The sequence below is a fragment of the Bicyclus anynana genome, chromosome 19 (assembly GCF_947172395.1).
Source record: "Bicyclus anynana chromosome 19, ilBicAnyn1.1, whole genome shotgun sequence".
In the NCBI taxonomy this organism is placed as follows: domain Eukaryota; kingdom Metazoa; phylum Arthropoda; class Insecta; order Lepidoptera; family Nymphalidae; genus Bicyclus; species Bicyclus anynana.
This window is the reverse complement of record NC_069101.1, coordinates 4897769-5041947: the sequence shown is the minus strand read 5'-3', so window position 1 is coordinate 5041947 and position 144179 is coordinate 4897769. Positions and strand designations below refer to the sequence as shown.

At 36.8% G+C, this 144179-nt stretch overlaps 2 protein-coding genes across 3 annotated transcripts in view; both read left to right on the top strand.

Annotated features, from left to right (window-relative positions):
* Nucleotides 1-61953: 61953 nt before the first annotated feature.
* On the top strand, nucleotides 61954-134486 carry LOC112045245 (protein lozenge). Its single transcript, XM_024081356.2, has 6 exons — nucleotides 61954-62996; nucleotides 78072-78311; nucleotides 91191-91304; nucleotides 98544-98714; nucleotides 131972-132103; nucleotides 133776-134486. Exons 1-6 carry the CDS (start codon nucleotides 62885-62887, stop codon nucleotides 134288-134290), a joined length of 1284 nt encoding a protein of 427 aa, XP_023937124.1. The 5' UTR covers nucleotides 61954-62884; the 3' UTR covers nucleotides 134291-134486.
* A 2867-nt stretch (nucleotides 134487-137353) lies between these two features.
* Nucleotides 137354-144179, top strand: part of LOC112045249 (pre-mRNA-splicing regulator female-lethal(2)D) — an 11514-nt gene continuing 4688 nt past the window's right edge. The window contains exons 1-2 of one of the 2 annotated variants that reach the window (XM_024081361.2): nucleotides 137354-137513; nucleotides 137635-137853. In XM_024081361.2, the coding sequence (XP_023937129.2) occupies nucleotides 137670-137853 (184 nt within the window). In that variant the 5' untranslated portion in view covers nucleotides 137354-137513; nucleotides 137635-137669. Of the gene's footprint in view, nucleotides 137514-137566; nucleotides 137854-144179 lie in introns of both variants that reach the window. The other variant, XM_052887278.1, reaches the window with a different exon arrangement.

Below are 144179 nucleotides of genomic sequence, written 5' to 3'. Positions count from 1 at the left end.
AGAGAAACTGTCTAGATCGTATCCGTAAAAAACACGTCGCGTGCCCGAGACTACGATTTGGTTGAGTTTCTGTGACAAATGGACTTTTTTTTAATTACCTTCTGTAATTTTAATTTTTTTTTATAAGAAGAAATATGACCCAATTGGAAGAAACTACTATGTAACTTCCTTTATTGAGTTTGTTGTATACTGAATTCAAAATCAAAACCGAAATTATTAATTTTATTTAGTCCTACCAGATTAAATCCGATCCAATGACCTTTAAGAATCGGTGACAATAATAAATTCATCGATTGTATCATCACCATCATCATTATCAACCGATGGACGTTCACTGTTGGACGTAGGACGCTTGTATGGTCTTCCAAACACCACGCTCTCGAGCTTCCAGTATCCAGGTGCTCCCAGTGGCAAATTTATAATTATTTTATTATAAAAAACATTAAATGGAGTAGTTCAACATTTTCATCCTCTTTGTTGTAATTAACATGTTTATAGATCATCATCTTCATTACCAGCCTACTTTAGGAGATATGGAGCTTATATCCACCACGCTACTCCATTGCGGATTGGCGGGCTTAGCGTGTGTAATGTTTTTAACGACCACTATCAGATGTTAATGTTAATGCTTATAGTACTCTCCAAATCACGGGGGGTAAAACACAGCCTAACTCTGGGCTGACAATTAAACTGAGAATTTCAAAGAAGAAAGAAAAGCTCAGTATAGCATTGCTCGAACTCGGACCTCATAATCCGAACCCACATAGGCTAACCACTGTAATATCGGGACAGCATCCATATTTATAGATAAGAAAGAAAGAAATATCTTTATTTTTAGGTAGTGCCACACATTACAATATTAATTCTAAATATATAGCTTATAGCTAGAGCTATAAAAAGAACCCCCTGCAATAAGTGGCATAACCTAGAAAAAGGCCCTAACTCAGCATTTTGCCACATACTTCCTATACAAAAAAACTGCCTCATTGGTCCCGTGGTTAACTGGTTCAGCTACGGACAATGAGGTCCAGGGTTCGAATCCCGGGTCAGGCCAACAAAAACAAAATAGGTTATTGGGATTTTTCGTACAAGGAAAATCTTAATAGCAGCCTGGAGTTGGGAAGGTGGCGGTGTTAGTACGCCCCCGTGCCTCGGAGAGCACATAAAGCCGTCGGTCCTGCGCCTGATCTCTCACCGGCCGTGTCGGTCTGCCGTCCCATTGGGTTTCGAGAGTGAGGGAAGAGAGAGTGCACCTGTGCTTGCGCACACACTTGTGCACTATAATATCTCCAGCGTACATGGTTAATCTCACCATAAGATTAGCCGCCGTGACCGAAAAGTCGGCGGGGAGCATATTATTATACAAAAAAAAAGTATGCAGCACTGATTTTCAGTTAGGACCCAGTTCAGGTGCCGCCACGTACACAGTTCAACATCCTGTGTAAACCACCGTTATAATTTAAGAACAAAATTAAAACTAATTAAGTGGGTACATTGATTTAAAAAAAATCAATGTACCGATAACAGTACATACATTAACAGATAAAGTAACATTGCAGTAAATTTTGGTAGGCGATTGCAATTTGCGAGCTCAAAGTTAACCCTCGAATGTTTGCCGGGTGACGGCGACGCATGTCGAAAATACTTAGTGGGGCCCCGCTCATTATAATCCTACGCAGCGCCCTCCGCGGCTGCTTGCGCGAACTAGCACGAACTGCTGTGGACGTGATTTGCATGGATTTCTATTATCCATAGAGTATATCCATAGATAAATCGAGTATAAATTATTTAATAAACTCGAAAGTACTCGTACTTACATTGCAAATAAAAAAAATTCCGTTAAAAAGTTTGATAATAATTTTGATCTGATTCTGATCTGAGATCTGATGAACGTTTGATTGTACATTTGATAAAACTTTTTTCGGAAAAATTTTAATAGTGACAACTTTAATTAAAGAGGGATATCAGAGAGAACTTTATATGAAAGTCTATGTACGCCACATAAAAAATAGAATTGCATTTATATGTTACAAATGGGGATCGATATTTTGTAACCAAGGGAGTAACGATTTTTAAGCTTAGTCTTGAACTTTGTGGACTAACCCGGCATTTGTCAGTTGGGTTTAATGGTTAGCTTGTTACTTCGTAACGTTGGGGCAACCAGTAATATAAGTTTCCATATAGTAGAAGGGCCCTTGCAACTTGTATAAAGTTTTTTCATCTTCATTTTCATTTTAGGTTCTTATCTTTCTTCCAAGAAATTATCGTAGTAGAATTTCACATAACAGATGCACATGGCAACTCACAAATTTACGCGCGCGTCATTTCAATTGCTTTATTACTAAGATCCCCTTGTTACTTAGTTGGTAAAGAATCATCGCAAAGCAAAACTACGCTATGCCGCTCTGTTAGATTCCCGTTCAGCTATTGTATCTCCTAACACAGAGTTGTGCCTATTTAGAAAACAAAGTTCACATTTAAATCATTATGGCTTATATATATTTTTCTGTGTGTTCTTCTTGCTCGATTCAATGACCCCCTTTTCTGGAAGTCGGTAAAGAATATTCATCGTAAGCACATCCACACGCTGTGCCGAAATCAGTGAGTGTTAAGAGGGCGCAGAGAGCGGTGTGCCATTGTTATAATTTTCAATAAGGGGCGCGATCGAGGGGCATCGATCCGACGCATCCCGTGCAGCGGACGCTGATGTGCACTCGACTATGAATATAACTACTACACGATATATTATATATGTAGAGATGATAGAGAAAAATAAAAGAAATATATAAAAAACAATATTTAAAAATATATTTCAATAAAAATATTTTACATGAATGTATGACATTTATTTATTTATGGGTCTAAATAATAATGATTTTTTAAACAAATAATAATATTGGAACAGAATTATAATTTATTGCCATAAATATCTATTGTTACTTGTAAGATCGGTTCGGCTAAGATCGTCAGTCGGGTAAGTCCGTCAATTTAGTATTTTATACAGAACCAATTTGATTAGTTGATTGTTAATACATACTTTATCACGTAGTGTAATAAACTTGATATAAATCATTTTAGAAATGGCCAATAATATCATTGAATGAAAATTTAAATAAACTATGCCGATCTAATTGAATAACTTTATTAAGATAAGTATCCTTAATTCAATTTAATTTCATTAAGATAAGTATATTAAATGTTATTTAAGTTTTACTGAGTGTCAAGGTATTTTAAATAAAATAGAATCGTGACCAAATTAATCATTTATTTCTTTACTTGAACAATATTACGTTTAATTTTAGTGACTCTACCGCCAGTTCGGAAAGTGCAGTCTCTTGTTGAGAAGAACGGCAAGAAACTCAACAAATGCTCTTTTAAAATATTGGTTAATTACAAATACAATATAAATGATAATTAATACCTTGAAATAGATAGTTCAATAAAGTCTTAACTTCAAGACAAATCAAAATGACATTAACCATTATTACAATACAACGACGTAATTAGGTACAATATAAGGTCGTTGCAAATATACCTAATTTCACATAAGTAATATTCGGATGTTATAACTTATCGTTACAACAATAGAACATAATAAAATACAGTTTACAATAAAGATATTATGTATAAAATACTTAGCTTTCATAAACATTTTTTTAAAAACCACTCGAAGGAAGAAGCAGATGTTGATGATGTCATAACTGGTATCAACTGAACACCATAGTTTACTTGCTTTATTGATTCAGTGGTTACTTTTTTCAGCAACGAAATTTGAGGTCCTAGATTCAGATCGATGTGTCCTCCCATAGGAATACAACTAAACTACTTTTCCAGTAGACTGAGTCTACCAGATGGAAACTCATTATTCCAAATATGATATTTTCCACTTTCCTATTACGTTTCCTGTAAATTTGGCACATATGACAATACAACTCAATAGTGTGAGTTTTGAATCCGTCTTAATCTCTCTTTATCTGTAGTATCTCTACTCATGAAGAGAGTAATGTAATATTTACAAAATAGCTACTGATTTTTTTAACTATCTTTACAAAACAGCGCTGCTACGGATTCAATATTGCATCTGTATCTTTAGGGATCATGTATATTTAGTTTTCTTTTTATGTTGTTACTATGAGATATTTTCTAATAGTTCTCAAAATCTATTGTATTCTTATTATATTGTATTATTCTTTAAAAAAATATCTTAAAATAAGACACAAAAGGAAAACAAGCGTCGAGTCAAAAACAATTTACAACCCCAGCGTTCAAACATCAAGCTACGACGTAGCGCTACGTATAACCAACCACCCGGGGCGTATTCTATCAAACAATACCTTACCCCAACTAATATGTGGACTAAATCCCTAATAAGTATGCCATTGTTAGAGAGGGAAGCGTCCGAACGCGACAAAGAACACGTTATACCGATCTGTCAGATTTATTATTACGTACAGAGCTCGGGAAATACACGATTCGCCAAACTGAGTCTTATAACTTGTTTGTTAGTGTAGGTATTTGTGTGTATGTTTTTTGTTTGTTAGGATGTTTTGATGGTGGATTGATGGGTGCTGTACACGCCGGAGTGTGGTAAGCGTCTGGCCATGGAGGCTCACCAAACTTGCCGCGCTCCCCTACCAAACTAGATTTGCAGTCCGGTTATAATACTGTGCCATTCATTACATTCGCGCTCCTGTTGTATATAGATTTAGCTATAATTGCTATTTGGGCGCTTGTTTAAGATATTAATGGATTAGGTTTTGAATATGCAGATTTATGGTGCTTCTAAATTTCTGTCTTGTTTGCAACTAAATAACAATCAATGCTAAATCATGTATTGTTCTCGACAGAGAAAACTAGGAATATTTTTTGTCATTTGTACAATATTACGTATAAAATAGAAGATTTTTTTTGTACACACATGCAAAATGTGTTTAAAGTGCGAAACTTTGAAACTAGCAGTCGCATTATTGAATTTGTTTTATAGGTAGGTAGTGACAGACCCGTAATAGCCCAGTGGATATGATCTTAGCCTTCGGTTCGGAGGGCTAGGTTCGAATCCGGTTAGGTATGCACCAAACATATCTATAAACATACAAAATCTTAGTTATATGCATATTAAGAAATTTTATATCACGTGTCTCTAACGGTAAAGAAAATCATCGTGAGGAAACCTACATACCAAAGAATTTTCTGAATTCACTAGTGTGTGAAGTCTGCCATTCCGTATTGGGCCGGCATGGTGGACTTATGGTGGAATTAGACCCTCACATTCTGAATGGAGACTCGTGCTCTACAGTGAGCCATATAGGTTGTTAATGATGATGTAGTGACAGGCTACTGAAATTTGGAATTGATATAGATTACTTAGATACTTATTATATAGAAATACTACTTTCATTCCGGAAAAGTTTATTACCGCGAGATTTGTAAAATTTAGTTACACAGGCAGGCTAGAAAACAAAAATCATAAATAGTATGTAAAGAGTACAATAAAAAGTGTTTTATAATAAAAAGTGTAGCGAAAACTCAACAGAGAAATTAAAAAGCGTTAAGTTTTGAAAGCTAAAGAATTGCTAATGAAGACTTTTCAGTGCAATGCGAAAACAACAATTAACGTGAAAATCGCCCCGTTCGGCGAATCTGAAGTAGAATCAGTGGTAAAGTGTAGTGTCAACAGAGCTAAGTGTTTTCCGTGTTGCGTCTTTGTGGGGAGAGAAGCTTGGGCGCTGCTGCGGTAGCGAAGAACTTAGTAACTGCACATCAATATTGTTAGAAAACAGTTTAGTGTCGAGCTAAGCAGTTTTGGTATTGTATTGTTGTGGAGAGTGAGAGAATATACACGATACAAGCTACTTTGTATAATTGTGTTGTGAAATTATATTTCGGCTTACTGCAAGCAATCATGGGACCAGTTACACGCTTGGAGATTTTTCGAGTACCTTGAGAAATAGTATGATGATTTAGTGACGTGAAAAAGCCAATTTCAAACTATATACCTACTTAGCTTATTTTAGTTTTTGGTAGTGGCTAATTTAAAGCTGTAATTATTTAAGGTTGCTGTGTCCGAAATTTAGTTTGCCAAAATTATTGCAAACTTTCGATAAAAGTGACACTACAAGGAATATAAACAGATAATATACGAATTAATTCGAGTTTTTATAGTCCTAATGAAAGTAATTAATTATATTAAAAAATAATCTGTTTAAAAACAAATCAAATTAAAGGCTAATATGACTACGTAAGCCAATGCTCATCACGCTTTTTACTCGGATACCGCGAGGCATCTTCAGTTGTTCACTAAATAATACTCGCAAAAAATTATATTATTATATTGATGGTATTTACAGTGTTCTGCCGCCAGGCCGACCCGCTGCAACCGTACAGGGGCGGTGAGACAATAGCGGCTAACTACCCCTTTCTTGTAGCCGAGCGGGAGGCGCGGGCTTAACCAAGCATACACTGCGTTTTGGGTACCATTGCGGGGACAGTCGGGCACACGAGTTGTTATTACAATTTTTTTTAAAGAGATTTAATTAATTTTAATATTAGCTTTAGGTTAATAAAACCACGTTCCTATCAAACATCTATCATCAATGAATACTTAATTTTGAATAAAAATAAACCGTCACTTGACTGCGTAGAAACATTTATTGTGGTGGGAATGTAAAGACCACGGCCTCTAGCTCGATGGTTACAATGACTAAAGAAGACAAGCGCCTGTATCTATATCGATGATCACAATCCTTTGTCATGAGGGTCTAACTGATAAGAAAGAAAAATGGGTGAGAGAAAGAGATTGAAAAGAGGAAAAAAATCTATCGTGTGGTCGTGTTTGTGTATTTGAATTCATATTTACCAGCCTTCCGAACCGATGGTAAGGTCACTACAAACGGACAGACTTGACGTTTCAAAAGTTGCAAAATAAGATTACCTACTTGAAATAAATTAATTTGAATTTCGTAGTTTGCTCTACATGAGATGTCGTTGACACATGCTAAACCTATAAAGTTTTTTTGTAGTAATAATTGAATAACGAAGCTGATGGTAAGTAAAAAAGTCAGAAAAAGATCTATTACTATCGAAAATACACTTCGCACTTATAATATTAACATATTTCGTGCACGATTGTACCCCAAACTAGTAGCACACGGGGTCTCGCAGACCCACAATACAGAATCTGAAACAGGGGCCGTAACCGGATCACGAAATTGAAATGTTTTATTTCGCCCCCCAGCATTATACGAATAATGGCGACTTTTAAATTGATAACCGACAACGCGCGCTTCGTGACAAATCTTTTATTATTTTTTTTTCACGAATAATATTTGGTTAGAGTTTAACCGTAACGTTTTAAGTTAGTCCTTTCATCGTTTACTTGCCTAATTTACATATCCCATTATATTCGTATATATTAGCTCATTAGCATATGTCCTGTACGGCCCCGTATTGTGTAAAAAATAAACAAAAATAAAAGGTTGTGTTGAGGACTATTTGCATGTTTTCTGGTCTAAGTGTTTGTGCCACCGATTTACCCGACGTTTTAGTATGATGGATTGGTGTGACATTTCGCAGTTATTAAAATTTTAGAGCAACTTTGTGCGATACCTCGTTTTTGGCGTCTGTGGTAGGTTTGTTCGTCATCAACCCATATTCGGCTCACTGCTGAGCTCGAGTCTCTTCTCAGAATGAGAGGGGTTAGGCCAATAGTCCACCACGCTGGCCCAATGCGGATTGGCAGACTTCACACACGCAGAGAATTGAGATAATTCTCAGGTATGCAGGTTTCCTCACGATGTTTTTCCTTCACCGTGTGAGTTATTTATTTATTTTTAAATGCACACAAATAAAACCAGGCATGCACCTCCAACTCAGGCAGAGGTCATATCCACTGGGCTATCACGACTCTCACTGTGGTAGGTACTGTATTCTAATAATAGGCATGATGACAGTTTTTTTAAATGTATAAATTAAGAGTACCTAAGTATGCTAATAGTAAAGCAATTTTGTAGAAGTAACAGGTTAATTTGCGATCATTTGGAGCACGAAGCTACATGGATTTTAAGGATCAGATTTGTGGTGCTGCCATGGATCGCTCAAACATAAATGTTGAACGTATGGATGTTCAACATTTATGTTCAAACTTCTAATAATGAAAAATGTACATGTAAAAATGTATTAAAGATTATGAAATTCTATAATCTTATTTATTTTCAAAACAATCCAGACAATATTGGTTTTTTATGTATTAATGTCTAATAAAGATCAATATGTAACCTTGAAATCATCACTTTTTGAAAGTAATATTATTTTTAATCGACTTTAAAAAGTTGATATTATTTTTTTTAAATCACTATATGTAGGTATAGCAATACAGTGTTTTTGTTAATTAAATGAATATTTTTCAAAATATATAGTTTGAAAGCACGGTTTACTATGAAATAATATTTTATGCCGTTTTTAAACTTTTACTAGACATTTTGTTTTATACCTTTTCACCCCTATGTCGTCGATGTCCCTAGGTTTGGTACAAAACGCAAGTCTTCTTTTTCCATACGCATCGAATACCCTACCGATGTTTTTTCGGTTTTATTAATACATATAGGTATACAACACATACATATAGGGAACGTGGTGGTGGCCTCGGAGAATACGTTAAGTCGTCGTTCCCGGTCATTATTAACATCTAATCATCATCATCATCATCATTATCAACCCATATTCGGCTCACTGCTGAGCTCAAGTCTCCTCTCACAATGAGAGGAGTTAGGCCAATAGTCCACCACGCTGGCCCAATGCGAATTGGCAGAATTCACGCAGAGAATTAAGAAAATTCTCTGGTATGCAGGTTTCCTCACGATGTTTTTCCTTCACCGTTTGAGACACGTGATATTTAACTTCTTTAAATGCATTAAACTGAAAAGTTGGAGATGCATGCCCCGGACCGGATTCGAACCCACACCCTCCGGAATCGGAGGTAGAGGTTATGTATTCTAGTTAACATATATGAAAATGAGATTCTATGTAAAAATGTCATCCGGTACTTATCTACTGGTGGATATCACACATTAGGAAATTTCGAAGTTGACAATAAAGACCAAAATAGTGAATAGGCCAGCTGGCCCTATAGTGGCAGTAAAATAGATTGACTTAGAGACTTATTGGTTCACCTTGATCATGGTCATTCATACCGTACGAGTAACCTAATACCATAAACGTCAACAATATTGTAATACTAGCGGACGCCCCCGACTTCGTCTGCTTGGAATTTAGTTTTTCCCGGAAATATTCATGTTTCCTGAGGTATTCATGGATTTTTCCGGGATAAAAGTAGCCTATGTGTTAATGCATGCTATAATATATCTCAATACTAAATTTCAGCTAATTCGGTTAAGTAGTCGAGGCGTGAAAGAGTAACAAACATTCATATCATTAAAATCATCAGTTTTCGCAAATCTCGGGAAACCATGGATTTTTTCGGAATAAAAAGTATCCTATGTGTTAATCTAGAGTAGAATCCATTTCAAACAAACATCCAAACACACATCCATACAAACTTTCGCGTTTATAATATTAGTAGGATACTTTAGGTATTGTAGATAATGAGACGTAGAAAAGCAAGTAAAGAAGCAGTTAACAACAACAACTATACTAACAGACAAGAATAATACTCTTCGAATGCAAGGGCGAATAATTAAAAAAAAAGTTTATTTCACAAGGGATTTTTATTTTTTTTATTTAAATATCGGGCTGTGAGAAGACAAGTAGCCGGACATAATAGCGTGCACGGTCGACTGGCGCGTCCGCCATATTTCGCTTTCCCGCGTGACGGAACCGCGCGTCGATCGCGCTGTCCCTATTATCGCAATGATATCGCGATCAATCGAGGGGGGTAGGCGAGGGGAGGGCAAATAAATGTATCGCCGGGCGGCGGGCGGATAAATACGCAAATAATACGAAACTACAAAAATCAAAACCCATCCGCCACTGTGGAGCAAATGCGTTGGCATAGAGTGTGCTCTACGTATTAACAAGTATATGTTTATTTTACACTAGCTGACGCGCGGTTTCACCCGCGTGGTTCCCGTTCCCTTATGAATGAGGGGATAACATATAGCCTTCCTCGATAAATGGGCTATCTAACACTGAAAAAAAATTTAAAATCAAGCCAGTAGTTCCTGAGATTAGCGCGTTCAATCAAACAAACAAACAAACTCTTCAGCTTTATAATATTAGTATAGATAGTGAATAATTTGATACTGCATCCATAAAATTCTGAACGTTCTTTATAAACGTTTAATGTACAATGATTATGTGTGATAGTTTAATAATATTTTTATCATGAAAGTTGAACCGACTTCAAAGACGTATTTCAGTTATTTAGATTTTAACACAATATTACTAAACCGATTTTCATGAAAATGAAACGGAACTAATCTGGAAGTATAATCTGTCAAACAAAAATATAATTTTCAAAATTGGTTGATAAATGACATAGTTATGGGGTAACAAGCATTAAAAAAGAAAAAAACGTACATACACGTAGAATTGAACACCTACTTTTTTAAAGTCGGTTAAAAATCCTAATCAATTAACGCAAATCAAACTTTTGAACTCCAGAAATCACAGGCCCTCAAGGTAATTCAGTGAAAATTTATACAATAACGTAATGATATGCTTGTTATCCAAACTATTTCACCTATCATACTAAAATGTGACGCATCTGAGAACGCGAATCAGAGAATAGAAAAAAAATAGAGTCAAATATAACAAACATTAAAAAAACATACAACGGACTTCAAAAACATAAACGTATCCACAAAACTAAAAAGCGTAATGAAATTTTCTACTAACTGATCAGTTTGTGGAACGGAGCGAAGCCAGTAATATCTTTTTTAAAAATATTTTGTTTTTCAATTTTTGTGTAAATTACATTCATATGAAATTGTCCCCATCCCCTAAATCCGCCAATCTCCTAAGTTTTTTTGTAAATCCTTGTCGGTCATACACTACTCAGCAGTCAGCATTAGACTGTAAATGATCAATAAATCACCAAATCACCCCTATTTTTCCACCCTCAGGGTATGAAAATTTTTTAAATGTAGAAGTATATAATATAAAAATATGTACGCGTCCAAACCTTCTCTTCGTTTGTTCGTCGGTTGATAAAAAAATATGACGCACAAAATTAAACAAGATGATATATGAACTAAAAAAATCATTTTAAAATTAAGCCTTTCAAAAGCTAATAATAAAAGAAAAATACATTTACCGCTAAAATTTTGAGTAGAGCATACTGATACACCGTAGCACGGCCCGCGAGGCCATTATCAAGCCTATAGCTATTTGCCCCGAAAAACAAACTCTCGCGGGATGCGCGGGGGTAGGGGGGCGGCACAATGCAGCCAACTGCGCGTTCACAGCCCCCTGCATTTGCATGCACGCTCCTGACTGTGCTGCAGCTGCGAGTATCATTTCTGATTTCGAACTATAATCGGTCTCGGTGAGCGTCAACTACTGGGTGCAGAACTTCTCTAGGTCTAGAGGACCCATATGTAATCACAATTGTTAGGTAAGATATATAAGCAATGTGGACGGTTATGCAGCTGAGAGTATAATTTCTGATTTTGAACTATAATCTGTATCGGTGATCGTCAACTACTGAATGCTTAACTCCTTTAGACTCTAGAGAAGTTCTGCACCCATATTATACTCATGTCCATTGTTAGTTACAAAAGTTGTTGTGCAGCTGCGAGAATAATTTCTGATTTCAAACTAGAATGAGTCTCAATGAGCGGGTGCAGAACTTTTCTAGAAGTTAGAGGAGTTCTACACCCACAGAACAAAAAACGCTAAAAACACCCATATTTGATGTCAATTGTTAGGTACATAATCAATATAGACCGTTCTTCAACTGCGACAGGTTTCTGTCGAACTGTAAATCGATTTCGGTGAGCGTCAACAATTGGGTGCAGAACTTCTCTACAATCTAGAGAAACTCTACACTTACTTGTGATGTCAATTGTTAGGTACATAACAATATGAACAGCTGTTATGCACTGAGCAGCTGCAAGTACATTTTCTCATTTGGAACCGATCTCGGTGATCTAGATTTTAGAGAAGTTTTGCTCCCAATCCTGCTGGGTGCAGAAGAAAAGCACGTTTTTTATACCACGACCCCAAAACTACACCACAAATCTTGAATTAAAAATGCCACGTAGGATAACCATCGGATCAATGAGGTATTTACAAGCATAATGTTGTATGTGGTGAGGTAGATATAAAGTAAAAATAAATCTTTTTTTATAGTTTGATTATTCCAAAGAATAGAACGAGTGGAAAGCATATGCATTATGAGATAAAAAACATACGAGTAAGTAATCAATCAATTTATTTATTTGCAGATATATGCAATAAATATATACAGGTGGTCGATAGATGTAGATGGTAAATGTATCTTGCCAATTTGGCATGCAAATTATTTATTTAGTATTTAATGATTCAAATGACAACCATTCACCATTTAAAACTTACAATAATTTTATAAGTAAACATTTTATAATTATTTTACTAAAAATAGTTAGTGTATACATTTTAAATATGTAATATTCAATTATAATACGAAAAGATTAAACATAGGAGCAGCTAAACATAGAACCTTCGCCTTTTTGGAAGTTGGTTAAAAATATGCTATTCCATAAGCTTATCGTTTTGAAAGAGTGGCCAGCCGATAGCCGGATCAGCGAACATATTTGTACGGAGGCGCGCGGTCGTTATACCAACCAAACAGCTGCGTGGCAGCGATATTATTTTTTAAACATACATCGGTTTTTACACGACATCGTACCGGAACGCTAAATCGCTTGGCGGTACGTCTTTGTCGGTAGGATGGTAACTCCCCACGGCCGAAACCTCCCACTAGCCAGACCTGGACCAATTAAGAAAATTTCTATCGGCCCAGCCGGGGATCGAACCCAGGACCTCCTTCTTGTAAATCCACCGCGCATACCACTGCGCCACGAAGGCCGTCGAAACATCTCATCTTAAAGATGCCCACGTAAGAATTAAGAAATACTGAATTCGGGGAGAGTTCCATACCCTAGCCATGTGTTTAAGAAACGAAGAAGTAAATCGCTACGTACGAGTACCAGGGATGTCAATGCTATAGGGATGGAAACCTATTCGAATGCTCTGCATGTGATGACCTGAGAGGGGCGGCAAGTGACGCGCACAAATGTTCCGGAGAATAATGGTAAGAAGAGAAGAAAGGAAAAGAAAAGAGAGGCAGTTATCACGGTGTAATACCACGCAGTTCCATGCCGAATTAAATTATTAAAAAAAAACGGGATATCTACCCGAGGTCTAGCAGTGCGATGGTAAAAAGGTGACGGTGGTACCTACGCACTTAAATAGCTCCTGTGCACACTCTCTGAAATATATTTTGTACAAAACCGAGAGCCACATCAAGAAACTACGTGTCAGCACTACGTGTCCAAATTCAAATGGTCATGTAGCATTATGCTGAGTTGGGGCCATTTTCTGGGTTATGCCATACATCGCAGGGTATTGTCCTGGATGTCATAGTGTACTGGAGATATTGTGATGTGTGGCATAATTTTCGAAATAAACGCATTTTTCTTTCTTTCAAAACTGCTAGTCTCTTGATGTGGTTAGTCTCTCAGTTAACCCGCTAAGCAGCAAGGTGGGTCTCAGCACCATATCCCAGCCTATAATGACGGCGTCCTTAGCGCAATGATATGCACGGTGGATTTACAAGACGGAGGTCCTGGGTTCGATCACTGGCTCGGCCGATTGATGTTTTCTTAATCGGTCCAGGTCTGGCTGACGAGAGGCTTCCGCCGTGGCTAGTTACCACCCTACCGGCAAAGACGTACCACCAACTGAAAGGAGATTTTCATCCCCCTCCTAATAAGTTAGCCCGCTTTTATCTTAGTTTGCTTTATCACTTAGGTGAGATTGTAGTCAAGGGTTAACTTGTAAAGAATAAAAAAAATAAGCGGAGAAGCCTGGTGAGGCGTTTAAAAAAAGGCTGTTACGAGGGAAAGTTAAATGAAAACATGAAAAAAAAATTGCTAAATGTCAGCAGAATTTCAACTTTAGGCATCTATATTAATCGATAGTATAATTGGGGACGAATGCGGAACCAGATTTATGTTTGTTTGCTCCTGGCTTTATTGAATGTGTGGAGAGGGGCATTTATGGGCTCTTTGTGTTTTACATTTCTCTGTGTGGTTGTGTGTGTCATATCAATTACCCACTTTTAGTATCACTGTCATATTGGTTCAGTGGCGGCGTACTTATACGGATCATAATATCCTGAGTTCGAGTCCCGAGTGGGGCTGAAAATTTCGGGTCTATCGTCGTGTCAAGTAGCATTAAACTTCGCAGCATATTAAACTGTTGATTCCGATTATTAAAAGTATAATTAACTTAAATTACAATACTGGTGTAGTATTGGTTTTCTGGATCCTACAACAACTTACTACTATACCTAGCCATTTTTCAGAGTAATGTGAATATTATGACTATAACCATGACTATGACTAGACCTTCTCTAGTAAAGTGCGTTCCACATTAGGCCACTTCTAGTGTATGTTATTCTTCTAGTGTATAAAATATCTCAATCGATCTCACCTTATATGGCATAACCCATATAACATTAGATCGATCGAGATATGATTCTGGAAGATTGTTGTACAAAGAAACAGCCATACAGATGCAATTATACGTAAAGTACGTAGGTATACTCGAATATTACAGAGACAATACGCACACACACAAATATACACATATTCAATAAAGAGCGGGGGCAAAACAAACATAAATCTGGTTTTACGTGCGTCCCAAATGATGCCATCAAATGGCACCGGTAACTGTGACACCCGAATGAGACGTTTTACCAAATTTCCATACAAATCGCTTCGCTACGGTGACACGGGGCCGACCGAGTCACGGTTCATACATTTTGATATTTCATATTTGCTCCCCGTTGGTTTTAGGGTTTATTTGGCTGTGGATAATTTTGATTCGGACCTTGGTTGGGGTCAAATGTCATTGGGCCTCCTTTTTGGAACGAAGTTCCTTATCACAAGTTTGGTGGATGGGAGATATGGAAAAATTACCCATTAAGAAGCAATCAATTAATAAAAATGTACGTAGAGATCACGTAAATCTAATCTAAAATCTAAATCTAAAATCGGTCTAAATAAATAACACCAAATCTGTACTAATATTATAGTAGATGATCCATGAAAACGACCTTCACCCATCTGTTTATTGGATGAAAAGTGTTTTATATCTAATTTAGAACGTTAAAAAATATTTTGCGATTTAAGTCGCCTAAAAACTTCCTGACTAAACTATTATTGACTATCATTAATGAAAGTTTGGCTAGGGGTCTTTGAGGCAATATATTTTTAATGTACAAAATTTTGATATAAAACACTTTTCATCCAATAAACAGATGGGTGAAGGTCGTTTCTAATACGGATCTTACATGAGAGGTAAAGTTTGTGGTATTGTAGTAATCTCTGGATCTACTGAACCGATTTTGAAAATTCTTGTTACACTAGAAAGCCACGTTTTGAATTTGTGAGTATCTCATTAATTAACTGCTCTAAATAATTTGCAATTAGTTGCCTATTACTTAATTAGTTTTCATCTTAGACAGTCGTGGAAAAAAATTAAGGTTGGAACTTGTTAGGAGCTTATACTCCCCGGATAATAAGGTAATAATTAGCAAGTCTTAATAAATTTATTTTAACCCAAAAAATATTTGCAATATTGTAAAAAAATTATCTAACCACAAAGCTTTGCAAACCAAAATAATTTCTACGTTCTATCGCCATGCGTTGCCTTGGGAAATATTTCGGTTTTCCAACAGCGATGAGATCTGGCCGATATGTTTTTACCTTGCGCGGATAAATCAGGCGGGGTTGTTTAAAGACTCTTTATTTTCCTGACACCCCAGTTCATTTTCTCTCCGACCGTAAGCCGCTTGCACACTGGCAATAACAGAGATAATGGTCGAAGAGCTGGTAACTGCAAATACCATAGCGCTTGAACAAACAAATTGCTATAATGAATGTTCTTAAAATATTTAAGAACATTCTATATCTTCGCAATGCGAATCAGAAACGACTAAACAATAAAAAGTTATACTTGCTTTTACATTAAAAATAACTCTAAATAGTTTACAATACTAAAAAACATGCTTTTAGCACGCACTAAATATTGCATTTAAGTCACGTGACTATTTTTTTCATATTTCTGACAGCAACCCTTTCATTTGATATCATGGTGATGGATTTCAAACAGCCAGTCCGCCATCTTGGGGAGGCCGCCAAATTGGATTTGTAATGACGTATCTTAGCTAGTCATGTGTTGTCATCAGAACGTGCGTGTGCAAAACTTCATCCTAATCGAAGACCGGGAAGTGGGTCAAATTAAGATTCCAAGATTTTCTTACATACATAATTACAAGTAATTGGGGAGGCTGCCATCTTGGATTTGTAATGATGTTTCTAAGCTAGTCATGTATTGTCGTTAGGACTCAGAGCGTGTGCAAAATTTCATCCTAATCAAAGACCGGGAAGTGGGTGAAATTAAGATTCCAAAATTTGATTTGATTGAACCGATCAGCTACGCGATACCTAACCATCGTGACGGTGTCTTGCGTCGCCAAACTCAACATTTTCTTGCCATAAATAAAGATAAAAATACAAGGTTTTGGCATTGAATACTAACTGTACCTACCTATTTACAACCTACCTACTATTTTGTTTTTTATTTAAATTCTAACAGCATTTTAATTCGAAAAGCAAAATAACTTAATATTTTTCAATATTGAGGTCTTATTTTAAGACACCTTAATTATAATTAAATTAGTTTTGGAATAATGACTTTTATTTTAAAATTATAACCAATGAGCCTGACAAGTCAGCTTAATAACTTACGAGTAGCAATTGACTTGCTCTCAGAGTACAAAGCTACCAGGCGACGCGACGCTATCTTCGCCTTATTGCTATGTAAATAACCTCCATTGAGCCACGCAGATCGGCTGATATCCGTCGTGTGGCAGCGCCTTTATGGCCCTCTTATTGTCCTTGCGTACACAAACATAAACAATGGCCATTTGCGCAAATTGTATCCAAAACTCTATATGAATATACTGTATAATTTTACAAATCATCATCATTATCAATCCATATTCGGCTCACTGGTGAACTTGAGTCTCCTCTCAGAATGAGAGGGGTTAGGCCAATAGTCCATCACGCTGGCCCAATGCGCAGACACACACGCAGAGAATTGTAAAAATTCTCTAGTATGCAGGTTTCCTCACGATGTTTTTCCTTCACCGTTTAAGACACGTGATATTTTATTTCTCAAAATGCAGATAACTGAAAAGTTGGAGGTGCATGCCCCGACCGAATTCGATCCACACCCTCCGGAATCGAAGGCAGAGGTCATATCCACTGGGCTATGACTTTACATATACAGCTCATTATTTGGGTAAAAAGTATAAAGAAATGAAAACCTCCCACTTCCACTGAGATGACAAGACGACGACAAGATGACGCCTCGCAATGAGATAACAAAAAGGCAAGCTAGTCAAAGAGATACTCAAAAAAAAAATCACACAAGTTTTAAACACTCAAAACTTAGTCATCATAGTTTGTGTTAGTTACTTCTCACATAAATGCATCAGCTATTATTCAACCAAAAAAGTGTCTCATTGAAAAATCTCCCTTGCGAAATTGATGCTTATCAGTCAGGTACCGGTTGTATCAATGTACACCACCGTCGATGGAACAGATAAAAACGTATCATTAGCCTAAAAAGCCCCATGAATTACAAACAACAATAACCCGGAATAGAGAATTAAAAAAAAACACAATGCTCTATGTTTTTTCCCTGTCCGCATTACGGGATGATCCGTCATTGTACCGCCGGCGCACAGATGGCGCTGATAAGCTCATCGCTTTATTAAAATAATACGACCAGATTGTGTTGAACTCCTGCTATTAAAATTATTTGCATCTATATTTGTATATATCACTCAAATATACATGTGTATTTGCTCTTGATCTAAATAACTCCGTGATTGAACATTGTTGGCAATTTCGGGGGCTTCTTAGGATTAGGTTTAGACTTAGTATTTTTTTAAAACGTTTATAAAACTCATCTGTAATATGTCGTTTCTAGAATTTATGATAAGCTTAAAAAGCCCTGTATATTTTCCTACAAACATGCCAGTACTATATACACTAATTGATATCTATTATTTTTTTTACTTAATAAAATTGTTCCTTTTAACGATAAATATATTTAAAACCAAGTCTTAATTATGGCGTAACTTTACCTATAAATAAATAGGCACTAGTCTTCTGTTGATACTTATTGTATTGTAGTTTGAGATAAAAGATCCTGTCTCACGACCGAAATGTCATCACTAGCCAATATAGCAAAATATAAAATCCCACATTAGCTCGAGCTTGAAATCGAATTAAGGACCTCCCGAGTGTAAAGACATTCCCAACTGCGCTAGAATAGATCATAAATTGAGAAAGGCAGGTGAGGTCAACATAAAGTGGTCTGATCACTTACTATCGTACGCAGTGATCAGGGAGTTTCATTCAGGGATTCTGGCGATGTGCACTCTATCGTGATACTTAATACCTTCCCATGAGTGGTCTGGTACAGGACACGCGTCATACGTGGGAAAGTTGAACTCTATTCATATCTGGTAAGTAATACTTAGTACAGGTGGTTAGCAGGGGTGATAAATAGATGCGCGATAGAACGATTTTTTTTAATTAGAAGTAGCTTTGTGAATTGATCGAGCCAAACTTACGGGCATCTAAAAAAATATAAATATTAAGCGTTCAAAATTTCTCACTAAAACAATAAAATTGCATATAGATTTGCCTGTGTGTTTTAACACGAAATTTTCTTGTGATTTTGACAGAGTCAGTTTGGCAGTTTATGGACATTTTATTCCTGGCTAAGCGTGCGCCCAAAAGTCACTTTTAAGCAAGCACTTTTGTTTTTTTTGTGAAAAATCTTTACCTGTCATTTGGGACCCCCAGCTAATTTAGATTCAGGGCCCCACTGTTTGTTACATAGAATATCAATTTCGTATATGTCAACTAACATACGTCAAAGTTTGTAAATTAGCCTACTGGACATACTAAAAGAGGTACTAAAATGTCATAAATTCGAGGACAAAGTCACAGGCATCAGCTAGTATTACATGTATATGTATAGATAGGTATATGACGTGAGCAACGCTCTTCGAACATTTATTAAAAGTTACAGGGGTTGTAGGGAAGCCGCATGAGCCCTAATTAAGCCTTTTTTACAAAAAGGCCGAACCGAGGGACTTTACCCTTCCGACTCCTTAATGAGCTGTTGTTGCCCACCTATAGTGTGGATTACAAGGGGCATCTTTGTTTTATTAACCCCAGATTTTTTTTCGGTGAAAATATTGTATGAAACTCTCGTAGCGGTAATAGAGTTTACTTTTACTTTTCTATACTTTTTTTTCTTTTTATTCTGTACAAGTTAGCCCTTGACTACAATCTCACCTGATGGTAAGTGATGATGCAGTCTAAGATGGAAGCGGGCTAACTTGTTAGGAGGAGGATGAAAATCCACACTCCTTTCGGTTTCTACACGATATCGTACCGGGTCGCTAAATCGCTTGGCGGTACGATACTAATGTTATGAAGAGGTCTATCAGGATCTACAGAACCAATTTTTAAAATTATTTTACCCCCATAAGCCACGTTATTTATGAGTGTCAAAGGCTATATTTTATCCTCGTATTCTTACGAAAACGGAAACGGGAACGCAGGGTATCGGATGACGATTTTAATGATATGAATGTTTGTTACTCTTTCACGCCTTGACTACTGAACCGAATTAGCTGAAATTTAGTATTGAGATATATTATAGCCTGAATAAACACATAGACTACTTTTTATCCCGGTAAAATCCATCGTTCCCGAGGGATTCGTGAAAAACTAAATTCCACGAGGACGAAGTCGCGGGCGTCCGATAGTTTGTCATATTTGAAACTTATACCATCTCTCACCTCTCTTTCTTTAAAAATAAATTTAGGTACATTGATTTTCCATTATAATATTTGAACCAAGTCTTATTAATACTCGTATGTTATGACAAAATCGCAATTCTACAGTACAAACTCACATTTAAATTTTGGGCGCAAGGCAAGTTTGAACAAGCAACATACGGTTGTCCAACAGTCAAATCCGTGTTGGTCATTGGCTCTAATGAGCTTGACCCATAGAATATGCCTCAAGACCCCTTTTAATTCCTCATTCGTCCCTAAGACCCTTTCTACCAACCATGGTACAAAGAACTCTAATACTAAAACCGAGCAAAAATATTGTTTAACGTACATTGCGGAATTCATTGATTGATTCAAAAATTTCGAACAGATTTCCAGCAATGTACATAGTTGTGATTTTTCCAACGTAATTACATTGCTGTGTAAAATGTTTGTGGTGAGAGGTTTAGGAAAACTTCCACGGTCAACGGATTAACTCTGCAAATGCTTATAATTAGTCGTAAGCTGTTATTAATGCTGGTTAATTCGGTTTATTTTTGCAATCCCGAAATAAGTTGCCTTTATAATGAAATCGTGGAAAAAATATTGAAGATTAAAAGTTGGCGTTCAGTTAAATTTTTGTACGATAATTATAAAGATGATTGTTCATTAGCAAAGAAGAAATTAATACCATAATGTAGGTTTATGGTATAAGAACCTGTGTTGACCAACTTACCTTCATATGGTAAAAGCATAAGCCTTCAAGTCTTCAACTCTTATAAAATTAGGAAGGTCTGTCGAAAGGCGATGCATATTGATTAGCTGTAAAATTAATGGCTAGTACTTGTATTTATTTTATGATATTAACCATGATTTTATAAACTTTTTTATGTGTGCTAAGAATGGTGTATATAAATTTATTACAATGGTTTACCGACGCCGTTTCTGAAAGAATCCCATGAAAGAACACTGCCTGTAATACCTAAAAATTTTCAATATTCATGGCTTGAATTGATACATCATCGTCTTTAAACTGATCAGCAGGTAGAACAAAATATTATTAAAAAATAACATATTTTTCGCTTTTTAGTTTAGTGGGTAAGTTTTTAAGCGATTTTCAAAAAGGAGTATGCTCTACGTTGGGCTGTATGTGTGTTTTCTTTTTCTTTTTCTATATATGTCCAACGATATTTCCGTCATTTATGGACCGATTTCGAAAATTCTTTTTTTTAGTATAAAATAATCGGATAATAAAGAAGTCTATACGACACTGATCGCTAACCTTCGCAAGTCAAAGAGGCACTAGATAAAGAAGAAATACAATAAACAGAAGTTACACACATTTAAATCACTCAGTGGGTTATATAGGGGGTGGGCTTATTGAGGGGGGGAATAGCGTCTTGCGCGGTGAATGTGGCCAAATTGCAGGAACGGAAGCGCCGCCCGCGACTTGACCGGAACTGCCCCGGACTACGAGTACACGCCTTGGAGAGTAGTTCCATTGTTACATTGACGGTTTTTATAACGTACGTCTTCGTTTCGTTCGTTATCAACCCATATTCGACTCACTGCTGACGTCTAGTCTCCTCCACCACTCTCCACCACGGTAGCCCGATACGGATTGGCAGACTTCACACACGCAGAGAATTAAGTACGTACGTCTTATATAAGATGTATTCATCTACATCTATTTCTAATTAAAGGCGCCAAAATTTGAGAGCTTGTACAAAGACACTGGGAACTTTTAAAAGTCGTTTATTCAAATATTACTTGTCTAGTTGTAATTTGTAGTTTCTTTATAATTCTATCCCGCATTTCTATCCCGCATTTATTTACATTAATTCCTTTATTCAAAGGTTGTCTGGTAAATATTGCTATAAGCAATAAGACCGCCTTTGCACATACTTGTTTTTTATGTTTTCTTTGTTTCTGTGCAATAAAGTATAACTAAATAAAAAATAAAGGCTTTCTTCCTTCTTGTAATCTAGTAGAAAGGTTTCATTGAAGCTAGTCCAAGCATACCAGCAACGTGGCTCAAATGCGGGCTAGATATTTTATTAGTAAATAATAAAAAAAATAAACAAAGTTTACACAAGAACAGACACATAAACCACATTGTGGGCTGTACCGAAGAGGTTTAGCGTCTTGCGCAGTAAATTAGAGAAATTGGAGAAACAAAAGTGCACGCTATTTGGCCAGAACTTCCACAGATTACGACTTCCAGTGTTACATTGACGATGTTTATACCGTATACCTATTTCACTATTGGTGGCTCAGGCTCATTATGTATGGAAGTCCCTAGAAAAAGCTAGTCTGGTTATGTAATGATGACAGGAGCTTAAATTGAATAATGAAAATTACCAATGAAATTCATTTAGCGATAAAATCCTTGTTAATAATAGGTAAAACGTAGTTAATTTTTTGCAAGTAGATATTTCGTTACTCACATCTAGTAAAGGGTAAGTAATATTCTAATGAAATAACTAAATACTTGCTAAAAATTAACTACGCTGTAACGACGCACTGTGTAGACTCTGTAGTGTAACTGTTTATTTTATTAAGGGGAAACCGTGAAAACTGTGCTTAATTTCTAGGGGTCTGTAGCTGAAAAAGGTTGGGAAACGCTGGCGTAGAGTATAGTATTGTAAAGCCTTTATTCCTGAAAATAAATTTTAGTCTTTCAACACTACTAGACAAGATCTTTCACAAATAGCGGTTTGCTGTGTTATTCAAAAAATAATAGAAAACATTGTGATTGGCAGGAAAATATTTAATAACAATGTCGTCCCACACAACAATGGACCCGCGCCGAGTGCCGCCAAGTAGCCAGTTATGGCGCACGAGGCGAGCTTACATTCGCTCGCCTTCATTGAGGTACTGTTATTACATTGCGACCTGATTTGGGTACATTTCGGCCGATGTAGCAAATATTGGACTGTTTCCGTCATTGCGCAAAGCTTTAGTTAATTTAGTTTAGTATACCTAGTATACCCAGCCAGCTGAGCCGTGTTAGCCCAGTAGGTAAATATGACCTCTGTCTTCGATTCGGTAGGTTTGAATCCGGTCCGGGGCATGCACGTCCAACTTTTCAGAAACAAAAACATCGTGAGGAAACTTACATTTACTGCACATCTGAAAATTTTCTTATTTCTCTATGTGTGTGCAGTCAGAAAGTCCGCATTTGGCTATTGGACTATTAGCCTAACGTTACTTTGATGAGAGCCGTGGTAACCCATCTGCCTCCGATTCTGGAGGGTGTGGGTTCGAAACCGGTCCAGGGCATGCACCTCCAACTTTTCAGTTGTGTGCATTTTAAGAAATTAAATACCACGTGTCTCAAACGGTGAAGGAAAACATCGTGAGGAAACCTACATACCAGAGAATTTTCACAATTCTCTGCTTGTGTGAAGTCTGCCAATCCGCATTAGGCCAGCGTGGTGGACTATTGGCCTAACCCCTCTCTTTCTGAGAGAAGACTCGAGCTCAGCAGTGAGACGAATATGGGTTGATAATGATGATGATGATGAACTTTGATGATGATGTTGATAATACAAGACTTGCTCGTTTAAAGTGGTTATATTTGTGTGTGTTGTGATAAGCCAACATAAACATGAAAAACAACAGCTAAATGTCACCTTTAAAAGTAAACCTTGAACCTTTTCAACAAACTCTTCCCAACTACCCAAATGTGAAGCGTTATGACCATTGATCGGTCAACGGCATTACAGATATGGTCAGTGCACAATGGCGTTCTGTGCGATGGCCATACATCTGCCCGGATCGTGTCCCGGGCAATGGGCGCAAGGATTTAGCTCTTAACCCAATGTACTCTCGGCTTTGTCTAAGCTTCGAGTGTCTTTATGTCCATTCTCTATTTGACTCGACCATTGAGTCGGGTTCGACATAATTGTCATCCGTTAGGCTAAGTTTTTGATTTGTGCAACGATTTGACGAGTTTCGAACGCTTTGACGAGTTTCGTCGGACTATTTCGTTTGTAGGAGTAGCTGATTGCTGAAGAAATTTAGGAAATTTTGTTTTGGCTGTTTAGGTATAGGAAACATTTGATGACTGGTTTGATATACGATGTACTACTAGGTAGTAATAGTATTAATAAAATTTTGTAATAAAAATTTAAATTACCATGAAAATTAATAAACAAAATTGTTAAATTTCTTTTCAATTACTTCCCAAAGGCTTAATCCCGTCAATATTATGTCATGTTTAACCTGTCATTAAGCAATTTCAAACTCAATGAACATTGTGAAAAAATATTGCAGGTATCCTTATCACCAAGAGTTAGATATTTTAAAAGAGTTGTGAACCCAAGATTTCCAAGGCAATTTCGTAGTCGCACGAGAAATAAATAAAGCCTAAACATAACTGCTGATAGTGCATCGGAAAATCCTTTTAACGGCAACGATCGACACAAAAGCGCCTCATCAAACGTCCATCTCCCGGCCTACGCCTTTGCGTCTTCGTTTTGCGCTCGCCGGGCGCCGGCGGCAAAAAGACTGAGAGTATGTGCTGACCCGATCATTAAATAGATTGATGGCACCTGGGCGCAAGGCTCGAGCGATAAATAGTGGCGATTCGGGTAATCCTGCCGGCGGCCGGTGCCTGCCGATGGGCGGCATCCATTCTCTTTATTGCACCGTGCTTTATAGCAGCCCAGCCTTGCCTTGATGCCTACGACGCCGTAGCGCCTAACATATTGGCTGCGTTACTCAGTACGACCGTCGGGAGAATCACAACGCTATTGCAACACAAGCTACGAATCAAACTGACCTATCTCGTTTTTGCGACGATAAATCGGATGTCACTAACGCGTTAATGATTAATTGCCGCGTTGTTTTGTGACGCCTGTTTCTGGTGATTCTCAGGTGAAACACTTTTAAGGCGACGTCTCGAGAATCTTAAAACCCGCCTGTATGTATAAATATAAACTCGTCAAAATATCTTCGACAAAAAGAATAGTTTAGGAACGCCCCAAAAAATTATGTTAAATTTTATTTTGTTTACAACTAACATGCGATATTTACCATTGGATATGATTTTTTATATACTTTAATTAATAATAAGGCCAAAAGCTCCTAATTACTGTGTGGAACATGTTATGGCTCGAAAAATAACAACAATATTTCTCTTTAAAACAACTTAAAATGGTTTAACAAGCTTTACGTGAGCATATTAAAACATGTTCACCGACTTTATTTCATAGGGCACTTTCTTTATATATAATTTTAAAAAATATGCACTTGATATACGTATTTAACAGAAATTAACTTTGCTTTGTTTAGTTATATCTATGGATCTGTAGAAAACTTTGAATTTTACCTACACGTACGTCTTAAAATCGAATCTTACTAATTAACACCTACCAATTAGTGTTTCTCAATCAAACATCTGTCGTATATAAACAGCCTAAACACAGATAACGCTTCGCCTTAATCTCGCGTACGCGTAACCATTTGGGGGTGTTACAAAAACCCTTATCTATTTTATGGTTTTCTGTAAAAAGTTGGCGTCAGCGGCCAAAACAATGGCAAATTAGCGATGACGGGTAAAAATGACGTTCGGATTGGTCGGGCCGGTAATAAATGCGGCATCCCAGCCCCGGCGACGCGCCGGCGGCGGTATTGATACAGCCTTTAAAATATGCACCGTGACACTTCGATGAATTTTATTAGAGCGGCAACGTGGATGCATATCGAGATACGCGGCAACGTATTTGCCAAATTTCGCAGCCTGTTTTTTTATTCTTTACATATTAACCCTTGATTGCAATTTCACCTGATTGTAAGTGATGATGCAATCTAAGATGGAAGCGAACTATCTTGTTAGGTATATATACGACACCGTACCGGAACGTTAAATCGTTTTAAAAGCCAGACCTGGACCAATCAAGAACACCTCAATCAGCCCAGCCAGGGATCGAACACAGGACATAAAATTTGTACATCCACCGCGCATATCACTGCGCCACGAAGGCCGTCAAAAATCAGTATACATGAAACATTTAAGAGCTACTTTTGACTTATAGATTTTACCTCTCTGGTTCAGTTGGTAATGTCGTGGTTTTTATCAGAGAGGTCCTGGGTGCGATTCCTAGTTCGGGTCAATTTCAGATTTCATATTCTCGTAAGTAGTTTTTTTTTAATTTAAAATTCTACCACTGCGCCACGGAGGTCGTTTAGTACTGGTTACCAACCTACCAGCAAAAACGGAGGAGCGAGATATCACTCTGGTATGATACTTTGTAGACTTGTACTTCCTGAGATTAGCGCGTTCAACCAAACAAACAAACTCTTCAGATTTATAATAATAGTAGTATAAAATCTGCATTCATACATAATATAATAATAAGGTATAATATTATTATATTATGTACATAATATAAGGTATGCTATAGCAATTTTCAAACTGAATTGCAAATTTATATTGCCAGAAGAATTCCAGGACGAATTTCAATTTGCGGAATTATTATTTATAGACCAAAAAAAACAGCTACCTGCAATATTTGGTGACAATGTTGATATTCGTTCTAAATGTAAAACGTCAGTTTGTCCCTTAATTAATGACCATGACATAATGGCGCTCCAACTTCCACAGATTAGGAAATGCAGACATCAAGATCGCGCCACCTTATGAATGTCCTGTCAGCTCCCTTGTACAAAGAAATAAGTCGGATTTTTTTGTTATGTTCACCGTTTTTAGTGTTTTGCGTTAAGTGCCTTGATTGTTCAGTAGTTGGCTTATATGACTTTGGGTCACTAGGTCTTGGATACCAGTCCTAGGTCGGGCTATGAAATATAGAGCTTTTTTTATAGAAGAGGCAGTTTTACACCTTCGGATCCCTGAAAAACGCCCCATACAAAATGTACGAACTAATGACATCAGAGTTACGAGTACATAATGATCGTTAGATTTGTATGGACCTAACATTTCCTAATTTACCCGATTGTATCATAAAAATCGATATATTCGAACCTAGTCATCCCCATTCTTGCCAACACTTGGGCATCACTAAGAATCACTGCAACTGGTATAGCAATTACCTAACAAGTTAAAACCTATTGTTATTTAAAATGATAAACCAAATAATATCTTACTTTATCAGACGATTAAGATAAAATCGCAAAGATACAGGTAAAATTAATAAATAAAATCGTAATTTGTAATGATGTTTTGGTAGTGCAATGGCAAAGTGTAATGACCAAATTGTCAATAGGTAGAGGTAAGTAGAGTTGTAGTAAATATTTTCTCATCTAGGTCTACTTAAGCAGCTTTCACTATAGGTACCTATTAAAGAGTGTAATAAATTCAACTTTATAACACATTTTGTTCGTAAAGTATCACTTATTTCACCAATTTCAATATCGTTATGTATCTCATTTCAAAAGTGTGTTTCATCGCAAATGTGTTATAAAACGTCGTATGGTAATTACAGCCTCTGCTTCCTTACTATAGCTCTCGCCTTTGGCTCGTGCTGCAATATCGCCTCGGCTGTAATTTTCAACTTACTGCACTTAATGGATTAAAAGTTATCATTAATATTTCACAAAGAAATATTGCTGCAAAACAAAAAATCAGTGGAAACTGATAAAACCCGAACACAGTAGGTGGATCTACATACCCATACGAGTATAATATTCTCGTATATTTTTTGTTCTTCCGCCATGAAAAATCCCGATCGCGGTCAAAATAGTACATGCTAGTGCAAGTTTGAAAAGCCAACAGCGGGATACATATTTTATAAGTTAGCTTCGATTGTTCCGGTACGGGTTTTTAGTTTTTTTCCCGTATCAACCCGCGGCGCTCGTCGATGTCCATCGACACATGGTCGGGGGATTTTTTCTTGTTTTCAAAATCGCCGGCAGGATTGTTTGTTAGTAAGTGCTTGTGAAGTGATGCCTCGATACAGAGACGGTTTATACGCGCTCCCATATCTGACCGATTATGTTTTGGTACGCGGAATTTATGAGCTTTTATTTTATACGCACTGTTACTATGTGGGGTTAAATCTTGCCAGCTAAAGGAAATAGTACATCTTAGGTCCACCCTTGTACCCCGTATCATTAAAATTTAAGAAATACAAGGATTTTATTAAAATTTATTAAAGTGAATAAATTTAACTAAATAAAGAGAAATGAATAAAATAAAAACCCAAATGTTTGAGTTATATCAAGATGGCGCCTATAGAGCAACTATGACATGACAATTGACAGCAAACGTCAAATCGATTAATGCATTGAAAACGTCATCTATCCGCCATTATACCCTTATACATTATACATTACCCTTAATAATGTTGCATTTCTTGGGATATAATGAATATTATTTCGAAAGAATAAAGTAAATTCGTAGATTTGTATAATCAAAAATAGTTTAAAAAAAAAATATTTTATGTCCGCTAGAGTACAATGACTGGACCTGGGCTCCATACAATTTTGGACCATCTCCTTTAGACCACTTACTGACATTCGAGAGGACTCTAATTTGGTATACTTGCGTACGTATCTCTGGTTACAAAGCAAAAATGGTTTTCAATAATGAAGCTAGTCAGACCATACGAGTACATGGATTATTTTTGCTGTAGGTGGATTCGAATCATGTATCGGGCTTGTATTAAGTTTTCTTTCTTCCAAGCTTAAACAAGTTAAGACAAACAGCTTCTTAGTAAAAGCTCTTGCTTGCAAATGCTTTTACTGAATGTTCTCCTGATGGAACGTGTTTAAAGAAGATTGTTACAACAACTCCCTCATAAACCGCAACCGTTTACCAACAGATTGATGATTATGAAGTAAATTCTCAAACGAAATAACACCTTTTCACTTATATTTCTGATCTAACAAACCACCATTACCGAGGGAATACGGGGTAAAATATTGCCTGTATTACTCGCTAATAATGCCATTGGTGAAATATTTTTTAAAATTGGTGATTTCTCTCATTGGTGATCTCAGAGCCAATTCGAAATAAACAAAAATTAAATATTACCTTTTTATTATATTAGTTTACATGTAAGTATAGGTACTTCAAAGATATAAGCACCCCGTAGTGTGAGCATAGATTATAAACTAAACGGCAGCATAAAAAAAGTATTGAATATCGATGGCAAGATATCGCCGGAGGCATCGATCCCGCTCCGAACCGGAAGTAGTTCCTTCTCGTGGGGCATTCACGTGAACAAAAGCGCGCAGTTTCATGACAAATTCGACGCGCGATTGTGACGATGACAACTGTATGAGAGATGCTCTTTGTGTTCGATGCGTTTAATACAATTTATCTACACGTATATTTTTCACATCGCCGTGATAAAAGTGGCCTAACTTAAGTTGAAATATTTTTGAACTTTATACGTCATCGATTTTAAAATTTAAACCAATATTCAGTTTTTATTGCGACATTTTTATACAGGTTGCTCGGAAATATTTCCCATAACTCTAGGGTTATTCTCAAAAGAATATTAATTAAATGACTGAGGAACGTGTGTTCTAAAATCAATAGATTCGGAGTAAAAAATATTTGTGTTGAAAATAGATCTTAAATTGTGTCCCGTCGCATCCTTATATTATGTAATAGCCAAACTTATTCATTGATGAATATCATGAAGTAGCTTACTAGTGAAGTGTACCAGTTGCAATATATCGTCGATATCGAGTCTTACCACTACGATTGTTTTAAAATGCAAGGATAGATAAAGATATGTGTTACGGATAGTTGGAATTATTTAAATTACTTTGTATAAAAACACTAGCTGACGCCGCGTAGTTTCAACCGCGTGGTTCCCGTTCCCGTAGGAATACAGGGATAATATATAGCCTTCCTCGATAAATGGGCTATCTAACACTGAAAGAAGTTTTCAAATCGGACCAGTAGTTCCTGAGATTACCGCGTTCAATCAAACAAACAAACAAATTCTTCAGCTTTATAATATTAGTATAGATAAAAAGTTTTTTTTAGTTACAAAAAAAAATACTTATGCAGTTCGGCTCCTATAAGTAGGCTTGTCAGTACCTTGAAGTTATGGGATATACTCGCGAGCACCCTGTATAGTTTACGTAATATTTTTAACAAATTACAATATACTCTATCATAACCGAAGTTAAGATTTCAATATTTAAGAAGAAAGTCAATGCTTAAGTGACTTAACACAATCGAATTTCAAATGTTTCTCATGGACAAAGTTGTGGGCGTATCTGGTTCTTATAGAAATAAACAACAATTTAACAAAATAATACATATATTTGGTACAATTGCATGGTACGTAAAACTTACATATCTACTAGTTTTAGGGTTAGTCCACTTTATCACAAAAGTCCGCCATATTTCGTATCGCGGGCGCATTCGAAGGAAGTTTTTACGAGCATTTCTGTTTACTTTAGGCACAAAGACTAAATCCGGCCATTGCAACAATCGCGATGCGAGCCAGATATTAAAAGCACGTGTGGGCAAACAAAGGTTGCGTTATGCGGGGGATTATTTGCCAATTTATGGCGCTTTTTAGGGTTCCCTAAACGATCATGCAACCTTTACACTTCCAGAGTATTGAATAACGTTATAGGTTTTGAAGTTACTGTGAAACTTTCTAAACCAATACATAACTTTGTACTGCCTTCAAGCCTCAGCTTTAAAATACATGCAGTAGTAATAACAATTTTAAAAAGAAAGTAAAATTGTTCGAATTCGTTTCGATTCGAAAAACAAACTTATTTTTGATCTGTCCTAAATTAAGTACAAATATAATTTATTTTTGAAATTGATATAACAGTACAATATTATTGACATTTTTATTTTAACGATAATATTGTTATACGATGTAAACTATGGTGGTTTTTAGCAATTATTAAGCTTCTAACGGATCTTCACAGCAGAACCTACATTCCGAACCGATGATAGTGTCTATAAATAGGCAAACTTTGTATGCCTATTTATAGAACATGTAACACTTTGTAACATGAAGTAGCTAATTAGCAGATAAGTGCTTGTAAACAAGGCTTACTACGAACTTTGAATTTAAACTAGGCTTACTTGAAACAAACGGACTTTGAATTTCAACAATAATATTTGTAGGTTAAACATGCGGTCGACGCAGACAAATACGGAACTCCGCGTTATATAAAACCCGACTCGAACTTGACCGGCTGTTTTATTGTAAGCTGCGTTGAAAGCGCGCCGGAAATTTGGCTCAATTTCAACAAATGATATTTTAACTATAAATATTATGTAAGTAATATATTCGGGTGACAAATTCCCTGAAATACGAGAACTCCACCTTACCCCTGGGAATTTTCGACGCGTACTGTGACTTTTGTGAATACCAACGTATCTTTTGTTTTGTGTTCCGATAATGTACATATTTTAAAATGTAATCGTATAAATCTTCAGCCACATTATTTAAAAGAGCGATTAATGCGACATAATAATGAATCGCATTATTCGATACATCAATCAATCAATCAATTTATAAATCAATCTATCATAACGAATGCTTCGTTCGTCTAATGGTTAGACTATTTAACTATTGCTTAGGTTTTTGGTAGATTGAGGAGTGCACTAAAGTCTCATCAGAGTCATCAGTTTAGCCTCCGTTGCGCAGCGGCATGCGCGGTGGATTTACAAGACGGAGGTCCTTGGGTCCGATCCCCGACTCGTCCGATTGAGGTTTTCTTAATTGGTCCAGTTCTAACTGGTGCGAGGCTTCTGCTAGTTACCACCGTACCGATAAAGACGTGCAGTAAAGGGTTAACTTGTAAAGAATAAAGAAAAAGAGTCATCATGTGTCTCATTCCATACCTTATATTATCGAGTAGCCTTTTAAGCAGATGCGTTGCCATTGTTCGCATCTTAGCTTACCTACGAGTACCTACGTTACTTTTTGTAGCGTGATTATAGCTAAGTGCTAGAATTTATAGAAAATATATAAGTCCAAGAATTGTACGCCTTCAGTGAGTAAGATTTTATAAGCCATCAGCAGATGCCGCACAGTTTCACCCGCGTGGTTCCCGTTCCCGTAAGAATACGGGAATATAATATAGCCTATAGCATCAGGGTAGTGTAGCTTCTCAACAGTGAAAGAATTTTTCAAATCAGATCAGTAGTTTCAGAGCCTGTTTAATGCAAACAAAAAAACAAACAAACACACTTACAATAAAATCTTTCCTCTTTCTTATAATATTAATATATAGATAGGATGGAGAATTTTATTTTACCTACGGACTCTGCTAGCTGAATTGCAAAAAGAATTTTCCTTGGCTTTGCACGGACTTTAAACTATCACATCACACTAATATAATAAAGGTGAAAGTTTGTGTGTAAGTGTGTAAATATGTTTGTTCCTCTTTCACGCTGCGGCTACTGAAGCGATTTGACTGAAACTTGGAATGGAAATAGATTTTACTTTGGATTAACACATAGGCTACTTTTAATCACGGAAAAATCCATGGTTCCCGCGGGATTTGTGAAAAACTGAATTCCACGAGGACGAAAACATTCAGAAAAGTCATCAAAATGAATGGATTTATTTAATTGTGGACAAGAACTTCATACATATTAATTTAGCTTCCAATATTTTTTCTTCTTATAACTTTTAGTACCAAACCGAATAGAGATAAAGTCAGGTGCATATTATGATGTCACACAAATCAGCGCGGCCACCTATTAGAGGTGATAAAAGTTTACGACTGCCGTTGCCTCTGAACATAGCGCCGACGCGTGTGCGCTTTGGTTATTCTTCCCCAAATTCTCTGTTATAGATTTTGCAGGGGTTACATGCCGGCGGATTTTTGCCTTGACTTCAAGGATGAACCCAGGGGCGTCGCTGTCGTATCAGCCGTATCAACGATATGGGGCCCCTACACTGTAGGGGCGAATGGTTTGCGCAGATACAAGCTTCAATATGTTCCGGGCCGAGAATGTCCTGTAATACTTGACGACCATTGCCGGAATAAAGATACTGGCGTATACAAGACAAGCAGTTAATGCTTGTTGTTTTGTAGCTTCCTTCTCGAATAATTCGTCCCAATCTAGAGTTAAATCCCCACTGTTTATTATGACTGACGTATACGAGGTGCCAATGCCATCTTCTTGCTCCCTGATGGTGAGCGATGAGTTTGTAAGGTCCGTTATAAACTGTGTACACTTCAGTTTCAGGTTTTGCGATATATGTACCGACTGGATATACTGGTCCGTCCAAGTCTCCAATGTTTTGGTCAGCCCTTTCTGTGCTTCCTCCCCCATTAGAGTATCGTCTGATTCTTCCATTTCCCCATCTGACTCTATATCCGCTATCGCCTTCAGAGACCCCAACCCTTCTGCTCCAGCACATAATTTAGGGCCCTCTCTTCCCTCACCCTCTTCCAGTCTATGATTCCCGTCTCGTCCACTCCATCCGATGTCGCTGCTGCTGCTGCTGCAACTGGGTACGGCGGATACGTCACACTCGACTTGGGACGCCTCAGTTGGCTGTTCGCAGTCTCGTCGTCCGAGTCCACACTTGTCATTACACGTTTCATCATAAAAATGCACAAGAGGATAAGTTTGCTTACTTTTGAGTTCTTCCTCGATGTCCGCAGTGGTGATGATGTGGTAGTAGTACACTGGCTTCTCGTTCATGACTGTGAATAATACTGCGCTCGGCGCATCTTATATACCCATTCGAAAGTTGTTTCCCTCCTCCTTCATCTGCGCAAACCAACGTGTGAAAGCATAGTTTGTAAAATGTAGGTAATCCAAAATATCTTTTTTCACTGGTTAAGCGTGCGCCCAAAGAGGCATCCTACATAGGTTAAGTCAATCTCATATTTTTTTGAAGCGAGCATTTTTTTTTATTTTGTGAGAAATCTTTACCTTTCGTTTGGGCCCCCTTACTAGTTTTGATACAGGACCCCGCCAAGGCACACTACGACACTAAATGTAACTCTTTTTTAATGTTAAATAGTTAAAAATTTCACTTGAAAACAGTTATGCAGAAAGCTGTGACGATGTCCGTGACTAGTTACACCCTACCGGCAAACACGTACTGCCAAGCGATTTAGCGTTCCGATACGTTTCCGCGTAGAAACCATCAAAGGTATTAATAAAAAACAATTGTACCTCTCTTAAGTTAGCCCGCTTACATTTTAGAATACATCGTCACTTAACATCAGGTGAGATTGCTAACTTGTCATTAAATTGAAAAAAAGCGCGTTAACCAAACAGATATACTATTCACTATTTACACATGAAGGTGATAAATTATAATAGGTAATTAGATGTTTAAGAAATCCCTGATAATTTTCTCTTCGAGAAAGATAATAAGATATATATTTTTTTCAAACTTCTATCTAAGAAAAATAATAGTACTGTCATTTTTCAATATAAATGGCAATTATTTATAACTTCTTTACTAAGAATAATTATGTAACCTGTAATGGACGTCACATCTAACTGCACTAACGAAATATGTTCCGCAAGGACTTACAAATCGCATGAATGTAAGCCCGCCCTTAAAACTCCGTTCCGTCACACTAATTTTGGACTGCATTAGGCTGCGATTATTTTAGAAATAGTCGTACACTTAATTACCCTTGTTTACGCCATTCATCTAAATAGTCACCATTTAAAAGCAGTATAATGCAGTGAAAATGTATAGAAATAGCTTCAAGGCGGTCTAGGGGCGGAGCCGGTCTATGTCTTCCGTTCGTCGTAAAATCTAACGATATTCGTCAGTGATCAGTAGGAGACTTTATTTGATAAAGGAAAAAAGTTGTTTAATGCGGTATAAAAGTTTATTATGAAGACCATTATGTAGATTATTAGGTAGAATAAACAATCGTTTTCTATTTATTATTTTTCCCTATTATTGCCTGCGATAGCCAGTACTGTTCCTTTTTTTATGAAGGCTGTATGATTTGTCAGTCAATACGGTAGCCAATTATTGCCTTGCAATTAATTTACCTATGGAGTTTGGACTGACTTTGGAAAGTAGCAGATCTCAACGATACAAGTAAAAGTGTATTTTTTATATTTTTCTTGCCATAATATGATGAAGTCTCGGAACCATAGGTCATCATAAGAAGGCTCAGAGTCACACAACGGGCGATTGAACGAGCTATGCTCGGAATATCTCTGCGTGATTGAATCAAAAATGAATAGACCCGCAGAAGAACCAAAGTCACCGACATAGCTCAACGAGTCGCGAAGCTGAAGTGGCAATGGGCGTGGCATATAGTTCGAAGAACGTATGTAGGTTTCTTCACAAGGTTTTCCTTCACCATTTGAGACACGTGACATTTTATTTCTTAAAATGCACATAACTGAAAACCCTCCCACACCCTCTGGAATCGGAGGCAGAGGTCATATCCACTGGGCTATCACGGATATGGATATATCCCTTATTTTTGGAAAATTGAGGATCTTAACCCTTGAAACCCGTTACCTTCCAACGCCACCACAGTTCAATCTCTATAACCCTATTTACTTAACAAAATAATAGGAGCATGTTAAGTCGCCTGACAGACTTTAAGCCTTCATAAATAAAAGTTAGGGCTCTTGTTCTAAAACACAATTCTTAAGGAGCCAAAGCAAACATATTTTTTTTTTAAAGAATATTTGCCATATCTTTTTTAAATATGACCAATATTTCCATTCCCCTCCAACTAGTCGGGAAAGACTTTATTAGAAGTGAGTACGAAAATAGACCAACAGGGCGAGGATCGAATCACCACCCCTCGGTGATGAGTCCGACCGCTGTTACCATTGAGCTATTGAGGTTCTCGATATGCTAGTAACTTTGCGACATGCACCAAAAGTAAGGCTTCTAAGTTCAATAGGTAATCAATACATCAAAATAAATTCTTAAATACCCTAAAAAAGAGGGGTACTTTGGTACACGTCGTGTATAGAAGTACCTCAAGTTGACGTCTCAATCAGTTGACAATATAGAGCGCAAATAAATATATCCGCGCAGCAGGTACCTTAGTTGCTCGTTACACCATTAGAGAGCGGTTTTTTTTCCCATCCGAGATTGATACATTTGTAACCGCAAAGGTTTTTCAGCGGGGGGCGAAACCGACTGAGAGTTTTTTTGGTGTTTCTCAGTAAAGCTGTCGAAGCCCGCTTGAAATGTTAGGAAGCTAAGTGTCAGACGGCAATAAAGATAATGTAGGTGTCAATGCGATGAGAAATTTTTGGACACAATGGCCTTCGAATGAAGGTTTTTGCGGTAACAGTGGCATAGTGGACAGGTTGATAAAAATGATCTTAAAAACCCAGTTTTACTAAATGTTTTGAAAATAATTACGTATTTTTTATATATATGATAAGCTTTACAAGAAGAACCCTAATACCTATAATGTAAACTAGCAGACGCCACGCGGTTTTACCCCAGTAGTTCTCGTTCTCATAAGAATACGGCCATAAAATACAGCCTATAGTATCCAGGGGTAGTGTAACTTCCCAACAGTTAAAGATACAAACACTTTATAATATTAGTACAAATGTTTCTTGTTATTTTTTATGTAAAACGTTAATGCTTGACGTCGTTCAAGAGACACGAAGGTGTCATACCATAAATTTTCTCGACTGCTATTCAAAAATTGCTGAAAGAAAGAAAGTCAAGGTAACTATGTAACGAAACAGAAATAGAATATTTACCCCATTATTTCACAACTCGACCCCAGACTCAAAGCTAGAGCTTAATTATCCATAACTGAATGGGTTAACCACTGCACCAAAAAGGCAGTTAAACAGTTAGATAAAATTATTTTCAAGGGGTAAAAATGTACAAACTTCTACGAAACACCGTAAATTTCTCATTTATTGCAAAATAAATTGCGTAGGTACTCCTATTGTCTTCTAAATAAAGAATATGTTTATAAGGGTTATTTGCGAATATTCTTCAAAGGAGTATAATAACAATGAATTTTTACGCAAAAATTACTTTTTGCACAACCTTGGCAATTATGAAGGGGTAGAAAACAGTTGGCAATAAAACTAAACCTTTCGTCGGCAAACGCACCGCCGCGCAAGGGTTACGTACCTACTATTTATTTCTATTATCCAACCATTTTGGGTACGACACTTTCTGCTGCGTGACTCATAAAACCCGTAGCCTCTCGCGACGTGGCCGGTTAATCCTCGATTTTCAACACAAATTCCATCTCGGCGCAGTTGTAAACGACATCGCAAAAAACTACCAACTTTGAAAGCGCGCTCATAAAGTAATTTGCACAAATTCGCAAAAGGGTGAAATTTCAGTTGGACAAGGCTTTTTATTTCGGAACCCGTTAACTGTACGGTTACAAAAAATACGTATTATTGTAGTTTTTATTTACCATTATTGTAGTTTTTAGCCTTGTAACTGTATTTCTGCTTTACAAAATCAGCAATTAGACAAAACCGCCAAAACATGCAATGCATAATATTTTTTTAACAGTAACAGTTGTCCTAAGACTGCCTCGGTGGAGCAATGGTGAACCTTTGTGGATTCGGGCCACAAGGAACTCTGTTTGAGTTCTGGGTCGGAATATTAAGCTAGCAGAGTTATTAAGTTGGCAGTGTTATAAGCCCGTGTCTTGAAGAGCGAGTTAGTAATTTAAAATTAATTTATGTGTTTAGTTAAATTGAACGTCAATTACCTACTTAGTTTTACATTGTAAAAAAAATTGTATTTGCATTATCTTTCCTTTCTTATTTTCAACTCATATTCGGCCCACTGCTGAGCTCGAGTCTCCTCTCAGAATGAGAGGGGTAAGGCCAATAGTCCACCACACTGGCCCAATGCGGATTGACAGACTTCACACACGCAGAGAATTAAGATAATTCTCTGCTATGCAGGTTTCCTCACGACGTTTTTCCTTCACCAATTGAGACACGTGATATTTAATTTCTTTAAAATGCACACAACTGAAAAGTTGGAAGTGCATGCCCCGGACCGGATTCGAACCCACACCCTTCGAAATCGGAGGCAGAGGTCGTATCCACTGGGCTATCACGGCTCAATAGGTATTTGATATACTTAAAATAATATTCGTATTCGGTTTACTTACATTATTATACAAGATGTATAAACATTTTCTTACGTAGCCTGTATAGGTCAGGTATTGTAGTGGAAAAAAATGTAATTTTCTTTGAACGAAAACGAAACTTTAACCGAAATTGTGTAGAGCTTTAGATTGGGCGCCCCCAATACCCCAATACCAATCAACGCAAACTCTGTACGTGTTCTCTTTCCTAGGTTAGTGTTATAGCGGGAAATAAGCGGGCCGGGGACGGCCGACGGCCACTGATGGTCGATATAGGCCAAGAGCCTACCCACAATAAAGAAGATGAGAAATGACTCATTTTTTTATAAATGTTTAATAATGTTTTGTATTATATGGGGCGGGCGCCCACACAGCGGGCGATGGAACGAGCTATGTTAGGATCATCTCTGCGTGATTGAATCAGAAATGAGGAGATCCGCAGATGAACCAAAGTCACCGACATAGCTCAACAAGTTGCGAAGTTAAAGTGGCAATGGGCGGGGCACATAATTCGAAGAGTTGGGGTCCCAAAGTGCTGGAATGGTGACCGCACTTAAGCGCGCTGTTGTCGACCCCCTATCTGGTGGACTGACGACATCAAACGAGTCGCAGGGATTCGCTGAATGCAGGTGGCTCAGTATCGTGATGTTTGGAAGTCCCTACAAAAGGCCTATGTCCTGCGGTGGACGTCGATTATAAAATGTATTTTAAAAAAAATTGAAAAATATATGAGAGGAAAAAAAGATGAGAAATATGTATTAACAAAAGACTGAGTCTAATATCTTTAATTGAGTCTATTATTAACTGTATCATTGGTCCAGTAGTTAGTCTGTGTGACTACGGATTTTCTACAGTAAAAATGCTCAACACAGAATTGGGAAGTTACATGCTTATGCCTTGAAGAGCACGTTAAGCCGTCGGTCCCAGACATTTCATCCAGTAATAATGATCGCCAAAGAGTTAAACGATACCACCCTAACTTGTATGAATGTTTCTCTTTTTTATTATATCATCATCATCATCATCATCATCAATTTTTTTTTTATTTTTTCTAAAGCAATACATGAAGTATCTACCTTTATATCTACCAGAGTATGTCACAGCTACGAGAATTTATTGGTAACGTGGATTAAGAAATGGCTCACAAAAACAAGTGTTAGCTTGAGACGAGTCCACAGCAAACACGATCACGTTAAGTTTCTCTATTTTTAGATTTTTTTTGGCATTAAAACTTTTTTTTTTAGAATACAATAAGGAACTGACATTTGAATTGAAATTGTTAACATAATGCGCGTTGGTGTGTGTGTAAAACTGATTGTTTCACGAATCTTCAATTTATACATAGATCCGCCATTTTGCCAATCCAAAGCGAAAGCCAAACGGTCTTCCCGGAATAGACTGGTCCTGGACGGTACAGGATAGGGTTTCATGATCCCCGAGTTTCGTCCACTGGCTCTTTAAGTTTTCCTTTGACCCGCCGTCGACGAACTTCTTTCAAACACCCTTTACACAAATTGATTTTAAACGCCGATTTATTTCCGCCTCATATCGCCGATCCGATCTCACTATGAGTTTTATGGGCGGCTTTATGTGGGCTTAAGGAAGCCGACGTTATAAAACAGTTTATTTCTTTTCGGGACGGTAGTTAAGCACTTGCAATTATGCGGGGTCAATTATTTTACACGTGACTTAATATATACTAAGACTATACTATACAAGACAATCGAGTTTAGGCTCGTTTGTCTTGTATAGTCCGGCTGAGTACCCGTATTAGTAGATGAAGACTCATTGGCAATGAGGCTTTAACTGACTGTAAGCTTCAAAGCTTAGAGCATCGCCGAAAGGTTGCCTGCCTATCGGTGTTCTACAAGATATATTTCGGGGAGTGCGCTCAGGAACTGTTCGATCTTGTGCCACCTTCTCCGTTTTACCACAGGACTGCTAGGCATCGCAGAGATCTGCACCGCTACGTTGTCGAAATCCCTCGGGCGCGTACCAAGCGATTTAGTTCCTCTTTCCTTATACGCACTGCAAAGATGTGGAATGCTCTCCCAGCTTCAGTTTTCCCCACCACCTACAATATGGGTATTTTTAAGTCAAGAGTGAATAGGCATCTTCTAGGCAAGAGCGTTCCACCATAGGCTGCATCGTCGCTTACCATCAGGCATGATTGCAGCTAAGCGCTTGCTTATTCAAAATAAAAAAAAGACATTAATATATAATGATTATTCTTGGTATTAATCCTCTTCTGTTTGTTAATTACTTTTGTTCCTAAATATTGTATTATATGTATAATAATAACCAGTGCACAGTAAAACCAACTGTGATTTGTGTTGCATGTTAGGCTTAATTTAAATGTGTTTTTTGTTGAAGAATAAAAAAAAAAATCTCATTTGATTTGATCTCAGTATTATTTATTTTAATAGTTTCTTAATAAAGACCAAATAAGTGAAAAGACTAGCAAATCTGAGTCAATCTTTAAAGTTATTTTTCAATTAGATTCAAGCTTAGAATCGAACCTAGGAAAGGTATCCTTGTAATAAATCAACACATACATGGTACGTCAAAAGACAAAAAATATCAACGTGCTTTTTATGAAAAATACAAATAAAATCTTTGAGTCTGCACTATAATATTCAGCGCAAATTAAATCAACTTCATGAAATATGTTTTATTCACTGCAGATGATATTTTTTTTATTTTATTTTTTATGCCAATGAAAATCCCAGCTCTGTGATTTCTCAATATGCTGGGTGGGTATTTTTTAACATTTGTACAATAAAAGGGATGGTTGTTAATTCAACGCATATTTTTTTGATATCACTCCGTAAATAATTTAGTACAGTATACTGTAATAATGCAGCCTATGGCTCAACGCGGTTGGCTAGAAGATGTCTATTCACCCTTGACTTGAAGATTGTTGATGGAGGGGTTTAAACAAAAGCTTGAAGAGTTATATATCGTTCGTGCATATAAAGGTATAGGAACCAATTCGCTTAGTACGCGTGTATATATCTACATTTTTCTTTTTTATTATGCAATTTAAGAACCGTGATAGCCCAGTTGATATATACCTCTGCATTCGATTCCGGAGCGTGTGGGTCCGAATCCGGTCCAGGGCATGAACTATTCAGATGTGTATATTTTTAGTTTTGTACGTGTCCAAGAGTCATCAACTACGTAGGTGCATTTTTATAGATATACTTTATAATGCATACGTAGTTCTTAATTTATTCTTAATTTGTTATTTTTTCTATTATATTTCTAAAGACTTTACCTCCTAACTGCCACTAGTGTTTGAACTGTACTCGTGTAATATATACCATCTTTAGACTCGGGACTTCATATTCCGCAACCCTATACGCTTATTCCAAAGAAACAGTTGCAACAAGATACAAAGAAACAAATACCAAAATAGACAGCAAGTATAAAAATCCAAATATCCGTTTATTCGGGGATATCGAAGGTGAAGTAAAAGGGGTTACGGAGCTTAGCCGGGCGCCGGCGGCGTATTGGGGCTTACCGTGATTTACTCGTTACGTCGACTCGCGGGTCGCGCTGTACCGCCTTTTTTGTTTACTTAACGGATCACGGGTTACCCTTTATTGGGTAAAGTCGGAAAAGTGATATCCCGCGGCGCAAAGTTCCGCGGATTTCCTTCTTTATTTGTATCGCAGGCGGTTGAGTTCTTACGGGTGTTACACAAAAGTTTATTGGGTATTCTGTTACAACTTACAATACGTTATTTTTTTCCGCGACATCTGCCTCACTATACGCTAAATAATTATCAAGCTAAATATTTATTAGTATGGAATAATATGTTACAAGTCATTATATCTTAGACATTCATAATGGGTCCCTAGCCAATTTCAAAAAGGAAATGCGTGTAGCTAATAATCTATTTTAGTCCTATTAAATTTTAATTTATATTTTAACATGTTTTTGCTCATTTAAATGTACTCATATTTCAATGCATGCGGTTTTTTCTTTTAAATTTGTATCTATATTCTTTTACCTATGTATAGCTGTAAAACTGTTTAATTTTAATTAGTATTATAATTATGAAGATAATCTTATTATTTTCCCAATGAACGAACATTTTGCCTTGTTACCTATGTTATTAAAATTAAAAAAAAATGTAAGGTTGTTGGTTAACCAAATAAATAAAAAAAATAAAAAATATCTTGTAACATAATATTCAAATGCTCGTTCCCATAGATGCCATCCGACAAGTTTAATATTATAAAATCTTATTAACTTTAATGCGTACAATCGGAAAGTTACGGTACAAAGTTCCGCGGATAGGTCTGATTTATTATTATTTATCTATTTGTAACGAAGATGATTGAGTTGTTACGGGTATTACATATTATAACTGTTCTGGATATTCTGTTACAAGATACAATATCTTCAAACGGGTAATCCTTTTCGTTGCATGCTTATTTGTTAACATCTTAATTAAATTTTGGGTTTTATTTTACATTTTACAAAGCTTTCGTAAATGAGATTCGAAGAAACATATATTTATTTAAACAATATTATACCAGATAGTCACGACGCTGAAGTCCCCGAAAGTAATATCCTCTTTTAATTGTATACAAGGCGGTTAAGTTCTGACAGGTTTGACTGACAATTACTACTACTCTTTAATTAATCTCTAAAATAAATACTCTTTAATTAATATCTACAATTTTTATTGGTAATCTGTTACAACCTACGCGGGTTACAGACCTTAGTTGTAACCGCACAGTTTATCTAATGATATTTTGATTCGATTTTGAGTTGAACAGTGAACTGTGCAGTTTTCAGTTTTACACATGGACGATTTAACTAAGCAGTTCGACATCGTAGGACAACACCCAAAAGTTACGACGGATAGTGCGCGAAATTCTCTTTGATTTCCTCTTTTAATCATATCAAAGGAGGTTGAGTTACTGTGGGTGTTACACGAAACTTAATTGGGTATTCTGTTACATTTTACAATACTTTTATTGATGACCATAAACAAAAATACATTTAAAACAACATAGATACACTGTAAACTCACGACACAGAAGTCCGCCCGCGACATCGTAAGCGTGGAATTAAGTTTTTCACATCTCGCGGGAACCATGGATTTTTCCGTGATGAAAAGTAGCCTATACGTTAATCCAAAGTAAAACCTAATTTCATTCCAAATTTCAGACACTTTAGTAGCCGCAGCGCTACAAAACATACGCTAGGAACAAACATACACACTTACACACACACAAACTTTCGCTTTTTATACAAGCGAAAGTTTGTGAGTAAATGTATTAATATGATAATATAGACATGTAATATATCATCATTCGCTTTAAAGGTGGACGATAAATGGCCGCAACTTTAACTTGAATTTATTGAAATAGACCGTGAAATCTTCACTCAAAACTTGTGAAAATATTTTACTTAGTTCGCACACTATTCTATGTTATTCATCACGTTACCGTCTATAGAAAATTTCTCAAATCAGTCTGTATCTCTATTGTCATAAAGTGTATATTCGATTGATGCTAGAGGCATTGTTATTTGTAACCACTTTATTTTATCCAATATGATATATTGCCTAACATAGGTAAGCAAGTTGATATGTTTTAGACAGGGTTCCGTAGACTTTTTTGTGGTTAAATATATTTTGTAAGAAACATATTTTACTGCAAAATACAAAATCTATACTTATAATAAATCTGTAGAAAAGTCAATTCTGTACATGAAATATATTTCCAAAATAACTATCAGGGGGTGATTAGTGACCGATACTGATGTCAAAATAGCAATCAGTAAAATTCTTGTCTGTCTGTATGTTCTGTATGATTTTAGCGAAACTTGGTACAATTATTCTTCATACTCCTGGGCAGGTTATAGTATACTTTTCATCACGCTACGATCAATAGGAGCAGAGCAGTGAAGGGAAATGTTGGGAAAACGGGAGAAATTTCCCCATTTTTACAGCGATACTACTATAAGGTCTGGAATAAAGAGGTCTAAGGGCGGGCGAAATCGCGGGCGTCCGCTATTAAAAAAATAAGTAGGTACAATATACATAGGTCAATATATATACATAGATAATTATGTTTCTTTTGGAACTGAACTGATGGTAGATTCGAAGAATGGCCATAAACTCATCGAGTTCAATGGTTGTAGAGTTCGAGATTAGTTTTTTAAGTGTGAAGTATTGTGTTAGCATTTATACCTATAACAAAATTTATTATATCTGTAGTGTTTTTTATCTACGAGTATTTTTTTTATACTTTAAATATAAACTTTTAATTTAATAGACTTAAAAAAAATATATCTGTTTTCGGAATCCTACTCTATTGCTACATGATTTAGATATCTTGTTTATTAAAACACTAGCGGATTCGCGTGACTCCTGTTAGTCTGAAATTCTATTATTCACCAAACACGCAGGAAACATGGACTTTTCCTGGATACAAATTTGCGCATGTATTGCACCAAGATCCCATTTGCTATTGGCCGTGGAAAGTTAACAGACAGAAAGACTTTCCGATTTATAATAATATTAGCCGATGCCCGCGACTTTAGTTTTTAACAAATCCCTCGGGAACCATGGATTTTTCCGAGATAAAAAGTAACCTATGTGTTAATCCCTGCTATAATGTATCTTAATACCAAATTTCAGCTAATTCGGTTAAGTTGTCGAGGCGTGAAAGAGTAACAAACATTCATATCATCAAAATCGTCAGTTTTCGCAAATCTCGGGAAACCATGGATTTTTTCCAGTTAAAAAGTAGCCTATGTGTTAATCCAGAGTAAAATCTATTTTCATTCCAAATTTCAGCCAAATCGCTTCAGTATTCAGCTTCATACAAACTTTCGCGTTTATAGTTATTAACATTATAAACGCGAAAGTGGACATTTTTACTCAGGATCCACACGGAACCCTAAAATCGCTGAATGCTGGACTTTTTATATCAATTTAAAGTATTCCAACACATAAATCAGTATTGAACAACATATTAACGTCTAACTCGTAACGACGACAAAGGCTCATTGTGTGGGTGTGAATGAATTCCGAGATGTGGTCAAAATGGCCTTTACCGTGCTGACATTCTATTCATGGTAACACTCTGCCCTGGGGATTAGCGACTGATTCTAATTATAAGCATACATTTGTATAAGAAATGCCTTTATTGGTGTGTGTAAGGTTTTTAAATAAGGCAGGCATTATAGCTCAGATCAAAATAGAAAATTCATTCGTAGTAACTCAGGACTGCCTCATTGGTCCTGTGGTTAGCCTACGTCGCTTCGGATCACCAGGTCCTGGTTCGAATCTTAGGTCGGGCTCTTTGAGATATGGTGTTTTTGTTCTAAGAAAAGGAGACCGACCATTTCGGACCCACTCACTAAAAAAATAAATAACGAAAAATACTTTATTTAATTAAAATCACCAAAAAGAATTGAAATTCACTGTTGTTAATATTTTTGAAATGTGTGTGTTTTTGTTGAAATCGTACATTTTATGCAACTGTCATATTTAAATGTGTATTTTTTGTTCTGAAACTAAAATGAGTATACGCCTAAGTAATTAAATATCACGTTTCTCAAACTGTGAAGGAAAAACATCGTGAGGAAACCTGTATACCTGAGAATTTTTTTAATTCTCTACGTGTATGAAGTCTGCCAATCCGCATTGGACCAGTGTGGTATACTATTGGCATAACCCGGCCAGGAGGTAACTCGTACTCAACAGTGAGCGGAAATGGGTTTCTAGTGATGATGATGACACACCCGTGCTCCGGAGAGCACTTTAAGTCATCGGACGCGGTTCTTATCATTAACACCCTAACAATGATCGTTAAAGAGTTTAACATTATCTCCCTAAGCCCACCAACCCTCATTGTAACAGTGTGGTGGCTCTTAGCTCCATATTATCCTCTCTCCTATAAGAATAGGCTTTTAGTATAGGTTGATGATGATAATAGATAACTCTATAATATAACAATATCAAAATCTAGGCGTTATAATTAAAACGTTTTCTCGATTATCCTACTAATATTATAAACGCGAAAGTTTGTGTGGATGTCCGGATGTTTGTTCCCCTTTAATGCTAAAGCGATTAGGCTAAAATTTAGAATGGAAATAGATTTTACCCTGAATTAACACATAGGCTATTTTTTATCGCTAAAAAATCCATGGTTTCCCGAAAACTGATGATTTTGATGATATAAATGTTTGTTACTCTTTCATGCCTCGACTACTGAACCGAATTAGCTGAAATTTGGAATTGAGATATATTATAGCACGGATTAACACATAGGCTACATTTTATCCCGGAAAAATCCATGGTTCCCGAGGGATTTGTGAAAAACTAAATTCCACGTGGAGAAAGTCGCGGGCGTCCGCTAGTTAAACATTTCAAAAAGACTTTATAAAGTAATCGAGGGTAGTAAAACAAAACACCAACTACCGCCATCTGTCGGCACCATATATAACCAAAGCCCTCATGAATGTCTTAACTCAAAGTTTATACGCCAAAGGTGTCCCGCGGCGATATTTTTTTAAAATTCAATGAACCATGCCCCTGTATTTGGACAAAAAGCGACAACATGCCTCTAAGTGGATTATTCCTTTGCTTACTGAAGAGATTTCACGTCACATTTATCCCGCTTTTGTCTAACACTACACAATAAGGCTTGTTATGTAGGTGTTGTTCGCAATGAATGTTTTTTTGTACTTTTTATCTGAAGGACTTGGATGTGATATTGGACATCTGTCTCTTGAACTTTGTGGATACCGATGCGGATAAAATGTTGTTAAAAGAGCAAACCTTTTTACTGTATAGACGCGAAAGTTTGCTTCTTTTTGTAGATTTTTTAATCCATTTAGGGTTCCGTAGTCCGCAAGGAACCTTTATAGTTTCGCCATGTCTGTCCGTCCGTCTGTCCGTCCGTCTGTCCGCGGTTTAGTGCAGAGATTATGTACCTATTACTAGAAAGCTGTAAATTAGTATGATTAATCATCATCATCATCATCATAATCAACCGATATTCGGCTCACTGCTGAGCTCAAGTCTCCTCTCAGAGGGGGTTAGACCAATAGTCCACTACGCTGGCCCAATGCGGATTGCAGACTTCACACACGCAGAGAATTAAGAAAATTCTTTGGTATGCTTGACGATGTTTTTCCTTCACTGTTTGAAACATGTGATATTTAATTTCTTAAAATGCACACAACTGAAAAGTTTTTTTCGATTCGAACTCACACCTCCGGAATCGGAGGCAGAGGTCAAATCCACTGGGCTATCGCGGCTCATTAACAACCCATATTCAGCTCACTGTTGAGCACCAGACTCTTATCAGAATGAGAGTGTTAGGCTAATAGTCAACCACGCATGGTCCAATGAAGGTTGGCAGAAAGCACACACATAAAGAATTAAGAAAATTCTCAAGTAGGTATGCAAGTTTCTTGACGATGTTTTTCCTTCACCGTTTGAGATTCGTGTTATTTAAGTAAATTTTATTTAAAATGCATATACCTGAAAAGTTGAAGGTGCATGCCTCGGACCGGATTCGAACCTACACCCTCCGAAACGAAGGCAGAGTTCATATCCACTGGGCTATCATGGCCAGTTAACGCAGATAAATCCTGCTGGGGTTTTTTTTATTCTCTACAAGTTAGCCCTTGACTACAATCTCACCTGACGGTAAATGATGATGCAATCTAAGATGGAAGCAGGCTAACTTGTTAGTAGGATGAAAACCACACGCCTTTCGGTTTGTACACGACATCGTACCGGAACGCTAAATTGCTAGGCGGTACGTTGCCGGTACTTCCATCAACCAGACATGGGTCCAATTAAGGAAACAGCCCAGCCGGACATCGAACCCAGGACCTCCGTCTTGTAAATCCACCGCGCCCATCAGCCAGACCTGGTCCAAACAAAAAACAAAAACAGCCCAGCCGGGCATCGAACCCAGGACCTCCGTCTAGTAAATCCACCGCGCATACCACTGTGTCACGGAGCCCGTATATATCTTCAAGATTTATTATCACAGCACGGAATCCAAATCCAATATGGTGAATCACAACACGTGCAAAAATAGCGCTCATCGCGTCTACCGATCATAAATCAGCCATTATTATAAAGAGGCAAGTTCGAGTGGTTCATTGTCGCTTTATAGATGTTATTTCATTCATTACAAGCCATTAAATGTATTATGATCCATCCACCATCTTACACTGACCTATGCTGTGATCTTTGTTGTAAATAATTCCATATTAAAATATTTTAGCAAGCGCCAAGTTATGCTGGTTGGGTATACCTCAGTTTACTTTGTTTGGGCGCGATGCGACAAGCCATTGATGTGATGTAATAAATGGCGAATGTTGATAGAAAATGCTCAGCCTACAATGAGTTATGGTGTAGGCTGAGATTTGCCGCCCTTCGAGACTCCTTCGGGGTCTTTGTTGATATAATTTATTAAAGTTCCATGAAAAATCAGCACAATAAGAAAGCTTAGACAAGAATTTTACCTTCTCAAGACATTATTTAATTATTACAAGTAAGTAGTAATTTACAGAGAAGTAGAGCTGATTTGAAAATATTACATTATATGCCAGGACATCAAAATATTAGACTTATAGTAATTTATACAGGTCTGCGCAATAGGTACTCCCAAGTCTTCATCGTAAGAGGTTTTGTTTTTTGGCTACCACCCTACCGACAAAGACGTACCGCCAAGCGATTTAGCGTTTCGTGTAGAAACCGAAAGGGGATGGTGGGGAGGTAGATTTTCATCCTCCTCCTAGCAAGTTAGCCCGCTTTCATCTTAGATTGCATCATCACTTACCATCAGGTGAGATTGTAGTCAGGGGCTAACTTGTAAAGAATAAAAAAACTGGTTTACAACCAGCCATAGATTTTATATTTTGTAAATTGTCTTAAGTTTTTCAAGTTCTAAATTGACTTTTTGGCCGGTGGGAGGCTTCGGCCGTGGCTACTTACCACCCTTCCGACAAAGACGTGCTGCCAAGAAAAAAGGGTGTGGATTTTCATCCTTCTCCTAATAAGTTGGCCCGCTTCCATCTCAGATTGCATTAATAACAAGTGAGATAGCAGTCAAGGGTTAACTTGTCATTGCAAAAATCTAACATTGCTTCCCAAGGGCAACACAACAACATATGTAACAATAAAAAACTATGAAGACATCGCGAGATTACGGCTAACCGTCAGCACAACCGCGTCGGTAAGCCATTGTAATAAATTTTTATACACCATTGTTAGCACACATAAAAAAAAGTTTATAAAAATCATAATAATACCTATTATAAAAGAGACATCACTTTTTGCCACGCAATTCCGTGCATCTGCTTCATTCATAGACCAGATTAATGTTCGTAACCATTTTGAGCCGACTTTTAGAAAAGTTTATGGTGTGGAAATAACAATTTGCTGTTCGGTGACGTTCCGACCTTCGTATTGTGTGTACAGAGGGCGTGACCTTGTTTCCAAAAAAAGAAACAATGAAAATATTTTGAGGAACACTATCCAAATATTTACTTTCCCGAAATCTTTTATTTGTTTAAAATCACATAGACCTATTTATTCATAGACCATTTATTTCATTGAACATTTTATTTTGTACTTACGTAGGTATGTAGATATCTACTGGAGCATCCAATCTCAAAGCAGTCTTAGGTCCTGGGAAAAAAATTGAGATTCGAACCGAGGCCCAGGCTTCCTAGGTAACAGATTTTGTACTTACCTAGGCTGTGCTTTTTTTTGTTTTTAGGTGGCAGAAATAATTTTACAATTCTCAACGTATGAATAACTTAAACGATAGTCCATTTAATCTATGCTGTACTATCGATAGTCAATGTATCTAATACCGTGACTGTGCATACATAATATGTATTCTGTGATATAGGTAAATAGGAACCTAGGTACAAAATATATAACGGAAGTTATTTGGAAAAGTAGGTATTTACGATTACTTACATAGGTAATAATCTTATTGCTTTGCAGGTAGTTTTCCAGAATTAGGTATTAGGTACTAGGTAAGTATCTATCCGGTTTAGGGCATGCACCTCCAACTTTTCTGGTATGAGCATTTTAAGAAATAATATATAAAATAAGTGTCACGTGTCTTAAACGGTGAAGGAAAATATCGTGCGGAAACCTGCATAGGTATCTGAGAATTTTATTAATTCTCTAGGTGTGTGAAGTCTGCCAATCCCCAGCCCAACCCCAGCGTGGTGGACTAAGGCCTATCCCCTCTCATTCTGAGAGGAGAGTCGTGCTCAACAGTGAATCATAATTTTCAATCCAACTAAGTTTGAAAACTTTTTAAGTGCTGCCATCTAGCGGTAGATTGCATTAAATGCTGACGCTGAAGTTTACAAACACCACCGTGCATTCATTTCAAACTACAACGTAGTTTCGCAGGTTGAAGATAGATAGCGCTGCACAACGTAATGCAAACAATGTGCAATAGATGGCGCTACAATTTAATATTATTAACTCTTTAATCTGTAACGAATTTAGATGTTAGAATTTGATTTAACATATAACTAATAAAAGTGGAAACTGAAATCACCCGCGAAAAAAAAATTGGAGTAAATTCTCCAAATTATAGTGCAAATATTGGAGTTCTATACTTAAAGTATAGGTAGTAATGTATTTCACAAACGAAAAAATAATTTATTAATTTAAACAAATTATGAAAACGCGTGTTTTTTTAATTTGTCTATATGATTTTTTAAAATTTGGCGGGCGATTCCAGTCTGTACTTTTATTAGCCAAAGTCTAGGTAGACAGGTTTACTTCTTTCTTCAAAATGATGATACAGGACAGTAATACTAGGTTGCATTAAATGCTGACGCTGAAGTTTACAAACACCACCGTGCATTCATTTCAAACTACAACGTAGTTTCGCAGGTTGAAGATAGATAGCGCTGCACAACGTAATGCAAACAATGTGCAATAGATGGCGCTACAATTTAATATTATTAACTCTTTAATCTGTAACGAATTTAGATGTTAGAATTTGATTTAACATATAACTAATAAAAGTGGAAACTGAAATCACCCGCGAAAAAAAAATTGGAGTAAATTCTCCAAATTATAGTGCAAATATTGGAGTTCTATACTTAAAGTATAGGTAGTAATGTATTTCACAAACGAAAAAATAATTTATTAATTTAAACAAATTATGAAAACGCGTGTTTTTTTAATTTGTCTATATGATTTTTTAAAATTTGGCGGGCGATTCCAGTCTGTACTTTTATTAGCCAAAGTCTAGGTAGACAGGTTTACTTCTTTCTTCAAAATGATGATACAGGACACCCATTAAGTAGTGGAATAAGATTTTTAGACTTTAGAATTTAAACTATCGTGAGTGTTATTCATATTAATTGATTATGAAACACGGCTAAAACTCACGTGATATTAGATACAAGCGGTTGCGCGTTGCGCCGCCGCTTCGCAGTTTGGATCGTGCAGCGTTGCAAGAACCAGCTCATGACTAAGGGCTCCGTATGGATTCAAAACTAGTCGGGCATACTCCGACCTAATATCACGTGAGTTTTAGCCGTATTTCATAATCAATTAATATGGAATAAGAACACTGAAAGTCATTATCTGACTATTTTAACGGTCCACTGCAGAGCCAGTGCTTTATAGTTATAAGCTATGAATACCCACCACTCTACTGCAATGTTGATTGACGAACTTAGAGTGATAATGCAGAATATTTCTTTATCAACTGATACGATAATGGCCGGGACCGACGGCTTAACGTGCTATCGATCCACGAATTGAAAACCACTTTCAAAACTCCGGACTGAGAATTTACGCTGAAAATCACTTAAAATAATGAAAGTTCAGGATTGGAACCTAGGACCCATGGTCTCGTGATCCAGAGCCACATAGGCTAACCATTGAACAAACAAGGCATCAAACCTTAAAATTTTAAATTTAACACATTTTGTAGGCTCAATAATAGCTCCATTATTCCGTACCCATTTAGGTACAGGCATTTCGCTTGTTTGTAAACAATCAAGCTAGTTAGGCGCCGCAGAATTCATAGACGCAGGGCTGCCTTCGCAATTTCCCATACAATTTCCATAGTTCACGACGTGATCTAGCTATAAATTATATAGTAGACAAGCTATACGCAGCAATATGCTCTTTGATGCAGTGTTATGTTCAGGATTATAATTGGTCTATCTAGATCTCAGACCAATTATAGAAGGACCAGTATCGCACCCATATTGACAAACGAAATTTTCTGTCATTTTCTAAGGAAAACGAGCTTAGATTTGGTATATATCTTTAACTAAACTATAAGTTTTTGCCCATTTTTTACATTATTCAACTATACAAAAAGATATTTTTACAGAGCTCATTAACCGACGAATACGATTACAACTATGAAACATCGATGCTATGGAGACAATTTTTATAATCGCATTAGATCGTTGATCATATACTTTGACAGAAAATTAACGGATACCGAGGCAGGTCCTGTACAATAGTTGGTCTGAGATCTAGATACATTACTTTATAGTTTATCTACTGCACTTTTCCATATCTATGCTAATATTATAAAACTGAAGAGTTTATTTGTTTGAACGCGCTAATCTCAGGAACTACTGGTCCGATTTCAAAAATTCTTTCAGTGTTAGATAGCCCATTTATCGAGGAAGGCTATAGGCTACATTATTCCCGTATTCCTACGGGAACAGGAACCACGCGGGTGACACCACGCGACGTCAGCTAGTCTACTATAATAGTAGATCTAATATAAGTTAAGTAGTTAAGTAGAATAGTAGTCTAGTAAGACTAAGTAGTTATATCTTTACCAATATTTTAAAGAGGTAAAGTTTGTGGTTATCTCTGGATTTACTAAGCCGATTCTGAAAATTCTTTTACCATTAGAAAGCCACGTTATTTGTATAGGCTATATTTTATTCCCGTATTCTCACGGGAACGGGAACTACGTGCGTGAAATCGTGGAGCGTCTGCTTGTAAATAGTTTTTGACGGCCTTTGTGGCGCAGTGGAGTGCTCGGTGGATTTAGAAGACGGAGGTTCTGTATTCAATCCCCGGCTGGGTCGATTAAGGTCTTATTAATTTGCCACGTCTATCTGGTGGGCGGCTTGGGCCATGGCTAGTTACCATCCTACCGACAAAGACTTACCGCCAAACGATTTAGCGTTCCGGTAAGATGTCATGTAGAAATCTAAAGGGGTGTGGATCCTCCTAACAAATTGGCCTGCTTCTATCTTAGACTGCATCATCACTTATCATCAGGTGAGTTTGTAGTAAAGGGCTAATTTGTACAGAACATAAAAAAAAGAATCGTGTAAGAATTGTGATCGAAAACCAATTAGAAAGTATCTGGTTTTTTCTTTAAACTACTGATCTGATTTGAAAGGGAATAAATGCATATTACAAAGAAAATCTATTTGGATTGTCGTTTTCTTTTAAAACTATTGGATACGTGTAATATAAGAAAATAAACTTTGCCATTTCAAAGCTATTTCTTATTTTAACGAAAGATAAGAACTTAAAAGTGCACTTTGGACTAACCAATACACCGACGATAAAGAGTAATAATTTTGATTAAGTACTTATCATCATTTTAAGAAATTAAATAAGTATCACGTGTCTCAAACGGTGAAGGAAAACATCGTGAGAAAACCTGCATACCTAAGAATTTTCTTAATTCTCTACGTGTGTAAAGTCTGCCAATCCGCATTGGGCCAGCGTGGTGGACTATTGGCTTAATCCTTCTCATTCTGAGAGGAGACTCGAGCTCAGCAGTGAGCCGATTAAGGGTTGATAACTATGACTTATCATCAAAAATTCTAAATTCATTTAGGTATTTAACTATTTAGTCTTTACTTTCTCTCTAGAATAAGAAACAGCAATATTAGAAAAAATACCAAAACACAGGATGTAATCCTAAAAGTAAAAATGATATAATTGAAGTGGTCGGGACACATCATTGGTACAGCACCGACTTCATAAATAAGCATTGCTATTTTTTTATGAAAAAAAAAAAACTGAATGTCATAGCCCGAGGAATCAAAACCAGGGATTAATAATCTGTTGACGAACATATAAGCCTCAATAGCTCAACTTTAAGAGCGGTTGGACTCATCACCGAGGGGTGGTGGTTCAATCCCCGCCCCGTTGGTCTATTGTCGTACCCACTCCTAGCACAGTCTTTCCCGACTAGTTGGAGGGGAATGGGAATTTTGGTCAATGGTCATATTATAAAAATATATGGCAAGTATAATTTAAAAAAAAAATATTAACCACTAGACTGGCGTGGTTAGTATAATTATAGATTATAGAGGCGGTGAATTGCAACCACGTGACATGATGACCGACTTAGCAACCCCGTATGCCGCAGCTAAAGGGTGGCAAACCGCAACCCGACGCTGTGGCTTGGGACCAAACCACCTTTCTAGCTAGAAAGGTAGCATAGATACAAAAGTGCACAAAATCAAATGAATGCAAAAAATCACGTCTTATTCGTTTAATTTTTAATTAATCGTATGTTTATTTTGCTCAATGGCCCTATCCACTTTATCCGCCGATCCGTCTTGAGAGACAGACACACGGACAACAAAGTAATCCACTAAGGGATCCGTTATTCCTTTTGAGTTACGGAACCCTAAAAGTTACGTTACATCTCGCTGTAACTACTGTGGTATGGTAGGTAGCCAATGAAGAGCACGTGGCACTGCGATCACATACCGCGACCGCGGCGGTAAGTTGTCGGAACTCGGCAGCTATTACCACCTCTGTGGCTTGAATTGTGTCAGAACTAACGAGATTTCACTATGAAGCTATACTCTCTCGTTGGTCCCAATGGTTCATCATCATTAGCAGCCTAATTTAACCATTACCAGGCCTCCCTACCTTTAGAAGAGGATTTATGGATCCTGCTCCAATGCAGGTTGGCGGGCGTAGGGTGATAATGCTAAAGAATGGGCACTCCGATGTTAATTATAATAACCGGTACCGATAGCTTAAGGCGGATTTACATTCGTCTGATGTGTCGTGTCGTGAAGAATCAGAACAGAATCGGTATCATACATTTTGTTTGCGACACATCAGAAGCCATCATGACATGTCGCAACACATAAGTGTGAACGCTCAGACCAATTATTGTATAGAACCTGCCTCGCTAGACGTTACTTTTCTGTCAAAGTATATGATCCACGATCTAATGCGATTATTGAAACTGTCTCTATATAATCGAGGTTAAACAGTTGTAATCGTGTTCGTCGGTTAAAGAGCTCCGTAAAAATACCTTTTTGTGTAATTGAATTGTGTAAAAAACGGGCACAAACTTCTAGTTTAGTATAAGATAAATATACCAAATCTAAGCTCGTTTTCTTCAGAAAATGACAGACAATTTTGTTTGGGACTATGAGTGCGATACAGGTCCTTCTATAATTGGTCTGAGGTGTGAACGTTACCATGCAAAATGTATGATACGTCTCAAGACATTGATGTTCAGAAGGCCTTATGCGGCATACTTTAATGTCCAGCTATAGAAATCCATTGGCTAATAATAATTATGAACATTTTAACTTCAAAATATTTCGATAAATTCAATCCAATTCAATTCAATTCATTTATTTTGCTGAGAACACATACAATCTAATGTATTCAGGCATTTCTGGCATACAACAATTTATATTACAAATACTATTGACAAAATATAAAAAAAATAAATTCAATAGCAGATGATTAATCAAAAAATAAAAATTAGAAAAAGTTAAAAATTACAATCTGTGCAGGTACGAGTAATTATGTCATATAATAATAATTAATAATATAATAATAATCTTTACAATGTCATAGGATAAACATAATTAATAAATATAAATTTAAATAAATAAAAAAAATTGAATATTAAAAATGTCACAAAATGTTATTTGCTTTTATAATTAAAAAAATCTCTAGTTTAATAAAATCCATAATTAATGAGCCACTTTCTAAGTGCAGGTAGTTTAAATTTTTTATAGGGCAATAATTTCATGTTTTCGGGCAACGAATTAAATATTTTAATACCCATACAATGGCAACTTTTTAAGTATGTTGCAGTTCTGGGAAATCTGCCCAAGACTAATTTTTGGGGATGTCTTAAGTTTCTATTGCTTTGGTCCTGTGCCTTCATAAACAGATTCATATTAGATTTAACAAAAAGCGCTAATTGAAATATATACAGGCAAGGCAGAGTTAAAACTTCCATATCAAGTTGGCAACCCTATCGCCTGTGAAGACGTCCGGGCGCGCGCCGCGTAGCAACAAGTGCGTCACTTTTTCCGCGCCGTGACGTGACGCAGTGACGTCGTGACGCCGTGACGCGACGCCGTGACGCCGTGACGTCGTCTTGCGGGCGGCGCGCGGCTCGGCCACGCCCAGACGTCCGCCCACTTCTTGAGTACTCCCGCGGAAAATATTACTTACAACCCGACACTACTAATAAACCTTTAGGCATTACTGGCCTGCACAAGGTATTTAACTAGGGTAGTCATTCCAAGTCTAAATTGTACAAATTGGATCATTCCGCCTCCGGTCCAGCTTCGTGATGAGTTCTGAGGGTAGGCAGGCTCATTGGCAACATGCATCATTATCTCCATATTTTAACAAGGTTAAGAGAGGGGATGTGGAGCTTATACCCACCACGCTGTTTCAATACGAAACATCTCTCTGCGGCACAAAGATATTAATACCTAACATAACCAACTTCCTAACTCCGGGGTGAGAATGTTTACTGAAAATTTCCTGCAATAAAAGGCACTATCCTGCAAAGCCCAGTCTCAGGACTGGAGCTAAGGATTTCGCGATCTCTATTTACATATGCTAAGCACTGGACCAAAGATGCCAATATGCAGAATCAAACAGTAACTTCATCGTAAATGAAAATTCGTAGAAAAGAAAATCTTTGCAATGAGTTTTCATTTCATACAAAGCAACAATGTTTATTATAAAATTGTGCTAATTGGTCATATATCACACCTTAGCACTATTATAGTATCTACTGGATATAATTGACTAATTTTTTTCCAATAAAAAAAAATAATACATCTATACCAAAAATTTTAATAAAAAAATTCAACCGACTTCCAACTCAAAAATTAGCCTAAACTAAAAAGCAAAAAATAACATCTTACCTATGTGCTACCTTCTGATCAGTTTGAAGGCGGTGCCAAGCCAGTGATGTTTTAATTTAAGCCGTTTAAATTACAAAATTTCTGTGGTTCTTTCAGAAACGGCTTTAATTAAAACATGACACTGGATTGGCACCGCCTTCAAACTGATCAGAAGGTAGCACATAGGTAAGATGTTATTTTTTGCTTTTTAGTTTAGGCTAATTTTTGAGTTGGAAGTCGGTTGAATTTTTTTATTAAAATTTTAATTTTTTAATTTTTAGTGTTAGCACACCTACTGAGTGTAACCAAAACTGATACTAATAACCTTCGAGAAGTTCTCTTCATTGTCCTTCGTCTTCAATACCAGACCTTTAATTCAGTCACAACCCATCTAGGTGGAAAGTTCTCAGCAATACAAATTCATAAAATCCCAACAAAGGTAGCTACTGTGAACCGTCGATGAGTTTCCTTAACTCTCCTTCATCTTCGTCACCAGACCCCTAATACAGTCACAACCCATCTAGGTGAAAAGTTCTCATCAATACAAATTTAATACAATGCGGTAAATCGTTGACCAGTTCCATCGTCTGTTTTTCGGCTTCATCATCAGACCAACTCCAGACCTTCATAAAATTGTAGTGGTTTAAGATACCTTATGGAAACATTAACAAACGCACTAGCCGTCCCTGCGATTTTCGAAAGTTCCCCTCGATTTCTCCAGGATGCCATCATCAGATCCTGACATGAAAAAAATGGGACCACCCTGGAATCAAACCCTTCAAAACAAAAAAAGAATTTTCAAAATCGGTCCACAAATTACGGAATTATCGCTGGACATACATAAAAAAACAAAAAACATACCTACATCCGAATGTAGAACCTCCTCCTTTTTGGAAGTCGGTTAAAAAGTAGAATTTGAGCATCAGGGAGCTGCTATTTCACACTCGTCGACGAACTTTTCGCCTTTACGTCTATTTGAACTATAAGCTTAGGAAACCAACGATGTCACTGCGCAGTTACTTTACAGAATGTATTCTAATCTGTCCCTACATCAAGTTTGGCACAATCTTGAAAAATAATCCAGCTCATTTTCACTAAGTTACCATACTTGGCAAATGTCTTTGATAGTATACTCTTCTAGTTCTAGCCACGATTGAAACCTGCCTCAATGGATTATGAGCCTAAAAAAACAGATCTTAGTGAATTTATAATACTTAGCTGAAAGTTTACCAACGTGCTTCAACCATAAATAACCTAGTAGATTAGATCGTGGTAGCATTAGGAAGTAGCATTTTCAGGATGGTACTGAGAATTTCTTGGTAGAAAGAAAAGCTCAATTATTCATAGCCTATGACTTGAACTCAGGACTCCGTGTTCTGTTAACATAGGCCGATGACTTAACCACCGATGCAGCTTAGAGAAATGGCAAATCAAAGGATATTATACAATAGTTACCTATATCAACTCAAATCGGAGACGGGTTTTTTTTCTTCTAAGAAATCTTCAGTCATCTCCCAACAAATCAAAAATCACTCGGACTTAATGAGTTGAAGATCTGACTGATACTCGTAAGTCTAGTAGAGCTCGACAGTTTACAGCAGTTACCTTGTGTTTGGTCTTGATTCTTGATTAATTTGTGTCGGTGAAAAATTTCGACCTAAATGGGCTGTAACTGTAATTAGGGGTCTGGTGATAAAAGCCGAAGGCGATGGACAATTAATGGAACTCCTCAACTGTTTACAGTAGCTATCTCATGATTATGATCATGATGGGCTGGATTAATTTGCATTTATGAGAACTTTCCACTTAGATGGGTAGTGACTGTCGTTAGATCTGATGATGAAGACGAAGGACAGGTAATGGAACTCCTTAACAGTTTACAGTAGTGCCTAGTGGCAGTTTGATACTGTGACAATCGCGTAAACGTAAACGCGAATTTTTAAGGAATTGAAATAGCGCCATCTAGTGCCACTACTGCACAACTGTTTCAATTCTTTAGAAATTCGCGTTTACGGTTACGCGATAGTCACAGTATGAAAACATTGAAAACTCAGTTTGAAGGCGGTGCTAAGCCGGTGTTAATTTAAGCCGTTTCTGAAAGAATTACATGAAAGAACACTGTCTGATAAACCGAAGTCTTTATGATATGACATGGCTTGAATCTAAGCTAAGCTGAAAATTGATCATCGGGTATAAATGATGATGATGATTTTACGCTTTTTAACCGACTTCAAAAAAGGATTAGGTTATCAATTCGTCAGAACCTTTTTTTTATGTATGTTCACCGATTACTCGAATACGCCTGAACCGATTTGAAAAATTCTTTTTTTCTTTGAGAGTGGTTTTTTTTTCCTGATTGTGTAAGTGCCGTAAGCTCCTTATGGGACCTCAGCGGCGTCACCGGGGGGTTTGGCTTCAAACTGATCGCACTGAGCAAACTGAGAAGGTAGCACATACGATGTTATTTTTCGCTCTTTAGTTTAGTAAAAACATTTTTATAATTTTGAAGTCGTTTGAAGTGACGTGAGGGGGGAAGTTGGTGGCTTTATACCTTTGTTCATCACGAGCACGTGCCGTTGATTCTGGCTGTATACATTATCACGCCCACAAAATCGTATTGAAGCAGCGTGGTGGGTTTAAACTCCATAAACTCTCCTAGAAGGAAGCTGATCAGGCCGTTAAAATAGGCAGTTAATAATGATGATGAGTAACATTACACATTCAAACATTGTCAGTAACTAAGCCAGTCAAACCGCATTGAAGAAATAGTGAAACTAAGTCACAGAAAACATAACATGTACAAGAGCAAGCTGTAACCCCCCCTCCTATAACTCATACATGGAGAAAAAGGTGAATCGCCGAATACAGGTCGGCTGGGCCACTTTCGGGAAATTCCTCAGTGCCTGAAGACGAAAGTCTTCGAACAGTGCGTGTTGCCAGTGGTGATCTACGGATCCGAGACTTGGTCGCTGACTATGGGCCTTATTAGAAGACTCAAAGTCACTCACAGGCGATGGAGCGAGCTATGCTTGGAGTTTCTCTGCGTGATCGAATCCGCAGACGAACCAAAGTCACTGACATAGCTCAGCGAGTCGCGAAGCTGAAGTGGCAATGGGCAGTCCACATAGTTCGAAGAGCCGATGGACGTTGGGATCCCATGGTGCTAGAATGGCGACCCCTCACCTCCTCGACCCCCCACTAGGTGGACGAGGATATCAAGTGGGTTGCAGGGAGCCACTGGATGCTAGCGGCTCGAGACCGTTGTGCTTGGAGGTCCATGCAAGGCCTATGTCCAGCCGTGGACGTCTATCGGCTGATAAGGTAAGGTAAGGGAAGGTAATTATTTTGACAAACTTGTATGATAATTATTAAGTAGTAATTAACTGCATTGTTAAATTTATAGCATTTTTTTCGTAACAACATCGTTAGGCTCCTGTTTTACTAATAGGTCATTATGATAAACGATTTTAAAACAATTAGCAATATTTTGTGCCATTTACGTAATGTTATTATCCTAATAACATCTCTTTAACTTTGTTGTACAAGCATGCAGTAAGATGGTACGACATCTAGAGTGTTAGAGATGCCTGCAGTTAAAATTAGATGGCAGAACATTTTGAGAATTGAGGTGCCAATTTGTATATTTTAAAAAGAAAAATGGAACTCTTACACGTTTTTTGCGCCATAAACTGTTTCATGTGTAATCGCTAAACTTGGGATATATTGGGACATATTTCGGTTCGTAAAGTGTCTAATGTAACAAATCGGGTCATTATATCAAAAATCCCAAGATGATCCCAAGATAATATTTGTAATATTTTTTTTCTACTTTCATTTTGGAATATACTTAATATAAAACCTTAAACCATATCACAAACATCTTCAACAAGATAAGTATTGTATGCCACTACACGAAACTAGCTATTGTAGCACTCGTGCTGCTTATTGTGCAATTTGGTTTCCTCATTACATGGCAGTAGCAATAAATAACTATTTCTGTATCATAACATATTTTATTATAATACGACACAAAGTACTTATGTATTTGTATTACCTCAATTTGTATTACCTACGTAGGTAATACAAATGAGTACTTAAGACATAGTAGATACGTACATACATCCAAAATAAAACGAACTGGCCTTATTTTTGTTGGCTTTACTTTCTTAGTTTTCGTTATAATAAAATAAATAAAAAAGTCAAAAAATTAAAAAGCCTGGATTTTAAATAAAAAATAGAAACAAACATATTAAGGACAATTTGGATCAGAGATCTCTAGCAATGAACCTTGTTAGTAGAAGAAGGTAAAAAAGAAAACTTAGTTCAGAAACTGTTTTCCTCTAGAAGTAGTAACACCTCACTGATCGCATGCACAGCTGAAACTTCCTCGCGAATTAGAAGCACCAAGCTCGTTTATATACACGTCTCTCTCTGGGCTAGCGGAGAACAAGCGAGATATTAAGCATCGCATCAAAATGAAAAACACCATTATAATATTTCCCTTTCAACAATGAAACTAAACAAAAATGTTTGATAAAGTAAAACTTTCGGCCATTCCGCTTACACCCGCGTAATTTTGTGCGTGATGGAGTGAGACGGGAGATGAACATTTTCCCGGCAAATGAAGCGTGGCCAGACCGCAGATTGACCGCAGGGAATGGAGGCAGCGAGTGACAGAATGGCGGCGGTTCAGTAGTACTTTGGCTCGCGGACCGTGAACACGCGCGCAGCCTCCGTCGCGCGTGACTCATCACTTCTACGCGCGTCGTACGTACGCGGTAAATACCTCTTACCGGCGCGGGACTTACGCTCGACTTTATTCGCAAAAAAACATAACACTCGACTAAGAAACCGGCGCTGACGCAACGCGCGGGGGAAAAATAATTAAACCCGCTCAGCTGATATTGACAGTATTCGCGATTTCTTAATTTAAATATCAGTAGATACGCGCTTCTACAAACTTTAGTACCTACGTAACTCGAATGATAGAAGTTATTTTGGACTATTCCGCTCGAACCTTCAGTGAGTCATATAAAATGACGAAAGTTAAGTTGAAATCTTCAAGGCCCGGCCCGATTCCCGCTAGTATACGTAAATATTGAGTTAAGGAAAAAGTTATGTAAACGCTCGTGATTGTTTACGTCTAGCGTATGAGTGAACTTGTGTGCCAATTAACCGACTTTAGAACTGTTAAAATATTAGTAAAACGCAAACCGAAGATCTCGTATTGTATATCTAAGTGTAAATATAAAAGCAAACAATCAACCGAATAGGAACAACACTTCACCGAACAATAACACGGAAAATAATATTGGATTGGTGCCAAAAGTTGTTTTAAGGTGCCTCAAGTGTTCCTAACAATAACTTACTCATCGGTGCAAAGGTCGTATGCAGGGAGATACGGCGAAAGTATTCTTGCCTTTTAAATCTTTAAACAACTTTACGAAACGTCTGGCTTATTAATCATTGACACAAAGTATCCGTACAAAGTTATAAGAAACCAAATTCAAATTTCGAAGACTTGAAAAGTGACCAAAGAACAAATAATACTCAAAGAAGTCGCACGTGAAGCATTAGCAAGAGTAGTGCAAGAGCGGGCGGCGGAAACGTGTGATGCTGTTTTGAAGGATGCACTTGCCCTATGAGTCGAGAGGCCGCCGGCGCCGAGAGATGGCCGAACTCGAGCCCTGGTGGCTGCATTCCATTATTGAGGAGACGAAGATCGAGCACCCTGATCTCGGTAAGCTCTTTTAACATTTTAGGGACCATCCGTAACGACAAACAAGTCAGCTACCGACCTATACTAACACCATTAGGAAGCAATTGTATCTAGAAGAGAAACAAGGCACCTATAGACCTTCGACATCATTTCCATAAAATAATCCAAAGCTTATAAGGAACTTACATTCCAATTTGGAATATACCCAGCACAAAGTTGGGATTTCACAAATTCCATAAATTAAACTTACACGTTTTCTTATTTGTTATCTTATTATAATATATAGATATATCCGCGTGGTTTTATTTTTTTTAATCCAGAGAAATCAATTACATATTGTCAAGATCTGAGTAGCCGTCCGACCATCAAGGATGTAAACTGTCTCTGTACCGAATATCGTGAATTTGAAGGCTCGATGGTTAAGACTTTTTGAATCTATGGTTAAGAAGTTTGTAATACAACACACATTCTTAAATTAAAACTCTCCAACAGAGGATATATAGACACAGCAAGCGAGAGGTCTACTTTAATAAGGACTCTCTGATAAGTGTTAACTCTATCAATTTAATTAGTTGACGCGACATACACCACATTTGTGCCGTGATAGCCCAGTAGATATGATCACGGCCTCCGATTCCGGAGGGTGTGGGTTCGAATCCGGTCCGGGTCATGCAAAACATCGTGGAGGAAACCTGCACACCAGAGAATTTTTTAATTCTCTGCGTGTGTGACGTCTGCCAATCCGCATTGGGCCAGCGTGGTGGACTGTTGGCCTACTCCCTCTCATTCTGAGAGGTGACTCTATAGACGACGAATATGGGTTGATAACTCTCTCTCTAACACCACATTTGAAACTTTCTATGTAGAGGTTCAATCTTTGTTTTCTGTGCGTTTTTTCAAGTTATTTCTTTAACATTGGTTTTTTCAACGATAGATTCTAGAGAAACATTAACGCCAGAAGTATTTTCTAGGTGGCTTTTTCTAACTTATTGGATTCGGAGAGCTTACTGATCCTAAGTATCGACAATGGGTTAATGTAATGTGTCATCCGTCATGGCTTACAACCATCACTGATCACTTATCCATGACGGTATTAAGTTATGACGTCAAATCAATTATGACATGGAATTCTGTGACGTGGAAAATATAACACATGAGAAATCATTGATATTGGAAAATACGTGGGCGCTCCTATATTTTTGCTACCTTGAATAACATGCTTAACTATTTTATATCGAGGTAAAGCCACAGAATACCTAATAAAGTTAGGAATAGAACCGGCCAAGTGCGTGTCGGTCTACGCGCAGTGTAGGGGTCCGTCGATCATCATATGGTGGTAAACAAAAAAAATAAACCTTTGCTGAGTTTGTTGTGGGCTCTTCTCAGAGCAAGAAACATTTGGAACCCTTGTAACTTTATTTTTTAAGTTTTCGACTATTATTACCACCGTTAGATTTAATTAAATTATGACATAATACTGACTTTTCAAAAGTGCTTGTAAACTAAGCCTTATTGAAATAAATGAATTTTGATTTTTTTTTAATCACCAATGCCGACTTAGAATACTTACTTAGTAGTCAGCTACAACTTCTTTTACTTCTAACCCCTACTTAGCTGTGCTAGATTTGCTTTGAATTTCATAATACTAATTTGGTGACGTATCCAACATTACTCTACACTATGGAATAAAAAAGTCACCTCACTAGGAAGTAACCTAAAAAATTTTTCGAGATTTACTACATTGTCGCCGTGCTTAATGTACATTTTACGATGTGAAAGTTTTCTAGTACATACTAATTGTCTCTGAGCGAAACCGACGGATGGACAGACGGATAGACGAACATGAATAATATATTATAGAGGGACGGACAGAAAAAATAATGATCTAGTAATTTAACTGAATCAAGTAATAAACTTAACATATTTCCTAGACTGCTTGTCTGCATTAACTGACTAATAAAATGTCATTATTTTGTTAAATTTGAATCACTACATACTTATTATTAGTCATACAGAATAACCCGTGGGCCACGAACCGCAGTCCGCAACTCATAACGAATTCACTCTGCGCGACAAACGTCAACGTTAAGCGTTAAAAACAAATAATCTATTCGATAGTATGAATTGCAATTATATTATAAACGCAAAATTACGTGTGTTTTTCTGTCAGCTGTTGTTGTTTTCATAGTTAAACAACTGAACTGATTTAGATACATTTGGGTACAGTGATAAATTCGATCTTGGAGCAGAAGAAATCCAGGAAAAATCATAGTTCCTGTGTGATTTGTGAAAAACAGAAATTCACGCATGGCACGCATCTGTCCGCATATTAAAAGAAAAAATAATCATGATTTTTATCAACTGTTTATAATTATTATTTAATATATAAACTTGATACTTTTTATACCTGGATTGTTGAGGATCTGGTATCTAGAAATGTGCCACCTCCGAAAGCCACCACAATCCAAAATCCATACTTTCCTACCGTACTCACCTACAATAGGAGCGTGGTTAGACAAACTTTCAACTTTTACATAATGAGTAAATTCTGGTCATCTTAGGACCACCTCCTCTTAGTCTATATTGTTCCCGATAACAGTCAAGTAGCCAATTTACTGTAACTGTCAGTGACGCGTCTTAATTCCTAAGTAATCCCGATTATATCTTAGTTTTCCAACAACTATAGGAATTTTCCAGTAAGTATGAGAATTTCCAACAGAACCATCGAAATGTGAACTATGCCGATATCGTAAAAACCCGGAACTCGGTACGGAACTGGGGCTTTACGTTTTCTATTAATAAAGAACTTGTTCTATTATTACACGCTACTGGTTATAAATAACTAATCTTAGGATATATCATTAATACATATAAATAAAATTGAAGTGTCTGCCTGTTGAATTGACAAAAACTGTGTTTTCTCAAGTTATTAAAAACATAAACAACTAAACAAACTTTTTAAAAAAATATTTTAATAAAATGAGATACAGAATGTTGTTGAGCAACAATTATGCTACTTTTTTTCCCGAAAAATTCATGGTTCCTGTGGAAAACCGAGGGCATTCGCTGTCTGTTCCTCCGGACTAATCTCTGGAGCGACTGAACTATACTAATGACACTTTCACTGGAAGATAGAGTAGGTTATGCTGCAACATAAGTAGGTATAGGCTAAAAAACCATGGTTCCCGTGGGATATGCAAAAAATAGACCTTCACGCGTACGAAGATGCGAGCGTCCACTAGTTATAAATAAAATTTAAGTGTATGTCTGTAATTTGAAGTGACAAAAACTGTATTTTCTCAAGTTATTATACCTAGTTATTTACACGATACTAAAACATAAACGAACTTTTTTAAAAATTTTATCTGTCTGTTTGGAAAATCTTTGGAACGTCTGGACCTATTTTAATGGGTCTTCACAGGGAGATACAGTATATTATGGAGCAACGTATAGGCTACTTTTTATCCCGAAAAAAATCCATGATTCCCTTTTTGAAAAACTTAATTTTATTTTTATTTTATTTATTTTATTTATTTATTTGGTCCACCAGTGACTATTGCAGCATTTACACAAATACAATCTAAAAAAAAACACAAACACAAGGCTCTGCACAATCAATTATGCGTACGAAGTGGCGGGCGTCTGCTAGTTCATTTAGTGGACTATGTAAAAAACATACTCCACTAACAGATGTCCAAACACAAAATACCTTGTCATGCTTAGTTTTACAAAGTAGATTCAATACAAATTAATTACTTAACAAAACAATGCATTGTTGAGGTTAAGCTGTCATTTTGTCATCGCCAAAACTGTCATTTTTTATATTCGTGAGCCCTCATTCGCACGAGAGTTTTTTTTAACTGACGTTAAAAAAGCGTTTAAATATAGCGTGAAGTTAAATGAAGGTCTATTTCCAACGCCGAAAATTGAAAATGCAACACTGCTCGAAAAAAAGCGTCGTGTTTTAAAAACGCTGTCGTGTGAACATATAATTGGGAATGCATTTAACGTACGTTAAAAAAGCTCTCGTGCGAATGAGGGCTTATAAACCGTTATAGCACTGCTTTTTTGAAAATCTCTTCAGTCATTTCAGGTCGTACGATAGGCAACTATGAATTTATGATCATAATAGCTTTGAGAGTGCAATTGTTTCATGTTATCTTCATTATTCCCGAGGGAATTTATTATTTCGACTGTGTGCTTAGTTTTAAAGAAGTTTGTAAAATGGTGGTAAATAAAAAGAAAATAAACCTTGGCTGGAACCTTTGGAATCCTCGTAACTTTAATTTTAAGTTTTCGACTATTATTACCACCATTATATTAAATTAAATTATGATATAATCCTGACATTTCAAAAGTGTTTGTAAAATAAGCCTAATTGAAATAAATGTTTTTTTTTATTAATTCCCGTTTTCGTTATGTTACTGGATGTTACACTTTCTAAAAATCCAAATTAATCGATTGGTTAAATAGTAACAAACAAACAAAAAAAAATAATATTACATTTTTTAGGTAATATTAGTGTATTAGAGAACTAGCGGATGCCTTCGGTTTTAACCGCGTAGTTTTAGGCCCGAGGGAATACAGGGATAAAATATAATCTGTTACTCGCTGTTAATGTAGCTTTCTATTGGTAAAAAAAAATCGGTTTTGTAACTTGGGTTAAAAACGTAACCAACAGACAGATAAACATACAAACAAACTCACATTCCCATATATAATATTAGGTAGGACTTAACTTTCGTTCTTGAACAGTTAATGATATTCATAATTTTATTACACATTTTGGTAAATTAACATTTTATGATTTGTTAACAAATTAAATTCTTATTAGAGGTTTTTATCACAACATATAGGTAGGCATTTGATTAGCTTATGACTTAAATAAATCTAAATAAATTTTATTAAAGTATTTTATCGTGCGTGGTCGAAAATGGAAGGTATTGGGGTCAATAACCGGCTAATAACAACAACAAAAGTCACTGATTAGATGATTTTATTCTAATACAAGAAACCTTCCCGTAAAAACTTCTCTCTTAGAAGTTATTATTTTAGTTATTTTTTTTAAACCACCCTATTTTAATGTAATTTAATCTAAGGAATATCTATTAACAAGTTTAACTGTGTTCCTAGGGCCAACTTCAGACTTCAAATTAAGATTCGCTTATTTCAAGCACTTTTGAAACTTCAAGTTCGAGTATTTACAGGTCCTAGAGAGTCTTTCCGCGTATTTCTTCTGTTTCTGCTTTCGGGGCCCATCAGACGATGCTTGCTTCAGCTATTTAATAATAATATATAGAGTGTCCCGTATGATAGCTCCCAGGATGATAGCTGACATCATGGCCTACGAAAAATAAATCCAATAGTTGAGTAATCAATTATTCAAAAATGATTTTTCAGCACATGGTCCGACAAAATTGCACTGATTTTTGTATTTTTTAGAAAAAGCAATTTAACTTAAAAACCGTAAAATTTCGGCTAACATTTCAAATATCACACTGTATATCGTACTATTTGCGGGACACCCTGTAAATTGGTTAGTACATAATCGCACTAATTTATCACCCAAGGTTAGATTCCATTATCTAACAATGCAAGTAAAAGCTTGTAAAAACCGACCAGAAAACTATGAAACAATTAGAAAATGCGCAGGGAGGGCGTAAAACCACTCCTGGTAATGAGATCGTTCAATGCGAGCTAATGAGGTCACAGGTAGTTTCGACGCAGAGCTTACCTGTGTACGTTTCCTAACTTTGCCTTTTGTTAGGCCGAAATTACGAAAAGAACATAAATATTACGAGTATGTTTTCACGACGTGTTTATTATGGATTTCTTCTAAAACAGGCTAACAGGCCTATTCTGGGCCTATTCTTCTCAAACAGGACTATTTATATAAACACGTTGGATTATTGTAAAACGTTTTTTGTGTCATAAATACATAAATGATTCTTGTTTTGTTTTTATTATAATTGAAAGTTAAAACTTGAACTTCCAAAATCTCTTATTAGTTATTTATGCCCCATTGTAGCACGAGCAATTTTTGTGTCACAATATACAGCACGAGTGCTACAATCGCTAATTATGTGCAGTGGCATGCAATACGTTTTAAAATTAATTAAAATAATGTATGTATTATTGGTCTTGATTAGCGTCTCTTATAAGGATTTTTTTCAAAAATCCATGCTTCTATTTAGATATTTAAAAAATTTTAATAAAAAAAATTCAACCGACTTCCAACTCAAAAAATAACTTTAACTAAAAAGCAAAAAATAACATCCTACCTATGTGCTACCTTCTGATCAGTTTGAAGGCGGTGCCAAGCCAGTGTCGTGTTTTAATTAAAGCTGTTTCTGGAATAACCACAGAAATTTAGTAGTTTAAACGTATTTAATTAAAACATCACTGGCTTGGCACCGCCTTCAAACTGATCAGAAGGTAGCACATAGGTAGGATGTTATTTTTTGCTTTTTAGTTAAAGTTATTTTTTGAGTTGGAAGTCGGTTGAATTTTTTTTATTAAAATTTTTATTTTTTTATTTTTAGTGTTAGCATACCCACTGCGTGTGTATAGTCACAACCTATCTAAGTGGAAAGTTCTTATCAATACAAAATTATCAAGTCCAAACACAAGGTAGCTGCTGTGAGCCGTCGAGGAGTTCTCTTCACTGTGCTTCGTCTTCATCACCAGACCCTTAATACAGTCGCAATCCATCTAGGTGGAAAGTTCTCATCAATACAAATTTATCAAGTCCAAACACAAGGTAGCTGGTGTGAACCGTCGAAGAGTTCTCTTCACTGTCCCTCGTCTTCATCACCAGACCCTTAATACAGTCACAATCCTTCTAGGTGGAAAGTTCTCGTCAATACAAATTTATCAAGTCCAAACACAAGGTAGCTACTGTGAACCGTCGAGGAGTTCTCTTCACTGTCCCTCGTCTTCATCATCAGACCCTTAATACAGTCACAATCCATCTAGGTGGAAAGTTCTCATCAATACAAATTAATCAAGTCCAAACACAAGGTAGCTACTGTCAACCGTCGAGGAGTTCTCTTCACTGTCCCTCGTCTTCATCACCAGACCCTTAATACAGTCACAACCCATATAGGTGGAAAGTACTCATCAATACAAATTAATCAAGCCCAAACAAAAGGTGACTGCTGTAAATCCTTGACGAGTTCCATCGTCTGTGTTTCGGCTCCATCATCAGACCAACTCCAAACCTTCATAAAGTTGTAGTGGTTTAAAATACCTTATGGAAACACTAACAAACGTGCTAGCCGTCTCTACAAATTTCGGAAGTTCCCCTCAATTTCTCCAGGATGCCATCATGAGATCCTGACATGAAAAAAATGGGACCACCCTGGAAGTAAACCCTACAAAACAAAAAAAGAATTTTCAAAATCGGTCCATAATTGACGGAATTATCGCTGGACATACATAAAAAAAAAAAAAAAAAAAAAAAACATACATACAGCCGAACGTAGAACCTCCTCCTTTTTGGAAGTCGGTTAAAAAAATCATTGTAGCACGGTTCACCCATCTGGTAATGAACATTACCACACGATCTTGTATGTTATAATTTAGATTTAATGTGATATGTGGCATTACTTAAAAATAAAGATCTTTTCTATCTTTACAAATTAAAAGTTTTGTGATATGGTTTGAGGTTTTACTCAATAGAGTAGATTACGAAATGGGAGTAGAAAAATTCCATATCCACGCACATTAACTAAACCGATGGCAACATGTCAATTCTATTGTATAATAAACTTGGCCGATTTTCAATCATTATTCTATTTCAAACCTTTAAGAGCGCGCAGCGTTACGGTACGATATGAATAAAATTCGAAGCGCAAACGAGACGCCGAATTATGACTTTCACGTGAGTGAAAAGCACGGAGCGATTGACGCGCGACGCAAATTTTATGACGTGAGCGCCAAAACCATTTTTACCTAATTGCAAGTAAATTAAACAACATAACGAAAAACAAAATGGCCATGTTCAAGATATATACCTAATTTTCTATACAAAACAAAAATTTAAGAAAATAAGTTTGCTTTTCCTGAGATTGAAAGCAAAATGTGAGCAAAACATGTATTTTTCAAAAAAATAAACTATCGAGAAAAGTTTTACAAATTGTGTATTTTGAATAGTCATAACGAAGCTAACACTTTGAAATATCATTTACCCAAATATCAGGCTCCTAACTTTTCCAGAATCTGAGATGCAGAACCATTTGTAATCACCAAATTACATATTGCACACTCTTAATCTCTTTTTTTTAAAGTAGATTTGCTTTGTATTTTTGAATGTAATCAATATTCCCCTATCTCTCCGAATTAGTTGGAAAAGACCGTTGGGAGTGGATACGATTATCCTGCGGGCAGGGATCGAACCCAGGACTTCTCAGTAGTCTTCTTTACCGTTGAGCTATTAAGGCTTTTTGAATTAAGAATTTTGGTTTTTAAATCCTAATCAGCCATAACAACGTGGAAATTAGATATCTTTGTACTCCAAAACAGTTATTCTTCAAAATAACAAGTATGTAATTAAATTACTTAGGACGGGAGACCGGCGATACGCTTGATTGGTAACGAGGGAAAAAAGCCTTTGCTTACACGGATTACAATTATTCACTTTCCTGCCTTCGAAGGAATGTTGTCAACAAATCTTTTGCAACTTTTACGATATTAATACTGAGATACTAATACTGATCAGGTTCAGAAAAAAAATATTTATCCACTAGCCGACGCCCGGCGGTTTTACCTGCGTAGTTCCCGTTTCCGTGCGATATGGAGATAAAATATAGGCTATGCTAACGGACGCCCGCGACTACGTCCGCGTGGAATTCAGTTTTTCGCAAATCTTGCAATAAACATGGATTTTTTCGGAATAAAAGGTGAAAATATGTGTTAATTCCGGATATTATCTATCTTCATTTTAAATTTCAGTCAAATCAGTTCAATACATGCTTTCAATCTCAGGAAAAGCAAACTTATTTTCTTAAATTTTTGTTTTGTATAGAAAATTCGGTATATATCTTGAACATGGCCATTTTGTTTTTCGTTATATTGTTTAATTTACTTACAATTAGGTAAAAATGGTTTTGGCGCTCACGTCATAAAATTTGCGTCGCGCGTCAATTGCTCCGTGCTTTACACTCACGTGAAAGTCATAATTCGGCGTCTCGTTTGCGCTTCGAATTTTATCCATATCGTACCGACACGCTGCGCGCTCTTAAATAAGTTATAAGCTAATTCAGAAATTGGTGGCGACAGTACCGTCGATGCTACAAAGCTTTATTAAACAAAATTGCTTAAATTAAAAAACAAAATTCATTCTGAGCAAATCAAATTGATGCGTCGCTTTCTACGAAGATTGGTATAATGACAGGAGAGACATCCAGCCCTTTGTGGAGTCAACCGCACTAACCAGCAGTTTGCGGCGCATAATTCGTGAGTACCTTTGCTTCCGTAAATAGAGAAACCACAGTTACACTATTAATGTTTCTTTTTTCACGCCCGAGCCGCTACTCGGTGATTTTTTTTAACAAATTCAACGGTCCAAACTCTTTAACCACATCCTAAAATTGCTTATGGTTTTTAGAATACTACCAACCACACCTACTCATACTCCATGGTTAAGCAGTTAGATTCATACAGTTCGGTTAAGCAGTAGACTTCTATTGGACTTTGGTTTGTAGGCTTTAGGTTGTACAAGAGGGAGCTCTACAAACTTTGACTTTCGATCGTTGGATTACATTGTGTTTCATAAAATTTTTGGCCAACAGTGTTACTCTTTAAGGATTATAGAAGAGGATATTTCTTTATTTTCAAAATACCTATATCAATAATTGTGTTAATTGCATACTTACTTAGTACATGGCATCGCGATCGTCAAGGCTTTTAAAACACTTAATATCATGCATAGCTTCGGCATTTCTGATCCTTTGGTCGCATGAAGCCATTTTAATTTAGTCCGAAAGTTAAACAGCTAAACCGATTTGGCTGAAAATTGGTGAGGAGGTAGCTTAGAACCAGGAGACGGACAAATAATACTTAGGGCAGGGGTAGGGTAAGGGTAAGGTAGGGGTAGGGTAGGGGTAGGGTAGGGATATATTTATAAAAATAAATTGTCTTACCCACTCATGATACAGACTTTCTCTTAGAGTTAAATCAGAATATTAGTCATATTCAAAATGACTAATGTTCTTGAAAAGGTAAGAACGTTTAGCTAGTTATGTTTTATTATGTAACTTTAAAAGCGGACATGTTAAAGTATGACATGTACTTTTTAAGGTTAATTTGGTTTTAACTTCTCAAAATTATAAGTAGCTTTTCGCTAAACTCTAACTTGCGGCACGTATTTTTATATTAAGTAAGTAATGTAATTGAAAAAAAAACTATACTTCACTAAACTAATATTAAAAAGATGTAAAGTTTATGGTGTTGAAGGGGGTAATTTTTGGACTTACTGAACCGATTATGAAAGTTCCATTATCACTAGAAAGCCACGTTATTTCTGAGTGTCATAGGCTATATTTTATCTCTATATTCTCACGGGAACTGGAACTACGCGGCTGAAACCGCGAAGCGACTGCTAGTAAGGTTATAAGTACTGAATATGAGTACTATTAGCTTATATACGGTAATGAGAACCGCAAGAGACATTCAGCAGGAAGAGGATAAAATAACGGAATAATAATAGTAAGTGTGTGTTGATTTAGGATTTCAGGGCTTGTGGTTTATTTTGTGGCTGACTTGAATAAATCCTGAGGTTAAACGTAACTGACCGCGCCCGATAATTAGATCGGTCGCCATTAATATTCAGTCATTGAAGGGGATGGAAGACTTCATTGATATCCAGAATCCAGACTCAAAATAAATAAATACAATAGGGATGATGACAGTTTTTTTAAAATTGTATATAAATTATTAGGAGAATGCTAATAGTAAAGCAATATTTTTTATAGTAGGTAACAAGATATTTGCGATCATTTCTTTCAGAGCTACGCTCCATACGAATTAATGGCCGTGTATTATACTTTAATATGTATAGCGAATTAATGTAGGCAAGTAGACAAATATTGTAGTACATTTTGAAGAAAAATTTAAAATAGAAAAAATTTAAAAATCCGAAAAAAAAAATATTACTTGATCACCCAAGCGATTTTTCCAAAACTATTCAAATTAATTTTAGATAATTAGGTGGTGTATCTTCCTATTATATCACCTAAGGACGGACGAAGTCGCGGCCGAAAATTAGTTATATACTTATATGAATTTTTAAAAGAGCAACTATTGAGTTTATTGTCGGCTCTTTTCAGCAGATCGTGTCTTTCGTGTGAAAACCTGAAAGGTTATTCATCACGAAATCTCGAAAACCTCGTGACGCGCAAAGATGAAATTTGGCAGGGAAGTTATAGATTATACGTCTGTTAAGAACGGACTTTGTGACAGGGCCGGATTAAGAAGGTATAAAGGCAGGCGAAGTCGCGGGCGTCCGCTAGTATAATACAAGCCAAAATGTTTTAATTGCTCTACAAAAAGGGCACATGACCTCACCGTGATATACGATAGATCCTATATGGTACACTTGTTTGACTAAACGCGTCGTGTTTTCCTCAATTATTCCGCTTTTTACGGTATTTCCAATTAACTGTACTCCATGCGTATGATAACTGCATTTGTTGTAAACTCCTGGCTCTAATTAACGTGTTAATATTTACACGTCGTGACTGTTGCCCAAAGTACTGGTTATTATCATCGTCGTCGTCGTTATCAACCCATATACGGCTCACTGCTGAGCTCGAGTCTCCTCTCAGAATGAGAGGGGTTAGGCCAATAGTCCACCACGCTGGCCCAATGCGGATTGGCAGACTTCACATACGCAGAGAATTAAGAAATTCTCTGGTATGCAGGTTTCCTCACGATGTTTTCCTTCACCGATTGAGACACGTGATACTTAATTTCTTAAAATGCACACAACTGAAAAGTTGGAGGTGCATGCCCCGTACCGGATTCGAACCCACACCCTCCGAAATCGGAGGCAGAGGTCATATCCACTGGGCTATCACGGCTCTATTCGGGTTATTATCATAATCAATCATATTATATTCATATTTTATAAACTAGCTTATCAACTTCGTCACCGTGAAATTCAGGTTCCACTAAAGTCAATAAGTTAGCTCATCAAGTAAGCTAGTTCCATAGATTAGTACGGATAAACAGGTAGTCAAACAGATGGAGACAGAGAAAGAAATAAATGCCCTGAGGAGACAATCCTATGATTGATGGAATCTTCTCATCATCTTTATAATATTAGTGTAGTTGTATTCATAGGAATACCTATACTAATATTATAAAGACAAACTGGACCGATTTGAAAATTACTTTTATCAATAAAAAGCTACTTTATCAGGGAGTAACACAGACTATATTTTATTCCCATATTCCCATGGATAACTACAAGATGTAACTACAAGGGTAAATGCGCGAGGTTCTATTAATACACTATATTGTACTGAAGTGTCTGTCTGTGATTTCAAAGTAACTGTGTTTTATTAAGTGCTTTTAGTTATTTAAGAACACGAAACTAAAAAAATCTTTTTCAAAATTTAATAAAAAAGTTTTTTAAAGTTTTCGTCAGTCTGTCTGTTTTTTCGGCTGCTAATGTTTGGAACGGCTTGGGTGATTTAAATGGGAATTTCACTGAAAGATAGACTAGGTTATTGAGCAATATATAGGCATGTTTTATCCCGGTAAAATCAATGGTTCCCGCTGGATGTGTGAACAATTTAAGTCGTGGGCGTCCGCTAGTTAATAATATGATTCGTTAGACTGGCCTGACTAAAGCTGAAGCACAATACCCAACGATATGTTATACTATAGATAGGTTACGTGCTTACAAAATCATCGCAAAAAGTGATGCGAAAAAAAGAGCTGCTCCACTGAGCGCACACATGCATAATTTTGTGTTTTTACATTATATATTTATTTACATATAAATTTTACACTTTCTGAATACACAAATCGACATTGTACGAGTAGACAATATTTAGGTAAGATTTGTTTAAATAACTTTCGTTGTTTAGTATGCAATTAAAGAAAATTAAGATAATTAGCCATTTTTGTGCGTCTCAGTTTCGACGCGTCAGTGACATATCTAATAGTATAAAATCTTTAACAATAACCCTATTGTCAAACACCTACTTTAAAGCCTTCCCAAAAGCATTCCCACCGGTGAAGCCACAGCAGTGACTGGTTAGCGTGTCAACGAATTCCCTGGTTTTGCAGCCTTTTAAAAGTCGTGTGTACCCTACTGCAAAAGGATAATGATTTTATTTTCGTTCAACAACTATCAATTTCATTCAACAAAATGGCGATTTGTAGGTGTATCCTTTCGTATTTACCCATATTTAAAAGAAAGAAAAGAAAGAAAGAAAATAAATTTATTCAAATTTAAAAGTTACAAACAGTATCCTTAACTAAAAACAGCATGTCTGTCTGTAACCCTTAAAAAAGAAAGGGTGTACAGCTCAGCATATGCCGTGTACTATATACAAGCATAACACACGGCGCTGATTTTCAGCTGAGACCCGTGTGACGCCACAGCTAACATAAAAAAAATAAAAATGAGAACAAATTCAAGTGAATTAAATTCAATCTGAAGCAGCAAATATGTTTAAAAATAATAATTAAGTACCAATTAAACTACAGATGTAAAGATATATAGTGTGATTTATATATGAATTTATAATGTGAAGTGTATTTATTACTAAATGTATAAAATATATATGTACCTATAATAAATAGAAAATCAAGATAAAGAACTAAATTAATAACTATTGTATCAAAATTTCAAAGTATCACCTAATTATCGTGTTTTCCTCTATAAAATTGATATTTCCACTGCACAATCCTCGAATTCCTTTTGTCGATCCATTAAATATTTTTTTAATTTTCTACAAAAAGCAAATTTGCTTTTGGAATCACGAATAGGCGGAGGAATATTATTCCAGCAGCGAGTGGCGGCATATTTAAAACTACCCCTAAAAGCAGCTGAACAATGTCGAGGGACGCTCAGAGGCTTACGAGCGAATCTAAATGACTCTCTGTCCGGGTACATCCTGTTAAGCTTCTGACTCATGTGTAATGGCTTACCATCCATTAATCCATTATTTAATTAATTTGTATAAAAGAGCTGGGTAAATATCAGGTTTGTTATAATACCTTATGTATATTCTTTAATATCACATCACAGCCATTATGTTTAAAATAATAATCTTCTATGTTTAGTCGACTAATCATCATCATCATTATATCAGCCGATGGACGTCCACATAGGCCTTCTGTAGGTATATTACCAAACATCACGATCCTGAGTCGCCTGCATCCTGCGAATCCCTGCAACTCGCTTGATGTCGTCAGTCCACTAGGATTGATTTTTCGACTCTAGCATGCCAGGATGAAAAATTTTCATGCAATTTAGATCTACATCATCATCATCATCATTATCAGCCGATGGACGTCCACTGCTGGACACAGGCCTCATGCATGGACCTCCAAGCATAACGGTCTCGAGACGCCAGCATCCAACGGTTTCCTGCTATCCGCTTGATGTCCTCGGTCCACCTAGTGGGGTCGACTAACACTGCGCTTTTCGGTGCGGGGTCATTCCAGCACCTTGGGACTTCAACGTCCATCGGCTCTTCGAACTATGTGGCCTGCCCATTGCCACTTTAGCTTCGCGACTCGCTGAGCTATGTCAGTGACTTTGGTTTGTCTGCGGATCCCCTCATTGCTGATTCGATCACGCAGAGAAACTCCAAGCATAGCTATACCATAGCTGAGTGCTCAGCGGGTGAGATCTACATATCAGTGATAAAATTAGGTGATAATTTGGAAATATTAGGATATGTATAACAATGATATTTTTGTAACCTTTGTAATATTGCAAAGACTTTAAATATCTCATTACTAGGTACTAAGTATACATATAATAATTTAATTATAGTAGACATGTTTGTCTCTTTAAGCCAGCGGTCGTCCATATTTTAGTGCCGTAAAATTAAAAATGTTTTTTTTTATCACCAGTACGAACCGGCAGCCCTGACTACATGTGCTCGGCCCTGCCCCACCACTGGCGCTCCAACAAGACCCTGCCCGGGGGCTTCAAGGTGGTGGCCCTGGGAGACGTGGTGGACGGCACCCAGGTGACCGTCCGCGCCGGCAACGACGAGAACTGCTCCGCTGAGCTGAGGAACAACACTGCGCTCATGAAGAACAGGGTCGCCAAGTTTAACGACTTGAGGTTCGTCGGGAGAAGCGGTAGAGGTGAGACTTTTACTATAGATGAAACTAGTGCTACGATATTTGTCAGGACAACTTAATTAACAAATCAAACTGTATCCAAAGCAACCCTAAATTGGAAGAGAATACCTTGAGCAGTTCCAGAGGCTTGTGACTCCGGATGCAGTTTTCAGGGATCCCTTACGACATGCCAACACTCACCGTTCACTGCTCAAGCTATTCTCCCCACCTATCCCAAGTTAAGCATAAATAGCTACACAACAAGAAACGTGGACGGCTCGAAAGCCACGAGAACACCGAAGTCGAACGCACGGCGAGTGACTTATATCGCCAGTCGTTCCCGTCCGATTGCTACCCCTCTCTAACTCACTATTGGTTACAAAAACAAGTCGGGATCGAGCGACGTCATATCCGTCTCAGATTACTATTTCCTACACTATATACTTAATATAAAGAGTTTGTTGTGCTTATTTCGTGAACTAATTGAACAACAGACTGAAAAATAATTTTAGTGTTTCTTAGCCGATTTATTGAGGAAGGCAATATAAAATTAGGCTATGCAATCATTTTAGTTCAAAGTCGAGTAAAACCGCGGGACATAGCTAGTACGATATTTTATAAACCTCTAGGAGATAATGGGATAGCTGTTGACAGTTCATTTTTATGCTAAAAAAAACTATAAAACTTTTGGTCAAGCATGCGTTGCTCACTAAATACTATAATACTCGTATTTGATTGATTTACATTTTAGATGATTGTAGATAAATTCCGAAAAGTTACACTTGCTAAGTATAACTTTATTCTGGTATTGTGTATTTACCTACTAAGCGTCCTAGATATAGGTTCAAGCATTATAATATTCTGGATTAGAACCAGTACCCAATTGGTGTGCAAGTAGATTCGCACAATGAAATCCATAAGCTCAGTATTCGGTTGTAGTAGCAAATCACGATGGACTCGGGGCAGATTAACCAATTATTAAGCTGCGTTGAGTTAGCTTACTATCTCTACGTGTGATAAAGATATATGTAATGTACGTAAACCTATTGAAGTGTAGATTAGCAAACTGGAGCACTTCACTGGAACAATGTTTTATAAAAGCTTTTTATTTAACTTATTGTGTGTGTGGGTCAAATTGGTATACTTGTTTATACTCGATACAAAAGGACTAATATAGTTAGGTTAGGTTACGCTAATATTCCGGGTGACAGATACGGGAATCTGTCGCCCACTGGATATAAATCCTCGAGTTGTGGACGTTTATAGTGTTCCTGAAGCGATTTTAATAACACAACAGGAGAGCTTGATTACGAGTGCCGTTGGCTGAATTGCGGTAGTTTATGAAATGTTCCCGTGGGTTAGTTATCAGGCGGCGAGTGGGAACACCGTGGGGTTTTAGTCGGTTGAAGTCCGACATAACCTTCTTGCCTCCCCGTGGCGAGAAGGTATCCATGAGGATTTCCCCACGTTAAAAAAAAAAGGTTACGCTAATATGACTGGTTTGATGACAGTGTGTGAAGGTGGCCATAGGAACTCCTGAACTAAACAATATAAGCCCACCGTGTTTTGGCTCATTTGACTTGGCATATGCTCTGGTAATCCATGTTGGATTATCCATTATCCCATCAGAAGTATCCTTATCATTGAATTGTCCCGTATTTTATACGCAAGTATACCTATCCATTGAATTCCAATGTAACGTCAGGGTATACTAATATAGCTTCTAAGATTTGAAGGAACAGCTCAAGTTAAAAAAGATGCAATACCGCAGTGCCAAAAGTGTTTCTGAATCATTTCACCGCAGCTAGTTGCCTCGTCTGGTGACAGAAGGGCTGGCTGTCCAACGCGGAAATGCAGCTAGTATTGTTGTCACCATTCCACATGGGCATGATTCGTATTTGATGTTGTAGAATTCGTTCTCAATTAATTAATACTAGCCGTGATACCGTGAGCCGTGATAGCCCAGTGGATATGACCTCTGCGTCCGATTCGGGTGTGGGTTCGAATCCGGTCCAGGGCATGCACCTCCAAATTTTCATTGTGTGCATTTAAAAAAAACAAAATTAAATATCCCGTGTCTCAAACGGTGAAGGAAAAACATCGTGAGGAAACTTGCCAGAGAATTTTCTTAATTCTCTGCGTATGCGAAGTCTGCCAATCCGCATTGGGCTAGCGTGGTGGACTATTGGCCTAGCCCTCTCATTCTCAGAGGAGACTCGAGCTCAGCAGTGGGCCGAATGTGGGTTAATAATGATGATGGTTAATACTAAAAATCTAAGATAAAAGTAACTTCTCAGGTGCCTTTTGGCGACGTCAGGAGAAAAGAAAATGTTAAAAGCTGAACGATAATGCGATTAAAGCCATTAGCGTCTAAACGGCATAAACAAAATAATCGCTTGCGGTGAGCAATAGGCATTACGTAAATCACGAATGTGAAAACTTGCGTTTGTCGCATCGCCGCCTGCACGACTGAGAAATCATTTTCACGGCAGTTACCTATAACTAAGCGTCTAGTCAGTGGTTAGTCTGTGCGGCTTTGTATTAGAGCCCTGGGTTCGAATCCTAGATTGGGTATTAGATTTTTTTTTAGGAAATTCTCAATGAAGTTAAGAAGCACGTTAAGCACTTAGTCTCTTTCATTATCATTAATATCTTGTGAAAATTCTCTGCTGAGTTAGTGGTTGCAGAGTCAAATACTGTAATTCTGAGCTTCAATACTGTTCCAATATGAATAGTATTTTGGCTTTAACTTCCTGAATAAAGTGTGTTATGAACTAAAATTGTGATATGAACTAAATACATATATCATAATGATAAAATAAAAATATTATGATTTTATTTCCAGATAACGATGACTATTTATTGAATAAACATTTATTTTCATTAAACACAAAAATTAACGAATTTATTTCAACTGCATATAGACTGTATATATAAAGCGTGGCGATTAAGTGCGTCGCCACGGAATGCGTCGCCACGCCAGAAATCGGTATTATATGCGGCGGCTATAGATGTTTCACATCAAAATGATTTTTAAATAAATTCCAAAAATCGTACAATCCAAATGGAATTCTCAATAAATATATTACCCATATGCAACAGAGAGATGCACTTTCTCCATCACATATCAGGACGTTGGATTTTAATTTCTAAACCGCAGGCTGTAAACGACGTTCGCTTTACTGTTCCATTGTTGTCCGTGCGTCGCTATTAAGGCCCACATGTATGGGGAGTTGTAAAATCTCGGACATGTTTCCAATGCGCCACTGGCCAATCGTGGGTACTCTTAACTTACTATGTACTACTTCAAACTTATTTGCTACATAGTCGACTATGTTTTACTGTGTAAGAAGATGAAGTATATATTCTATCTATATATACATCCTATCTGCCTACCTGAGAATTATCCTAATGGGGATGATGACTAGGTTTGAATATATTGATTTTTATGATACATTCGGGTAAATAGGGTCAATGTTAACTAATTTATACATAAAAGGCAAAGGATTGTCTGGATATTTGCAAAATAAAAGAGATTATAAAATTTCAAAATCTATTAAAAATCTTTTATCGTAATTAGATGAAAATTCATACAGTTTTAGCTTCCTTACATTAAATGTGACATTTTTTAATACACGAAATATAAACGCACAAATAACAAAGATATTAGTAATTTTGTTTGAACGCACATACAAATCTAACGATCATTACATTACCTACGACGTCATTAGTTCGTACCATTTTGTATGGGGCGTTTTTCAGGGATCCGCGGCAGCGCCGCAAATCTGACCCTTTCAATCCCTGTAGCTCCGAAAGTAATGATCGTAGATACCCTGTTCCTTTTACAAAATTACTTTACTATTAGCATACTCTTAATTTATATATAATTTGAAAAACTGTCATCATCCCTATTCTCTACGTGTGTGAAGTCTACCAATCCGCATTGGGTCAGCGTGGTAGACTATTTGCCTAACCCCTCTCATTCTGAGAGGAGACTTGAACTCAGCAGTGAGCCGAATATGGATTGATAATGATGATGATGAGGACATTTTCTAGATACCTCATAACCATACCACCCAAGCATTTGTAAATTGCGTTTTTAGTATTTTATTTAAAGCTACGTAGATATTGGATAGAAGCAGGCGTTACTTTGCGGAAGTGCATCATGATTATATAATTATTTATTTATTTTGCTATCATCCGCGAAAAGCCGACGAATCCATGCGACAACTCAATTGCAATTGCACGTTGTAGAGTCAACATCTTCTGAGGATGCTCCGGTTTCGGGGTGAAACGTACGTAGAGAGTATTTCGTCGGACCTGGGTGACGTTGTCGCATTGGTTCGTCGGCTTTTCGCGGATGATAGCAAAATAAATAAATCATTATATAGCTACATAGATGGCAGACCGTTTACTGGGTCAACTTGTAATTCATATTCAATTTATATTTACATGTCTAGAACACAAGCTTAATGTGTTATTATCATTATTGTACCGTTTAGGTATATTGTGTACTGACCAATCGCTGGTACGTACAAAGTTACTCGTTGTGATTGGATACGCTTTATGAAGATATACGTAGTAATATCGCGTATAAGATGGATCGTATTTCTTTCGAGAACCTTTTGTCTTTATCTGAAGTAGAACTAGTATTTGATTTGCTTTTATGCTGCCACTTTTATCAAGTAGATAGGTAGACAAATAACTTTGCAAAGACTGGTACTTAAGGCAATGATTATTTTATAATATAGATATGTTACCTTACCTTACCTTATCAGCTGATAGACGTCCACTGCTGGACATAGGCCTCTTGCATGGACCTCCAAACACAACGATCTCGAGCCGCCAGCATCCAGCGGCTCCCTGCAACCCGCTTGATATCCTCGGTCCACCTAGTGGAGGGAGTACACAACTTGTAGACATGACTCAACAACGAGATGGGTCTGTAATTTTTCAGTAAGGTATTGTCACCTTTTTGAAGAACAGAACCACCACGCTCCTGTGCCACGCCTTAGGTGTTGTACCCTCGTGAATGACGGAATTAAACAACCGCTGAAAGGATCTTAAGTATCGGTTTACCACCCGCTTTCAGGAGTTCTGCTGTGATTCCGTCATCACCTGGTGCTTTGTTGTTCTTAAGTTGTCTGAGAGCCATAGCCATACTATATATAGCTCTTATAGGCTGACGTCCGGGATATCTTCGGTACAGCGAAGATAGATATGTTACGTGCTTACAAATTACCGCAAAAAGAGATCCAAAAAAAATCGGAAAAGGAAATACAATCCGCGGCAATTTCTAGTTATTTCATAAATACATATATAAACTTGCCAAAATAGTACAAAATGATTTTGTGCAATGCATAATTCGCATTGTACAAACCAGTGAAACCTGATATTTTATCAATAACAAACATTAGTTTTAATTGAATTATTATTTATTGCGCAATTAACGTAATTTGCATTAAATACTCTATTACCTACTGTTGAGCAATTAGTGCTGTTTTGCTGCATTGCCATTTTAATGTCATCGATTTTATACGAACAAAATATATCCAATGACATAATATGCCTATAGTTTAAGAGCCTGTGAACGCCAGACCCTCATTTTATAAAAGCTGAAAGTTTCTCATGCTCTTACCATAGATAAGTACGGTGGCCAACTATGGAGTTTGAACCGTAGTCACTTTGGAAGGTGTAGTATGGCAGGAGAAATTCATCATCATCATCAAAATTAACAGCCGATGGACGCCCTCTGCTAGACATAGGCCTCTTGCATGGACTTCCAAACAAAACTTTCTCGAGCCGCCAGCATCCATCGGTAGTCTGCAACCCACTTGATGTCTCCAGTCCGCCTGGGGCTCGAACAACACTGCGCTTCCCGGTGCGGGGTCGCCATTCCAGCACCTTGGGACCCCAACGTCCATCGGCTCTTCGAACTATGTGCCCTACCCAAATGTCACTTCAACTTCGCGACTCGCCGAGCTATGTCCTTGACATAGCTCGCCGAGCTATGTCAGTGACATAGTTCATATACAAAAAATTACACTACTTAGACGATTGAGGATCCTTGAAACCTGCTACCTCCCAAAGTAACCATGATCCAAACTCCATAGTTGGCTTCCGTAACGTATTTACCTTTAATGCTAGCCACAAACGGTCAATTATTCTACCGTTTCTGTAGCACCCACGACTATAATAGGGATGATGACAGTTTTTTAAATTGTATATAAATTAAGAGTATGCTAATAGTAAAGCAATTTTTTAAAAGGAACAGGTTATTTGCGATCATTACTTTCGGAGCTACAGGGACTTAAAGGGTCAGATTTGCGGCGCTGCCACGGATCCCTGAAAAACGCCCCATACAAAATGATACGAACTAATGACGTCGTAGATAATGTAATGATCGTTAGATTTGTATGTGCATTCAAACAAAATTACTATTTTTATTGTTGTTGCAGTTATATATAGTTGTTAATTTACTTTTCCTATGCCTGAGATGTGAGCCACGACATTATCTCGTGAAAAGAAAAATACATAGCCAACCAATGGTGGCCGAACTAGAATTTTTGCATCAGGTTTACCTGAATGTATCTAACCACAATGAAACGCTTTTATTTTAAGAATTTAAAGATACAGATAACAGACTGAAGACAAAACCAATGTTCATAAACAAAATGCATCGCGTTCACCAAACCATAAGACAATCAAAACAAAAACAAAATCATAACATTAGGTGCATGCGTATAATATGGGTTCATTTTTTCTAAGATCGGGTCTGTAAGTCGACACCAGTAGTAAGTGCCATTGGCTGTGACACAACTCGGCTAACGTGAGCTGATCGGATCGGACGCGTGGACGGCCGGCCCGGCTGTGTGCACACGTTTTGGACATCGATATTGTTGTAATGTTTCATAATAAATACTTGTTTTATTTGCTAACGCACGCCCGATATCCTTTACGTTACGTTGTATTCAATCGAATTCTTTGAAAGAAAGAAAAAAAAATGTGCTACACATAGTTTCTTTTACAACTCGTATTGTAAACGCATCTAATTTCCTAACAACCTGGGCATGACAAGACCTGCAAGAGGTGGAAATGCGCTACGCACTGACAAATCTTTATTAATATCATATACCTATTTCAAGTGTTTAATAAATTTAAACTAAAAAGAAAACCGAACTAAAAATTCAAAATGTATTGTTAAATTAAATAAAAGTCTATTAAACATAACAATAAAAGGCATGTGATTAAGATTGTACTCACTCAAATGGTACATTACCACTCAATCATTTTGATTATTTAAAATATAAAATAACATTACGCCTACTAACGTAGGTACTAGATTTATCTACTTTATGACATAAACTAATACAAGAAAATCTAGTTTTAGCAGATTCAAAATAAGCACGTCATTCCAATGCTAATTCCGTATGCTACTTAAATGTAATTTCTTTAGGCATTTCACAAAAAATAACGTCATCTCGTCATCAACGTGACGTAGACAGAGAAATAAATAGACACGTGATTATTTCCTTTATTAAAAGGCTTTCCGTTATTAAAAGACAAAATATTCGATTTTGACATCATAACACACTCCACAGAACCGCTTTTTCACCAATATACTATCTTAATGTAACTCGTTATTTTTAGTTGTAATTTTGTGCGCACACTGTTTCTTTTATTTTAATAAAGGCATGAAATCGATTACTTATTTACAATCGTCTTTATTTGACCCGTGATTGGGTCTGAAGAAACGGCACGCGTCCTGGTACCGAATATCGAATCGCCTTGTCTCTTTGCTTTACAAAATCCGCACATAAGTTCTTCTCTTTTTTTAGGGAATACAGTGTAAGTAAGCTATCTATTCGTCTACTTTTTTCATTGTCTACGCAAAGTGAACACATAATTAAGAGCGAGCAGCCGTACCGTAAACGTCGTGACCAGAGTGTGACCAAATCATTTTGTATAGCGGTCATCATCATATACTCATAATAATATACACTGTTTCTTCACTTTTTGTTAATTTTCTTCTCTCCGTCTATTTGACAGAGACAATCGAGTCTTATAAATTAACCTTTTTGCTCATAATGATTCTATCATCCAAGTTTTGCTTGTTATTATTGTAATTGCCACTTTCGATATTATAAAAGTTTGTTTAGGGTCATAACAATTTCTATAAACTTTATATCATATCTACTAGTATTTTTTACGCTGGATTAGTGGTGATAAAAAAACCATGAATTTGTATTTAGACGGTTGTCTAAGTTAATATAATACATCTGAATCACAGCCGTGTAGACTAAAAAAGATTAATTTTACATTTATACCAATTGTCAGGTGTTACAGAATTTAAGCTAACGTGAGTTTTTAACACTAATTTAATATAAAAACGGTTTCAATATGTCGGAAAATGCCTCGAAACGCGTTTTATAAGTAGAGTCACGCATATCGATCATATCGTCAATTTATCTTAATCGATTTTCCTGAAAACGTGTCATAGCCGAGTACATAACCAGCACAGCGAGTCGTCTTCACAAATGTCACTCAGGATTTACGCCCGATCGTAAATCAAGATGGCTTCCTTGCCCCTCGCCGCGCACCCCGCGCGCGCGCACCATAATTGAATATTTCACGCGCTCCTCTCAACACCTCCTGGAGACGGCCGTCGAGATACAATGTTATGTTTTATAGCTACGCGCGTATTGTGTAAGCTCCTAAACTGTTGATGAGTGATCATGTAGAATGCATTAACTTTAATAGCAATTTTAAATGCAATATTTCATATAGTTCGCGACACGCCTTTGGAGTTTCGCGGCAATGTTTTATGATGATTTGTTTCGGTATTGAAATGTGCCGTCTTCGATAATGTTGCTTTGTGACGAGAAAGCGACACCGATATTGAGATCTCACGCGGGCGGAAAATATAAAATGAGGCATAGTGTATACCTATGTCACTAACCCAATTTCGACATTTGTTACAATGCATCGTAAGTCGTAACTTATCATCATCATCATTATCAACCCATAGTCGGCTCACTGCTGAGCTCGAGTCTCTCCTCAGAATTAGAGTGGTTAGGCTAATTGTCCACCGCGCTGGCCCAATCCGAATTGGCAGACTTTACACACGTAGAGAATTATTATTAGTATACATTAGCATTAGATTACATAGGTAGCATTTAGAATTAGCTTTTGACATCAGTCTCACCTGAAGAACTATTCTTTTTATTCTACAGTAATTTTATAATAGTTACCTACATGTACATGAAGTGAATCCCTCGTTGATCTGTTCTATCGATATGGTCAGCTCATCTTCACTATGGTCATTATGCTCTTTGCAAGACATTGCCTTCCTTCTTATTTCTTTGTTATTTACTTTAAGGAGCCTGCGTAGATTTAGTAAACTCCTCTCCATCAGTCTTTATCAAATAGTTATTTTGTTTTTAATTTTATTTGTGTAAGCGCATACTATACCTATTGTTATTCCAGCAAGTCTTGACTCGCATGGTGTATCAGGAAACTGTTATATATCGTCACATATTGTTATCGGTGGGAACCGCATTGAATTTTTACAAATCTACATACCGATCGTTGGACTATCGCGGTATTTGTAATTAGTAAATATATTTTTTATGATAATAAATTTATTATCAGTTTCCTACTAAGTTATACAAAATCTCATGTTACTTTTGTTGGACGTACCTACCCATTACGCAATACAAAATCTCATGTTACTTTTGATGGACGCTCTAATAAAGGTACCTTAGGGGTACGATTCGCGGGCCCAAAATAAAGTGACCTATGACGATACCAATTACCAGTGGTGTGCACAAAGCGTTGACCCGGGTATGCGCTGTACGTACAAAATAGAACATTCCTGCAATACAGGTTCGTAGTGGGTATTCTAGGTAGGATTGGCTGAGCATGTCTGTGTATATGATGTTCACTTTTTTTTATAAAGAATATTTATTTAATACATGGCGAATATAAAAATTTCCAACCAAACGAAACACTTATGCCAGGAATTACGTCAATAGTTCAAAAGACTCGAATTCGCTGGTCAAAACCGAGAAAAGACGGATGTATTAGTTACATATAACAAGTAAAATAGTTATAGGGGAGAGAGGGGCTAGAAGTGACTACTTCTTTGTAGTATATACCTACCCTTGGTTTTCTTTCGCCGTAGGATTTAAACAACGAAATCAACATATAAACATAATACGTGCACATTATTATTCGACTAAAAATCGTTATTTTATTTAAAATCGTTCAAACAGTCATTGCATCGAATTATCATAATTAGTAAGTTAATAGGTACTCGTCGTAAACGTGAAATTCCAAAAAGGAATACATAAATAGCAGCTAAAACCGGTCGAGATGAATCAATCATTTATACTAAATCGAGTGCACTACACGCGAATTATCTGCATTAGACATGTTAATCCACTCATTTTAACTGTAATTTTATTCCGTATTTATCGGTGCATTCATTACTGGCGACCGCAAATCGGGCGCCCAAAAAGCTCGCTATTTTCCATCGCCCGCCTATAGGGGTGCCACTCGCATAAGACACGAGGATTCCCTACTGTTTGGGCATAATCATCAGCTTATACGGATGGCCCATTCGCGCCAGGCATCCTTTCTTAAAGGAAAGGCGTTAAATTTTTACACTGCAATACACTGCTCTAAAGTAAATATCCGGGCAATTACTGAGTTTTATCTTGTTGAGTTTATCCATCCCATAGTCTAGCGACTCCTTCATCCGATCAGCTTTATGGTACTATAAGGCTTGTCACTAATTAAGAGTAAGTATACGAAAGTACACCAATTTTAAGTCCAATTGAACTTTCGATAGTAGTTTTAATTTAGCTACGAGTACCAAGATTTGGCCTACACATATTATCGCTAGTCAGTAAATTAATGTTTCTAAAAGCTTAATATTGACAGCCCTATACGTCCAAAAGAGTACAGGATATGCAACACACGTAAAAGTGTCATTCAACAAAATTCAACATGCGTCAACCTTTTTGGTTTTATTTATCCCAAAATTTATAGATAACCATTGAATTAAACAACTAGGTTAAATTATATTTTTCATTTTCAAGGTGACAACCCTATCTACGCGGAATAGTCCACGGTGCATTATACACGCGAGGGTGTCATTGAACAAAATTTCAACATACGTCAACCTATTTGAGTTTGAAAATTGAAACAAAAACATGTTATCTAATTAGTTATACAAAATTTATCAACCCTATCCGTTTGCCATAGTGTTTGAAATGCAAAACAGAGAGTATCGTACTAGAAAAAATTAACATACGTCAACCAATTTGAAAATATCGGAACATTTTAATTAAATAAATTAACATTTCCCTTCCCCTTTAGTTGGGGGCCTTTTTTACTGACTAGGGAGAGCTTAAAACCCTGTTACGAAACTTTTCACAACTAACATAATGTTAATTTGTTGATTTGAAAAAACCTGACCTAAATAAAAATAATGAAATGTTCGAAATATAAATAAATAAACTTATGTACGAGTTTATTATCACGTTTTCAGCAATTAAAAAATCATTTCATGTATTTTTAAGAGATGTAATAATATTATTATGTATTTATTATAAAAACATACGAATATATCCGGCATGTAAGTATGAATTGTGGCAAACCAATCAACTGCAATAGATCAATAGATCAACACACACACACATTTAACATTTAAATCTCTTATTTCACACAGTGAAATAAGAGATTTAAAAATACCTCAACTCTTTTTAATTTTATTCTAAAATCAAATGAACATGTTATGTTATACAATTATGTGGAATTTTTAAGGGGGCAGCCCTATACACAGACAATAGTCTGGAATGTGCATCAAACCTAGGGGTGTCACTTAACAATATTTAACTTAACAACATATTAGGAAAATGACTGTAATTTATACGGGTATAATACCTATTTAACATTAGAAGAGCGATTACTTCACACAATTACGTACTTAAATATATTATTTTTCCCTAAATTAATAAGGCGTAAAAATCCCAACTCAACTAAACTTCGACTCATTCGTCGTATTTCCTACAATGTTTCCCTATGTTTGTTTTAGTCATTTAAAAATACCTACTGAAATACAGGTAAAGGTAGAGTAAAAAACATTATTGTACGTACCTAAATCAATAACATTAAATTATTCGCGTAGTACCTGTTATTTTTATATATTTTTTTTAATTCTCGATAATAGCCTGGAATTGAGTCAAAATCGGTGGTGTTATAATCGGATGCAATTTTTATGACGTCTCCAGAATGAGCTACGCGCAGTTCAAACATATCAAGACGCGTGAGGCGACGGTGGATGGGTCCTAATCCAACAGTGATCCATTGAAAATAAGCTGATTATGATAGATTAAATTATCCTTGATAGCCCAATGAATACTGTACTGTTCCTTGTTTCCGAGGGCGTAAGTTAGTTAGTAGGTAGTTTCGGTCAGGGGCATGCACCTCCAACTTTTCAATTACGTGCAATTAAATATCACGTGCTTCAAACGGTGAAGGAAAAACATTGCGAGGAAACCTGCACCTGAGAATTTTCTTAATTCTCTACGTGCGTGAAGTTTGCCAATCCGCATTAGGCCAGCATGATGGGCAATTAACGTAACCACTCTCATTCTGAGAGGTGACTCGTGCTCAAACAGTCATCATCATCATATCAACCAATGGACATTCACTGCGGAACTTAGGCCTTTTGTAGGGACTTCCAAACATCACGAGCGTGAGCCGCCTAAATCCAGCGAATCCCTGTGACGATGTCGTCAGTCCACCTGGTGAGGGATCGACCAATACTGCGCTTTCTAGTGCGGGTCCAACAGTGATCCTAATATATGATTAAATAAATTAAATTCTTTGTTCCAGGAAAGAGTTTCTCGCTGACCATCACGGTATCAACGTCACCGCCTCAAGTCGCCACGTATCAGAAAGCCATTAAAGTCACCGTCGATGGACCAAGGGAACCTCGTTCTAAAACTAGTAAGCAGTATCTTATAACACATTTTGTTTAAAAAGTTAACTTAGGGTCAATTTACAATGGAATGGAACGAAACAGAAGCGTCAATTTCGCCTCATTGCACGAGAAGACGAGCGAATTCGCGGGAATGTTCAAGAATTCTCGCAACTGTTTCGTAAACGACCATCTTACTACCGACCATCCTTTGCGCATCATCTCGCGGATTACACAGACGGCACTGATAGTAGAGGAATTCTCGAGAATGGATGAATTTTATGGACCCCCAGGGGTCTACGGAAGACTCGGCGGGGGTCTACGATGACGTGACATAAAAATGGGAGTTCACGATTCGTAAGAGGGATCCACGAAAATTTTCTGATTTTTCTGGTAGGTATTATCTGGTTTTATACCGAATGGGGAGTTTTCTAAATAAAATAATTTGTGAATTTATTCCTTCCTTGTGGTGAGAGTACTATTTAACTAAGTAAATCGATTGGATTTTTTTTAACTGTAAATTTCGTGGTGGCTGTTGATTCAGCTGCAATGAAAATTTCCATAGGTGAATCGAATCACATTTTTAACGATTTTTGGATAGAAATTTAGCAGGGTTCCACCGGTACCGGGTAAAATGGAAAGTGGTCTATAAGGAAAACGAAGTTTGAGAACCTCTGATCCGGCAAGTGCCAACTTGCTGTAAACTACTATTCGCATACACGTGAAACATAAATAGACTTCCATAACATAAATCGCACACTGCCTCAATCATTATTATGAGCTCTCTAGTGTTTCTTCCAAACTTACGAGTAACATGTGCTATTGGTTTTAGTTCAGATGTCCCGGATAGAATCATTTTAGTATCGAAACTGGTTAAATAAAAACGTTAAAATTTTGACTAAAAATTAACTGAATAAGAAAGTCGATTGTGGTCGATTCTATGATTTTGACTTAAAAATATTGAAATCACAGCGGAGTATGAAAAATAAATATGAACCGCGTATGTTTCTCATGATCTCCGAAGTAGACTGCAGTATGCCGCGGGAATAATGTTCCTGAGGTAAAAAGTAACCTACAACATGTTGTTGAATATTCCAGTGAAAGATCTATTTTAATGTGTTCAGCCATTCCAAAGGTTAGCTTGAACAAACAGAAAGATAGAAAGACATTTTTTTCACTTCAAAAAACATCGTTATTTTATAATCCCAGACAGAATGTATTGATTAAACAATTTGATTGCGAATGCGACAGTCTGCGACAAGCTTTACCCCTATTCGTATCACTACGTCAACAAGGCCCGAACATATTTTTCAATAAAACCACACTAGTAACAGCATTACCAACTTTCCCTGTCGACGTGCATTATGTGAATTTTATGTTAAACTAAATAAAACAAATTGATTGGCCATGTCATTGCCCGGGGCGAAAATTTGTTATTACTCGCCGCCTGTAACAAAAACCGCACGAGAGACGTAAACAATTAAAATATATTATGGCCGGTTCTATTATTATCAATATAATTTTCATACGCGATACGACTCCTACCTACGTAGTTACGTACGTTTGCGGCCGCGCCATATCTGGCAGATAACGGTTTTCTTCCCACGGGACTTGGCGCGATATGTCATCGGGTCAGTGATTACGAAGGACGTTTGATAGAAATAATTCTGACATTGATTTTTTGTATGAGAATTAATTTTTAGCCCTCATTCGCACGAGCACACGACAGCGTTTTTAAAACACGATGCTTTTTTTCGAGCAGTGTTGCATTTTCAATTGGGCGTTGGAAATAGACCTTCATTTAACTTCATGCTATATTTGAACATAAGTTTTTTGTGCTATTACGAAGGACGATTGACAGAAATGATACAGAAATTTATAAGAGAATATTTTTTTTTAGTGCTTCAAAGCCGAATCCGAAAGTTTGTCCACAATTTGAATAACCAACTGTCTTTGCCTCGTAGGTATGTCATTGGTGAACGATTACGAAGGACGCTCGACAGATATATTTCTGATATTGATTTTAATATTAATTATTTTTTAGGGGCTTAAAGGCAGAATCCGGTACTAGGATGTGATTGAAATCAATTTACTTGAGCCTTTATCTCATATGTCATTAGATCACTTGTTGGGAAAGGACGTTTCTTTTTCTATAAGAATTTTTGAATCAATGTCGAATCCGAATTAGTTTTAACCCGTAAAATCAACTGCCTCTATACCTTGTTGATTCAGTGGTTAGCCAATGCGTCTTTGAATCATGAAGTCTTGGTTTCGAATTCTGAGTCTGGTTATGCGTTATAGTGTATTTCTTAAAAAAAATACAATATTTATAATAATATTTATAAATAATAATAATAATATTTATTGATTCACTAGTACACATAAAAATAATTTACATAAGTCTGTGATCTCCACACTAGGATTCCCTGTATTGTGGTAATCACTTTCTTCCACAGTAGTGAAACAAGAATATTAAAACAAACAAGTTAAATTAGGTAGTAAAGTTAAGTTAGGTGGTAAGTTAATGCTAAGTTTATATAATTCAAAATAATTACAATATATATTATGTGAATATGCGTGTGTGGTGTTGGGTTTGTATGTGTGTGTTGTGTGTATGTGGTGTGTGTAGGGGAATGTGTGAGTGTGTGTATGTTAATAAATTAATCCATGCGTTAATCACATAGTTTAACGCATAATATACTTGAAAGTTATAAGGACTTTGAAATCGAATAAAGAAAAGTTTCAGATTCTAATAATTACACAGTTCAAGAATCTAATTGAAAGCCAGAACATTTACAATGTAAGCTATATACTACTTGTATAGTGTTTGATAAAGTATAATATAAGTATGATATTACATAATAAGTGTTATAATACTTGTCTTCCGTTTCAATAAAAGTCACGCGAAAATAAGAACTAAAGAATAATTTAAGGCTCCATGCACACCAACATTAAAACGCTTTTTGCAGAAAGTTCTTTTTTCTGTGCTAGTTTATTAGCTGTTCTGTAGGGTCAGGCTCAACATACCTCTGCGGGCATCTCCTGTGAGTTAGCAAGCTCACCAGAGCAAAACAGAACAGATCGGCCAGAGTAAAGACTTATCCTGCAAATTTCTGACCTTATCTTGAAAGCGCAGAAAAGTCAAGAGGCTATTTGGGCGACAACACTTCTGCCAAAGCCAAATATTAAGGGGAACATTTTCTTTATCGTTGCATGACTATTTCTGCCATTCTACGTAAGCTTCCTGGAAAACATCGTGAGGAAATCTGCATAGTTGAGAATTTTCTCAATTCTCTACGTCTGTAAAGTGTGCAAGCATTGGGCCAGTGTGGTGGAGTATTATTTAGCCTAAACCCTCTCATTGTGAGAGGAGACTAGAGTTGTTAATCAGGGCCGGCCCGTCCATACGGCGAAAAGAGCAATCGCTCCAGGCGCTTCTCAAATCCTAGAGAGCGCTTAATTGGTAAATAAAAATAAAAGAATTTTCTTTTTTTTTTAATTGTCTATATTTTAGGAGAAGAGAGTAAGAGACCAACGCAACGAGTACACGGGCGTCATCGCTTCGCTATCCGGTGTCTGGGAGTATGATATTAAAAGTATTATTATCGATATTACGTAGGTTATGTACGAAAATCAGGCGCAGTACAAGTACAGTAGATTTTCAATTGGTCGATTACGTTCCATACTTACTTTACACTCATAATTTGGTATAGGTACCTACCAATATATTATTAGAAGAAAAACAGGAGAGGCGCCTTAGTTAGATCTCGCTCCATTTTAAAATTGACTTCGGGTGCTGTTGTTAATGACGAAGCCGTATCGTTCCAAAATAGTTATACTTCGATTCATCAGATGGTTCCGATCGCGCAGATGTATCCAACGCCTAAGGAGTCCTATCGAAATTGGCTGCCGGGTGAAAAGCACGTTACGCCATATGGGACGGCGGCCCGGCGGCAAACAATGGTGGAATTACACCAATAATAAGTTGCACTCACGCAACGCAACTGCTACCGCACCGGGATCACCTTTGTGTCGACACTAAAAAGACAACCCGAGAAGATAGTATACGTTTTATCCTCTAAATACTCACACTGTTGTACGAGTACGTGGAACTTGTCTGTCTGTAAACCTTGATTTTTTAAATGACATTGAAGTCGTAACTATACGCGCGGAATACATTTTTTTTCTCAATTGGTGAAAACTCTTTCTTAACGAGCTAGCCCTTGAATGCACCTGTATTCGCTAACTTAGTCGCTTTCCAATTAAAACCACAGACTCATTTGATATTTAATAAATTACCCATGCTAATAAATATATTGACGTGTGACGAATGACGATGCGAAGTAAAATTATTAATAACATATGTGAATTATTACTGAAAATGAAAGAATATTTTATTTTACACTCTTCATTTTACGCGTACATCGTATTCACAAAGAATACAAATTAATAAATAAAATAAACCCTGTAATGCATGCACAAGAGCCTGTATATAATTCGGCCTTATCGCTTAAGAGTCTACTTTAGTCTCTACCAGCTGGCCTATTCGCTATTTTGGTATTTATCATCAACCTTTCAAAATAAACAAATGACATCTACCTACTAATGATATCCACCAGTAAGCGCGGGATGACATAGAATCTCATTTATATACATATTTCGTATATATGTCAAATATCATACGTCAAAGATAAGCCTGCAGGTCAAACATAGGACTATAATTTAAGAAATCAGATGTAGAGAACGGTTGACAAAAATTCGGTTGACTGTATCCTCTAAATAAGCAAATACTACAACGATAAAGACACCATCAAAGCAACACCAGATAAACTCAAATGCTTATGGTGACAATATAAGCTCAAAAATAGAACAACATGTCCACCATAATACCAAAACAAAATCAACCCTTGCAGACTAATCATCGCTCGAATAAACAGCAAAGCGAAAATCCTGCTTACGAGCACATCGCGATATCCGAAAACAAAGAGTTGAGTACAAAAGAGGTACTTAGCGTATAAGCCCCAAAGTCTGCAGGACAAGAAAGGAAGATCTCGTGCACAATGGACTTAAAAGTTTGAGTTAATAGACTTAATTTGTAGGTCCAATGTAAGCGGCTTCGCAGTGACCCTCTTTCATTGTGATGTGCTTTCGTCTAGTCCACATATCGACTATCGATAGTATAAAATATTCTCTGTATTGTTTGGGCATTCGATACCGTGAATGTACAAATTTAGCGGCTCTACAAAAGCTCAAAAAACATACTTTAGTTTACATTTTGTTAAAACATTGACCACATGATTAGAAAAAGTATGAATGTAAAATTATCGCATTTGTTGATGTTAAAATTGTTATCATTAATAGCTCTACACCGATAAAAACAACTAATACATAGTGCATGGAATTTAAATGAGCTGTTATAAAAGAAGGAACCGTAAGATAACATATTACAACACTACAATTTTAGATAAAACAAAACAACAAAATAGTATATGAGGAAAACTGGACATAGAAGGAAAGTGAGAAGAGGAAGGAAGAAATAGTCGTATATTCAACAGAAATTACACTATCTATCTATTATTGTTCATGAAAATTGTTTCACAAAATTTACTTTATTGGTAATATTTTATAAAATTAACCGGTTGAGGAAAAGCAATCAACTTTTCCTTAGTAAACCATGTAGGTATAGAATATTCTATTCGTAACAGTTAATTCTTTTACAGTTATAGAATATTCTATGGATGCTGAGGTACAAATTTAATTTTTCATGCTTATACGTCTAAACCTTATAAATTTTTATTAAATGTGTGGGTCGCTACCGGAATTTTTTTTATATCAAATTAAATATATTGCCAATGGATTGCCTAAAAAATTCGGATATTATGATTAATTGATTTATTTTTAATTTTCACTGGTTACAAATTCCAAACAAAACTAAAGTATGAAGCCTATAGAATATGCAATCGTTAAGCTGACTATTTTTTTGACGCCAGAACTCTAGGGTAAGTTAAGTTAAAACATTACATACGCGGTGGTATGGATTCTGGACATCATCATAATTATATCCTTGACTGAACCCAATGGCCTTTAATCAATTGATATATTTAATTTGAAATAAAAAATCTTTTCATCCGGTACACAGGTCGGTGAAGGTCGTCTTATATTTGTATTTTTCTACTAGTAGACTAAGTAAAATAGTAGAATGGGTAATTCTCAAAGCAATTTCTTAAAAAAGATGACTCAAATCGCTTAAGACATTTTTGAGTTTTTATTTTATTGTCGATTACGTAGCACATCACTAATTCCCTAATAATTAACTCCCTGCATTTGTTTGCTTCGATTTCCCAAACATAATTGCGGTATATTTTGTAGCATTGTATAAACTCATAAACTAATTATGTGCACTTTTTTTTAACTACGGGATCAATATAATTGCGTCGGTGCCTTTTCGGATAGAGGCGCTAGCGATTTCGGCATGCAACCTGTCATTTTGGTAACGAAAAAAACCCCTTTGTCCCTAATAAGGTGACTGACACATGGCTATTTATTATAAACCCAGGAAATGCTATTTCAAGTTTTTTTTCTCGGAAGTTAAAATCAATTGGTTGTGCCACGAACAGAGCAGGCAAATAGAATGAGAGCATTATGTGGGTAATAATGCAAAATATTAATATCTTATATCTACTATAAGCAGGGAGCTCTGTAGTGTGCCATTAAAAAATGGGCTGATGATGATGATCATCATCCTATTTTTAACACTTGATGTACTTCCATACTATACTAGGACATAGATCACTTGTAGAGACTCCTTTTTTTATACTCTACAACTTAGCCCTTGACTGGAATCTCACCTGATGGAAAGTGATGTTGCAATCTAAGATAGAAGCGGGCGGCCCTTTCGGTTTCTACACGACATCGTACTGTACGCTAAATCGCTTGGCGGTACGTCTTTTCCGGTAGGGTGGTAGCTAGCCACGGATGATGGCTCCCACCAGCCAGACCTGGACCAAAAAGGAAAATCTCAGCCCAGCCAGGGGTCGAACCCAGGACCTCCGTTTTGTAAATCCACCGAGCACACCACTGCGCCACGGAGACATTTCATCCAGCGACTTCTTGCGATTTAATTCTTTCGTTAGTCTAGATTGTCGGTCTACCAACACTGCGCTTTGCGCTTCGTTGTCGCTATTCCAGCAGCTTGACAATTGGTTAAAAGTTAATCTTACTTTGGTACTAGAGAGCGATGTCCTAATATATTTATTTTATGCTTCTAGGTACAAATACCTCACCCCACCAAATAAGGGCGATAGGCTTCCAGCGGTCGTTCATCCCCAGCTCATCCATGGCGCTCCGGGAGATGGACTACAAATCCTCGTCGAGGAGTCTCCGCTCCCTCTCGCACGAGGACCGGGAGTACAAGACCAACGCCAACCTGCCAACTGAAGGTATGCTCGTGGTTTCTTCAGTTTTAAAAGCATTGAAACTTGTGCAGGTAAGTTTACTGTTCATATTTACTCGTACCGTTTGAGAGTGTTCTGGTTGTTTTGTGACTGTATTAAGGTAACAAGTATTCTTATTTCAAATTTGAAACTGCACACTGTGCAATATATCATTAAAATAATTGCATTAGTCTAGAAGTTCGTCGTTAGCAGTATGTACTGTATATACAGGATGTTCTATGAATATTAATATTGGTCCGCGAATTGTTAACCCGATAAGATAAAAACAGTCTCCTTCAAAATCTTACAAAGCACGGATCCTGTGGCTCGTCTAGCTTCAACTAAAAGGTTTAAAAAAGCCATTTGACTGCAAAAAAAACAATACTTACAATATTAAATATTTTACTGTAGTTTAGTGCATAATTTTTAGACGAATAGTTGGTTTTTAGAAAATTATCTTGTTCAAGTTAGCCTAGACTCGAGACTGGCTGGAATAACTAATTTCTGAAGTAATTACGTTTTAAATAACTGCGAGTGTCCCGACCCGCTAAATGTATTAACATCAGCGCTTATTGCGCTCAAAATCACAGCCCTAACTGACTGGCTTATTTGCGGAGCGACGAGCTCTATAGCGAATGTTGAATCTATTAGAAGTGACATCAAGAACTTATACCTGCAATGCAAAAAAGGTTTGAATTATAAGTAATAACTTACATTGAAGTGGCATATACTATACCATGAATAATACTGAGAAATATGAATAAGATAAAAAATAGTAGGAATATAGAAAGGAAAATAAAAAAACATAACCTTCGCGTAATAAAAGAGAAGAAAATGATGATTTAGCTAGAAGAAGCTAGCTGCTACATTGAAATTGTATGATGCCCGTTCACTATTTAAATAGCCTGATGAAGTTGAAAATTGTCTCTAATCTACCTTAAACGCTGAATGTCATAAGCCAAAAAATCACCACTAAAACCAAAGAGCTATATGAGTTTCCTACATTATTGTATACATAGCAAATGAATTAAATGTATTATCACTGTTGAAAAAACTAAATTTATGAGAATTATTGTAATGTATTTATTTACACTAATATTCATTATTCATTTATAGTTACATCAAAATATAAAAATATAATATCTCATACTAATTTTTCGTCCTGTTTCCGACAATTCAAAATACAAATGTACCTATATACGAGTACATAAACAAGAATTTCGTGTTAAAATATTACATTAATTGTTTATAATTAATATATAATAGGTCAGAAAATCTTCCCAAATATGTCAATTTAAGCCGATAGTAGAGAAGAAAGAAAAAATCTGTCCGTGTCTATACGTTATCATCTCTGTGCAGAGCGTTTACAAGGCAATCCCAACAGCAGCTTTCATCAGCACGCGGCGATTGCGCGCGCGCAGCTAATGACGCCCATTACGCACATTATTAGCCTCCTCAGCTTCGCTACGGCTCATGTCAACTGTTGTTCTTTGATTAGACAATTTGTATAAGAGTTTTTTTTACGAAAAACCATGTTTTTGCGTTTGACTACGATGTCAACTGATGGTAACTATAGCTGTAGATGTGGCGTAGGGAAGAATGCGGCTGCCTAAAAACGGCATATTCATTCACTCTTGATGTGTGATGTGAAAGAGACCAAGTAAGAATCAGGAAATTTTTAGCGATTTCATGCTTTATACCTATTATAACTGAACCGTATATTATATTATAATAACGTAATATAAGACGAAAACAAGACTCATACGAAATTAGAAAGCTTTTTATAATACCTATATTTTTCTATTTAATTCAATTAGAACTGAATAATTATATAAAGGGTGTATGTTCTTAATCTGATAAAGAGATTTATTTTAAACTTCCCCTGTTAGTCTGTGTGGGCTACATGTTAGAAGCTACGATAGAACCAGTTACTGTAATTCATTAAGACTTAGACATTTTATACTTCCGTATCTCTGGTGACATTGCATGGCATGCATGCATATTAAGATCTACCTATAAACAAAGAAAAGAAAAGAAATTAACAATTGTTTTTTTTTTATTTTGTCACACATCATATTATCCATTGACGAATTTGTTAACAGTTAGAAAGATTATACGAAGATAAAAATAGGTCAAAACAAGTAATGTGCAATCCAACACAAAATAATCGTATCGATCAAGGTTATACCATAATTGCTGTATTAGGATCTTGGTATCGACAATAATAATACCCATTCCCAAATCCTAATCATCAATTTCCTACCGACAACAGTATCTAATGTGATATTTCAATAACCCATTCTTTACTAGGAAGCTATTTAAGTTTTTATACAATTTACAAAAATAAGATATCATTGAAAGGTGGTAAAACCAGGTGAAAACATTTTGGATAGTTCGCCTTATTAAATAGTATAAATGTAAAAAAAGTCTGATATAACTAGGTATACATTCTTAGATATACCGAAAGATTGAAGACTTTGTAATAACGATAATTTTTTAAATTAACCATTAAATGTTTTCTTAAAATACTTTAAACATTAGGATATATATTTTTTTAGATATTTGCAATAGAATCAGCTGTTGTAAGTTCACTAAGATGTAGAGCGTTTGCCAGGACTAACGACCCCCAAAGCATATCGTTCTTCTTGGTTTAAACCATATCAATGGTACCGCTTAATTTGCGCTCAATCGTCAGGGAGTGGTTCTAATTATTTCCATGATTTTATGTATGTATACAAATAACGCAACTTACTCATATATAACAGTTTGTAACAAATATGCCTTAGATGTAAATAAGAAGCAAGATATTCATTATTAATTTTTTTATCAGAAGTGGGACAAAGTACTTTAAAAATCTCACCATTTAAAAGGTAATAAAACAAAACTACATGCAGTAAAGTAAAAAAAATAAAATATGAAAATCATTATTACCTACCGATCAAAACAGTAGTCGGGGCAATTTGATCAGTACGTGCATATTACGTTCCGATGGCGAGGCGTGGAGCCATCGGAACGGCCCAATTATAGGCTGATGGAACACCTTGCACGGCGATCGGGAATATGACCAGATAAACAATGGTAATGTTAGTTCAATCATCACTACTGGATTGGGAATAGGGTAGTTGGCTCATATCAAATTTAATATAATAATAAATTTAATATAAATAATATTAATTTCGTATATTAATATTATTCATATTAAACCAAGGAATAATGGTCTGAAATATATCTGTATATAAATATATATATAATAGATTTGCGAAAACTGATAATTTTGATGATATGAATGTTTGTTACTCTTTCACGTCTCGACTACTGAACCGAATTAGCTGAAATTTGGTATTAAGATATATTATAGCCTGGATTAACACATATGCCACCTTTTTTCCCGGAAAAATCCGCTACGCGGACGTCCGCTAGTCGATTAATAAATGTTAAGAATTTCCTATAAAACTTAATTTAAAAATTATGTATTTAATAAAATTTTCTAAACGGCAAAAACGCTACTGGCCGTTATGTGACGTCACGATGTTACGTGATGTCAATAAAGGAATAAACGTCAAACTTTTAAAAAGTGTCAGCTAGCCTATTATAATGCGATTATGTTGCTGTTTCACGTGAACGAAAGAATAGTCAAATGCCTATCACCCTGTGTAATCATAAAACATACAAGTATTTTAAACTAGCTCTAGATATTTATTTTATATGTGTCACCAAACTTTTACATTCTCAGTCAAATTCAAGTTTTTTGAACAAGAGAACCATTTTTTGAACATTCAATTTGAATCGTCGATACATTTGTTATAATATTATCATTTTGTAAAATAATTGATATAGAAAGTAGCAAAAGTAAAATTAAACTAGTAAGGATTCCAAATACGCTTAGTATCTTTCCAAGAAAGATACTAAGCGTATTTTTTTATTACGATTTCTTAGTTTACGATATTAACTTACGATCTGGATAGAGATTTAAAAACAAACTCAATCAGATTTTTTTGAAATTCCGTATTGAACAAAATAAAAATTCAAACTAATCTCGGTGGTCGTTTGATGCTGACAAAGGCAACGACCTCCGGATGCCCAACGAGAGAAAATAATAACAATAACTTCAAATGCGATCTAGAGAGAAAAAACGACGCCGACACAATGTCATTATGGCAGCGTAACATCGCGCACAGAACTAGACGCGATTAGAAGTGAATAGAATAGAATTTATTATTTTTAGTACACTTAACTGCACAAAGCTATTAGTGCATTTATTATTTGGGAATCAGTAGAGTCTCGTGGCTATTGCCACATGATTCAGCCCTAATATTATCTTAAATGGATAATAAATAATTTAGTGGTAAAATAATTAAGATAATTTTTTGGCTTATGGCACACATTAGTAAAAATTTGAAAAAGTTGCTACTTGGCAATCACTGGGGTCTCGTGGCTATTGCCTGAGCATTGAGCCTTAATGATAATCTTATTGAGACAATTTGACCTAAACACAGATAAGTAGATACTACCAGATTACTATAACTGAAGGTTGATGCTTGGGGATCACTGGAGCCTCGTGGCTATTGCCTGAGCATTGAGCCTTAATGATAATCTTATTGAGACAATATGACCTAAACACAGATAAGTAGGTACTACCAGATTACTAAAACTAAAGGTTCATGCTTGGGGATCACTGGAGCCTCGTGGCTATTGCCTGACCGTTGAGCCTTAATGATAATCTTATTGAGACAATATGACCTAAACACAGATAAGTAGGTACTACCAGATTACTAAAACTGAAGGTTGATGCTTGGGGATCACTGGAGCCTCGTGGCTATTGCCTGAGCATTGAGCCTTAATGATAATCTTATTGAGACAATTTGACCTAAACACAGATAAGTAGGTACTACCAGATTACTATAACTGAAGCTTGATGCTTGGGGATCACTGGAGCCTCGTGGCTATTGCCTGAACTTTCAGCCTTAATGATATAATCTCATTGAGATATTTTGACCTAAACACAGATAAGTAGGTACTACCAGATTACTGAAACTGAAGGTTGATTCTTGGGGATCACTGGAGCCTCGTGGCTGTTGCCTGAGCATTCAGCCTTAATGATAATGTTATTGAATACAATGTGACTTAAACACAGATTTAGTAGGTACTACCAGATTACTAAAACTGAAGGTTGATGCTTGGGGATCACTGGAGCCTCGTGGCTATTGCCTGAGCGTTCAGCCTTAATGATAATCTTATTGAGACAATATGACCTAAACACAGATAAGTAGGTACTACCAGATTACTGAAACTGAAGGTTGATGCTTGGGGATCACTGGAGCCTCGTGGCTATTGCCTGAGCATTGAGTCTTAATGATAATCTTATTGAGACAATATGACCTAAACACAGATAAATAGGTACTACCAGATTACTGAAACTGAAGGTTCATGCTTGGGGATCACTGGAGCCTCGTGGCTATTGCCTGAGCATTGAGCCTTAATGATAATCTTATTGAGACAATATGACCTAAACACATATAAGTAGGTACTACCAGATTACTGAAACTGAAGGTTCATGTTTGGGGATCACTGGAGCCTCGTGGCTATTGACTGAGCATTGAGCCTTAATGATAATCTTATTGAGACAATATGACCTAAACACAGATAAGTAGGTACTATCAGATTACTGAAACTGAAGGTTCATGCTTGGGGATCACTGGAGCCTCGTGGCTATTGCCTGAGCATTGAGCCTTAATGATAATCTTATTGAGACAATATGACCTAAACACATATAAGTAGGTACTACCAGATTACTGAAACTGAAGGTTCATGCTTGGGGATCACTGGAGCCTCGTGGCTATTGCCTGAGCATTGAGCCTTAATGATAATCTTATTGAGACAATATGACCTAAACACATATAAATAGGTACTACCAGATTACTGAAACTCAAGGTTCATGCTTGGGGATCACTGGAGCCTCGTGGCTATTGCCTGAGCATTGAGCATTAATGATAATCTTATTGAGACAATATGACCTAAACACATATAAATAGGTACTACCAGATTACTAAAACTGAAAGTTGATGCTTGGAGATCACTGGAGCCTCGTGGCTATTGCCTGAGCATAGAGCCTTAATGATAACCTTATTGAGAGAGTATGACCTAAATACAGACAAGTAGGTATTGCCAGATTACTGAAACTAAAGGTTCATGCTTGAGGATCACTGAAGCCTCGTGGCTATTGCCTGAGCATTCAGCCTTAATGATAATCCTATTGAGACAAAATAACCTAAACACAGATTAGGAGAAACTAGCTACTACTGAAACTTCGAAACTTATTTTAAAGGTTAAGGTTGATGCTTGGGGATCACTGGAGCTTCGTGGCTATTGCCTGAGCATTCAGCCTTAATGATAATGTTATTGAGAGACAATATGAATACATATGTACAAACCTAAACACAGATTAGTAGGTACTACTAGATGACTGGAGGTTTATGAATGGGGTCACTGGAGCCTATTGGTTGTTGCTACTAAGAGACACGTTATTAAATATTAACCAGCAACTGCACAAATGTAACTACTTGAACTATCAATATAGGTTGGTGCTCGATTATCACACAAACCTCGAGATTATGGTCAACCGCTCAACCTTATCAACCAACAACCTTAACCGCTGTTTGGATGTATGTTACTCTTTAACGCCGCTACTACTGAAGCGATTTGGCTTTGGAATGGAAATGGATTTTACTCTGGATTAACACATAGGCTACGTTTTATCCCGAAAAAATCCATGGTTCACCAAGATTTGCGAAAACTGATGATATTAATGATATGCATGTTTGTTAATCTTTCACGCCTCGACTACTTAACCGAATTAGCTGAAATTTGGTTTTGAGATATATCATAGCATGGATTAACACATAGGCTACTTTTTATCCCGGAAAAATCCATGGTTCCCGAGGGATTTGTGAAAAACTAAATTCCACGCGGACGAAGTCGCGGGCGTCCGCTAGTGCTATACTATGGAAGCGTAGTAAAGAGTAGAGTTGGAACAAAATAAAAGAGTTACTGAATTGTTTTAAGTTCAAAGGGATGTCGTGCAGTTTACTAATTTTAAATAGTTTTTCTATGTGCCAGTTGACAAGAGTCTACCTGTTTTACATACTGTATAACTATATACAGGATGTCCCGTAAATATTAAGTACGACATACTTTACAAGTTGATAGCTGATACTAAAACAACGTCGTTTAACATAAAAAAATAATTAGTCTTGTTCTTTGGTATAAACTTACTTTGCAGTAGAACAAAGTAAACTTTAATTACTTGACATATTTAAAAATAATTGCCAAGTATAAAATCAACGCTTAAGTAATTTTTCAGCACATGGTATGACTAAACTGCACTGAAGGAATGGATTTATGTATTTTGTACAAAAATCATTATACTTAACGTAAAAACCGTATTATATTGCGTTATTTTAGTAAGCCTTGATGTCAGCTATCACTCTGTAGAGTATGTTGTACAATTTACGGGACATCCTGTATTTCTAAAACTTTATTTATCAAATTATTGTTACCGAACTACTGCAATTTCAGTGAAAATTCGGTAAGTAGGTATAAAATGTAATAGAAGAAAGTTATTTTAAAAAAAAAACATTCAATTTAACGTTATATTACATCGCACCTCATTTCCGGTGCAGTATTTCGATTTGATTGATCAATTTCTACGATCAATATCACGGGTGCTATGATTGGCGAGCGGCGTAACAAAGATCGAAGAGGGATATTTCCTCTATTTTAGAATACAATACTCAATAGCAGTAGATGGTCAGTTCGTTTTGTTGGAAAAAGTGTCGGTGGAAACGAGATTTGTATTACAAATCGTCGGGGCAACGTCGCCGGCGCGTATCTTTGCGGTTACACTTACACAAATAAAGTCAATCTCGGCGTAGGAGAGGGTCCGTGTGAAAATTTGATAACGAAACTATAGATCGATGGGGCTGCAGAAATCGAGGCAATAGCTGCGGTTTCAATACGTGTGCTACTGTGATGTAGCGGCGGACAGGAATTAGCCGATTGTAAGGCAACCCCCCGCGCTCTCTATGAGGGGTCACAGTGTTTGTCAAAACGTTAAGGCGCATTTACATTTAACAAGCGGATGCTCATTTGTTCTCCGCTCCGTAAAATTTTTGACGTGACAATGTCTTATAATTTGATGAAGCCAGATGCAAACTCGAAAAAAGATGACGTCAAGAGTTACGAGGTCCATCGACCTCGTAACTCTTGTAGTCACTAGATGTACGAGGTCAATTGACCTCGTACCACAACGAACGTGTTAAAGAGCCTATTGTTGGTCGCATGTTACGCGTACAGGTTATGATGGATCTCGATGCATACATCAACCCGGGAGCATTAAAACTATTAAAGCGTATTGTGGGCGGGGCGGTGCGGGCAACATTAACCTCTCTAGCCACAAACCACAGCTCCTGGACCTACGGACAGACGGACAAGTCTCTGTACCACTTTTATATAATTGCCCATTATCCTGAATAGGACTATGGTCATTCGTATGACGAATATCTTCTTAATACTACCGCGAGGACGTTTTTAAGGTTCCGTAGTCGAATAACCCTTATAGCTGTTCCATGTTCGTCTGTCCACGGCATTGAGAAGGCATTAGTGTTAGGAAGCTGTATTTAGCATAAATATGTGCTTCGGGATCGGGCACGCCGACAAAGTAGTAAAAAAACTCGAGAAAATTTTTTTTAAGTAGAAACATATTGTTATGAAGATATTGTTTTTCGTCTCTGTCATTGGTCACAAATAATGTAGGTGTGATAGGTAACACTTTTTCGATTTAAGTTGTAAACATTAATATTTAAAGTGGTAATTTTTGTTCGTACTAAAGTTTATTTCAATTCAAGTCAATCAAATTTTACATTTTAGTATGAGGTTGCGTAGGGACAAAAGGTTGCGTAAGACGATGCTTTTTGTGGTTGAGAACATTTTTCATTAAGTGTGCCTTGAAAAGCATAAACGAAACAAAATAACAGTCATTCAATAATGTCCATATTATCGAGTCAACACATCCAAATGATATATCGATTTGCATAATCGCCTCCTTATGAGATAAAACAGAATCTTTTTTGCTCTTAAAACGAACTCGGTCATTCGGTGCGGAAATACTGACATTCTTACTACACTTACTCGTAGATAATATTGAATATCTCGATTCTCGTCTATATGGCAATCGTCTGTAACCAATTTTGGTGAAGAATACCCAACCAAACCCGATTTTTAATAGTTAAAACTTTTTGGAAGTTGATCTAATAAAAATATACATTTTTCCGTTTGCCCCACATTTTTTTTATTCTCTGTTCCAATTGCATTGTGTAACATAATATAGACTTCCATAACAGATGGACTATAAAACACAAAAAGTTTTTTATATTAAAACTAGTAATTCCTGAGATTAACGACAGACATACAACCAAACAAACGAACTCTTCAGTTTTATAATACCTACCAATAAGTACGTAAAATAACAAATCATCATCATCATCATCATCATCATCATCATGAGCCTCATATCATGATCCTCAATCTTAATCATCCACAGATACGCCTCAGACTGATGAAAACAGGATGGTATTTTTTTTTATTTCTTTACCTTACCTACCTAAGTTAGCCCTTGCTACAATCTCGCCTGATAGTAAGTGATGATGCAATCTAAGATGGAAGTGGGCTAACTAGGAGGAGTATGAAAATCTACACCCCTTTCCGTTTCTACACGACATCGTACCGGAACGCGAAATTGCTTGGCAGTACGTCGTTGTCAGTAGGGTGGTAACTACCTCCTCCCACCAGCTACATTTTGTAGGATTTGTTTCTTGCACACCCTGTGCGAAGTGTTACTCTGTTTATAGATGGATTGCCATTTTTACTTAACACCAAGTTATCTGATCTGCTTAGTCCGTCGGTAATTTTAGTACTATCTACTATACTCATATTAAACGATTCTGTCTTCCTTATCATTTCGACTTATTAAGGTTCTTAGACCGTTCTCCACATTGATGTAGATGTGTTGTCCATAATAGATTTGCGTTTGACTACAATCACGTCTCATAAAAAGCCAAAATGAGGTTATAGTTTCTCTGCGAGATCACATCAGAAATGAGGAGATCCGGAGAGTAACCAAAGTCACTGACATAACTCAGCAAGTCGCGAGGCTGAAGTGGCAATGGGCAGGCAACATAGTTCTAAGAGCCGATGGACGTTGAGGTCCCAAGGTGCTGGAATGACTATCCCGCACCGGAAAGCTCAGTGTTGGTCGACCCCCCACTAGGTGGACCGAGGACGTCAAGCGGGTTGCAGGGAGCCGCTGAATGCTGGCTGTTTGAGACCGTTTTGTTTGGAAGTCCTTGCAAGAGGCCTAAGTCCAGCAGTGGACGTCCATCGGCTGTTGATGATGGTGATGATAATGAAGAAATACATGATGGGTATATCTATACTAATATTATAAAGCTGAAGAGTTTGATTGTTTGATTGAACGCGCTAATCTCAGGCACTACTGGTCCGATTTCAAAAATTCTTTCAGTGTTAGATAGCCCATTTAACGTGAAAGGCTATAGGCTATATATTTAATCTCCGTATTCCTACGGGAACGTGAACCACCTGGGTGAAACAGCGTGGCGGCTACTAGTAATATATATTTTAATGCCGAGTCTGCCTACAAGTTATCGCGCTAGATGCCTATTAACTCTTGTCTTTTAGGTTAAGTGACGTTAATTTCGTGGCTACTTAAAAACACCGCGTGAAAACCGTCTCGCCGCGGTTTAGTGAGTACATTATTCACGATATTTAGCTCATTTCGCCTTTCCCCTCACTCGTTACAATCGGTCACTATTTTCCGCCGCCATCTTGCTGCGTTCACAATTTACCGACAGACTGTAATAGCCAGATATACCTAGTTTTATGAAGGTACCAGGTTTCAAGGTTTTCGACTATCAACCGTCTAGGTTTTTTTTACATTTTCGTCGGTCGGTAGATACTAGCGGACGCCCGCGACTTCGTCCGCGTGAAATTTAGTTTTTCACAAATACCTCGGGAACCATGGATTTTTCCGGGATAAAAAGTAGTGTATGGGTTAATTCAGGCTATAATATATCTTAATACCAAATTTCAGCTAATTCGGTTCAGTAGTTGAGGCGTGAAAGAGTAGCAAACATTCATATCATCAAATTCATCAGTATTCGCAAATCTCGGGAAACCATGGATTTTTTCGGGATAAAAGTAGCCTATGTGTTAATCCAGAGGATTTTTCCGGAATAGCCTTTACCTACAAGGTGGCCGGGGAGTTAACGTTCAAAGCTAAAATTTGGATGCCTAGTAACGAAGAGTATCCGAATCACCCCCATGTATACGATTATACTTAGTATAGGAGATGGATGTAGGATGTTTGTTACTCTTTAACGCCGCAACTACTCAACCGATTTGGCTGAAATTTGGATTTTAAATAGATTTTACTCTGGATTAACGCATAGGTAACTTTTCATCCCGAAAAGTCACGATTCCTGAGGGATTTGTGAAAAACTAAATTTCACGCGGACGAAGTCACGGGCGTCCGCTAGTGGTAGGATAAAATGAAGTATGTCTGACATTTGCAGGCCCTCATTTACAATAAATTCGTAAACGCGTCGGTCAAATGAGCCAACCGCAAAACTACGGGAGCTAAGCCTTCTTTGGAATACACTTTCTACTACTAGCCTGACTTATTAAGTTGCTTCTGCCTCGTTGGTTCAGTGGTTGTATGCCTTCGGTTTGCGAGGTCTAGGTTTCGAATCTTGGGTCGATGAAGCGTTGAGCTTTCTTTCTTCCAAGAAATCTTCAGTAAAAAAATCACCTCGAAGTTGGTGATGTTATATCCATGTACTAGCTGTCGCGACTTCGTCCGCGTGGAATTTAGTTTTTCACAAATCCCTCGGGAACCATGGATTTTTCCGGGATAAAAAGTAGCCTATGTTTTAATCCATGCTATAATATATCTCAATACCAAATTTCAGCTAATTTTAATCGATTTAGTAGTCGAGGCGTGAAAGAGTAACAAACATTCATATAATTAAAATCATCAGTTTTCACAAATCTCGGGAAACCATGGATTTTTTCGGGATAAAAGTAGCCTATGTGTTAATCCAGAGTAAAATCCATTTCCATTCCAAATTTTAGCCAAATCGCTTCAGTAGTAGCGGCGTTAAAGAGTAACAAACATCCAAACATTCAAACTTCCAAACATACATCCAATCATCCATACAAACTTTCGCGTTTATAATATTAGTAGGATTAGCTCGCTAACCCTGTAAAGTTGAGTGTCTAAAAGGTCCATACTAACTTTTCTATAAGAAGTCCTTAAGGCCTGGCCCTTTAATGGGCCGGTAAAATAGAAATAATGATAACTAGCGGACGACTTTGACCCCTTCGTATGAAGTGCACGCCAGATATAGGCATTATGCTTGAACACACCACGGTCTATCACCAGACCAAATGAACTAAACCGACTCGAGCTCTAATCCAACTCAGAACCTCTCCATTGAAACCAGATCATTATCAACTGCGTCAAATAAGTCGTCATAAGAACTCTGTTACTTCTGTCCGTCCTTCGGAAACCATGGATTTTTCCGGAATTAAAAGTAGTCTTTACCTACAAGGGGAGTTGACGTTCAAAGCTAAAATTCAGAGATCATTTTATCAGATCAGACCAGATCATTATCAACTGCGTCAAATAGGTCGTCATAAGAACTCTGTTACATCATCCAACAAGAAAGTTATAAAAAAGCTCTCCATCACTGAATGGATGTATCAATAACTTTCACGTACTGTAACGTTAAATAGAAGCACCATCCCAAGGTCAGCTCCAAAGCTCGGCCACTTGCGGTCGCGGCAGGATACGGCGTGTACCGTAATGGGCAGCACATAACGCCGGTCTCACACTTTCAAGTATATCGTCAAGCTTGCAGCGCACTTGGAGTTCGGCGGTGAAATAAATATTGAAATATCGGTATGGGTATTGTGCTGTAATGAATGTAGCTTCAGGCATCCCTTTCGTCCACTGTGTGTCGAAGGTTGGGCCCGAATTTTTCTATGTTTGGCGGGTGTAAATTACTGGTTTTTCGTTGTAAGTACTCCGAAAGTACTTTAAGTAAGTTGTAAGTACACTTACAATAAAACAAAGAACATTGGACATTAAATGTCTTTATTAAAGGCGCACACACACACACACACACATAAGCCACACACCATACCCACGACTTTATCCGCGTGAAATTCAGTTTTCACAGACTTCGCGGGTACCATTGATTTTTTGAGATTAAAAAATAGCCAATGTATATGTTGTTACATAACCTCCTCTATCTTCCTGTGAAAGTTCTATTAAAGTAGGTCCAGTCGTTAAAAAGATTAACCTGGACAAACAGACAGACTAAATTTTATAAAAGGCTGATTGCGTTTAAGTATCGTGTAAATAACTATACGCTAACACACTTATTTTGGAATCGTAGACAATTTTATTTGACGGTACTAGATTTGATGGTACCATTACCATCCAATTCAATACCATCAAATAAAATTGTACCGCGTCTCTAGCTGTCACTTATGGTAGTGGGACTCGGTACTCACCATGTCAGTCACTGAAATTTAATCGACCAATAGCTAAGCCTAGAGGTCGCTGCTTTTGTACGTACAGCAAACTGTTCATATTCAACAGATCATTTACTACTTTACATGATGCGTCGGTACTTTGTTTCAATCGCGTTATAATAAAAAAATCCTGTTAATGAACAGGTATTGTTTCGATATTTTTTTCACTGCCCACAACTCTAAACGCGCTACAGTTTTAACGGTAGATATACTTGACCGTGTGTGGCTGGCGTGACGAAACCTTACAAATAATTCCAACAACGAAAAAAAGCACCGAATCACGTACAATCCTTCGAAGGAAAAACCATATCGGATAGCACCGTGTAAACTGTTTACTCTTTCCAACCCTTTGTGCTAGAGGGAGAGGGGGCCATAATTGTTTCGATATTGTTTGATACAATTTGAGGTACGTAGTCAATACATTCAATTATTATGGTACGTGTCCGCGGCCACCTTCTGTTGGCCAATTTTGCAATAAAAAACCATAATCATTTTACACCCAACAAATGGAAGGATAATATACAAATTACATTTTTTTTAGTATACGAGTGTATGAGCATATATAGTAGATATATCTTACCATAAGCCATTTAAACTGACTACCTATACTATATCTACAAATTCACACACTATTATTTTGTAGTTTTGGATAGAAAAATCATATATTGCATTCATATATAGACTCATAGCGTAATTATTATGTAAATGCTTTGACGTATCTAGTGAAAATATATTTGTGTAACTTAATAACTAAATAAGAATTTCAATCGCAATTCAACGCGGGAATGCTGCCTGCGTGATGGGCACCCTACCAAGGGCGGCAAATTTTGATAAATATTTTTAGGTATTAGTTTTAATTTTAATTTATTTTAATTTTGTAGTTGTAGTTGTATTGATATTTCCTTATATTTTATTTTTATAATAAGTTTAGCCTATTTATGTACCTACTTGATTAATAAAATTGTTGAATTTTCCTCGCGACTCGGGTATATGTTTGAAAATATTCGATTGTTCTTCCTTCCACCATATCTTGTGAACGGCTAGACCAATTTTGATGAAATATCTAGAAACTAGCAAACCAACTTTCTAACACAAAAAACCGCCACAAAATCGGTTTACCCATTTAAGTGCTACACATTTTCAAAAACAGATATAGATGCACGTGGATTTCCAAGTTATAAAACCCCTCTTTTTGCCGTTAAAAACTAAGATTAGTCATGAAAATATCGAATTTTTGAATTTGATTTGATTTTGAATTTGAAAAACTAAAAATCGTCATCCAAAGACGGCTTTATTGCTACAATTTGATTCTGAATTAGAAAAAGATTCGATGTTTAGTTTTAGTGACTTTGTCGCTAAGAACAATTTAATTAGACTCTGAATTAGAAAGAGATTCGTTGTTTAGTCCTAAATAGCTGCGCTTGCGTCCTCCCAAGCGACACTAATCTGATTATCCTTCTGATGGAGCGTGAGCGCTGGCTGAGCAGAAATGTTGATGGGTAGCTTGTTCGGTGTACAGTGACCGTGTTGTATATTTTCTACCGGTATTTCGCTCTCGTTAGATGCTTCGAATACTTCAAATAGCTTAAAAGCCTCAGTGGTTCCACGGTTAAAAGGCTGGCTTAAGATCCGATAGGTCTAAATTCCACGTTAACCTATCAGTCCCAGTCCTTTAGTATTAACTTCTGAGCCTCATTATTATCAGTCAATGGGCGTCCACTGCTGGACATAGACTTCTATGCACTTACAAAATTTCTCGGTCTCGCTATTTCAGCAGTTTTTTGACGGCCTCCGTGGCGCAGTAGTGTGCGCGGTGGATTTAGAAGATGGAGGTCCTGGGTTCGATCCCCAGCTCACTACTTTAGGGGCGGCGGTACGTCTTTGCCGGTAGGGAGGTAACTAACCACGGCAGAAGCCTCCCACCAGCCAGACCTGCACCAATTAAGAAAACCTCAATCAGCCCAGTCGGGGATCGAACCCAGGACCTCCGTCTTGTAAATCCACCGCACATGCCACTGCGCCACGGAGGCCGTCAAAAAGCTAAAAGGTCAGCCCCTAATGTAGTGAGTGCGAGTGGTAGTTAAGTAGGTATGTCCGTAGGTATGTACACTACATCGAACAGAGTAATCAGTACGGGTACCGGGTAGGTATGTGCGGGAGATGTGATAGGTAACGCTAGCCCGCGGATCGCGTGTTCAAAGTATAGTGTTACGCGCGACCGGCTGTATCAACGATAGTCAATCGGCCGGATCCATTCCCTGTAACAATACCTTTAGTGCACCCACTGATACAGCGGGTTCATACGCTGAGGCGGATTTTTTTTTATTCTTTTATTCTTGAGTTGTTATCGCTTGACTAAAATCTCTCATTTCGGTCCCTACACGACTTCGTACCGGAACGCTAAATCGCTTGGCGGTACTTAGTCAGTAAGGTAGTAAATAGCCACATCCGAAGCCTTCAGATTTACACACCATTTTATTTGTTGTTTCATGATCACGATGTACTTATCTTATTTTTGCCCTCCTTCTTATAGCACCATCAGACCAGCTTCATGATACTATATTAGTGTGCCAACTAGTCCATTTGAAAGTCAGGATGGGACTTCCGGTGTCTGGCGAGACGTGACTTTCATAATATTCCGATAAAAAATATATAAAAAATGCGGTTTACATATACACGACTACGTACTACGTAGTGATACTACCGTTTCATTGGTAGATTGCTACGTAGCAATCTACCATTGAAATCTGCTAGTTGCTACGTATCATAAAAATCCAGCATATATTATGTTGCCTACTCCTATCCTATGATAGCAGCAAATAAACAAAACTTTTATAAAATGACAAAAGTCTAGCCATAACTGGATTTCGATCTACAATTTACGCCAATTCTTTAGAACTGTAACGGTTTTAAAATGTTTTTTCGATTTAATTTCTTCCCCAACTTAATTTTCAAAAAAGCTATAGTGATTTTGACAATCGGACAAATCATTTTTTTTAACAAGCGAAGTGAGATGTTATTACGTCTAGTCGCACAATTAGTGGCCCACCGTAATCTTAACAACTTACATTACAGTGGACGTGTCTTAGTCCGGTGCACTGAGCCGGACAATATCACCGTTTGCGCTTTGTGTAACTACTTGTGTATTTCTATCATTCCCTGTTGACATCTGTCAATCGCAGTAATTAATTTGGCTGGACAGCCGACAATGTTGGATTCACTTGTACGTTGCCTTGTCAAACCTATCGAAATATTAGGTATGAAAACGGTATTCAGAATTTAGCTTCTGATATCCGCCATATTGTTTCAAATCGGGTTGGTGAGCTTGAGAAGTAGGACAGAATGTTCTACGAATTCTATGAGGCACAAAGGAGTACCATCGCAGTTACCGAAATTTTTTTGAAAATAATTTGTTAGAAAAGCCAAATTTGTTATACAACAACTCCAGACTCGAACTTTGGATCACATGATTTTTTAAGGATTTGAAACAGCGCCATCTGCACAACTGTTTCAATTCCTTAGAAATTCGCGTTTACGGTTACGCGATAGTCACAGTATGAAAACATTGAAAACTGCCACTAGGCACACTGAAGCCGCATAGGCTAACCACTACACCAATGAGAAGGTATTAACGCTAGATCATCCTGCAAAAACTATTGTTAAAAATCGATTATCGAAATAAAAATCACACAGTAAAAAATATACCGGTTGTTTTCTATGTAATAAACTTAATGAAACTTTAGTATAAAATATAATACAACAGAAAAAACTGAAAGTTTTACTTGATTGTTTACGGAATTCTGAAAATATGGAGTCGTGTGTTCCCATAAAATAATCATTTTATAAGTAGGGCAAGTAAAGAAGAAAAAGAAGCCACAAGCAAAAGGCTAGTTGCAAAAAACAATATTTTAAGTTACAATTTTCTTCAGACGTAATTTCGTACTTTAGGGTATAAGGTATTGTTGTTCACTGTTTGTCGCACACTGCCAATAGACCCGCAAGTGTCTTCAAGATGCGGTTCCTTAAGGGCCTACGGGCTTCTTCCATCCATACGGGCGTGGGTAGAAGTAGACATTTTGAGATTTTTCTTACTACCTCCTACTTTTTGCTTAAGTCAAAGTTGCAAACGACTTTTTGATCATGTTTAATAACTGTTTGTGTCGACGAACAACATCATACCTGGTCACAATAATACTTTTTATGGATTAGGTAGGCATGTCTGCATTTTGAAATGGCAACATACGGATACAGCCTAGGTTAGCCTAGGAATAGATCTAAACGGCTTAGCCAAAAGGTTGTTTTTAGCCCTGATTGGTTTCTACACAATATTACAGCGCTATTCTAAATTGTCTGGTAGTACTTATTGCCTCCTACCGCCAAACCAGATCATATTTCATGTAATTTAGATAATATTACTACGTAAATAGACTCCAATTTTTTAATTAAACAGACTAGGTTATAAAGCAAAGCATAAATTCTATCTCCGCCAGATAGGTTGTCACAGATAAGACACAGGATAAGTTACATATACACTAAGGAGATACTGGAATGCAAGCGATTATTTCTCTCTATATAACGAGAGTCTGCGATAGCCAAACCCACTAGACAACATAGCGATAAGCTAGATGACTAGAAAGAAAATGTTGCTCGCATATATGAAACTTTGATTAAGACCACTTAATCCTTGCGGATATTACGGTAGTCTGCAATGCAAGCAAAGTTCAAGCCCTTTAAAACAAAAGCCGAAGCTCCGGCGCGCCGTCAAGCGCAGGATGTATCGAATTACACCGAGTTACGATGTAAATGATCAGTTACAAAAACTTCACAAAACAACCAGCGAGATCCGTGGGGTGAGAATATTCTTATGGGAGTTTCATGTGATTTATAAAGCTTCAGGGAAGTATGCGAGGTTGATGACATCGTACATTTTTATTTATTTTTTTACAGTATCAGTTATCGGTATCACTCGTACATGTTTTAATGAAAATATTATGTTAACAGAGTCGTGTAGGTCATAGTTCTCTTGTTTCAATTTGTTTTATTTTTTCAATAGTTTGCTTGAAAATTATGGTGAACCAGCCGACCAAATTCTAGTATGATGCCATTAAAACAATAATGCCCTTTGTGAGAGAGCTGTAAAAAAGGGCTAACACTGGGCTCATTAATTTTACCCTATATCATAGAATACATAATAGTGTCTACAAAATCACTATGCGCTATGGCTTTCCGATTCCATATTGTCATATATACGCAAAACGCATGCACCTATCCCTAATTCGAGTGTCTAACTATATTAAACATATGTAATAATAATCATTTATACTGCAAGATCAATTGATGTAAAAAAGTCAGCTTCCAAGGCTTGACCCACAAAGGGGAAGTTTAAAGAAAGCCTGTAACAACTTTAAGTATTTAGGTTTTATTTTAGAATTTAAACTATCGTGAGTGTTATTCATATTAATTGATTATGCAACACGGCTAAAACTCACGTGATTTAGGTTTTATTTAGATGCACGAAAACCTAATCTGAGTAGAGTCGGCACGAGGACGTTATCCTAAAATAGAGGTCGACATCTACGCAACTTTATTCGTTTTTCTGTGAAATTATGTGCTAAGTGCTAACCAGTAGGTAATATTGGCCCTGTGCGTCAAAACTGTTGGACTTTCTAAAGCAGGTTGTTTTTCATTCTTTACAAGTTAGCCCTTGACTACACTCTCACCTGTTGGTAAGTGATGATGCAATCTGAGATGGAAGCGGGCTAACTTGTTAGGAAGAGGATGAAAATCCACACCCCTTTCGGTTTTTACACGACATTTGTCGGTAACAATATACCAGAAGCATGCTCTGGACTCTGATATTCTAGGTTACCTACGTGTAAGTACCTAAACACCTATTTATAAGGTTATATAGGAGCAGGTAATGGTTATACACCGCAAAGTTTGCATGAAATGTGTGTAACAAGAAGGCCGTGATCAAAGGAAGCTAATTACGCTGCCCTAATCAATGCCCTTGATTGCTTCATGTATTTGCGATCGAAGCGCGGCGCCGGGAGCGACGCGTCTATTGTTACTCGTGCTTTGCTGAATTGTGATAACTACGAGCGAATACCTATACCACAGATTCAAATAATCACCAGCTTTTATGTATAGAAGAGCAGGCGTTACTTTGCGAATCATCATCATCTCCTATACGTTATCCCACGGGGTCGACAAGAGATGTCGATCTCTTCCATTTGCTTCTAACTTTCTTCAATTTATCATCTGCTCCTTTTACACACATATACTGTATCACACACTCCAACCATTTCTTCTGAGACCTTCCCTTCCTCTCGTGTTCAACTTGCAAGTTCAATATTCTTCTGGTAATATGACTTTTTCTCTACGGCCACCGCACATTTCCATACCAAGCTAACCTTTTAATCCTCAACTTGTCTGTCACTGACGCCACTTTCAGACTTCCTCTTATATACTCATTCCTTATTATATAAATTTATATCACATCACACATTTATCTCATGCGCTTTCGTCGTCTCTTTTACCGCCCAATATTCTGATCCAACAAGCGCGATTTTACAAGGGTTTTGTATACTTTTACCCTTAAACCTTTGGAGGGCATTCAAGGGTCATAAATAATGAATAATTGATTTGGTTTGCTATTATCGTCGACTCCAGCCAAACGCCATTCACCTCAAATGAGTCCTTAGGTTACGACAATAAATCAACGGACGGGTATCGAACCTGTCTCCTTTCAGAACCTTCATCCCTTAACCTGTCGCCACCATTATCTATAATAAAGATAATTAATTCAGTCGCGGAAAGCAATAATTTGAATCGGCAAAATCATTTATTAATCCAATTCGCTTTTAACCGTTGTTTCGTTCGTGCAATTTCGTTAAACAGCTCCATGCGATGTTTTGACAGTTCCGCGCTGAGGGTGTTAATGTGACATTACCTACGGAGGCGAGGGGGGCGGGGGCGGCGGTAATTATCCCACGTCAGCGGCAGGCCTAGGCTCCCTGTCCGTGCCTGTGACTGTATGTACAGCTAGCCGCCTTCATAACTACCGACTACTATAACTGAAGTAATTATTATCGGCCAAGATATCTTAGATTTAGTTCCGTTTAAGCCTCAAAACCTTGCCGTGTTATAGCCATGATCATCATCATCATCATCATTGATGTGCATTTTAAGAAATTAAATATCACGTGTCTGAAACGGTGAAGGAAACCTTCATACCTGAGAATTTTCTTAATTCTGTACGTGTGTGAATGCGCATTGGGCCAGCGTGGCTATTGGCCTTACCCCTCTCATTCTGAGAGGAGACTCGTGTTTAACAGTGAGCCGAATGGGTTGCTAATGATGATGATGGTGAAAGGCATGCATGCCGAATGGTCACGGGTTCGATTCCCGTCCTCTAGACTATTGTCATACCCACTGCTAGTAGGTATTCTTACAACGAATTTTAGGGGAATGGGAATATTGATTATATGGTAGGTAAATATTCTTTTAAAAAATATATTTCTAATTTGAATTAGTAGCAAAAGAGTTTTTTAGCCGACTTCCAAAAAGGAGGAGGTTCTACGTTCGGCTGTGTGTATGTTTTTTTTTTTATGATATGAGCTTGTTCAGGGAAGGACTACCACCTTCTAGCCACAACGGCTATCCGATTTCATAACTACCGAATAATGTAACTGCAATAAATTAATATAAAGTAAGAACTTAAACCAAATTATCGGCCAAGATATCTTGAGCTTAGTTCAGTTTATTTCCAACTAGCGGACGCCCACGACTTCGTGAAATTTAGTTTTTCACAAATCCCTCGGGAACCATGGATTTCTCCGGAATTAAAAGTAGCCTATGTATAATAAATTAATACCAAATTTCAGCTAATTCGGTTCAGTAGTCGAGGCGTGAAAGAGTAACAAACTTTCATATCATCAAAATCATCAGTTTTCGCAAATCTCGGGAAACCATGACTTTTTTCGGGATAAAAAGTAGCCTATGTGTCAATTAAAAGTAAAATCTATTTCCATTCCAAACTTTAGCCAAATCGCTTCAGTACTCGCGGCGTTAAAGAGTAACAAACATCCAAACATACATCCAAACATCCGTATAAACTTTCGCGTTTATAATATTAGTAGGATAGGATAGTAGGATTGAATTAGTAGTAACAGAGATTTTATGATATGAGCTTGTTCAGGGAAGGACTACCCCCTTCTAGCAGCCTTCACAACTACGGAGTACTGTAACTGAAGTACTTCAGTGATAGTGTTATAGTGATAAGGACTTGATGATGATTGATAAAGAATATTCATGAGGAAACCCGTGATACGTAGTGTCGGTTAAAAACCACTCTTACCTTCAAAACGCTGTTGTTCTTGCCACAGAGTCTACCACCAACTTTGCAAGTCTATTTTTAACCCCCGATGCAAAAAAGAGGGGTGTTATATGTTTGACTTGTCTGTCTGTCAGTCTGTCTGTGGCACCTTAGCTGCCGAATGTATGAAGCGATTTCAATTTATTTTTTTATATAAAAGGTGACTTATGGGCGAGTGTTCTTATATATGTTTGATGAAAATCAGTTGAGCCGTTTAAAAGTTCTAAGGTTTAAATTGGGGAAGAATGACCGAATGTCTGCAAATATTCTCGAGTGGGGTCTCAAATTACGTAGCACTGAAAGAGGAATGTCTGCAAATATACTGGAGTGGAAAAAATATTAAAGACTTGATCGAAAGTGTAATTAACAATTTCAGGACCTTCGAGGGTTTTTCAAAATTTTCAATTTTATGTTATACCTTACGTTTTCCCTTTCATCATTGTCCTTGATCTTCATTGTAACGTTTTAACAATTATTTACAACAATTCTTCCAGACTCCAGCATTATATACTTAATTATGTCGTCTCCTGTCCTATTTCCTCCGTTATTTCCTCTCTCTCAACTATACACCGAGGACAGTGAAACGTGGTATATTTTACATCATCATTCGGATCTTGCAAATAGTTGTAAGTTCACTAGGGCACAGAGGTTAAAACTCATGTGCAAATGAGGTTTAATCTCTGTGCCTTTAACCTACCACTAACTTGAGGTTTAAATTATCACCCTATAGGTAAAGACGTACTGCTTCTCAAAAATGATTTAGCGTTCCGGTGCGATACTGTATAGACACCGTGTGAGAAGAGGGTAAAATAAACTCATACCTCTTCAAAGTAAGCCCGTTTCCACCTTAACTTAGTGAGATCCCAGTCTAAATTAAATCATTGAATAAAAAAAAACTTTGTTTTGAAAAAGAAAATTGCGAAGAGTTGCTAAACTTTCAATACAATATACTCAGAGAGTTGGATATTTTCCCAGACTTGCCTCTTAGAATATTATGCTCCTTCTTATCTCAAGAGTCCATCTTTTCGCTTACCTAAATATGTAAGTAAAATATGTACACAGTAATATGACAACTTTTTCTCTTCGCACGGATACATACGGAATCCCAAAACCTACCTACGCGTTTAATATTGCAAAACCATATAACAAATTTTATTCCAATTTACTGATAAAGAGTAATAATTATTCATTTTGCGTACACAAATAAATTAGCTATCTACAAAATACATTTCACCAATATGGCGTAGGTATGTACTGTACAAAGAGTCGTGGTTTTTCCTATCACGAACTACATTATTTTACATGACGTTTTATCGTAGACCGCAGCCCGAATGCACCGAGCGCTTTTATTTAGACACCTAATTAAATATTTATTAAGTGCATATCTCATTTATACATTCACCCGATTTTAATTTCATGTCCCAGCGCACAAAATTAGGAACAGCGGGTAGGGTTGCCATGACGTATTGGAATTTATAAAAGCGAGGACAAATCTGCAATTTTAATACTTCGTCGTTATCAACCCATATTCGGCTATCTGCTGAGCTCGAATCTCCTATCAGAATGAGAGCGGTTAGGCCAATAGTCCACCACGCTGGCCCAATGCGGATTGGCAGACTTCACACACGTAGAGAATTAAGAAAATTCTCTGGTATGCAGGTTTCCTCACGATGTTTCCCTTCACCGTTTGAGACACGTGATATTTAATTTCTTAAAATGTACACAACTGAAAAGCTGGAGGTGCATGCCCCGGACCGGATTCGAACTCACACCCTCCGGAATCGGAGGCACAGGTCATATCCACTGGGCTATCACGCATTCACAATTTTAATACTTAGCCGTTTTATATTGTCAAAAAGTTTTGCATAATTCGAAGAGCTGATGGACGTTGGGGCGCCATGATGCTGGAATGGTAATCTGGGAAACAGGGAGACGCTGAATGCATGCGCCTCGGGACCGTGGTATTCGGAAGTCGTTACAAAAGGCCTACAGTGGACCTCCATCGGCTGAAAATGGTGATGATGCTTATGAAAAGTTATTCGATCTTGTATTTTTTTTAAATAGTTCAGCTTACGTCAACTCTTCTCTGCCTGAAAATGCAACATCATCAATTGATTTCGAACGTCGCCAGCGTCCTAATTTTATTCTGGACATCATCATCATCATTATCAACCCATATTCAGCTCACTGCCCAGCTCGAGTCTCCTCTCATTGACTAGTATATTGACAGCATGACTATTTAGTCACGCTGTCGATCCAATCAATCCAATCAGTCAATCCGAATTGGGCCATGCTGTCCCAATGAGTATTGGCAGACTTCACACACGCAGAGAATTAAGAAAATTCTCAGGTAGGAAGGTTTCCTCACGATGTTTTTCCTTCAGCGTTTGAGACACGTGATATTTAATTTCTTAAAATACACTGGAAAGTTGGAGGTGCATGCCCCGGACTGGATACGAACCTACAGTCTACATCCTCCAAAATCGGAGGCAGAGGTCATATCTACTGGGCTATCATTCTCAGCATCACAGCAATTTCAGCAACAATGAAATTTTTAATGTGATAATCGTACCTAAACTCGTCAAAATGACAAAAAAATCTCAAATCGTAAAGGAATAATGATATTATTTATTTCTCAAATCGTAAAGACATAATGATACTATCCGTTTGACTCAACGTATTTCCATTTTAAATGTCTTGGGACAGAAATTAGCTTTCTAAGTACCAGTAACATTCGAGTAATGCCACAATACAATGCGAGTAATGACGGCCTCCGTTGCGCAGTGGTATGCGCGGTGGATTTACAAGACGGAGGTCCTGGGTTCGATCCCCGGCTGGGCCCATTGAGGTTTTCTTAATTGGTCCAGGTCTGGCTGTTGGGAGGCTTCTGCCGTGGCTAGTTACCACCCTACCGACAAAGACGTACCGCCAAGCTATTTAGCTTTAGATTTAGTGTGGATTTCATCCTACTCCTAACAAGTTAGCCCGTTTCCATCTTAGATTGCATCATCACTTACAGGTTATTATCAGGTGAGATTGTAGTCAAGGGTTAAATAAAAAAAAATACAACAATACAACAACAACAAAAACTTACTATTTATAACACGGTTTCTTACCGTCAGAGGGTAGGTAAGAAAAATGGAGATAATCACAATATGATAAACAGAAACTAAATGCGGAACATGAGACAATTCCAGGGAAGCTCTTACCGTGTGCCAACCCTAGCGGTGGATAGTTGGACCGCAAAATGAAGTGGGTACGGCTTCGATTCGAATACGAGTGTACGTATTCGACTCGTGAAAATCATTATCGGATACTTTTCATAAGCACTAATGCGTTTCCAATTAAAGCTCAATCTAAACTGCATTCCGCCTGCTCGTAGGTACACTACGTTAATTTATATCTCGAATTTAGTTGATTGTTTCGTTTTTAACCCCCCACGGAAAACGAGGGGTGTTATAAGTTTGACGTGTCTGTCTGTCAGTCTGTCTGTGGTATCATAACTCCCGAACGGATAAAGCCATTTCATTTATTGTTCTTAGACATATTTGATGAAAATCGGTTGTGCCGTTTAAAAGTTGTGGGGGGTGAAAGTGGGGAATAATAACCGAATGTCTGCAAATATACTCGAGTGGGGTCTCAAATGAAAGCCGCACTGAAGACTCTAGAGTGTAATTATAATTTCATGATATTCGGGAGATTTGCAAAATTTTCAATTTTATGTTATTAATCAATTGGTGTTTTGAAGCTATTATTGTGGGAGAAATATACCATGTTCTTGGCAATTTTCTCTAATAATATATACTAAGGGTGCGTGCATTGAAATTGAAAGCTCAGAATACCTACTTAATAGTATAGGGTAAAAATTAGAAGCCTTTGATTCGGAGGGCGTAGGTTCGGATCCGGGGGGTCGACCAACACTGCACTTTGCAGTGCGGGGTCGCCATTCCAGCACCATGGAACCCCAACGTCCATTGGCTCTTTGATTGATATCTATTTCAACATCATACCGACCTAATTATGACATTAAATTTCTACGAAATAATATAAGAGCTAAGGATTCAGTGAATAACAAATCATATCTGCCGTAATAATGCATCGTGACTCATTAGTCCTTTTGTATGGCGATATTTGACGACTAATTAATAATTATTATTATTAGTCATAATACGTCAAGATCTCGCAATTAGTAATTGAGTGGTTGTTGTTTAGTATAAGGCAAATAACTTATTTAAAAACTGGCGCAGGTATTATCAGCTTTATTAATGTATGTAATGTCAGCCACTGACGATCGAGTCACATCTTACATGCCTGTAGCACTAACAACTTGTCAGGCGATAAAAATGGTCGTCATGCCGATCGCGACCAACACACGATCTGTTTTATCGGAGGTCAAGCCGTTAGCGCTGCAGGCATGTGAGATTACCTGATCGTCAGTGGCTAACATAAAGTACTGTGTATTGTAGAAGGTAGAAGTAAGAAATACTTTTTTATGGCTTGCATTTGACTACAATAACGCATGATGAAAAGTTATAATGTGGATGGGATGTGATGATAGTGATATTTTGGCAATTTCATTTAAGTGTATTAAGATGGCCGCGCTAGAAGGATCATTGGTAATGAACCGTTGACACGGACGAAATTGCAGACTTTCCAACATCGTCGCAATGTAGCCATTGGCGTAACTAGGATTATTTCCTAGGGTGGGCCTACATACGAGTAGGTATCACTGAACATAGTGGACACTCAATATAAAAATTTCCTTAACAATATTTGTAAACGCAGACCTCTGAAACGGCTCCACTTATTTAAGAGTGTGCAATGTGTAATTTGGTGATTACAAATGGTTCTGGATCTCAGATTCTGGAAAAGTTAGGAGCCTGATTTTTGGATAAATGATATTTCAAAGTGTTAGCTTCGTTATGACTATACAAAATACACAATTTGTAAAACTTCTCTCGATAGTTTATTTTTTTGAAAAATACATGTTTTGCTCACATTTTGCTTTCAATCTCAGGAAAAGCAAACTTATTTTCCTAAATTTTTGTTTTGTATAGAAAATTAGGTATATATCTTGAACATGGCCATTTTGTTTTTCGTTGTGTTGTTTAATTTACTTGCAATTAGGCAAAAATGGTTTTGGCGCTAACGTCATAAAATATGCGTCGCGCGTCAATCGCTCCGTGCTTTTCACTCACGTGAAAGTCGTAATTCGGCGTCTCGCTTGCGCTTCGAATTTTATTCATATCGTACCGACGTGCTGCGCGCTCTTAATATTTTTTCTTTGTATCTATGATCAGATTGGTCAGATCAGATCATGATTGGTATCAGAAAAGGTCTTAATATATTTTTCAAAATATTTATTATTTAAAGGTTTTTCTTTATTTTAAGTTGTAATTGTTATTATTTGATATTTTAAATGATATGTTCTGCAAAATTATTAGTATTTCGGCGTTCATCATAGAATTTCAAATCGGTAGGCCAGTATCCTAGGGTGGGCACTGGACTATTCTATGGTGGGCCCGGATCACCCAGCCCTCCCGCTATATACGCCTATGAATGTAGCTTGTCTGTCGGTTTTTTTACCGGATATATTTGTGGAGGAACTTCACCATCTAGTTCCTCATTCCTCTTTCTACCAAAGAATAGCAAGACTGCGAACGGTGGCATCCTTAAGTTGTGGATGCTCAGTCAACTCGTACGAGACGTAATTTTCGCATGGATCCATGCACACAAATAATAATTACCGTCATAAACATAACATTAACTCATAATTATTCATATAAGTATCGTTTAATAGTACCTAGGTGTTATTACTAGCCAAACACTGACGCTTTACTAGAATGGAAGATTCATTGAAACTCGGGAAATACCAAAACCTTTCATTTGCGTCATTCGGCTAACACCGAGCACGTAAAGGCGACTTTATAGTCTTAGTAATAAATTAAATTCATTAATTCGTAATTATTCTCACTAACTCACGTGAGAATAATGATTTAACTAAACAGTTGCAATTTGCGGTCCGCGAGTGATTATGGTTGGAATACTGAGCTTTTTTTTTCTGGAAATTCTAAAACAGCCAGTAGGCTTAAGATATATATCGATACGAGAGAAAGACAAAATCAATGTCGACCAATAGCGGCGGAGACGGTAATCTCTCTCTCTCTCTCTGAAGCTGGAACATATCCGCCGATATTGGTCGATATTCGTCTTTTTCTCTTCGCGAGATGTCGTTGACGCATGCTAGGCCTATTGGTGCTAATGATGTTACAGTCCGTGCCTTGGGGAGCACGTTAAACCGTTAGTCATTATCATTACACTAACTGACGCCGCGCGGTTATCACCCGCGTGGTTCCCGTTCCCGTAGGAATACGGAGATAATATATAGCATATAGCCTACCTCGATAAATGGGTTATCTAACACTGAAAGTTTTTCCTGAGATTAGCGCGTTCAAACAAACAAACTTTTCAGCTTTATAATACTAGTATAGATGATGCTGATAGCTAGTGTCACATAATCACCTTAAGTCCACAATTTCTAGTACTTACCCCAATTTTCCATTCTTCCAAAAAAATCCATTAAAATAGGCTGTTGGTGATGAATAAAAAAATGACATATTTTCTAAACTCGTTTCGTTACCTTCATACTAGAAGTCAATTAAGAATCTTATGCACTTTGGTAGGTCTGATAACGAATATTGTATTGATGATTTTAAAAGAGCAATCGTTGAGTTTCATAGCGGCTCTTCCCAGCAGAAGCTGCCTTCCAAATCAGTGGTAGAGACAAATAATAATCATCCTTGACGTGTCAAAAGTTCTTGCAAACTAAACATTCGAATTTTGAATTTCGAATTAGAATAGGCGCGAAAAGTGTCTACGTGTTACACCTCGCGTGGTCCTCAAATATACATACAAAGCTGACGAGACAAAAGTACAAGAATTAGCATAATGATTTGTTTTATCAGCCATGAGTCAATGGCTGGTCGCACTAACGTAAACGGTTCACGCACTAATACGTACATTGTGTGTCAATCGAATAATAATATAAAAGCTCGTAAAGCTTGTCCTTATTATTTAAATTACAATAACGGAGTCAGTAATACAAACCTCGTATCGTTCTAACTTTTTATACGTACCTACGATCTTAAAACTTACCACTACTACTTCATTATACACCCATATTCGGCTTACTGCTGAGCTCGACTTTCCTCTCAGAATGAAGGGTTAGGCCAATAGTCCACGCTGGACCAATGCGGATTGGCAAACACACACGCAGAGAATTAAGAAAATTCTCTGATTTCCTCAGGATATTTTTTCTTCACCGTTTGAGACACGTGATAGGTATTTAATTTTCAAATTTTTTTTTTTTTTATTCTTTACAAGTTAGCCCTTGACTACAATCTTACCTGATGGTAAGTGATGATGCAATCTAAGATGGAAGCGGGCTAACTTGTTAGGAGGAGGATGAATATCCACACCCCTTTCGGTTTCTACATGGCATCGTACCGGAACGCTAAATCGCTTGGCGGTACGTCTTTGCCGGTAGGGTGGTAACTAGCCACGGCGGAAGCCTCCCACCAGCCAAATGCACATATGCATAAATGCACATAACTGAAAAGTTGAATTGATTGATTTTTGAAGTGCTAACTTCTTATGCGAGAGTAAACCGCTTGGTAACGTAACGCGTTACGGCGCAACTCTATCTGGCTTGTGCTCGTAACCGCACGAATAATAATTAATCAACTTTAAATAAGTTATCACTTGTGTCGAGCATGTTTTTTTTGTTTGTTACGTATGACTCCCTGTTTTTCCTACAGAAATGAGAACTACGTGGGTGAAATCGCGGGGTGTCTGCTACTTTACATCAAGCTCAGCTTAGTAAAAAGCATAAAAATCTGTAATAAGTATTTTGATTTTACTTCTGTATTTCCTTTGCTCCTCCTCCTCCTTATGGAGACAGGGTTTCGGCGAGTACAGAAGTTCAGCCACAGTCCAAGGAAGACGAATCAGGAGAGGTCGGAGTTTCTCTGGGACGTCTCTTGTGACATCCGGACCTAGGCTTTGAAGGTCAATCGTAAATCTAGGATTTCGTCTACGTCGGCAAAGACGCTTTCGGTTCGGTTGTGTTGCGAATTAGGCGTTGCCTGTCGAATGTTATCGTCAGAAGTTCCTGTGGGCTAGATAATAGAGGGTCTGAGATAATCATGGGTAATGGCCCCCGAGGCTTACTCGAGTCAGAAAATTATATAATGATTTATTTATTTTGCTATCATCCGCGAAAAGCCGACGAACCCATGTGACAACGTCACCCAGGTCCGACAAAATACTCTCTACGTACGTTTCACCCCGAAACCGGAGCATCCTCAGGAGATGTTGACTCTACAACGTGCAATTGCAAAGTGCGAGTCAGAAAAGGTAAATGTCATATTATCTAAAAAAAATCATGATAAAAATTACTTGCTTAGTAAATTTCCAATTGAATGGAAATCAAAAGCATAACAGGCTTTTTCACTAAGCTTGCGGTTAAAATGTTGTATGAGAAATAAGTAACAGAATGAATATTTTATAATAGGTTAATGATAGTTGTCCATGTGAATAATATCGGTTGATTACTGTATTATAATGGACAAAGCGCCTGTTACAGCCAGACATACCGCATTTTATGTAGAATGAATGAATGTAGGTCGAACACGATGGTACAAATAGAATTTAGCCTATACATTTTATCATAACTGGTGTATGAATATTATTATCTCATCTATTTAAATACATTTGAAAAATTAATTAATAAAGTGTTATATTTACGAAAATATAAATAGTAAATTACAAAATGTCCATGTCCATAAAATAATCTTAAATGTCATAATAACTTTTGTTGATTAAGAGTATTTTATAAATTTTACATTTAAATATTTACTAGGGGTTCTCTTTTAGACTATTAGGAAGTTTGTTGTAATTTTTTATTGCCAAACAAAATAAACTCTCAAAGCCCATGTTCCTAGCATAGGTCACTACGATAGCCAAATATGTGTTTGGACCCTGGCTTTGACAGATACCTTCCAAAGCCTTCACGGTCCTAACTTTATAATTGTAAACTAAGCCTAATTGAAATAAATGAATTTTGACTTTGACGTTTTAGCTACGGCCTTCATCAAAAGAGGTGGGTCTGGTTATTGCAGGCACTTATTCTATAATTTATTAAATCAATCGGCCATTGTCAGTGACAGGTGTTAATCATAAGGCGTGGAGGTCACACGGAACTGTCGTATGGTTTGGGATTGCCGGCGCGAGAATGATTCACCTACCTATAGTGTGTAAACGAAAGTGGACGCATGACATAAATATTAACAAGCGTACTAAGAAGTCGTGATATGTTTTTTATTGCATACTAGCCGGCCCCTGTAGACCTAACATGCGACCAACAACATATCTCGTAATAGACAAATAACAACCAATAGCAGCGCAAAAGGAGACCAAATATGTCGTTGATCGCATGATAGGCCTAATGGTCGTTACCATTCCCGTAGGAATACGAAGATAAAATATAACATGTTACTCGCTGATAATGTAGCTTTCCACTCCTGAAAGAATTTTAGAAATCGGTCTGTACCTACGTTCCTTAATCTTTACGTCAATTCTTATTATATTTTGTCCCTCTTACTAAACGGAAAACCTGTGACGTTAGTGCAAAGTATCTCCTAGATTATCTCCTCATTCGAACCGTTGAACTCGTATCTATAGAATAAAATGTTTCTGCACAATAAAGTTATTGTCGATAGTTAGAATTATTGTATGAGTTTAGTTTATTTTATTTACTGTCAGTTTTTTAAGCTTTTTACTTGCATGTGACACACGCGTTCCGTATGAAAATTATATATAACCAAAGTTGCCAACGAAAATACATAATATATTGTAACTAATATAAAAATTAACAAAAAATTATAAACAATATACAGGATAGGAGGACATTTTCAAGTATAAAAATATCGAAACCTGTTTTGTTCAATGTTAAACTAACACTTTTACACTAAATAAAATTCAACATTTAATTTTAAATATTAACAACATTAACTATTCTAATTAAAAACAAAGTGTTTTGTTTTAAAACCTGTGCCTAATCAATGGCTAACCGTAACCAGCTTCTTTATGTCGATGGCTATTAATGATTGAAACATGCCATAATTTCTGTTACAGATGAGACTATGGACATATCAAACATTCTGAGGGTGCAATCTGGTTATATGGTATTTTTATTTTAGGTAAAAACATCGAAAACCGGCTTATTAATTCGAGATCTCCATCATGGCTAACATTTTTGTGAATTCATATTCAATTATTTTGAGAAAGAAGGTTCCACTGACAAAACTTTTTAGTTAGTAGATAACTACTGCTGGTCTAATTAGTGGCATAGCATGGTACTTAGAAACATTTAACCAGGGTAGGCACATATTTACAAGCTGTACAAAACGGAAAATTTACCTTTGACATAAATTTACCTTTTACTTACCTTTGACAGGTACGGACTTTCTAACATGAGGTACGTCTGACTATCGCAAGCTCTCGGTTTATACTTTACTAGCGGACGCCCGCGACTTTGTCCGCGTGGAATTCAGTTTTTCACAAATCCCGCGGGATTCAGTTTTTCACGGATTCTTCCGGGATGTAAAGCCTATGTATTATTTCAGAATAAAATCTATTTCCATTTCAAATTTCAGCCAAATCGCTCCAGTAGCCGCAGCGTAGTGTCTTTAATTCTGTTTCTTCGTAGATTTTGCCCTTACAACTTATAGGTCAACATGCCCCTAGTGACCAGTCAACCTGCCCCAGATATGGGGTAGGTTGACTCGAATTTCTTGTTTTACAAAATCATGTCTATACACTTTATTATTATTGATTGTGGGATTAGTGACATTGATTTTTAAAGCTTAATAGTTTAACTATCAGATGTTTTGGTTTTTATAGTATCAAATGTTAAAACTCAAAAAATATATGCGTCTAAGCTGAAATTTGGTCAACCAGCCCCGGTCCCCCTAAAGGAGAAACAAACATACACACTTACACACACACAAACTTTTGCCTTTATAATATTAGTGTGATTTAAAAATCCTGTCAAACCACATTTACAATACAAAATGTCTTTTTCAGAAGCTGAGTTATGTTTTTCAGCTGTGTTGCTACTTATTCATGTACTTGATCTATACGCTAACGGTTTCAGAAAACACCGGTAACATACTGGGGGCAAGCGAGTGGAACACCGGGTACCCGTCGGCGACCACCGTGTACCCCGGCTATGGGCCCCTACAACCTCCTTACTATAAGCCGGACCCCACAATACATATACCTGCAGGTAGTATATCTATGTATTTTTTATTCACAATTAGATATTATCAGCAGGCTCAAAAAGGCTGGAGCTCAGAGCCGTAAAGCCAATTTATTAAAAAAAATATCAGCCTATTTTAATGACCCACTACAGAGCCAGACCTCTATCTCTTGTTTGACTCTGTAGCAATTGTTAACCGAAGTTATCTATTATAACATGATCTACGAAGCACGGGGTATAATAACACCAACATCCTAACTGCATGCTGACAAATTTAACTGAAAATTTCTTACTAGAAAGAAAAATTTGTTGACTCATAGCCCGACCAAGGATTCGATTCGAACCCAGGACCTCGGGATCTGTAACCACATAGGCTAACCACAATACCGACGAGTCAGTTTTTTAGCCGACTTCAAAAAAGGAGGAGGTTCTCAAATCAACACGTATGTTTTTATGTTTATTACTTCATAACTTCGTCATTTAGTAACCAATTTTTAAAATATTTTTTTTTTATTTTCGACGGTATATCTTGAGGAATCATATCTATAATCGTCAGACCTTTTGTAGCAACCCTTCACTAGACACCTTTAAAATCGGATATTTGGCGTTGTTTTTCGAAGGGATTCCGGCAAGCTAAATAACTGGCGACTGGTGACATTATTTCTCATATTATGCCAAAAATTCATTTGTAATATACGTTTTATACTACGGGTGAGGGTCTTGGCCTTAGAGACCTACTACCTTTCAAGGCCACCAGTCAAAATTTCAATAAATGCCCTACTTCTGGCTCTCAGTCTCCCAGTCCAATACCCCATTTCCGCGAGCGATCATAAACCGTCACAACGCACCAGGACAATGTTTGTTATTATAAGACACCTAACGTAAAACCCACACATATTCTATGTAATCGGGTCACGTCGACAAATGATCGTTATCAATCATCAGGCGCCGATGATACAGTGCGGGTTTTTACCGCCTCGAAAAAGTGGGATGACATTATTAAACCGTATAAAATTTGCAAATGTTTAGTACTTACTAAGTTGGTTTAGTTGTGAGAGTGCTAACTACTAGATAGTTAAATTTATTATGTAAATGTGATTTTATGCGTGACCTAAGAACATCACAATGAAAAACATACATACAGCCGAACCTAGAACCTCCTCCTTTTTGGAAGTCGGTTAAAAATAAGCTTACCTCGTTGGTCCATTGGTTAGTCTACGAGTAGTATATCAGTTTGGATTACGAGGCCTAGGACTGGTTACGAAATTCTGAGCTTTTCTTTCTTCTATGAATTCAGTAAAAAATCCTAGCCCGGAGTTGGGAAGTTGATGTTTACACCACCGTGCCTCGGATAACAGGTTCGTGCCACAGACTTTGTTCTAGCTTTCCGCTTCCTCCATAAATTAGGAGGGCTGTGCCGGTTGTGGAGCAGTAACAAAATAAGAATAATGTTAATAATAAGTTAAAAGAGAAAGGTCACTCAAAAACCGCTTGATGTACCTACAAAATTGAAATTTGGTTCTCGTAGTTCATAGTTAGTAGATTGTAGACGTTTGCTAAGAACGGATATTGCGAGAGGGTCGAATAAAGGAGGTGTAAAGGCGAACGAAGTCACGGGCGTCCGCTAGTTCTTAATCAAGTATTAGAGGTCTATCTCAGCATGTTAGCTGAAATAAAAGCTATTGTTTTCTCTTTTCAGTCCTCCCGGAAATACAGCTGGGTCACGCCGACTACGGCTTCCAATCGAGCTCAACGGGCTTCAAGGGCAGTCCGAGCGCCGCCACCGGCACCCTCACAGATCTCAACTCCGCCGCCATGCCTGCGCAGAGATACGACCCCAACAATTACTACAACACATGGCCGACGAACTCCTACAACTATCAGTACAACAACATCAACAACAACCCCGCCTGCCTACAATCCCACACGCCCTACATAAACCCCAACACGCAAATGATTGTCCCCAATCTATACTCCACCGTCAACCAAAACGAAATACACGTCCATCTCCACAGCACCGACAAGTATAATATCTCCGAACAATACATGCCGCGTGAAATAAAAATTAGCGATATAGATGGCGGGATTTCTATCACAACAGACCTACCGGGGGTGAGTGAAGCGAGCGGTCTAGTGCAAACTTGTGAGAGTGTCGATGACGTGAAACATGGACTCTATGGCGCGGGCAGCCAAGAAGTTTGGAGACCCTATTGACAAATCGTGCAACCTCATTATAATAATCAACATTCCATTGTACATATTGTGATATAGTTATTGTTTAATTATAAAATTGTAGATTTATTGTATAGTAGGAATCGATTAATGTTAAACATTAATTAGATGTTAAGTGTTAATAAATGTACCTATTTGATTAAATTGTAATGAGATAAATAATTAACATTACATGTTATTTTGATTTTTATTTTTATTTTGTAATCGCCGATCACCGATCTTTCTTGGAAACTTTTCCTAGTAGCGCCATCTATTGGCTATCAACGTTCGTATCTCTAAGAAACCAGCGTTGAGGTGAAGTGATAAGTTGATTGGTTGCTAATCTTGAAATATTATGATCAGGAAAATTTAAAATCGAGTTATATTCGATTTACCATGATGACAACCATTCATTTTCTATAACAATTCTATATCGTAATATATATAAAAATCGCTGAACCGATTTCGTTAATTCTTTTTTTAGGAATATTCCGTGAAGTTGTACACGAATGGTACATATAGAGAGAAAATTTTAAAAAATTGCCTGAAAAAGTTTAAAAAATATTTTCTATACTTCCATACAAACGATTATTAATAATACTTAAGTCAATTTGAACTTTACCATAAACCTTAAAGAAAGTTTAAGTAGGTATTAGTGGAGAAGTTCCAAGAAGGCAAAACAAATGAGTGATGTTAGGGTAGGGTAGGGAAGAAGTGCAGTCAAAGCGAAGCTTGACCGGGTGCGCTAGTTTAATATAAAACAAAGCTCTTCGCCGCGTGTCTGTCTATTCGCAAAAAACTCGAAGACTGCCGAACGGATTTTTTTCATGCGGCACCAATAGAAAGAACAGAGAGAAGGTCTGCTATAGCCAGACACACCCATTTGACAGCCTCCGTGGCGCAGTGGTATGCGCGATGGGCTTACACGACGGAGGTCCTGGGTTCGATCCCCGGCTGGGCCGATTGAGGTTTTCTTAATTGTTCCAGGTCTGGCTGGTGGGAGGCTTTGGCCGTGGCTATTAACCACCCTACCGACAAAGACGTACCGCCAAGCGATTTCGCGTTCCGGTACGATGTCGTGTAGAAACCGAAAGGAGTGTGGAATTTCATCCTCCTCCTAACAAGTTAGCCCGCTTCCAGCTTTGACTGCATCATCACTTACCATCAGGTGAGATTGTAGTTAAGGGCTTACTTGTAAAGAATAAAAAAAAACACACACCCCATTTTATGATGGCTGAAAGTTTATCAGTCCATGCTCCTACCATAGGTAAGTCTAAGTACGGTAGGCAATTATGCTGTTTGGACTGTAGTGGCAGATCATCAATTGTCCGAGTAAGTATAAATAGTATTTTGAAGTGATAACGGCTAACGGGATGGTAAACCGCTTCGTTACGTAACGCGTTACGGCGCCACTGTGTCTGGCTTTCCTTTCGTGGCAACTCTTCGCTAAGACCTTTATTAAAACTCAAACTCAAACTCTTTAGCGGTGTTTTTCGAATGGTTACCGGGAAGCGTAACAACCATACACTTGGCTACGTGTGTCTAAGGACTGGGCGGCAGGGCCGTTTATTTATTAATTTAAAAAAATACTAGGGATGCATAAATCGTAAAAATACATCGATGTGTAAATACATCGCTTACGAAACTTCGATGTATCGAAAGCATCTTCATCAAGCATCAAAATATATTTAGCCTATCTGAGATGTCGTAAGTGTTTTGAAAACAAAATTTGTTATTGCAGATAATTAAGACTTATTTTCATTGAAGTTGCAAGGTTTAAAATTTAAATATTTACTGTTGTAGGCAACATAAATCTAGGCACTCTAATAGGCCGTACAGATTACTTTAGTATTTTAGTCGAGTACGAACATTTTTTGGATTTACCACCTAAAAATTGTTTGTACTTGACTAAAATACTAAAGTAGTCCGAATTAGGCATTTACGATTACTTTAGTATTTTAGTCGAGTAAGAACAATTATTTTTGGATATACCGCCCAAAAATCATTCGAACTCGGCTAAAATACTAAAGTAGTCCGATCTGGGCTTCAGACGAATTAGATCGAAAATATGCTTATTTTAAAGAATATGCTTATTTGAAATCATATTTGTGTGTAGTGTATTGACACAAAATTTAAGTATTTGTGTCTAATATGTTTTAATGTTTATGTATGAGTTTACCTCGTCCCTCTTAAAAAACGATAGACAATTTTGTTGAATTTGGGTTCCATAATAGTCCTTATGTATGTAGTCCGAGCACCTTTAGAACTTCGATGCATTAGAAAAAAGTTAAAAAAACATACATACAGCCGAACGTTGAACCTCCTCCTTTTTGGAAGTCGGTTAAAAACATCAATGCATCGATGGATAAGGTAGGATAGGTATCGATGTTTTAATAATAATGAAACAACTATCATACATCCCTAGTAGCTGTTACTCTATGGTTAGTATTGCCAACTTGTGAGAAATTCCCAAAATTACGGGTAATTTTAACTATTGATCATTCCCAACATGTGGGGAATTATTCTATGCGTTCGGATTTATTAAATTCTGCATAAGCATATTTACATAATACATAATGACTAGTACTAGATATTAATAAAAAATGCTTAATGTATAGATAACATGGCAAAACTATCGTGAGGAAACCTGCATACCAGAGAATTGTCTTAATTCTCTGCATGTGTGAAGTTCAATCCGCATTGGGCCAGCGTGGTGCACTATTGACCTAACCCCTCTCATTCTGAGAGAAGACTCGAGCTCAACAGTCAGCTAAATATGAGTTTATAACGATGATGAAATGGCGAATCCCCTATAATAAGATAAAAACTGCACTTATTAGAAGGCTCAATTATTTATTTATTTATTTCATTGACCATTATTTAAATTTTTAATACTGTTAAGAATTTAAATAATGGTGAAGTTTATATTTATTTACAAAATATATTTTGTAAATAAATATAAACACTATTAATAAATTATAAAAAAAATATATATTTATTTTAATTATGCTTGGACTATTGGGGAATTAGGAAAATAGGTACTGACGGCACTGTCGTGTCTACTCTTATACTCTATGGTCTTTGACTACGTGATAAGATGGCGTCTTGAAAGTTGAAGCTTGCGTTTTGCAATTTGCATTAATAGAAAAAGTGATCGTTTAAAGTGTATAAACAGTTTTAAAATATAGTTACAAGTATAAATATATTATAACAATAAATCGAACATGTGAGTAATCTATACTTGCTGTTATTTCGTCTAAAGCTGCGTCATTGTTGCAGGTTTCTGATAACGGCGGCAGATAACACAAAAACATTTCCAGATTTAACACGAAACCGTTTACTTGCAGTCGAGAGAGCTTCTTATCGTATTAGCGGGAAGGCAATGTCCGAGGAGTCGGAGCGGCACGGGGAGCCGGCGAGTGACGCCCCGGGCGGCGCCACGAATGCGCGCGTGCTCCTGAGCCCGCACCAGCTCGACGCCGCGAGCGCGGAGACGCTTCGCGCCGCGTGGAGAACCCAGGACTCGTATATTGACCACCTCGAAACTTTGAACAAACAGTTGGAAGGTATTTACGCAAACGTTACATCGGCTTGGTAGTGACCGAACGCGTTACGTGCAACTGCAAACACTATTTAGTTACTCTATATCGACAATGCTTTAACTAAAATTTAGTGATACTGTTATGATAATGTTGAGAAACGTGCTGTTCAAAATGTTAGTTGTAAAATTGTGGTACGGGGTGTATTTAGGTGTTTAGTTTAATATAATTAAAAGAAGAAAGGTGTAACGCTGTGAATGTACTGTGCAAGTGTCGAAATCTGTGGAAGTGCATACATCATGTGGAGGCGACGAGCCCAGTGAATCTCCCAGTGCTTGCGGAGTTGTGTTCAGTGCTAACTAAGCTTACAATGCTAGTGCAGGAGAGAAACGTCGGTCATTGGACCACTTGCTCGCACAAAAAAGTAAATATGTTTCCTTTATTTTATATGTTATATTGTAAATTACATATTTTGTACATACTTTCTTATAATTGAAATATAATTTCATAACATCAGAAAGAATGTATGAAGTAGTTTTAGTTTATAAAATATCTTTTAGCATATAAGGTGTATAATGGAAAAATACTAACAAAAGTTGCCTTAAATAGTTTAACAGTGGTGTGTGATACCAATATTTAGTAATTTTATTATAACATTGATATAAAATATTACTTTACTGTATTATTGTCTTCCACAATAACTTATCTGTATATTCAGAAGTTGTATGCTCATTCTACTACTTACTACTACTTACTAAAACGTAAGATCTATCTATCTGATGCCCAAGCCCTATGGTCCTACCAAATGATACTATGAAGTTCAGACCATGTTTTCTATGGGAGGTAGCAGGTAATAAAGGTCCCATTGGGCCTATAAAATATCTTGTGAGGACAAAATGACTCATTGTCAACCAATACCACTGAACTATAAGTATTGCTCTCTCCCTTGCGATAGGACAAAAGAGACAGCAATATTTTCAGTTCAGCCGCTATTGGATGACTATATCTTTTTCTTTTTACAAGATATTTGTATCGTCCATCATAGGACTTTAGACCCTTAAATCAGACTTGAAAGTGTTATTTATTCTTTAAAAATACCTAAAGTGACATTAGACCAATTAGTTGTATTGGTTTTTATCTTCTTACAAAAATTTAAATTTATTATTTTATGTAAATATAATTGACTAGCCAATACTGCATTTATTATAACCTATCACAATTACAAATAAAATGGCTTTATAGTGGTAAAAGAATTTTCAAAATTGGTTTTAGTAGGTCCAGAGCAGTGGCGTGCACTCCATAGAAGCAGGATTTTTCCATTTGGTATAATAATTACGTTTGCTGCCTATTCTAATTAAAAACTCTTTGCACGTCTCTGAGATTATCCCCTACAACACCACAAACTTTACCTCTTTATAATATAGTATAGATAATAAATTTTGTAAAGAATGATGACTCTAAAAGAACAGCGTTGAGTTGCCAGCTGCTCCAGCAGAACCTGCTTTCTATATATAGAGTATACAAATAGTCAAGCTTGACATCTCAAAAGAGCTTATAAGTAAATAAACAAATTTTGAATATTATGGGTTTTCTGTCACACTGTTACCTTAAAGCCTGAACTGGTGACTGAAGGCATGATTTCCTTTATTAAATAGAATAATAGAAGAATTTATAAAAAAACACATTTTATACTTGGACAGTGAGGGTCTGAACCTGCTACCTCCAAAAACAAACATGATCCAAACTCTGTAATAGCAACACCCTTGTAGTAAGAGCATGGGGTAAGGTGGTCTACCTTACAGTTTGAATAAAATCAACAAAGTTGAGCCCTGTATAGTCTTTAGAAACTGACTTTATTTTTGCCAAATAGTTACAAAACTCAACATGGATTCTTGCTGCAATAAGCTAAAACTATTTCTGTTAATGTGTCAAACAGTAATGTTTATTATGGGTATGAAAATTGTAATAACATTCAATTTACAGTATTTCTATTTTGAATGCAAGATAAGAGATTTATCAGGGGATTCTTTGGAATGTGAAATGAATTTGATCTATACAAAACACTTTTTATATAGTCACAAACTGGAGATATTGTTCTTTCTTTTGTTGCAAGAGGATATTTCTGGTTCAGTTGCCTGCTTATATTGCTGTTCAACTGGACATATGACATATACTTGTAGGCCTACTAATTGATTAAAGGATGCTCTTCTGATGGGCATATATTAAGTGAATAAATTTTTAAGCTTGTCAATGTTGTTATCAATGAAAATACAACAAATCAAAATCGTTAGAGCCATAATAGCTCAATGCTAAAACAGACTGCCCCGTTCTATTGTATCCAATGCAATGCAGCACAATCCATACTGGTGGTGGGGAGTGAAGTTTCCGTTACACTCTCAGACGGTTCATTAATGTCATCTTCATTAGACTCATCTTCTTGTAAGCAAACCGAACTAATGCTATCTTGTTCCAATATAATCAATTAATATGAATAACACTCATGATAGTTGAAATTCTAAAAAATTGGAAATATGTTGTGTATGCATCATAGGTATAGCAGGGCATGGTAAATTACAGGCACTGTTTTGTTAAGGCTAAATGGAGTGAAACAAAATATTTCCCAATAAGATTACTGTGGCGAGCGAAATAGTGTAAGTTAAATAAATTAATTTATCAAGTTTTGTTGAAATAATATTTTATGTCAATGTTTCTTTATACTATATAATGCATGTGTTTCAATATTACTAATGTAATATAACTTATACAAATGAATTTAAAGACTAACTGTATTATGCTGTACCATAAATATAAAGCTAAGATATAATTTATAACCAAGTAAATGTAGATAAAATAGACACAAACTTTACTTCATGTGTCTTAAACAATTAACATAATATTATATCTAATGTCTATCAAATTTTCAAAATTTATTAGGAATACCAATTGACAGTTTAAAATGCTTCAAATTGGGCTATAAAACTAATCAAAACTTCATTTTATCTGGCATTAGATTACAGAATTGCTTTACTTCTTCAATATCCATATTTATTACCTTGTGGTTTCACCTGTGTAGTTCACATTTCTGAAGAAATATGGGAATGAAATATAGTCTTTGTTACTCTCTCATAATGTAGATTGGTGAACTTTTTTTAATTGGTCCAATATTTTTTTAATTTATTCATTACATACATAAATTACAAATCTTTCCTCTATAAATTATAAGTTGAAATTTCATATTTTAAAAAGGAAAAACTTGATTTGGACATGTAAGTGCCCCTATTACTGATTTAGTTAGGTTAAACTGCGAGTTAAATTACACTTGGCATATCAAAACAAATGGAACTGTTAAATTTAAAAATAATCCAAATAACAGACAACTTCTTTCCTAAAATTGAGAATAAAGTTTTGTGATAGAGAGAAAAAAGTATAGACAGTCCATCCTGTTTCAAATCTCTGAGTGATTATTAATTATCAAATCTTGTGCAGGTAACACTTTCATAAAAAAACAATAAGAGATTTAACGTTCCAGTATATAGAAATTGAAAGGGGTGTGGAATTACTTCATCCTCCTAACAAGTTAGTCTGCTTCAATCTTTGATTGCGTCATCATCTTCCATCAGATGAGATGTAATTAATTTAGAAAAAAAATAAGTTAAGATATTTTTTTTTTTTTTAATTCTTTACAAGTTAGCCCTTGACTACAATCTCACCTGATGGTAAGTGATGATGCAGTCTAAGATGGAAGCGGGCTAACTTGTTAGGAGGAGGATGAAAATCCACACCCCTTTCGGTTTCTACACGGCATCATACCGGAACGCTAAATCGCTTGGCGGTACGTCTTTGCCGGTAGGGTGGTAACTAGCCACTATATAATTGAAGTTTTAGTCTTCTAGTTGTAGCAGCTTTGTATTTTTATTTCAACTAATAGTTCATTTTCAATCTATTGTGATAGCCAGTAACTAGATTTTGGTGTTTGGTGATCTTGTTTTGTAAATTGAAAATATGTTTTCCCGTGACACAGTTTATTTCAATTATACTTTGCATATTGAACAAGTTTTCCAATGAACAAGCTTAGTTCATACATAACTTGATCTAACCTGAGGAGAATGTTTTGAAATGAGCACAGATAATTTAAAATACATTTTGTCATAACGAACATTGTAACTACTTACCAATAACTGGACTTTATTTATAATAATGAATAAAAACAATATCAATTACTTATTAATGTATTGAAAATGAACAAGTTCTTGTTGAATAAAGAAATTTTGACTTTGTATTGTTTAATATGTATGATTGATTAAAAAAACATAGCTAACAATACCTTGGAAACAGATCAAAAGTTGTTTTATAAAGGGCTAAAAGTTTGTGAGTTGTGAAGGGTAAACTCTGGATTTACTGCATCAATTTGTTAAATTCTTTAACATGTCTGCTGTGGTATTAATTTTTCTGTGCTTTCCACTGCTGCGGTATGGGGTCTTTTGACCCTGTACTAAAACTTTCTGTGTATGGTATGGGGTTGTTGATCCACCTTATATTGAAGTGAACATTTAAAACATTTGTTAGTGTCATTAGTATTTTATCCCTGTATTCCCACAGGAATTGAAACTATGTGGGTGTAACCACAGTTGTCTGCCAGTATTTGTTAATTTGCTGCTATCTACATCCTAACATATAAGTAGAAATGGCAAAATTTAAATTAACAAACACTATACATTGCTATGTATAACAATGCTTTTCTATTAATCCCCAACATGTTGCACCAAAGTATTTGCCAAGTCAAATGACCTGTCAATAGGTTTATCTTGTCAGATTAGCAGTTCCAATGGCTGCCTTCCATCTCCACTATCAGACCAATTCCATAGTACCATAACATTCATTGCACAGTCACCAAAGAAATGCAAGTAAATACAATTTTTCAGCTTCCAATAATCAATCCAAACTTACTAATTAGGCAAGTTAAATAAAAGCTTTCAAATATCTACAGAGTAGGTACAAATCAATTTGATGTTTATATGTTGCTATCTAAAGAATGATTCACCACTTATTGTAAAATGGTTATTCTAATTCAAAACATTACCATATCTGTGGGCAATGATTATTCAAAATTTTATTTTGGTCTGAAATGTTATAGGAATGCATCGAAAATTAACATACAAAGTATATGTAAATTATTTTTACCTGAAATCACAATATATGTATTCCCGCTTTTATATCTTGAATCCAAATGCAGTCATGATCTTAGGTAGTCAAAAATGGCTCAAAAATAGGCAACACAATCACAATGTGTAAATATGGTTGCCATAGGATGGTATGGCCAGGTACAAATAATTTATAGAAAATATAATATGCTATATTACCCCAATAAATATTGCTATTGAATGCATGAAATATACAATGCTAAGTGACTACCTGGCAGTTTTGAAATATCTACACAAAATAATTATTAATTAAAACATACTAGAAATACACTGGGAGGTCATTTAACACTGGAGTACATTGTACATTAGCATTTATATATTTAAATGTATATTTTGTATTTACTTAATGTGTGTAGGTATTTAAATCTATGACATTGTGACAGAACTATCACAGTATTTGACGTGACGACGTCTTATAATTCGGTAGAGCCGGCTGCACACTCAAAAAATCATGACGTCATGCGTCTTTTACAAGAAATAAAGTATATTCTGGTCTATGAAGATTATGAAACAGTATTTTAGAAGAACTAACTTCTTCTTTTAAAAAATGCAACCATTCCAACAGTATTTTCTTATGACGTTGTCACGTTCAACTATCGTCAGTAAAGAGACTTTACAGACAACCAATTTTTTTATAGATAGAGAGTTTACTTGTATTCTTTGTATTAAGCATTTATTTAATGTTTTCTGTTGAATGGTAATGATATTGAAAACATGATTAGTTTCTAGACAAAATGATGTTTATTTTATTGTTCATATTGTTTAGTTAAGGTATTGTCGATTTAAAGAAATTGTACATTAGAATTAAGTTAATTAAATTATTGTTTAATATGCCTTTTGTTAAATATTGTGTGCAGTAAAGGAAAGAAAGACTAAATAAATAGCAAATAACCAAAGTTTTAAACTTTAAGGTTATGGTAGCATCTTACCGACCTTTGTATTTTACTTTGCCTTCTGGACTGAATGCCACAATATATAAATTACAAAAATCTAACATAAGACAATACAAAGGTTACACAATTTGGTGTACTGTATTGTTAGTCATTCATATGACTATCACAATAATATTATATAAATTAATTCAATCCTAATTAATCTGATTGTTACTGGAAACAGAATAGTCAAAGATCCCTAGAACATTTTGTACACCTG

What these genes read in the sequence shown, in the direction of transcription:
- LOC112045245 (XM_024081356.2), top strand. Translation starts at nt 62,885, where the DNA reads ATGCACTTGCCCTATGAGTCGAGAGGCCGCCGGCGCCGAGAGATGGCC. An exon ending in GATCGAGCACCCTGATCTCG is followed by an intron (nt 62,997 to 78,071) that starts GTAAGCTCTTTT and finishes TTTTATCACCAG; the next exon opens with TACGAACCGGCAGCCCTGAC. An exon ending in GGAACCTCGTTCTAAAACTA is followed by an intron (nt 91,305 to 98,543) that starts GTAAGCAGTATC and finishes TTATGCTTCTAG; the next exon opens with GTACAAATACCTCACCCCAC.